The sequence below is a fragment of the Dipteris shenzhenensis genome, chromosome 28, assembly GCF_047967505.1.
Source record: "Dipteris shenzhenensis isolate YYH24624 ecotype China chromosome 28, Dip_SZ_1.0, whole genome shotgun sequence".
Classification (NCBI taxonomy): domain Eukaryota; kingdom Viridiplantae; phylum Streptophyta; class Polypodiopsida; order Gleicheniales; family Dipteridaceae; genus Dipteris; species Dipteris shenzhenensis.
Window position 1 is genome coordinate 35,567,864 of NC_141623.1, and position 144,179 is coordinate 35,712,042.

At 42.6% G+C, this 144,179-nt stretch overlaps 2 protein-coding genes across 5 annotated transcripts; one reads left to right on the forward strand and one right to left on the reverse strand.

Moving 5' to 3' along the window:
• Positions 1-26,900: 26,900 nt before the first annotated feature.
• Positions 26,901-104,706, forward strand: LOC147883499 (formin-like protein 14). 4 transcript variants are annotated; one of them, XM_087399275.1, is made up of 20 exons: positions 26,901-26,989; positions 27,084-27,446; positions 27,545-28,248; positions 28,413-28,634; positions 28,727-29,892; positions 30,064-30,199; positions 30,291-30,362; positions 34,994-35,092; positions 52,200-52,241; positions 62,159-62,239; positions 62,373-62,423; positions 62,517-62,598; positions 64,795-64,889; positions 82,523-82,594; positions 82,682-82,798; positions 82,953-83,021; positions 83,137-83,203; positions 103,077-103,731; positions 103,930-104,097; positions 104,266-104,706. In XM_087399275.1, exons 2-18 carry the CDS (start codon positions 27,374-27,376, stop codon positions 103,325-103,327), a joined length of 3,399 nt encoding a protein of 1,132 aa, XP_087255401.1. In that variant the 5' UTR covers positions 26,901-26,989; positions 27,084-27,373; the 3' UTR covers positions 103,328-103,731; positions 103,930-104,097; positions 104,266-104,706. The 4 variants fall into 4 exon arrangements, with proteins under 4 accessions (XP_087255401.1, XP_087255399.1, XP_087255400.1 ...); XM_087399273.1 differs by lacking the exon at positions 104,266-104,706 and having other exon boundaries at positions 103,930-104,252; XM_087399274.1 differs by lacking the exon at positions 104,266-104,706 and having other exon boundaries at positions 26,909-26,989; positions 27,074-27,446; positions 103,930-104,252.
• A 17,609-nt stretch (positions 104,707-122,315) lies between these two features.
• LOC147883500 (uncharacterized) lies at positions 122,316-123,316 on the reverse strand. Its single transcript, XM_087399504.1, has 3 exons — positions 123,275-123,316; positions 123,041-123,186; positions 122,316-122,949 (listed from the first exon to the last, which is right to left on the reverse strand). The coding sequence occupies exons 1-3, from the start codon at positions 123,314-123,316 to the stop codon at positions 122,745-122,747; spliced, it is 393 nt and encodes a 130-aa protein (XP_087255630.1). The 3' UTR covers positions 122,316-122,744.
• Between the last annotated feature and the right edge of the window lie 20,863 nt (positions 123,317-144,179).

A 144,179-nucleotide genomic window follows, 5' to 3' on the forward strand; every position in this document is an offset into this window, starting at 1 on the left:
AATATGTAGATTTGCAATGTTTTGGATCTCATGAACAAAAAGTTTCTTAATAAATTTTAGGAAATTTTTATAAGTGTCTCCATTCCAAAAAAACTAATTGACCAACTTCCCACCACAATAGGTCAAACAACCTTGTGGTTTCGAGAATAAGACAAACTTGGAAGGGTTCCCTTAGAGAGAGTTGTGGTTGGTGGATGCACACATTATGGTTTATGTCAAGATTTAATACCACTATGTACACAAAGTATATATGCTTGCAAGTCATGAACTTCTATTTCTTAGGCCTCTGGACAAAGTTCACACATGTGCGTTCACACATGTGCATTGTGCATTGTGGAGTCTTATTCATAGACACATTGTATGTATTTCTAGAAAGAGCTATTGCATAACTTTGAAATTAAAAGACAACCTTCCTATTCTAGTTAATGACTTATTTTCAAACAACTACCACGTTCAAATCTATAGCCTTCTTGATCTTGTTATTCATTGTAGCAAAAATCATTCTTCTTTATCTTCTCATTCCGCTTGTTGCAACCTTAGCTATGTCGAGAGCACTATTCCAAAACTATACATTTCATGTTATGCTTTAATTCATAGAACAAGTGTTTGCATCCAACACTGCCTATAGGAGGCAACTGGATATACAATTTCCATCATACACAGGTGGAAGTTTTTGCATAGGAACTACATTTTCTATCCCATCAACATACCTTTATGACTTAATCAAGGCTCCAAATGTAGAATTAAGTCATAGAACTTGCTAGGCTTATTTTATTCCAAGGGTATAGAACAAGTGTTTGCATCCATTGTCCACAAGAGGCAACTTGAAAATACAATCACCATCATACAATGGCGAAAGTTCTTTCATAGGAACTATGTTTCCAATCCCATCCACATACCTTCACACCTTATTCTTTAATGGAAATCCCTTGATCATGTCTCCAAATGTAGAATTAAGTTATCCAACTTGCTAGGCTTGCTTTATTCCAAGTGCATGACAATAATGCACATAGACTGCTTGGAAAGGTCCTTCACATCATGATCTGGATCATCTTCAAAGTCATAAATCTATTCTTAACTACAACCCACCTCCTTTTCACCTTCTACTTGCACTTGCAAGGACAAAGAACGCTCGACAACATAAAGCAATTTGAATCCTAAAATTGTATTTTGCACGGTATCATAAGAGAAGTGCTACAGCTTGTTGACTGAGCAATGCTGTGAGCTAGCTCAACACTACCCATTTCAAAGAAAATGCCAAGCTTATCACACTCTCAGACACTTTGGAATGTGTTTCTTCTCCAATGAACAAGTCCTTATTGCCACACAAACTACATATGCTCCATAGCAATGTTGAAAGGGTGAGAGCAATAGAGAACTAGTTAATAGCAATAAGCTTAATGAGTGTGCGAATGGAGGAATGTGAATAGAGGAGTTGCATTGATTACAAATAATCCCTAAACAAAATATCCTATCCGTGACTAGAAGTTTTAATATCTTAACTATTTTTTCACTATTTCTCTTCATCCCTTTGCTCTCTCCCCTTGTCCTCCCCTCTCTCTATCTTTCCTCCTCTCCTCATCCCTAAACTTTTTCCCTCCTTAACCATCTCTATCTTCTCGTCCCTTCCGAGTCCCTCTCACATCTTTCCCTCGTCTCTCTTCCTTTTCCCCACTCTCTTCTCTATATCTTTCTTCTTCTCTCTTTCTTCCCTCTCTCTTTTTGTTCCTTGTTTCTCTTCCCTGCTCCCTCTCCTATCTTACTTGCTTTCCATCTCTCCCTCTTCATTTTTGTCTCCCTTTCTTCCTTCCTCTTCTTGGCCTCTCTCTCTCTCTCTCTCTCTCTCTCTCTCTCTCTCTCTCTCTCTCTCTCTCTCTCTCTCTCTGGCTCTTTCCTCTCCCTACCTCTACCTTAATGGCCTTCCTCTAATCCCTACCTCTGTTGCAACCCCAAAGTACTCCCTGCTTACCTCTTTACCTCTGCTACCCCTTTCTACCTCTCCCTCCCTACCTACCCCTAGATTTTTCTCTCTCCCATCTTACCGCTACCCCTCTCTACCTCCCTACCGCTTTTTTGCTCCCTCCCTACCTCCCTTTGTCCCTCTGAGTCAAAGCTCCCTTCCTAGAATCTTCTCAGAGGTGGCTCAACAATAGCTCAAATGGAAGCTCCATTTGTTGCCCAAATCAAAGCTCCATTTCCCCATCTCTAGCCCTAGTCAAACCATTAACAATGTCCCAATCCTAACTCAACACATTGCCTAGAACAAGATGTTGCCCTCATTGTTAGTCACCTTTTCTATGCCCCTTTTTGGTGTAGCTTGCCGGCAAGCTATGTTGGAAGGGGGCATAATTTTTTTTTCTTATTAAAAGAAAGCCCCTCTTCTAGCATTGCTCACGGGTGAGCTATGCTGGGAGAACGCAATTTTTCTTTCCATGTCTTTGAGAGGCCTATATCTTTGGCATGTGGACATGGAATTGCACAAATGCAAGCAAATGGTGCTCTTGCTCCTTATATCAATAGGAGAGAAGAGTGGTAGAGCAACTCTAGAGGAGTTGAGGGAGAGGTCTAGGCAAGAGAGCTAGGAGAAGTGGGGAGGAGGAAGTGAGAAGGGCATTGGACGACAGAGAAAGCATTGGCTAAACTGGTCCCAGAGAGGTTGCCATGGAGCTCATTGTTGAAGAGGCTCACCTACTTCTTTTCCCCCCTCCCAGCATAGCTTGCCACTGCCGACGAGCTATAGGAAGAGGGGGACTTTTTTTTTAAGTAAAAAACTTTCCCCCTTCCCAGCATAGCTTGCCACCGGCGAGCTATGCTATGAAGGGGGTTATTTTTTTCACGTCAAGAAGATAAATGGCATTGGACTTAGAGGTGGACATCTTTTAGATGATCAAGCAAGCGAGTACGCAGAGCAGCTACCGATAAGAGGTTGTATCTACAGTTGTGGTCCTTACCTTTTTCATGGTAGCAACAATAGGCTTAGGTGTAGTACCATTTTTCTTTATGGACTTGCAAGCTCGATGGGCTAGGATATGCAATGGTATATGAGATATCTTGTGAGGCTCGCAAATTTCCAACACCCGCTTATTATCAAGGGAGTTCTTGCGCACTCCACAGTGGATGCAAGATTGATCTTGTCATTGATTAGCATGCATCGCATTCACTAACTCTAAATGTGTCATGCTACAAAGTATACAAATATAAATGGAAACCAATACAAAGAGCATCACTCCTACGTATGGATTTCATGAGAAAAAACTCCAACAATCACTGACGAGCTCTGAAAATTGATCAATCCAAATGGCGAAGTGTGCTGTAACTATTGGAAAGTGCTTCTATGACTTTGGTAAATGGCGATTGTAAGTCTACTTCATGTGAGATTGAACAATTTGGCACAATCTAATTCACGTGAGTCTACTTCATGTGAGATTAAACAACTAAATTGTATACAAGTTTGCAAGACAATGTCTATAACAACCAGTGCTGAGATGGACCATTATGGATGCCTTGCTAAGCAAAAATCTAATTTTCTATGCTAAGAAGAATGGTTATGGACACCTTATTGCTACATAGCAATCTGTATATTTCTACTAGGGGTGAGTGCAGAAGACGAATCTTGTGGATCGTTTGTACAAAGTCACATATGTAAAAATATTTCAATACTATGATTATCGTACTAGGTGGTCGAGTCCATGCACAAGCAATCTGAGTAACTGATATGCCAGAGTTGATCATGTGCATTTGTATTGTCTTCATTGCCTTCTCATCTAGAACCCCAATCTGGACATGACTCATAAATAACTGATCATGCTCACGAGTCTCATTAGTTAGGCAAGTCACCAAGGAGGTAGCCAAAACGTCCCAAATTGCCTTTCATGGACAAAACCAAAAAAATTTTGTGCCTCCGGTGGCATAGCTCGCCGGCAAGCTATGTTGGAGGGGTCCAAAAACTTTAAATCTATTTTTTTAATTGAACCCCTTCGATATAGCTTGTCAGTGAGCTATGCCCGACTGGGGTTCAATTTTAAAAATAAATTTAAGGGGGTTGGAAAAAAATGGCTCTTGCTCTGATCGAAGCAAAACACCACGTGATAGAGTGGTTTACTTCGAAAACTCCATGCTAGCCTACAATATCTGATTTGTGGATCCTTGGATCATGGGTTTGGAGTTTCTAAGGACCTAGATAAGATTGCATTGGCAGTGTTCCTCCCATTCATGACCACAACATTTTTTCATTATAGATTCTATCACAACCGTATACATTTTTGTTTCGGTGATATGGAAGTGGTGATGTTCTTTCTTCAAGCATTGGACCATGGAAATGTCATCAATTATTGCTAGTTTTATCAAACATACTTCATAGCATAAACTACATGAAGTTTGTTAGTTTGTAGCTATGCTCATGTTGCATACAAATTTGGACACCCCTATCCAATAGCGTCCTTCTCAACTTCCAAAAGCTTTGAGTTCTCACCTTATTTATTATCTAAATACTGCCACATGAATAACCATGGCCTACTACCTCAACATGTGTAGGCTCCAAACATATAATAACTTAATGACATTAAATGGAAGGGGGATGAAAATAAAATATATTAAAAAAACTGGAGCCCCCTCTGGCATAGAAGGATGGAAAGAAATAGAAAATTAGATTTTGAACCACTTCTGACATTGCTCGTTCGCAAGCAATGTCAAAGGGGGATGGGGAAAAATTTTAGATTATAAAATTTTGAGTCCCTTTCAGCATAGCTTGCTGGCAAGTTATGACGGGGGGTGTGAAATCAAATCTAGATTAAATTTAAAACCCCTCTAGCATAGCTTGCCAGTGAGAGAGGGATGAAAAAGGGCGGAAGAGAGACAGAAAGAGAGAGAGAGAGAGAGAGAGGGAGGGAGGGAGAGAGAGGGAAAAGAAAGAGTGTATGAGGGAGAAGGGGGGGGAGAGAGAGAGAGAGAGAGAGAGAGAGAGAGATTTTGGAGAGGGACACAAAAAAGAATGGATTGCTTTGTCATTAATCCCTCATCCTGTGGCATACATCCCCAACGAGCTATATGTGAGGGAGATGATATTTTTTTGGGGCCATTTTAAACCCCCAGTTCCCAAAAATGTAACTTTCTTTTTTTTAATCTTTCTTCTAGAAACTGAAGTATGCACACTTTGTTTAGTATAGTTGGCATGTATGCATCCTATATATGATTTTATTTTTGGGCCATTTTAAACCCCCAGTGCTAAAAAATGAAACTTTCTTTTATAAAGCTTTCTTCTAGAAATTGAAGTATGCACACTTTGTTTAGTATGGTTGGCCTATGTGCATCCTATATATCTTACCTTCTAGCAAACCCATAGTTGAATTGTGGTTGTTATAGATTTGAGGTGGTTTCTAGTTATGCAAATGAAGTTATCTTGGTGTCAATTCAAGAGAGAGTGATAAAGAGAAAGAGAGGGAGTGAAAAATAGAGAGAAGATGAGGGGGAGAGATATATATGTTTTCTTGTTTTAGAATTCATCTTGTAATAATTCAAGTATTATCTTAGGAGGTTGATTTGAATAGTGTTAGTATTATTAGTAAAAAGCATTTTAGAATGGTGATGACCAAGTCATTGCATAAGCTGGCTATGGAGATGATAGCAGTAGATAAATTGCATCATATAGAGATAATAACAAAATTCCAAGAGCAAGTGACCAATGATGAAGATAAGGAGGTGTAGCAGGAGAATGTTGCAATCATGGTAAGTACTTTCCTTCAATGACTCCATGATTGTAGCAATGACAGAGGGTTAATAAGATCTATTACATATTTTGAAACAAAATTTAAGTCAAAATGTCTTTGAACAAAATAATTTTGTTGTAGCTAAATGTTTCAAAGCTACATCATTTGGAGATGATAATTTTGTTGATGGTAATTTGCATGAGATAAGTACAAAACAAGAATTCCTACCTAAAGAAGAGGTGAATAGTAAGAAGGAGAAGGGGAAAACCCAAGTGAGGATGACTCTTTTACTAAGATACCTACCCACTTTCACGTGGAATTATTAGCACAATCTATTTAGGATGGCAGTGAGAGGGGATCCACCACCACTTGTGGGTGAAACCATGCTACGGTGTATATACTATTGGGAGAAATAGTACAAAATTTCAAAAGTACTAAAATCCTATGTGAAAATGAAGTTTCAAGAATTTATTTCATTAAAATTGCTTCCAACATAGCCAAACCTCAAAAGTACTCTAGTTTAACATGGAAAAAAATCAAAGTGCTCACAAGTACACAATTAGTATCAAAATAGTACCATTGCTTTTTTGCCAAAAAGAGTACTTTTTCAGACACCCTCCATGCTTTTACCCTAATCCCTTTGTTTACATTCATTATGGTGTGAGGTAGGTAGGAACAAGGCGATCTACAGTGAAATCCACATTCATTTTCAATGGCAAAAAGGACCACATTCATTTTCAATGGCAAAAAGGACCATTTGCTATGAAGGGCCCTTTAGGGATTGAAATTCCAGTTTGAAGATATCATTGTTGCCACATGGATCCCATTTGGCAAATGGAATATTTGAGGAAATCCTGGTGATGAATGAGATGTGGGATGATTTATAAAATTAAATGTTTGTTTACTACGATGGAAATAATAGGACTTAAGCTTAGATGGAAGCTATCAAGGAGAACTACTGATTTGATCAATCCAAGCACATTGCAGGCGAAGGCAAGCTTTGTATCCATTGGTCCTACAAATGAATTGCATTTGATTGGAGATTTGAGAGAATAAACAAGTATTATAGGTGGATCTTTTGATTAGGTGAGTTGTGATGTTATAATTTGATGGTATAACTCAACCTCTTGAGTCTAAGCTAACTTAGACAACCTTGAGATAGGTGGGACCATCGATGCAAGGGAGAAGGCTAGGGTCCATGTCATGGGTCTGTATTATGACCCAAAGGTTGTGAGTTGGATCTCAACTTATAGACGTGAGCCATTCCAGTTTACATAGTTTTATACCATGCTTGAATTTCCAAATTTGAAGTCTTGTGTTAAGAAATGGCATCAAAGTCTAGTTTGTGGGTATCCGATTGGTTTGATTCTCAAATTGATTTGTTTGTATAAAATGTATAGTAGTGCAAGGTCAAAGGGAGGATTCCAAATTCACACTTCATATGGTTCTAGAGTTTGGAGAACCAATTGAGGAAATCGACTTCTCTCAAGAGGTAGAGATTTTCTTCTTTGGAAAAATTTTTGAATCTCTAGGGAGGAGCTACTACAAAACAATAGTTACTTTTGTGGCTTGGCATGATATGCAAAAAAAATGGCTAGGAACATGGACACTTATGGTGGATAGTATGTGTGAAAGGAAAATTTGAAGAAGGGATGCACCTATGGATGAAATTACTTCGAAGGAGTAGCCATGTCTACATTTCCTTCCATTTTATGTCTTTGTCATAGACACAAGCTATTTTTGAATCAGCTTGGTTGCATCCATGTGGATGACATTTCTTTGGAAGGGTAGCCATATCTATGTTTCCTTTTGTTTTATGTCTTTTTTTTAAGAGAAATGCTATTTTTTAGTCAAATTTTGGAGTGCATCACGCTCAATGATGGAATATCATTAATCAAATTCACACTAGCAAGTTACAACATATATGGTATAGGGTGCCTACTTTTGGGATTTTTTTTCTCTCACATGTCTTATTGAAACATTTAATTATAACGTGGTCATGCAAATTACAAGATCTGAGAATGTATCCAACTATTTTGATGGTGGATGATTAAATTGTACAAATAGAATAGAGCGTTTTGATATCCTTGGGTCATAATTGACTTGTGAGGATGATTATACAATGCATGTTCTCTCAAACTTCCTGAAATGAGTACATCTCCTTGTTCTCTTGTTCCTTCTCCATAGCACATTGAACTTGGCCATAGATAGACCTTTCCAAATCTTGTTTGCTTTTAGTAAGCTTCTGGATTTATTCTTCCAATTCATGTCGCTCCAAGTCCAGTGCATGTGCTTTGTCACTGAGTTCTTTGTTTTGCAATTGGAGATCCTGCATACTATTATGCATTGCCATAATAGTAATATTTCCCAATGTGCAAGTTCTTCTGCTTGGGCTCTTTGCGTCATATGGGTAGAGCTCAAAAATGCAGCTTATGTTCAACAAAATGTCTTCATTTCCTCAATGGGACACATTGCCACACCCTCGTTTACATTGAAACATGCAAGTTTGTCAAATTTGTTCCCATGGTAGGTCTCTCCCTTGGATCAATCCTAGATAGCGAGTTACCACAATCAGCCAAGAGTTTGATTGCAGTGTCTCCCTTCACCAAGTTGTCACCAAGAGCATTTGTAGCATCTATGAGAAATTCGGCAAGCTCCCTAAATATCCAACCAACAGCAAAACAATCTGACTCTAGTGCCCATGCGCCTCTAGGATTTGTACGTATAGTTGTACTAGCATATAATTCCAATGAATACTATGGAAAAGCCTTTGGAGGAGCATAAGCTGGGTCTTGAGGATATCTACTTTTGGTCCAGTGGAGGCTTCTTCCCCAATCAATAAGCCCAGCTCGGACAGACTTGTCATCCCTCATGAAGTCCAGCATGTAGTTGGTTGCTTGTAAGTTCCACAACTCATGTTGGCCTCAAACTGTGGCCTCAAACTAGGTAAAAATTAGATGGAGTCCTGATGGCTTTGAAGAAGGTGGAAGTGGACTCTAGTAGATCGATTGTTGCTAGAATGATTCTAGAAGTCAAAAAGAGGTTGCTAGAAGAATTTATGTGCCACATGACCAGTATAGACCCTAGGAGTTCATACCACCATGGAAAGTGTTTGAAGATGAACCAATTGCATGTTGTGCCAAACCAAAGGATGTTGATTATAGGGTACTGGCAGTGAAGGTGCAGTACTACGGCCAAAATTTGGTGGGGATATTGCTAGATGGAGATTTTGGAGTGAACATTTTACCCTAATATATGTTCAAAAGGTTGGGACTTTCTAGTCTAGAGCCTGCACCATTTCATGTACTCATGGCGGATCAAAGAAGGATTTAGCCAATGAGCATTATACAAAATCAAGTGAGCCGTATTCAAAGAATGGTGTTTCCACATCAATTTCTTGGTTCTTTAGATGGAAGAAGAAGATGTGTGACATCCTATGGTGGTGGGCAGGCCATGGTTCAAAGTCGCCAGAGTAAAACAATCCTCAAAGATCATAGTCAAGAGTAGAAAAAAGAAGATGAAGATTAGATTATCCCAAATATGGTCATGAAGAAAAGGTTGCAACCAATGATGGTGCAAGGGGTGAACATGGGCACATAACTTGATGATGATGAAGAAAAGAAGTTCCTAGATGCCAACCCGTTGGTGGTACCAAATTTTTGAAATAGATGTGGTAGAAATCTTTAAGCAGTATATCCGGAGGAAGAAGCCCACCACTAATGTTTGTGTAGTAACACTTGAAAATACAGAAATAGATGAGTAAATTGACTACGATGACATGCGATCTACCATGCCAAATCCAAATTTGGATGAGGAAACCACCTTGTATCAAGAGTATGGAGAAGAGCTAATTTTGAAGGCCAAAATGGCCTATAAACACCAAATGCAGAGACATCACATGTCAAAGAAGAGGACTTGGAAGAATTCAATCCAGGAATCATGGAAGACCCAAAACCAATGAAAATCAGTGTGCATGCTATGATACAGTTCTAGGTGGTGTTGCTAAGCTCTTGCAAGATTATAGAGACATATTTTCATGGGAGTATACGGATATGAAGGGAGTGGATTTGACTCTGTGTGTACACAAGATCAATCTAAAGAGAGATTCCAAACCCATAAGTTGATAGCACTACCATATGAATTCAAATTTTGCTAAACTAATCAAGAAGGAGAAAGACAAGAATTTAATGGTGGGGCTCATTTACCTAGTAGATAAGGTGACTTGGCTGTCCTTGATAGTTATTGCTCTGCAAAAAAAGGTAAGTTAAGAATTTGTGTGGACTATCAAAAGTTAAATTCTACAACAATCACTGATCCATTGACTATTCACCACACTTTTCAAGCAATGGTAAAATCTTCCCCTGCTTTGATAGAAATTACATTGTAGGTCTCTTGCCCTTTGTTTCTTGTGGCTTGCCACACCTAATCCAAAACGCCCTTGCCTTGATTAGCACTCTTGAAAGAGTTGACTTTTTGTTCATTTTATATGGTAGATTATCCAACCTTTCAAATTCTAGAATATAACTAGAGTCATCTTAAAATAGTCATATAAAAGTGAATACCCTTGTAAATTTTGATATGTATTCATCGGGTGGTAAGTTCCCCTTGTGCAAGTCCTCCACTAAAATTCTACATGCTTCTAAGAAATGCTTTCCATCAATGGGCTCAAATCTACATCTTTCCAGGTACTTATTTTGCAAGAGCATGTATTTCTGTGCCTCATCATCCCTGTATTTGCTCTCATACATTGTTGTATACTATATCACTTTATATGAAGTATTCAAAAGCCTTGAAGACATTTGTAGATTTTGAAAGGTGACATCAGTTAAGAGAATATCATAGAATAGGGTGTAAAGTGACGAAGGTGTTTTGATTATCCTTGCATCCTCATAAAGTCTCCGTGTGAAACACTCATCCAACTTCCTTTGATTAGTGAAGAATATGCACTATCAGGATAAAAATTTGGGTTATTCCCCATACGTAACCCTCATCTTTAGGAGGGTGTAATTCTATAATCAACAAAAAATATGTTGAATTTTTCTCTAGCACACACTAGCCATGATCAATAAATTTCTCAACCATGACATCTTAGGTCATTGCCATTTATTGCAAATTTGAAACTAACATTTGCAAGACAAGATTTTCTAACTAATTTATTATCTCTCTCACTTCATGCATTTTGCCACATGTTAATTTCTAGATGAGGTTCCATACTCTCCTTTCTCCCACTCATGCACTCATGATTGCACACATTCGAACATCCCCCCTTAATCATGAGTTGGGTTTTCACTTGCCAGTGACTTCTTCCTCATGTGCTCCATTTTTGCAATCTGTGAGTTCCAATTTATTATTGGTATTTCACACTGTGGTTTCCTTGACCACAAGCTTTCACTATGTGTGAATATTTTATTGGTACATGTTGATTAATCCAGCTCAATGCTCCTTTAATGTGTGGTCATTTTTCTTGGAAATACATTTTTTGATATCATACTTTTTATTGTGATTTTTATCTCAAGAGGGCCACGCCTTTGGAGGACCCTATTTTTCTCCCTTTGATTTGTCAATCCTTTTTATGCTCCACATACTTTTTTGCAACCTGCTCTACTTACCACATGTTGCATCATTAGCTCGCACTACCACATCTGTTCATGCCGACTTATTGCCAACTACACTCTATGTGTCATTAGATGCTTTTTTTTGTAGTTGCTTATGTCCATGTTTTTTTCTCTCTCTATAATCAGCTTTCAATTACTATCATCCCATCTGGCACCCTTGCTCAGCTCAACTTTGCCATTTTACTCATACTATTTTGGTCAGCCTATCTCAAGCCCCACTACTCTAGGCTATCTCCTAGTTTTGGGTTCTTGCTCATGGCCACGAGTTGCTTTTGGTTCCATTATATGGTTTGATTAGTCGGCCACACTTGTCCATCATACATGTCGATGTAGTAGCTACCCATTCTTAGATTATTGCAGGGTTCGTCATTTCTTGCCTTGGCTTCCATGTCGGCTTCTACTTACTAACTATGTGTCATGTTACTACTGGCTTGACTGCTTCTATCTTAGATGCCACATCACGTGATGATTTCTATGTGACTCTCCCTGTCACGCTTGTTTTGTCAGGCGTCAATCCTTACACTGATTGGTCTACTATGCTCCTTAAGCCTTCAATTCTATGTATGAGAATCTTCATTGGTCCTACCCCATGTACATATGGTCCCACCAATCTATCATGACTTCTTGGGCCAGCAATCTGTTAAGTCTAGACTAGTACACCATTTGACAATCTTCATTGGTCCTACCCCACATACACATGGCCCCACCCATCTACCCCGACTTCATGGGCCAATCTGTTCAGTCTAGACTAGTACACCATTTGATTGGCTTTTTGCTAACCTTATACACATGTCATTTCAGGAGTACACAATCTTCTCTCTTACCACATGGAAAAATCATCAATTAACTTGTGTCCACATACAATCAAAGGTAGGCTCTAATACCATGTTAAGAAATTGATTGTGGCAATTTGGTGGAGCCGTGTGCTTAGAAGCCCCAACCTTGAGTCACCTAGCTACTCCAAAACTCCACCCATCATAATGGATCTGAGTTATTGGAGGTCCTCTCCATAAAGGCTTCTTACACCTTGATATTTGGGCACCCATTTTGCCTATGGGATTATGCCCTTCACATATTTGTGACACGTTGATTTCTAGGTGAGGTTCCATCCTCTCCTTTCTCCCACTCATGCACTCATGATGATTCCCCACAACACCTTCCCCCCAACAAGTTGCAAGTACAACCCTCCTGCCTGTTGCACTCTCAATAGGTTGAGGTGGGTAAGAGAGAGGGGGGGAGTGAGGGGAGGGTGAGTAGGGGGAGCGTGTGAGAGGGAAGGGGGCAGGGTAACACAGGAGTGAGGTGGAGGTGAGGGGGGAGTAGCACAGAGGGGAGGGGGGGTAGGGAGATAGTAAGGCAGGGGTCCAGGGAAAGGATGGGGGAGGGGGGTTTAGGGAGACAGTAAGGCAGGGGTCAAGGGGGGAAAGGAGGGGGGGAACATTGGGGTGTAGGTATAGAAATTGCCAGCACAATCCCCCCCTCTCTCACCCCTCTCACCGATCCCCCCCTCTTTCCACCTCCCTCAACCTATATGAGCACAATAGGTGCCCCACTTATTGTGCTCACAAAAGGTTGAGGGAGGATGGGAGAGAGGTGTGACAGGAAACGCTCACAGAACTTACAAATCCTTGAAGAACATAGCACCACTCTTCGAAAATATGCACAAACTCTCCAAACTCACAAACGGAAGAGACAAAACAAGCGTGTTGGGTACAATGTCCCCCCATAGGTGTGGTGCTCTCCTTCTGCCTCCTATGTATTTATGTATATGTCTCAAAAAAAACTTCCGAGCAAAAATCATACAAAAGCCGTTGTGCTTTCTTCCATGCACCCTTTGACAAAAAGCCCATCCACTTTCTAGAATAGCTGGCTTTTTCTAACTTTAGTTTATACACTTAGCCAAGCCACTAATATTCCTAAATTCAAACATGTACATAAGCTTTTGTAATATCAAAAATTAGGCATAAACCTTATTCATCCCCGCATCACTGGAGTTGTGCCTATGCGCCCAAAATATGGCGGATAATGGTTGCCAGATGCCATCACCCGATCAATTACTCTTCCCCTAGATTCACACAATCAATAGAAATGAAATATTTCAAGCATAAGATAACCTTGGAATTAATCACCAAATCAATCAACCTTTCAGTATTATAGCAACGTGAAATCAATAAATCACAAATGAATGGTGCACACATGTGACACATACCATCTCATGGTGCACCTAATGCTATACATGAATAAAATCGTACAGATGGTGCACACATACTACACATACCATTATCACGTAAGTGATGCACACAATGCTACACACTCATACAGCCCGCAGTCGTATATCCAACCATGTATAAGCACACATGCATCAGTACGAAACAGCGAGCACACATGCATCAACTGCACGACAAAATGCTGCATCTCACTAAACTAAATACTGAAGGATTAAATTAATGGGATAATTCCAATCCTCGTAACATCCCTCGCTTGAAATCACAATCGCCCTCAATTGTGGGACAAAAAAGTAGTCAATAAATCAGGGTGTACTGGCAAAAATATCACTCGGGCATCCACTTAGCATCCTCAACGGGGTGGTTCTTAAATGTAAGAAGATAAATAGGATATGAGTTTCCACGTCTCATTTGAGTGATTTGTTGATCAATGAGCTGGTCTAGCTTTAAGAGCTGGGTCTCTCCTTGAAGCAACGTTGCATCATCTAAAATAGGTTGAACTACTGGGTCTCCATGGAAAGGTGAATTATGAATTTTCCAATCGGTGAATTTTCCAATCGGGTGGTAATTCAAGCCGATAGGCATTGTCATTAATGCACTCCAAAACTTTAAAGGGGCCATAGGATTTAGGGGCAAACTTAACTATAGGGTGTGTCTCAATACTCTTAAGTCTGCGCTTCTCAATACGTAACATAACTAGGTCACCTTCAGCAAATACAACTTTCTTTCTACCCTTGTTTACACGTGCATTATACACAGCTTGAGCATGCTCGATATTCTTTTTGACAGTAGCCAAAATGCTAGAGAAATCTTTAGTAAATCGATCAGCAACCTCTACTTGGTGCTTAAGGTAGGTCAATGGAGTAGGAATGGTCTTTCCATAGACAATTTGGAATGGAGATTTGCCTGTAGCAGAGTGCTTAGTGTTGTTGTAGGCAAATTGTAATACATGTATAAATTTGTCCCATTTGCCTGGCTGACCAGACACATAAGCACGTAACATGTCACAAATAGTATTTTGTGTAACCTCGGTTTGGCCATTAGACTCAAGATGAAAAGTTGTGGAAAAATCTAACTTCGTACCAAGATTGTCAAAGAGTGCGGTCCAGAAGTTACTACAAAATTTACTATCCCAGTTTGACACGATTACTTTTGGAAGGCCATGGTGTATAAAGATGTGCTTGATGAACAAATGAGCAGCCTGAACTGTGGTCAAGGTCTTCTTACAAGGAATAAAGTAAGCCTACTTGCTAAATCTATCAATGATAGTCCAAATCATATCAAAACCTGAGCTAGTCGTAGGAAATCTAGTAATAAAGTCCATAGAAATCTGCTCCCATGGGCCATCAGGAACTCGTAAAGGCATAAGTAAACCTTGATATTTGCCCTTGTAGCTCCTGACTTTTTGACAAATAAGACATTATGCAACAAAAGTTGCAACATCAACTTTAAGCTTAGGCCAGAAAAAATCTTAAATTACAGTTTGATACGTAGCAGCGATGCCTCTATGTCCCATGTAGGGTGGCTGATGTACCTCTTCTAGTACCAAGTGTCGAAATGGTACAGTGACACACAAGCGCTTTTTGTATAATAGATAGTCATTATGAATGGAATACGAGGCCATAGGGGTGCTATTATCTTGCTTAATCTTATGCCAAATTTTTGAAAAGTCTCGATCAGTAGGATAGTCTTCCTTCATAGGCTCGAAAGGGTCTCCCTCGATGACTTAGATATTATTTATGCTAGGTCGATGGCTAAGTGCATCGGCAACTAAATTGTCTTTGCCTGGTTGATATTGGGATCATCAGTTTAAAGCTGTCAATAAAGGCAACCCATTTAATGTGCCAATCCGAGATCACCGGCTGAGTAAGGAGATGTCTAAGACTCTAGCGATCAGTCTTAATGAGTAACTCGAAATCCATAAGATAGTGTTTCCAAAGTTTAAGGGCATGCACTACAGCGGCTAATTCTTTATCATACATGGAATAGTTTAGCTCTACTAGTTTTAATTTACGTGACTCAAATGCAATTGGATGGTTATCTTGCATGAGCATAGCCCCAAAACCCTGTCCACTAGCATCAGTAACCATGACAAAGAAGGGTCTTGTAAAGTTCGGCATGGTCAAAACTGGTGTGTGCGTCATTGCACCCTTAAGTTGTTGAAAAGCTAAAGTGTGCTGCTCACCCCAAGAGAAAGCATGAGTCTTACGCAGTACTTCGATCAATGGATGTGCCTTGTGTGCAAAATTTCTAACAAATCTGCGATAGAAACTACACATACCTAGAAAAGATCGTAACTCATGGATATCTTTAGGGTGTGGCCGGTTTACTATCACTTCTACCTTCTTGGGATCTACTCGAATGCCTTTAGCTAAAATAATGTGTCCAAGATATTCAATTTTAGGCTGGAAAAAAGAACTTTTCTCTGGGTTAGCATATAGTTGGTTCTCACATAAGAGAGAGAAAACAAGATCTAAGTGTTTCTCATGTTCCTCTCGTCTCTTGCTACAAATCATGATATCATCAAAGAAAACTATCACAAAGTCTTGATAGGGTAGGAAGATATGATTCATCATCCGACTAAATGTGGTAGGTGCATTGGTCAATCCAAAAGGCATAACAAAAAATTCATAGTGATTAGTTTGGGTTCTAAAAGCAATGTTGAAAATATTGGGCTCGATCACTCTCACTTGATGATATCCTGACTTAAGATCGATCTTGGTAAAGATTGTGGATCCTTTCAACTTGTCGAGTAGATCATCAACTCTCAGAATGGGGTATCGATTTTTCACTGTGATTTTATTTAAGGCACGATAATCGATGCACATTTGGAAAGTTCCATTTTTCTTCTTGACAAGAAGAACGGGTGCCCCAAATGGTGAGCTACTACCCGCTTTCTTTTTTACTCTAATGCCAAATCCATAGCATCAAAAGCTGTAGATGGTCGAAGTATACGTACATCAGCACGAATAGTAGGGCATAAACCCTCAACAAAGGTACGACATTGCTCTTTTTGGGACACTTTCTCAATAGTTTGCAATTGAAGTAGAGAGGAAAGATATTTCTTGGTGTATGCATCCACACTCTCATTATCCAACTGCCTCAATCTTTGCCATTGCCTGCGAGTATCCTCTTCAAACTGTGTAGGTAGGAAGCGCTTTTTGGTTTTATCTTTGAATGCTTCCCATGTCTTTGGAACATGAGTGCTTTCAGCAACCACACTCCACCATAATTGTGCACTGCTTGTCATGTGATTCACAGTAAGTTTTACCTTCTCGATCTCTTTGTATCGTTCTCCTAAAAAGTATTGATTGAAAGAACTAATCCACGCAAGTAAAGCTTGTCCATCTCTTTTACCATCATATTTTGAAAAAAAAAGTTTTGCGATTAATCTTACCAGACTTCTTCTTATCACGAAGCTTGAGTGCTTTCAAGATGGCCTTTCCCACATTGTCTTCATCACTAGACTCATGTGAAGGCGTAGTGTCATGATGTCATCATAGTGAAGTCCACATTCACTTCTTCTTCCTTTGATGTCTCGTCTTGCTTCTTCCATGCTCACTGTCATTGGTGTCTAATGATTTGCTGCTTTCACTTTTTTCATCATCTCTGTCCTTCATGACTTTAGTCATCTCTTTTAACACTCGATTTGCACGTTCTTTGTTGGCTTTATGTGTGTCGCACATGTTGCGCATGTATTCAAGTTCCTGCTCAAGGTCCCGTGCATGATGTTTCCATGCATTCAGTGAATCTAATGCATGCATAGGTTCCTCATCCTCAATCGATATAGGTGGCTTCCAAGTTGTCATCACTTGGCATAGAACATCTTCAATCTCTTGATGTTGTTGCTTCTCTTGCTGATAGCGTTCTCACCATTCTTCCTCAGTAAGTGTCATCGGTGTTGAACTTCTTCTTGACCGATGGTGATCGTTTTCCACATCCTCATCATGATGTAGATATTCAAGATAGCCTATCTTTGATGGATTATGCCTTTCAAACATAGTTAAGTATGTGCACGGTGGAAAGAAGAAATCACTATGAAAGGAAATACACACAAACACAAGACTTATCTCAATTCAGTTTCCAAGCTTTGAAAGCGGCTATTTGTTGAATAGTATCTCTGTGGGCTCTTGAACTCACATGATTCCAACAAGTGAACCCACGTTGCAAGGTACAAAGCAAAGCTCGTGTCCGATAGCACTTACACTTGCTTTTGAGATTCTCCTCTTCCAAAATCCGTTGGGTTGCTCCCTTGTTTGCACTTTTGCCTTAAAGGATATCTTTATGACTAGGAACTTCAAAGAATAGAGCAACAAAGTGACTTGATCTAGTGGATAGTCACCAATTATTCAGGGGACTTAAGCTAGAACAGTATCGGGATGGGGGACCTCTCGGGAAGTTTTAAGAGCAATCTCCCAAGGCTTCCTCACGCGTAGCCAACAACACCAACGGTGCCTTCGGTGCCAGGTATGCCAAGGACTATTCCTTGGTCATCACTTTGATTGTACACTTGGAGGCGTGGATGTGCATTCACAAGCTTCGACCTATCTACGTACGACCGACTTCTTTTGCTGCGTTTTTTTTTTGCTGCACGTTTTTCTGCCTGCGAGCTGTTCGCTTCTACTGCTTTGAACTTCGTTGCACTCTTGTATGTGGTGTCTGTAATCTGATGTGTGCTGTGGTTTCTTGTTTGAGGACGTGGGTGCGTGTGCTTCCCGTGCTATGGACGTACGACCAACTTCTTTTGCTATTATTTTTTTTTTGGTGCACCTTTTCCTGCCTGCGAGCTATTCACTTCTGCTACTTCGAACTTCGTTGCGCTCTTGTACGTGGTGTCCACAATCTAATGCATGCTGCGGTTTCTTGTTCGAGGATGCAGGTGCATGTGCTTCCCTTGCTATGGACGACGAGAACCCTAGCTCTGATACCACTGCGATGGGAAACGCTCATGAAACCTGCAAATCCTTGAAAAACACAGCAACACTCTTTGAAAATATGCACAAACTCTCAAAACTCATAAATGGGAGAGACAGAACAAGTGTGTCGAGTACAATCTCCCCCCATAGATGTGGTGCTCTCCTTCCACCTCCTATGTATTTATGTATATTATTCAAAAAAAACTTCCGAGCAAAAATCATACAAAAGCCTTTGTGCTTTCCTCCATGCAGCCTTTTACAAAAAGCCCATCCACCTTCTAGAATAGCTAGCTTTTTATAAAAATAAAGCTTTTTCTAACTTTAGTTTATACACTTAGCCAAGCCATTAATATTCCAAAATTCAAATATGTACATAAGGTTTTGTAATATCAAAAATTAGGCATAAGCCTTATTCATCCCCAGATCACTGGAGTTCCACCTACGCGCCCAAAATATGGCGGATCATGCTTGCCAAATGCCATTGCCCAATCAATTACTCTTCCCTTAGATTCACACGATCAATAGCAATGAAATATTTCAAGCATAAGATAACCTTGGAATTAATCACCATAATCAATCAACCTTTCAGTATTATAGCAATGCAAAATCGATAAATCATAGATGAATGGTGTGCACACATGCGACACATACCATCTCATGGTGCACCCGATGCTACACATGAATAAAATCGCAGGGATGGTGCACACATGCTACACATACCGTCATCGCCTAAGTGGTGCACACAATGCTACACACTCATACAGCCCGCAGCCATGTATCTAACCATCTAGGAGCACACATGCATCACTACAAAATAGCGAGCACACATGCATCAGCTGCATGACAAAAATGCTAGATCTCACTAAACTAAATACTGAAGGATTAAATTAATGGGATAATTCCAATTCTCATAATAAGAGGGCAGAGGAGGGGGGAGAGGGGAGGTTAGAGTGGCAGATTGGCATAGGTAGGAAAGGGATTGGAGCAATAGAGGGCGGGGGGAGGAAAGTGGCATGGACAAGGGGGGCAACGAAGAAGAGGGGGGAGTGGCAATGGCATAAGGGAGGACGACACAAGGGGGAGAAATAGCATCATAGGGTTGAAAGCATAGGCGGTGGAGCAAAGTGATAGGGGGGGAATGGAGGGGATGAAGAGGGGGGAGTAGAGCAGCATATGTGGAGAGCAATAGAGTGTGGAGGAGCAAAGTGGCATAGGGGGAGGCTAAGAGAGGGAAGGGAGGCAGGCAAGCAGGAGAGAGAGAGAGAGAGAGAGAGAGAGAGAGAGAGAGAGAGGGGGGGGGGGGGAGAGAGAGAGGGAGAGGGAGAGGGAGAGGGAGAGGGAGAGGGAGAGGGAGAGGGATGGAGGGAGGGTGGGAGGGAGGGAGGGAGGGAGGGAGAGAGAGAGAGAGGGGGGGGGGGAGGGGAGGAGGGAGAGGGAGAGGGAGAGAGAGAGAGAGAGAGAGAGAGAGAGAGAGAGAGAGAGAGAGAGAGGGAGACGGAGACGGAGACGGAGATGGAGAGAGAGAGAGAGAGAGAGAGAGAGAGAGAGAGGGGGGGGGGGGGGGGGGGTATTACAAAATTTAGGAGAGTGATTTTGAGAGAAAATGAAAGGAGAGATTGAAGGAGAATGAGGAGAAAGTTGTGATTTTATAGAGGATATGTAGGTTAAGTTTAGCTTTAGGCTTTTTGTCATTCTTCCTTTTTTTTGGCTTTAGCTTTTTAGGGGATAGTTTTAGATTTTGACAAAGGAAAGCTATAAGGAGCACAACCCTTCACATTTCATTCCACCATCATACTAGTTCTCTTCACATCTCAACCTCTTCCTTGTATTTGTGAAAGCTTCAGAATGCAACAATAGGTGAGTTGCCTTTCAACTTTTTGCAATATTCTTGTTTGTTTTTTTTAAATAATGTTTTGAAAAAAGTCAATGGTCTCCCAACCTCTTGTGTACGCATCACCTTGTGAAAGAAAATTCAGGATGTTGAAAAAGGTGGTACAAAACCTATTTTGAGAAGCTTGAAAACTATCATGGCCCCATCAGAGATGGTTTGCATGATCGAAGTTGCATTAAACCCTATTTTTCATCAAGTCTTATGCACAACCATCAAAAATACGCTATGGGATATGTTATTCAAATGAAAAAATATCAAATGGGCATGATGCTTCAGACAATTGTCAATCCTACCAATTTTGAATCTTGTTCAAAGTATCGTGCCGATTGGATATGATTTGCATGGCCAGAGTTGAATTAAACCGTGTTTTTCACCAAGTGTGATGCACAACCATTAAAAAACACGTTCAAAGGTGTGTTATTCGAATGCGCACATCTCCCATGGGCACAGTACTTTTCACATGCATCAAGACCACCTAACTTGAGACTCCTACAATGTATCGTGTCCATAGGATATGGTTTGCATGGTTAAAGTCACATTAAACCCTAGTTTTCACCAAGTCTTATGCACAATGGACCTTCAAAAATCCTTTAAAAGCAATTTTTTCCCCAAACACTTGTGTATACAACACCTTCCATAGACAATATCTAAATAAACTAATACTTTTCTCTTTTAACTCATAATTTTAGGAAATATATTATTGATACAAAATATGTAGATTGAATATCATTGATTGAAAACATGTAAATATAATAATAATTAGATAATGTTATTGATACAAAATATATTAAATAATATTAAATAAATAAATAATATATTATATTATTTATATAAAATATAATAAAAGTACACAATATTATTTATATAGAATATATGAATTATATTATATAAAAACACATGATAAAATTGATATGGAATATATAATATCATTGACATGAAATATATATAGATATATTATTGATGTAAAAGCTAAAAACCAATAAAAGAATTTGTAAATTATGCAAATCAATACTACTCTCCTTGAGCTTTTGGTATATATATTTTTACATAATATTATTCATTAACAAAGGAATAAATATTGATATATAGAATAAGACAACATATTAAGCTATTTTTTTAATAACAATATGCAATAAAATAATATCATTGTTATTAAAAAGCAATTTAGGAACCAAATTTTATGCAAATCATAAACTAATAATAAATCATGCAAATTAGCACAATGATTTATGTGCGTGTGCACATGTGGTTGTGTGCATTTATGCATGCATGTGCCCTGACTATAATCATTGTCCACATCAACTTAGTCAACAAAGCTAAATTACCAGAGCTATGAACCATAATCTCATCTTATAGAGAAAGAACTCAAGAAATGGCTAATATTGTATAGAGGTTGTCTACTAGCATGCTCATGCAAAGGAATGAAATTCATAAGAGATTGTTTCAAAAGAAACCTAAATGAGGCAAAGAAATAGTGCTACTAATAGTCATTCTATTACCGATGGTAACATTACCACTATTGGAGCACTAGTGGCAGTAGTAGGAATGATATTGATGGGAATTCAAAGGAGGTTGGACAATCTATTACTTATGATACTAATGCCACTACTAATGGTAATGTGCATATTATCAATTGTAAGGCTCAACTACCACCAATATTTTATTGGTTTGTCAATATTTCTCTATCAATAATGTGTGTTTGTGCACTATCTTTTGGCAAATTTGCCGTTGTTAATGATCAATTGACACAAATGTAAACATGTCAATTAATTCCTTGACATGGTCTTGTGCTTGTGTCAAATGGCATTTTATTGTGTAGTATGTATGGCAAACTTACTTAAATGATCATAATCATCATTTATTGTAAATTTTTGCACACAATTTAATTTACAAAGTTTTATAGTCTTATAACTCCATGACATCATAATTGCCTTATAAAAGCATCTCAAAAAGCATTTTGTAAATATCCCCAAAAAAATATTTTAATTATCATCCAAATCAAGAAAATAGATTTCATGGGTGAGAGGCGTATGAGACTATGGCAAGAAATGGATTCACCTTCCTTATTGGAAACATGTATCACACACTCCTAGATCCACTACATGCACATATTTTCAAAACTATGATAATATGACAACCAAAGGCTTTGTGCTTACAAAGGATGAGGTGTCCACCCCAAACACTCCTTGAGTAAGGCTTTTAGCAAAACAAGTAATCGTAGAGAACAATATAAATAATTGTAGCATACATGACATTGTAAGTTTTTTAAGGTTTCCAAAAAGTCTCAATGATAGATGTCGATGCATTGCTAGCATATACATGGTATATACTACCAATAGCCTTTTATAGTTTGTTAATTGACAATGTCATGCATGCCATATATTTTTTATGTACTCAAAGATATATTGTATTGGATCATCCTTATTGATGAAAGTGATTTTATGGGTGGGAGGAGTGCCTCAATTTTGAGACTACCTAAGAAATTGACTCAAGTGAGGTAAGACCCTATGTGAGAGAAACTTGGAAATTTTTATTGCCTGACACTGACCTCTCATATCTTATGCATGTAGGTGTTCAAAATAAGGGGGCATAATCATGGATGCAATGATTTGAAAGATATAACTAATAGCATGTGATGAGATCACGAAAAGGTAGTATCACATAAAGCACAATGCTTGCTTACAAGGGATGAGATGATACATGTTCAAAGTGTGTTTCACAACTAGTGCACCCCAACAAGAACGATGCACTTATAGAGGAAGCTAAAAACACTTCACTAGCTAAACTCAAATGAGTTGCACATAATCTTGTTGGTAAATGGACTCTATAATGTTACTCAAGATGTTGTGATTATTGTACTACCCCACTGCCCCTCATGGCTTCCCCCTGCATACATGCAATATGCAAAGTCTTTAGCATTTCCAAAAAGTTTCAACAAATAGCAAGTGTAGTTGCTTAATCAAGGACGTCATGGATGCCATTTATAAGTTTTCCTCTTTCATCAAGTATGAATCTCCTTTCATGAGATTGCATTTCACATCCCTTATGTATACTCAGCTTTAGCATAAATATTTTAAAAACATACATATACACTTTTATTTCACTTTAGTGTGTGGTTTCAAGGGACTTAATTTTAGTATAATTGATGGATGTTGCTTGAAAGGTTAATAAATGTGTTGAAAGGTATTTGTAAGCCAAAAGGAAAGGATATAAGGTATCATAATAGACAATTGCTTAGTTCCAAAGTCTATTTTATGTCTTGTAAAGTTGCCTAGCAGTCGAATCCCTTTTGTAGGAGAGGGATGACAAGGGTTTGTGAATAATTATAGGGAAAACAAATGTAGGGGCCATGGTCATAGTAGCATAAAGAAAAGTGGCAAACTATGAGTTTGCATGGATTATTGAAATTCGAATACACGAACTGTACTAGGTTTGTTTCCCATTCCATTTACAAATGGCATATTGGATCAAGTAGTTCAACATAACCAATATCTTTCATGGATGGGTTAAAGTGGGTGTAGTCAAACTTCCAAGATGCTTCTAAGATGGAACTATTGCCTCCATTCTAGTAGTGTATATGATAAGATGACAATGTTGTTACATGCAATGATTTGTATGTTGGTTTAGGATGTGTGAAAAATATAAGATCGATTTGTTGAGCCTTTAAGATTGTTCCAAGCTTTAAGTGCATTCATATAAGAGGTTAATTTCATTGAATAAGGCAATTTGATAGTGGGGCCTTTGCTTTGCCACCCATGTTGTGAGGGCCCTAGCATGCTTCCTTAGAGCATTGCGATCTCGCCTTAAAAAAAAAAAAAATCAATCTTGCCTTTTTTTGCAATTACATGGAAGGAACAAGAGTTGTACATGCTTAATTGTTCATGTTTGCATGCACTTGTCCTTTTAGAGAATCACCAATTCTTTTCCCTGCTCCCTAACCTCACACCAAAAATCTCAATCCCCCTCATCTTCCTTTATGTCCATGTCTATTGGAACATACATACTACCATGTTAAGCTTTTTTAAAGGTCAAATCACGTTTTGCCATGAATGGTTAAGGTTTCATTGATCTCTAAGTATATATAATTGAGTTTTGGTACAACTTTAAAAACTCTATTCAAAGCATGGAAATGACGTACTCAATTGCTAGGCTTGTATTTTAAGGCACTATCATGAATGACGATATGGACATACACGGGAAAGTGTGTAGGATGGATATACTGCATTGCCTTACTTGCAAGGAAAGAATGAATAGTGAGGGTATGCTTGTGTCACAGATGCATGTGCAATATACTTAGAATCTAGATACATGATGGATATTGTCTATTGCCTTACACTCTCCCTAATCGCTCACACTCCCTAATCTATTAAAATTAATTCGCTCACCCTCTCCCCTCCGTCTTAATTAACCTATCTCACTCTCATTAATAATTGCGCTCACGCTCTCTTCGTCTCATCGCAACCCTCCCTCTCCCTCACAACGCTCCCTCACCCTCACCCATTGGTCTCACCACCTCTCTCCCCGAGTCGCTTCTCTCTCCCCCTCTCTCCCTTCCGCTTCTGCCTTCCCTCACCTCGTAGGCCTGCCTGCTCTCCCTCTCGCTTACAACTCTCCCACGCCCTTACTTGCTTGTCTCACCCTCTCCCTCACCGGGTAGTCTCATTGCTTCTCTCCCCAAGACCCCTCTCTCTCTCTCCCTTTCTCCCTTTAGCCTCCCCCTCTCCTCACCCTGCAGCCCTGCCCGCTCTCTTCGGATCCTTTATACTTGGCAGTGGAAGAACAATTTGAAAGTTCGAGACACGTGGCGCAGCCACCTCGCCCCCCCCAAAAGAATCAATAGGCTACATCATATCTTAGGTTAATTTTTTTAGTTAACATGCCCCCGCCCAACTAATTAATTAATAGGCGCAAAACAACGACTGGGGGGGGCCTATTGCCTTACAAGGTAAGACACTCACTCAATTTTTCATGTACTTTGAATTAACATACCTTATAATCTTCATTGCAGTGTATAACAACTAATCTGATGCATCGATGTGGAAAAGAGCCCAGAGTGAATGTCCAGGTTGTCTGACTTGCAAGGTAAGACATATAATATCAAAGCAGACGATCTTTACATGGATAAACGGACAATTCAATTGTATTAATGGAAAGTTGTCTTCTTATTTACAAGGTAAGCAAAATTGTATCGTATGCAAAATAAGAGTTGCATCGCTACTTGTTTTATAGCGTATGCAAACCATATGCTTGCATTGATATAAGTGGATAAGCTAGTTGGGTGTTGGTTGCACTAAGATTGTGGAGAAGGTGTAATTCAACATGACATTTGTGGAAATAATGCTAGAATTGTATGTTCAATAGATAGGAGGGACTTGGATATACACATTTTTGGGAGGGGAGCAATGTCGGTGTATTTCAAATATCTTTTTCCTTGTCTTGTTTGCCTATCACGTTAGAAGCTCCCCTTGAAGTGACAATATTTTTGTGTGCAAGCGAGTTAGGGCAAAGAAGAATATGCAAAACCAAGGGGTAGGTGTAACCAACCTTTTTTTTTGGTAATACACTTGACAACAACGCTTCCACACTCAGATTTTGAGGGTATGAAGACGAAAAGTATACTTGATAAATGGTTGGTCCAAGGTTTAGATGACCGTTTACTAGGGATGTGGGTTGCTAGCAATAAAATAGAATTGGGCTTGAATAGTGGGGTCGATTAGGATAAATTGGTGCTGAGACCAAGGGCTAATGTGATGTGGTGGGGCAGTAAACGGTGTGGGTCGGATAAGCTTGTCCTGAGATCTGGGGCGAGGTGCGGCACACTCTGTTGTTGGAATTGATATAAAATAGAGGGTGTGAGTACGTGCTTGGAACCCTAGGAGAGAAGGAAAAGAGTGGAAAAGGTAATTTTGTCGGCCGAAGAAATAAATTAAAGGAAAAACAGGAAAAAGGCCCGAAAATAGGAAGTTTATTAAAAAAAAGGTAAGTTAATGAAATAGGGAAAAAGGCCCGAAAATAGAAAATTTTATAAGGGTACGCTGACGTGTCAAAAGGGGGGACACGCTGGATGAAGGGTGCCACGTGGAGGGCGGTGGTAGGGCGGGGAGGAAGGGACCCCTGATGGAGGAGGGATCAAAGGCGAGTTTTGGGGATCGTCTTCTCCGGCAAAACAAAAGAAAACTAGAAAAGCTTCGAAGGTCGCTGGCTATGGCGGATCCTTCCTCACAATCCTGCTTCTTCCTCGCTTTTTCTGTTTCCATGCCGCATCTCTGATCGAAATTTTCCATGCTCGTTCCGCTTCACGCCTTCCCCTTCTTACGTCTCTTCTCTTTTGTCGATTCGTTCGTTTTCTTCTTTTTCCTCGCAGGTCTTGATCCCTGGCTATGGCGAATCCTTCCTGTTTTTGTTCTAGAGATGAAAATTTTCTCATGTCTCTCTTGCTCTTGTTTCTCAGGAAGCACAATAAGAAGCAGCTCGCTGCCCGCTGGAGCCTCGGTGCATCGCTGTCGTGGCTGGTTTCGTGCAGCAGTAGAAGTTGAAAATTCACCCGTCTGTGGCCCCGTCCTCCTACATTTCTCGCCTGCCAACTCCGAGCAGATTGCCAAGGATTCCCGCACCCGCAGACCGCCCTGCCATCCAGGTACGCTTTCTTGGCGCAAACTCTTTGCGTCCTGCATCGTCAGCCTTGATGCGAGGGCAATATCATATAACGAGTTGTAGTCAGCTGATCGCAGTTACAAGGAGCTCCGCTGGGGCTTTGGATTTGATGAATTTAGTCGCCATTAAGGAGTAAAAATAGAATTTTTGCGAGGAGGCATATTGCAGCAGAAGAGGTTCCTAGAGGAGTTTGCAACATACAAATTGCATCGTCCTCAGCTGACATTTGCCTTAGTGTCGAAGTTCGGAAGATACGTGCCGTGCCGACAAACTTTCTTACAACACAGGCGATTGTTCTCAAAACTATCAGAATTGAAAGGAAAAGTGGGAATTTGGCGGAACGCTCGCGCCTCCCTCACATGTGAGGATGGCATTATTTCGCAGATTCTTCTACAGAAAGCCTCCCGATGGACTTCTTGAGATCACAGAGAGGGTTTACGGTAAGAGGATCGGAAGATCTGAATCTCAGCTGTTTGTAAAAGTATCGCTTCGGGATTTGCGCACGTTGCTGTGCTAAAGATTATTTTTTGCACTGCAGTATTCGATACGTGCTTCTCTACAGACGTCCTCGACGACGAGACTCACAAGATTCACATGCGCCAGATCGCTACACAGCTACATGAGCAATTTCCAGATTCCTCTTTTCTCGTCTTCAATTTCAGAGAAGGAGAGAGGAAGAGCCAGCTGACAGACATTCTATCGCAGTACGATATGACTGTCATGGATTATCCTAGGCAGTACGAGGGATGCCCTATTTTGTCCTTGGAGATGATACATCATTTCATGCGCTCCAGTGATAGCTGGATCTCCTTGGAAGGCCACCAAAATATTGTTCTAATGCACTGTGAGAGGGGCGGTTGGCCTACGTTAGCTTTCATGCTCTCAGGTTTTCTCATATACAGGAAACTCCATACCGGTGAACAGAAAACCCTGGATATGCTCTATAGAGAAGCTCCGAGGGGCTTGATACAGCTCCTCACCCCCTTAAACCCAATACCTTCGCAGCTACGTTACCTACAATATGTAGCACGAAGAAATATATCACCAGAGTGGCCGCCCCCCGACAGAGCTCTCGTACTTGACTGCCTTATCCTTCGAGTGGTTCCAAGTTTTGATGCAGAAGGGGGTTGCAGGCCAATAGTCAGAATATATGGTTTAGATCCACAGGGAAAAGGTGATCGGACCACACAAACACTGTTCAACATGGGGAAAAAAAACAAATCAGTGCGGCACTTCAGACAGGTGAGCAGATTTGAGTGTAAGCAGGTCCTTTGGTTGATTATGTTTGTTTGATCAGTGAAGCAGAATGCTCCATCCGTACAATTACCTGACATGTTTTCTCCGATATAATTAAGAAACATGAAATGGTTAAAGCTGGTGATCATTGGATTGTCTGTGTCCTTCAGGTTGACTGTGATGTTGTAAAGATTGACATTCAGTGTGGCGTGCAAGGCGATGTTGTATTGGAGTGTATTCACATCGATGCTGATCTAGACAGAGAGCAAATGATGTTTCGTGTTATGTTCAATACAGCGTTCATTAGATCAAATATCCTGATGCTTGGTAAAGATGATATAGATGTACTTTGGGATGCTAAGGAGCGGTTTACAAAGGACTTTCGAGCAGAAGTGAGTCAATGAAATGATGGATGCTCAAATTCTGTTAGTTTGTAGATATGCACATCTCATTGTCTTCATGCGCTTCTTGTTTGTGTGCACAGGTGCTGTTCACTGACATGGACACTTCATGTGCTCCCACAGTTCCAGTGGCAATCCTAGGTGGTGAAGAGAAAGGTGGTCTCCCAATGGAAGCTTTTGCCAAAGTGCAGGAGCTTTTCAACAACGTGGATTGGACTGATGGCAAGGAAGATGCAGCTATTCGCTTTCTGCGGCAGATTTCTGCAGTGAATGGATTTTCAGAAAGAGTGGGAAAGATATTTCCCGAAGAATCAAAATCTGATTTTAGGGATCCTATCTTTGAAGATGAAGCTGACCAGATGGCCATTGGCTCAGAACAAGAGCCCTCAAAACCATCCCAGCAGCAGAATTTAAGTTCAGGACTACATCAGCCCTCTATCTCAGATGGTCAACCCAAGGATGCTTCTTCCTCTACCTCTGCATTGGGTGCTCCTCCACCACACCCTCCTAGCTCAGCTGTCCTGCCTTCAGTACCCTCCCGGCCCGTTACATCAGGTGCTGCCCCCTCTGCCCTGCCGCCGCCACCACCCCCGCCACTGCTGCCAGTATCAGTCCCTAGTGGCAGAGGTACACCACCACCACCACCACCACCACCACCACCATCTGGAGGAAAGGCACCTCCTCCACCTCCTCCCCCACCTCCAGGAGGAAAAGGTCCTCCCCCACCTCCAGGAGGAAAAGGTCCTCCTCCACCTCCTCCCCCACCTCCAGGAGGAAAAGGTCCTCCCCCACCTCCAGCCCCACCCCCACCTCCAGGAGGAAAAGGGCCTCCTCCACCTCCCCCACCTCCAGGAGGAAAAGGGCCTCCTCCACCTCCCCCACCTCCAGGAGGTAAAGGTCCACCTCCACCTCCCCCTCCTCCAGGAGGGAAAGGACCTCCTCCACCTCCCCCTCCGCCAGGGAAAAAAGGATCTGGTGGTGCTCCTCCACCACCTATGCCTCCAGGAAAAGCAGGACCACCTCCACCTCCAGCCCCCTCGAAAGCTCGTGGAGGTCCACCTCCACCTGCCCCACCCTTTGGAAGTGTTAAGGGAGCACCTTCCTCCTCATCAGCTACACAAAATACATCACCTGCACCTCCCACCACTCTCAAAAAAACCTCTTTGAAACCACTACACTGGGTGAAAGTGACCAGGGCAGTGCAGGGCAGTCTGTGGGCAGAGTCTCAGAGGTTGGATGACCAATCCAAGTAAGAATGCTTGCTCTCCTATAGAAGTCCTGCTGTCCTATATCTAAAATCAGCTGGGGTCTGTGATGGCTTTTTTGAGAGTCATTGTGCTCGATACATTTAAAAATCTTATTGGAAGCCCTACTGCATTCATAATTGATTGTAATATGATTTTCATGAGTTGTCTGTCAGAGGTCCTGAGATCGATATGTCAGAGTTGGAAAGCCTCTTCTCTGCAGCCGTGCCAGTGCAAGTTACTGGAAGTGCTGGTGACAGGCCAGGGGGACGTCGTGCCTCACTTGGAGCTAAACAGGAGAAAGTACATTTGGTAAGGCAAATATGTGAATACAGCGAAGATGTGCTATGATACACTTGTCGACCTGGCTGTCTTCTGATAGAAATTAGTTTTCTGGCTACAGATTGATGTGCGAAGGGCAAATAACTGTGGGATCATGCTTACCAAAGTCAAGATGCCCCTGCCAGATGTAATGGTAATGAAAATCTCTCTCTCACAGACACACACACACATTTTTTTAAAGTGAAAACTTTTGATTGATTATGTTACAAGAGTAGCGACCTCAAAACGAGGCAGCCGAAATTACATCAGCTGAAAATCTCAGTGTATGCTAGATATACATCATGATCTATGCAGCGCATTTGCAAGCAATCAAAGGACACACACACACTTTTTTTTTTTTGGGGGGTAATTCGAGTAGCTTATATTACAAAGTCAGGTAATACAAAGAGTCTCTCCAAAAGCAGAGAGTCTCTATCAAAAGCAAGAGTAAACTATCTCCAAGCAAGTCCTGTCCAGGTCACCATCCTTATAGGCATCATAAATAGATTGCCTTAAGGAGGCTCTGAAGAACTCATAGGGCTGAGTGAACTGTTGTTGCAAATATGCCAGATTATGATGGTGTCCATCCACATCAGTATGGATTTGTGCCCAGAAGGCAGATCTATGATAACATTGCAAATGCAATGACAGCCATAGAGTATACCAAGTACACAGAGCAAGATGTCCTCATTCTACAGGTGGATATAGCAAAAGCTTTTGATACTGTTCAATGGAATTTCATTGCATAGACAATGACACGGATGGGTTTTGGGCCCAAGGTAGTACATTCAATTTATTGGCTGTACATTGATTCGTCTGCTCAATGCATTTTGGGTAATCATTTATCTCAGCCATGGAATTTGGGCAGATCGGTCAGACAGGGATGTCCCCTTAGTGCTTTACTTTATCACACACACACACACACACACACACACACACACACACACATTTTTTTGGGTGAAATCCATTTCTCCTTTAATTACAAAGAACAGTCCCACGAAAAGGGACAGCCAGTTACAAAGCATCAGAAGATATCATTATATAACAAGAAAGTAGGATAATCTATATCCAGTGCCTGTAGACAATCATAAAGAGATTGCCTTAAAGATGCTGGGGAGAACTGATATTTAGCGAAAGAGGGATCACCAAAGATTCGATGGTTACGATCCTTCCATAAAGTCCATATTGCCCAATATTGAACCCCCCCCCCCTCCCCCAACCACCCACCCCCACACGCTTTCTTGCATACGCACATGCGCACACATGTATGCACACATGTAATGTCTTATTTTTCCATACATAGACTTAGCTTTGTTGCCACTCACCCCTATGACTTGGCTTCCAGATCTATTGGCCAATCACCAAGTTGGAAATGTTCTTATGAATGGCATGTATATGACATAATGTATTGTTTATTAATGCTCATGCATATATATGAATGTTTATTTCGGGCTTATTTGGCCTCTAAATCAATTCACTCATGACTGTTTGGTTTGGATGATCATGTTTATGCTACCCAACATATGTTGTAGTTCCTTGAACTAGTTCTTGTTGTTGGACATGTGTTTGGAGGCTCCGTTGTCCGCGTATTGAGATAGGCTAGACCTCGATAGTGTGTGCTCTAGTCACTCTCCGTGTTGCGTGTAGTCTCTGCGTCCCTCTCTCGGTAGCGGTGTTGGCTCTCTATGCTGATCCAAACTGCCCTCATATCAGCTAGCTTGGAGCTGACTCAAATGCATAGAAGTCTGTGACGTGTTGCTGTGATCGCTCTCTCTCTCTCTCTCTCTATATATATATATATATATATAGAAAGAAAGAAAGAAAGGTGTATTAACGTCTTCAGGAGACCTCGCAGGTCTATGAGACAAGATACAAGATATATGTAACCTATACAAGCCACTGTGGGCTGAAGCAAAGGGCTCACTAAGGCCCTTGCTGAGTACTAAGTGCTAAAAATGCAAAAAGCTAGTACAAAATATATAGTAGGAAAAAAAGGGGAGCAATCAACTGCTAAGAACCAGAGCTCCAAATACATGTGGAGGCTCTATATAACCAGGCTCCCTGATGGTCCTCTGATGTGATGTAAAGAGCTTACGTATTTGTGTCTGTCGGGTTGTCTCCCCCGGTGGTGGGGGGTGCGCTCTCCTGGATCTCTTATCTGATGGGCTACATCGAGAGTAATGCCTCGTCTCTGGCGGTCTCCTTTGAGGAGGGTTGAGATAGGTCGAATCTCCATTGTGCTTGCTCTGGTCATCCCATGTGTCGTGAGTGGTCTCCGTGTCTCTTGTCCAGCAACATCGTGGTGACGGGCCTCACTGTTGATCCATAGTGCTCTCGTCTCCTCAAGCTACTCCCCCTCGATCTCATCTGGTGTTGGCTTGGATGCGTAAAAATCAGCGACGCGTGTCTGTGCTCAGTCTAGCTCGGTGTCTTGAGGCATCGATTGTAGCTGATCTCTGGCCTGCCGCACAAGGGAATCTCCGTGTCTCCGCATCTCAATCAGGTAGAGCCCAATGCAAACGTGGTCGGGGAAATGTATCAGTCGAGTGAGTGGTCCGAAGCGAAGCCCCTCCTGAAAGAGATAGTGGTATTGCCCTCAGATCTCATAGTAGGCTGGACAAACACATAGAAAATGCTCCTCTGTCTCGACCTCCCCCATTGTGCATAATTTGCAGACCCGCTGCTCTCTAGGTATGCTGGCCGCTCTCCCAGCCTCAATCCGCAGCTGGTGAGACGATTGTGAGGAATGCTTTCTTCTTGAAGTCTACAAAACAGGCCTCTTTCTTATGTTTGCTGCCCTCCGATGCAGCCGTTATGGTGACCAGATGGTCTGTTGTCGAGTGTTTGGGGATGGTGCCTCGACTCCTTGTGTCTCCGCCCATTCACTGATTTTTTGGTCAATACGAGTGCAATGATAGTGCCATATAGCTTTGTTATTAGGCTACTTACCATGATTATATGGTAATTTTTTGCCATCCTACTGTCTCCTCTCATAAGCTTGGTGAGCATTTTCTTTGTTTTCTCTCCACCTTATGTTAGCATCTTTGCAACTAGCGCTTGTGTAAATCATTCCCATCTACTAGCTTTTTCAGCCCTTTCCCCATGTCTTCTTTAGTTATGATATCATTTTCTGCTTTGATGGAAAAGGCATGATTTTCTCTAAAGGTATGGGGCACCCTGCATTGGGATATTGCCTTTTCTATTTCCTGCTCATATATGTGAGCCTTTTTAGAGTCTATCCTCAAACGGGGATGCTGTGGATTTTTGATTTGTACAGCTGGTCGTGTTCCTTCGATCCTGTACTCTGATGTCTTGTCATCAATCCTGAGGTACTTACGCTCCCTTGGGGGCTGACCCCTGCTGTTTTCGGAAGCAGAATCTGCGCAGTAATGCCCAGGCTTGGATTAAGTTCTGGCAAGCATTCGACCGCTTTCCCTTGGACAGGGAAGAGCCGGCGCCGCGAGAAAAAGTAAGCGGTCAATGAAGTAGGTGGTGGAGGCTGCATGACAAGTCTTGTGGTTGGCCTTATAATCGTATAGTCAATCATGACTGAATTATGGGGTTTATACATATGCAGCCTCCCATGTCCTTCAAAACAGGGAGAGCCATTGCATATTTGAAGTCTGAAGCTCCCACATAGAGTGAGCAACTGTTTCCCATGACAGTGGCTTCTCTTGCATCTTCTGATGTCCTCTTCCACCCTAGTCTCTCCCTTCTACTATAATGATGGCCTGCCTTGATCCCATTCGTGCATTGAAACCCCTGCCATGCCTGTATTATCTATGTGGGTCGTCTTTATTACCATAGCTGAGTTCTCCCATTCTTTGTTAATTTTGAATGTCATCTCTCATTCTCCTATGTATTTTTTTGTGTGTATCGACTTTTGAGAAACCTTGCATTCTGGGATCTCATTGCCCTCATGCTCCCATGTCTCCAATACTATGATCTTATCGGTCTTTGATATAATTCTAGGGCCTTGTCTAGGGACATATAGTGACCATCTGCCCACATTCCATACTTCGATTCTGAGGGTCTCGAGTCCCTATGCATGGTTACCTCCTCCTTTGCTCCCTTTTGTAATGACCTGTCCATGCTTTACACATGCCCTTTTTCTATCTTTTTTTGATCATCTCCATCTCCTTGAGCTGTTGAGAGAGATTCATCCTATCATGGTGGTCTTGTTCTGTAAACATTCTATTTGGTATTTGTCTACATGTAAACATACTTAGATCCTTCTCTTGCTGCTCTTACTTCAAGCTTTCAGGATAATTCCTATGCTGCTTGTGATTTGATTCGTCCTGTTTCCCAATAGGACACCTTGTAAAAGCAAATTGTGCTAAAGTTTGCTTGTTAGATTGTCAGTAGCAGGTTCTGTGTAAGATATTTTAGACTCGAAGCTTCAGTTTGAAAGCTTGTGAAAGTCCTTCATAGGTGGCTTGCAATCTAAAAACCTGCCTGCAAGAATAACCCTGAGCCTAGAATTGGGCAAAAGCAATTTTGTGATATTGTACGCTGGCTCTAGAGGAGAAGTCTCACTATGGTTATTATTGGGGTCATACATTATAAATTTAAAACACTTGAACTGCAATTTTTTTTGTGGAAACTCTTTTTCATTCCAAGTAAATAAAATGTGGGACTTGAGATTTTGTGAGAGTTGTGATGGCATAATACATTGTGGTATGCATGTGGATTTGAGTTCGAAGATCTCATCTAATAGTGGTCTAAAGCATCTCTATCAATATTGTGGTCAATGCATGCCCTGATTGGATGCATATTTTGTCACAGGCCGCTATTTTGGCTTTGGATGGATCCATATTAGATGTTGACCAGGTTGAGAATCTGATTAAGTTTGTCCCTACAAAGGAGGAGATTGATCTACTCAAGGTATCTTCCCTGATATGTCATATCATATTCTATTATTTGTTAGAAATCAGCAATTTTGATGTTATAAATGTATATACTTTTGGTTAGGGAGCATGTAGTAGAACTCACGACAGAAACTCAGTACGAATACTTTGTATAAATGGATGCTCAAGTATGTGTGGGTGTGTGGATTTGTATGTGTGAGAGCATATTTTTATACTATGGTCTACACCCACTGTTGGGCGCTGATGACGTCAGTGGGGATGTCATAGTAGCTAGTCCCTGCTATGCATGATGGAGTTTATGGTTTTCAACCTTGTGAGTGACTCTCATGAGATTGAAACTGCACTATGTTGTGTTTTTAGAGGATGAGTTTGGGAATGTTCCTGGATTCATCTAGGTATATGCTTCTGCCGTATTAGCGGACATGCAAATTTCACCTTGTGAAGTTTTCGTCCAAGTTGCGGCCTGCTAGTATTGTGATAATTCTTTCTATCTTAAATGGTGCGTTGCCCTATCAGCTAGATTTAGATTTAGATGCTCGTTGAGGAGAGACTAAAATGAAAATGTTTAGACTTCACAAGCAGTTGTAGCTTGAATGAAGAGATTTTGGACTACCTTTTGATTAGCCTTCTCCTTTAGTGCTAGCCTTCATCATGGCTGAGTCTGCCCTTCACCTCCGGAGTGCCGACAGAAACTCAGTACGAAGACTTTGTATAAATGGATGCTCAAGTATGTGTGGGTGTGTGGATTTGTATGTGTGAGAGCATATTTTTATACTATGGTCTACACCCACTGTTGGGCGCTGATGACGTCAGTGGGGATGTCATAGTAGCTAGTCCCTGCTACGCATGATGGAGTTTATGGTTTTCAACCTTGTGAGTGACTCTCATGAGATTGAAACTGCACTATGTTGTGTTTTTAGAGGATGAGTTTGGGAATGTTCCTGGATTCATCTAGGTATATTACCTTTGAATCCACTTTGGTCTTTTTGTGCATCGGTTTAGCCTTTGAATTGTTCGGTTTGTGTACTACGATGAGCATATCAAGTAGGGCAATAAGGATGTCCACAGCATAGGACATCCAAAAAGTCCACATTATAGGGCCCTGAAATATAACTCCGCCGCTCTCCCCCTCCCCATCCTGCCCAAAACCAAAACAACAGAAACAAAAAACAAAACACTTTCTTTCCCCACCTCGTTGGCACCCTCTGAGCTGATGCCACTATCTGTGTGATACACACAGCCTTCCAGGTTGTGCCAAATTTTACTAGGTCAGCTATCAGGTGGTCCAAACATGGAAAATCATGGGAGGCCAGAGTTGGTTTCTTTGGTATTGCTTTCCGTCTTGTATTTCTGATTAGTCTAGGTGTTACTTCGGGATGATGCATTTTTCATAGGATTGAGACCTTGCCCTTGTATTATCGTCTTAAAAATATTTTTTTTTTCCTAGGAGAAATGAAAAAGTACAAGGCATTTGCCTTTGCATTATCACTGCAGGGACTGCTTTCAACACTCTTGAAGGAGGATGCTTCCTGGGGAATAGTCTCTGCTGGAATCATTGTGCAGCAGCTTCATAAATCAAAAGCTCCATCATACACGGCTGGTAACGAACTACAAACTTACTGTTGTGAAGGCCATGAAACAAGTAAACAAGGTGCAACAGTTTCTGGTTCTGTGATCATCCCTAAATAGTGAGTAGAATCCAGAACTGAAGTGGGGAAAATGTGCAACTGACATTGAAAGCTAGGCTAGGAAAGCACTGCAGGGTGAACAGCAAAAGTACCATCATTAGTTGGGGAAAGTGCAGGTCATGGGCTGGGCCTACCACAGGACTTGTGAGGGGCTGCACAAGGACAGGTAGAGAGTCTTCTTCTCAGAGTTCAGCTTGAGCAAGTACTCAGCTGCTAGAGTCACCTTATTGAAAGTTGAATATCAGTGATATATACAAATAAAGTATAGCAGCCTATTTATAGTTCCAGACTGGCTGCAGATACAATATTGCTTATGGGATAGGTCCCCAAGTACCGTGTGGCAACAACCCATCAGCCTAGTAAAAAGACTACTTAACAGACTGCTAGCTAGCTAACTACCTCCCCAAAAAAATTTGTCCCAAATTTTTAGTAGCCTCTGATTCCTGAAAGAGCAGGAGAAGTAAATGAGCTTCATGCAGCTACAATGGTATTCAAACCTCTGAAATTGAGGAGATAGGGGTACTGTTCTACAATAGAGGAAGACTCATCATGAGGTAGGCCTCTCCATTTGATGTAGTACTCCACATAGGACTTATTTCTCAACACTCTCTAAAGCACTAATGTTTTTTGGAATATACTCAATGTGGCCCGCCTCATCCATAGGGGTTAATTCTTCTCCGTTGGAACGAGGCATTTTTTTAGTGAAATATGGAAAACATTATGAACTCTGGTAGTAGGAGGAAGCTCCTACTGATAGCCCATTTCACCAACTTTACTAATCACCTTATAGTGTGCATAATACCTATGGGCAAGCTTGACATTTGTATTCCTCTTCAGAGATGCATACATCGATTTGTGGAGCCTTAGGAATACATGATCCCCCTCCTCAAAGTAGAGTTCTCTTTGATGCTGATCTGTATACAGTTTTGCATGGGCTTGGGCCTTAATCATATTCTCCTTGCATTGCTGTAGTAGAGCAGTCATGTGGGCCAGATCATCCTTTGCTTGTTGGTTGGTCATTGCACTATCAACAACTGTGGAAGGTACATGAACTTTGCAACGATACATAGCTTCAAATGGGCTTACCCAATTGAGGAATGTTTAATACTATATAGCAGAATTCAGCTACATGAAGCCACTCTGTCTGAGTTTTAAAACAGAAATGTCTGAGGTCTTCTTCCAGCCACCTATTTACCCTTTGTTTGGCCATCAGTTTGAGGATGACCAGCAGTTCCTGGCAAAAATGCCCCATGAAGTCGGCATCACGGTCACTCACTATCCTATGGCAATCCATGTAATTTGAAGACATTTTCCGTAAGTTGGGAAGCAATCATGGAGGCTGAATATTGAGTTTTGGTGGGTATGAAGTGTGCAGCCTTTGTGAGCCTATTAACCACAACATAAATGCTATTCCAGCCTCTAGGAGTCACAGGTAGACCCATGATAAAGTCCATGGATATGTGTGTCCATTGACCTTCTGGAATAGGTAGAGGTTGGAGCAGACCATCTGGGCTGAGGTTTAATTCTTTGTTTTGCTGGCATGTGTAACAGCACTGCACATGGTTGTACACATCCTTCCAAAACCCCTTCCAATAAAAACTTTGCTTCACTCTCTCATAGGGTGAAGAATGCACCTCCTGCAGCACCAGTAGCTTATACCCTGAGCCCTTTATGTAACTTGTAATGTGATGGTCAAGGCAGTTGGGGTCCTGCAGGTCTTGAAATAAAGTTGCAGCTGCTGGATCTTTCCTCTTGAATTCCATGGATCCAATTCTTGTAGATTTCTGTAAAAGAGGATAAAGTGCATGCTTACATCCTAGAAAGTGAATCAGCCACTATATTTTCTTTCCCAACGTTTTATTCAATGCCAAAATCATAGTTTTGCACAACGGAAAGCCACCTTCTCTATTTGGGAGATAGGTTGGACTGGGATAAGAAATATCTGAGAGTTTTATGATTAGTCTTTACCTTAAAATGACTCCCATATATGTAGGGATGCCATTTCTTGATAGCCTGCAATATGGCTAGCATTTCCTGCTCATAAATGTGGTAGGTCAGCTTCTTGTCATCAAGCTTCTGGTGATAAAACAAAAGAGGAACACAGCTAAAAAACAACAGATAATCTTCAGACTGGAAGATATTGAGGCCGGGGCAATCATGGAATCAGAATTGTAGTGTGTTCTGGCTCCAAGTGATAGGAGCTTAGCACACCATCCAAAGCATGGATCCAAAATTACAGGAATCGTGCCAGACACAAACTCATTGAAATCTTTCCCAGATACAAAGTAGAAAGCCCACGAACCACCAATCCAAAAAAAAAAAAGCAATCTCAGGATAACGTAACACCCACAAGCACCTTCTGACAGCACAAGAAACAGCAAAATATAGGAAATGAACCCACAGCTCACTGGGAAAAGTCTCTCTGTATTTGCATCAGGAACCAATCACGTACAGCTTCATAGATGTTTGGAGTCAGCAAGAAAACTCTTTTAATGACGTACACAAGTTAGCGATCAAGCTTCCTCGTCAACTCAGCAACCCACCAATCACGTGGTCGTAGGTAGATCCATAGACAAATCAGCGCCTGTATTAAACTGCCTGTGCCTTATCGCCATCCAGTCACTTCAGAAGAGTAGCCAAGGAGAATCTCAAATGAACTCCCAAATCTAGTAATTCAGCCAGCAACCTGACAAACTCTTGACTCAAAGCAATTCGATCAATCATTTGGCATACTGATCATTCTCACGCCACACCAACGGACAAAAGACACCAGCATCAAGTCGTTCTTCTCTCTTACTATTAGGAAATCAGAGTCAATCAGAGAATGACGTAGGAGCACCTTTCAATTCAACAGCAAGAACATTTTCCCTTCGATCGTGAAACCATTGTTGTGAACCAGCCCGTTACTCAAGCCTTCTTCTCAGGAAATATCCCACGATCAAATCAGCAAATGATCACAACATCAAGAACGTATCACAAAGAAGTTGTTCAGTTCCCTTAGAACGAATCACAATTAGCAACTGGCCTTTCATTACTCTCACGATGAGTCTAGTTCCCTTAGAACACCATCGTTGAAGAAGACGAGGACGTCACGCTGAAGTGCGTTTCTTTGCAACCACACTCCCTCCTTCTCCCATCGCACTTCTCCTCTTCTATGATGTTAGGATCTCTCTCATTTTCATGCCAACCTCCTCCTTGAGACAGCCACGGATCCATCACCCTTTTGGAAACTCTAGCAACCTTCCACCACGTAACATGGCAGCTCCCCACTTTCTTTGAGCGTTTCACCTGATCACGTAGCCAGCTTGCACATCCATACAAAACTCCCACATTTGCTGGCCACCTCATCTCATGAATTAAACCACTCTCTTTCCCTTTTCCAAAAAACATACATCAAGGCGAAAAATGCCCCACATTCACATTTAATGCACATTCCCTTCAAGCCAGCACTTACCCACAATCTATCACATATAATGAACCCATCCTTGATACACGGGATACTCATATGGGCCCCAACAAATGGAAACCACTCATAACAAAGGAAACCCAAGACACAAGGTAATAAAAGAACATATATCAAGTCACACACAAAAAACTCCCGTCACACATTGGATACCACAAATGCTCTGGATATGGGTGTACCCACACTGCTTCTCATCATTTTCCATGTGCCCCTGCAAAAAAACATTTTTTGTTTATCTTGAAATATATACATCCATTCATCATAGTTCCAGAAGTAGTCTCTGGTATCCCATAACCTACACCAAAACATAAAAGTGCATATCTATGTGCCTGCCCTTTATTATGTACAATGCACAAGAGCTTACTACATTTTTTGACCTATTACTAGCTTCATAGGCTATTGTACCATTGCTTTGCTTTAGCACTGCCCTCAGGCCTATACCACTAGCATCAGCTTCAATGGTGAATGGTTGAGAGAAATCTAGGCACACGAGGATGGGTGGTGAAGCCAAAGCATCCTTTAGGTCTCGGAAACTCTTCTCTGCAGTGGCTGTTAGAAAAAGACCTCATTCTTGAGGCGACCTGCTATTTTTGCAAAGTATTTAATGAACCTCCTATAGAAGGATGCTAGCCGTAGAATTTCCCTTAACTGAGTTCTATTGTGAGGGCATGGCCGTTCTCTTACACTTGACCTCATTTGGGTCACTCTTATTCCCTTGCTGTTGACTATATGACCAAGGTACTCCACTTCATTAGCCATGAATATGCACTTGCTAGCCTTGGCAAGGAGTTGGTGGGTTCTCAATACTTCAAGGACTTACTTTACACGCATGGGAATGGTCCTCCTCAGACTTGCTGTAAATGAGTATATCATCAAAGAAAACCAGGACAAATTTGTAGAGATAGTGCTGTAGTATCTTGTTCATGAGTGCTTGGAAGGTTGTTGGATCATTAGTGAGGCCAAATGCCATCATCTTGAACCGATATAGACCACGTTTAGTTCTAAAGGCTGTTTTTGGGTCATCTTCCTCCTTCATCCATACCTAGCCTAGCATAACCATCCCCATGAGAAAGAAAGAAATTTTATTAGAGTCTTCGGAAAACCGATGGGTCTATGAGACTGAAAGAATACCTGATACAAATCACAGTAAGGGTGGAGCTACTGAAATGAGCATCATCACCCGTGCTGAATTCTAAGTTTGATCATACATAATCAAATACATCTGGATGTGGAGCGGAATCCTTCGTATGTCATGTCCCCCTGGCTGGTGCATAGTCGGTGATGGGACGTTGGTGCCCGTCAAGGGGTGCCGTGTGTCTCGGTCTCCTGGATGAGGCTCGACGCAAGACCAGAGCCGCCGTGACTCCCGTGGGACGTATCTTGGGTCTAAACAATGATGGGAGGTCCCCTAGAGTGATTTGTGTGTCCCCTCGATGTCTCGTGTGTCGTGCTACGATCGTTGGGTCGGGGTCTTTGTCATGTCGGCGGCTAGAGACTGGACGATCAATGTCACTCGATGGGAAGAACTCTGTGATCCTGCTCTGAGAGGTGTCTGATGATGTGGCCAAGCCCTGTTGCCTGAGTAAGTACTCTCTATATCGGACTCTCTTGTGAATGAAGGCCGCGAGGCATCTCTGATCTGGGTAGGTGAGGAATCTGGAAAGGAGCCCGGAGCCGTCTCTGAAGAGGCAGTGGTAGCGACCTCGGATCTCGTAGTACATTGGGTACCTGAAAATAAAATGCTCCTCCGACTCAACCTCCTGACAGTCGCACAATATGCATAAGTGCCGCTCTCTATGCGGAGGCGGTGTGATGATACTCGAAATTGTCCGATGGAGATGTGTAGTGAGTGAGGCATATGAAGCTCAGTGTACCCCGGTGGTGTGATGAATCCCTTCTCCGAAATGCGAAGACAATAATCTCTGTAGAAACCCAGCTTCACTGGAAGCTCCCTCGGCTCCAACCAGGTCCTGAAGGTATGTAGTTGCAGGAGATCCTATCGAATGATCTGGTTGGTATGTGGCCCAATCGGGATGGTGAGTGGGAGTACTAGAGGGGCATCTAAACTGTACAGAAAAGGAGGTATCCTATCGATGTGGAACCCTAGTCTCACAAACCATTTGTGAGTCCGTGTATACCAGCATCGCTCGTCTCCCTCTGCTGCCAACCTCATGGAGGAATCTAGAGCCAACCATGGCAACCTCTGTCTCCCTGATGTGCAGTCCCCATATGATCTAACCCGGTGTAGATATGTGATGGTCTGAAAGGCTGCATCTAGTTGGAGTGGAGAAGCACCAAACTTGGCCTGAATGATGTGATGTGGTACAGATGGTTTCCCCCGGATCATCCGTGAGAGCATGAGGATCTGCAAGTGCTCCACTCGTGTCCACATTATCTTTGACATGTCAGGCCCCCAACAAGGGCTGCCATACATACCGGCTAGTCGGACCAAGGAGTTGAAGAGAAGAGCCTTGGTCTGAGGGTCCTGGAAGTGGGAGTGAAAGCACTGTCTCTCTAGCCGAGTCAGTGAGGCGTATCCTCTGCTCAGTCTGGCCTACATCGTTGGTCTCATCGTGAAGATCGGGCCGGAGAAGATGACCCCCAAGTAAGTGTATGAGGATACGATCTCAATTGGTGACCCACCCAAAGTAAAAGTAAACTGCTTCCGTTGCATGTTTGCTCGAGAGGTGTTAAAGATCATGACCTTGGTCTTGCCAAGGTTGACCTCCAAATCATGGGGTAAACAAAAAGCCTGCAGTGCATCTAGGTGTCGTTGGAGCCCCTCAGGTGTGGACGACAAGAGTGCCACATCATCTGCATAAAGAAGAATCCTAATGATGATCCCAGCAAGTGAGCAACCGGTCCCTCCGAACGTCCCCATGAAAGTCTTAAGCTCATCGATGTAGAGGCCAAACAGGGTCGAAGATAAGGGACAACCCTGTTTGACCCCTATGGTACTCGGGATCTCATCTGTCCAACCTACGCTTGTACGAACTCGGCCTGAGACTCTCTCATACAGTGGCATGATTGCCCAAATGATCTCCTGATCAAATCCCAGTGTCTGTAGGCGTGTGATAAGACAAGCTCGAGGTACTGTGTCAAAGGCTTTGCAGAAATCCACAAAGCAACAGTATACCCTCTCCTTCTGTGATCTGGTCTCCTTAATGACACTCCTGAGTGTGAGTATGTGATCCATAGTCCCATGGTCTTGCCTGAAACCGGCCTGACCCTCTGCTCTGAGCCCTCTCATCTCTGCGAACAGGTTGACCGATGCATCCAATACAGCTGCATAGATCTTAGACATCACATGTCCAATCATGATAGTCTACTCGAGTCCATGGGATCCCCTATCTTGTGGATGGGGGTGATGGTGTTGAGTGTCCAAGTGCTAGGGAAGCCAAGGCAAACAGCGTCATTGAATAGCTTTGCTAGGATCGGGGCTAATGTGTTGATCCCATATGTGATAAACTCAGTGCATAGCCCCTCGTGATCCTTAGCTCGGCCATTGTGCAGTTTCAATGTCGCGTCCTTGACTCCCCCTTTGGTGAACAATGTGTAAGTGGTGGGATGAGGTGTGTGTATGAGGTCTGGAGTGGGCTGGTGTGGGACATCATATAGATGGTGTGCATACGTGTGCCAGACTCTCGTGCCGGTGAGGGGTGATGAGGACCTACGCTCAAGGAATCTCCGCCAAAAATCCTTAGAGTTGTTGTTGTACAAGATGTGCAGCAGCGCCTCCTCATTTTGACGAAGGAAAGCCTGCTTCTTTTGACGTACGAGACGTTGGTACTTGCGTACCGTGTCTGGTGTGTTCGGGAGGTGACATCTGGTTTCAAGTCGGAGCTGTCGGCGATAAGCCTTGCACTCTACATCGTACCAATTGTTGCAGGGTACAGAACCAAGAGGTGGTGGTCTAGTGGACCGTGTGGTGTGGGGAAAGATTTGGAGGGCAGCCTCGTGGAGTGTGCGACTAATCAGGGCAGCACGGTCCTCTATGAGTGGTATGTGATCGATGTAGGTTAGGAGTTTGTTTAGGCATCCAGAGTAGGCCGGTGAGAGGCTGTGATCAAAGTGTATGTCGTGGTAGGTGTCGTGCTTCTTATATGGTGTGTGTGGTGTGGCTAGCGTGGGGTGGCGATAGTGAAGAATAGGTATGTGTGATCAACTCCTGGAGGGAGTGGTGCTACGTTGAAGTCGGTGATATATGAAGTGAAGGTAGGGGATCCCATGATGTAATCTACTACACTAGTGCCCCCCCCCCCGGTGTGGGAAGCAAGTAAAACCACCTGAGGAGGGCCATAGATCGAGCCCGTTGTAGATGATGAGATCATGCATCTTGCCCAAATCAAGGAGCGCGTGTCCATATGGTGTAATAGGCCCGTGTCGGTCCGATGAGGTCCTGGTCATACTTGCTCTGTCTAGGTCCATGTCTGGCAGCATGATAGAGTCGTCTCAGAGGTCCAGGAATGGTGCCTATCGCGTACTCGTCCTGGTGTTGAAGTCCCCTACAAGGAGAACTTTCCCGCGGGTTGAAAGGTCTGGGATATCTTGATGTAAGGGTGCATATGGTGATGTCTCACCCTCTTCTCGTGCCACTCTGGCGAAGTGGGATGTGTCTGGCGGGAAGTAGCATATTGCTATGAAAAGGTCATGGGTGTCTGTGCGTCGGATCCGGATCCACATGAATCGGGAGCGTGCGTCCTTCCTTTCAATGGAGATGGCTCCAGCGAGGGAAGACCTGTATAATACTGCGACCTTGCGTGATCCTCGGACTCCTCCTGTATCCCTCGTCTCATCCCTGAAGGCTGACTCCCATGTGTAGCCACTGACTATCGGTAGTGGACGCTCTGGGCTCTGGTGTGTCTCCGTGTAAAAGACTATGTCTTGTCTTGTATAAGACTCCGAGAAGTTCCCTGGGTCTGACCATAAGGTACCATTACAGTTCCAAATGGTGCAATCTAGGGTCTCAAAAACCTGAGTCTCATAGGCCCCGTCCTCCTAGGGAGTATGGGTGGGAGCCTGACGGGTGCCGGTCAAAAACCTACCATCTCGGACTGCGGCCCATTTCCCCTCCTTGCGGGCAACATCTCGCTACTACAGAAGAACTCGTTGCTCCTCAATCTGTAGCGGTGTCAAATCCTCGTCCATGGACAGGGTGGGATGCTCTCATAGAGAGACTCGGCGTCGAAGTGTTGCTAGTCGAGCATGTGAGTCTCTGAAGCGAATGACTAGGGGCTGCTCTCGGTTGGGATCTCTCCCAACACACCATGCTCCCTCTATGCCATGGTCGGGGACCCCCATGGTGGTGGTCACAAAGGTGATCGCCTCCTCCATGGGTGTTGTAGTGGTGCTGGTCCTGTCTCGCGTGATTCCTCGTATCCGGATGTTGAGGGCCTTCGAAGCCCTCTGTTGTTGCTCCTGTATGGCGGCTGAAATGGTTGCCTTTGCAGGCTCCCGTTTTGCCACGTCCACCCATCTAGTCGTCTCTGCTATAGCCGACGGTATCGTGGCTATTTGTGCCTCCATCTCTGTGACTGGGGTCCCTCTAGGCGTTGCTCTGAGGGTCCCGAGCTCCTCTCGAAGCTGTGTGATGTCGTGTCTGAGTCCCTGGATAAGGGTGCCCTGCTCGTGTATAATGCGAGCCTGCTCCTGAGTGTATCGGGCCTGCTCTTGGGTGTAATGTGTCAGCTCTGCCTGACGGGCCCGGATGCTGTGTATCTCAGCCAATAGGGAGTTCCAAGCATTTGGCGGGGGCCTAAGATGTCCTGGTTCAGGTGGGAACTGGATCTCGAGATGGGTTGGAATGAAGGTGGGCTGCTGAGGTTGTACTGAGGGTGGGGACAGTATGATCTGGGCGGGGGAGCGATATGTAGGAGTAGCGAGGCCGGACGAGGTGATGAAGGGTGGCTGGCTGAGAGGTAGAGGTGATACGAGGGGAAAGTACTGTGGAGCCATGGCTGGTGGGGCCAGTGGTGAGGCTACTGGAGAGGAGACCCGTGATGATGATGTAGGAGAGGTGGCGTAGATGATGAGGCCGATGATGGTGGTGAAATAGTGGTGGTAACCATAGAGGTCGAGGATGTGGTGAGTGGCATGGGCTTTGGGTGGGCCCCTTTCTTTTGGGCCGTGGTGCTGTCCACTGTCAAACCGCTCTGGTTGCTGCGTTTGTTGAAGTCCTCCAGATTGAGTTGCTTTTGTGTTTTCGTCTTGTCACCGTTCCCCTTTCCCATTTCCATGCATATGCAGATTTGGATCGAGGGGTCTCCCGCTTAGTCTCCAGTCCTCATCCCCCTGTTCCCTTCATTATGGGGGCAAAGAAGGGATTGCAGGAGATCGAAGCTGCTGTTTAAAAAAAAAAAAGGGGGGGGGGGAGGGGGGGTAGCGAGGGGGTAGAGAGGGGTAGCGGAGGGGGTAGCGAGAGGGGTAGCAGGGGTAGCGAGAGGGGTAGCGAGGTAGCGGGGGGGTTAGCGAGAGGGGTAGCAGGGGGTAGCAAGGCAGCGGGGGGGTTAGCGAGAGTGGTAGCAAGGGGTAGCGAGGTAGCAGGGGGGTTAGTGAAGGGGCTAGCGGGGGGGTAGCTAGGGTTAGCGAGGGGGTAGCGGGGGGGGGTAGCAGAGGTAGCGGGGGGGGGTAGTAGAGGTAGCGAGGGGGTAGCGGGGGTATGGAGAGCTATGGAAGATCCTTGCAAGGGAACCAGTCGATTAGCTGTCCTCCAAGGTCTCGAAACATCGTATGTTGTGTGGGGATCAAATCCGTTGGGCAATTGAGGAAATAAGAGATGAATAGTGGCTTTGGTGAATGCTAGTGTTGTTGAGAGAGAAAGTCAGCTATAGGATGCTACTAATGCTCATCTAGGCAGCTTGCTTGGGCCCCACTCTCCTTCCTTGTGGTCTCCGAGAGGTGGCTCATTGTTTGGCAAGTGTCACCATTTGTGTGGGTCAACACGATGACGAGTCTATCCACGATGACTCGTCTATCGTGTTGTGGTCTCTAGATCTCACGTTTGGCTTGAGACCACCACAACAAAACTCCAATTATAGGCATTAGTGTCAAAAGCGGCTATGTTAATTCAGGACCGGGATGTCCAAAATAGCTTCATGCCTATCTACATGACTTGGACTTTGTGACATATATCTGCCCAAACAGCATGTGACACCAAAACAACGAGGTGGCCAATAGCTAAAAATGTTCATCATAACACCAAGCATCTCTTTCAAACACCTTATGTGAAAAACTGGATGGACTTTGATTCTTTCGGGGACTTGCAACTTGTACAATTAGCACCATTTATCTTCTTTATAAATTATGATTAAATATAGAGAACAAAAATGAGAAGATAACTTGTTTCCATTTTGGCAGCTTATATTTGGGCATTGTTGAGAACATAAGCGTAGCTTTGCTTACTAAGTTTTTTAAATAACATTTTATTTTTTACTTTCTATTTCTATTTTCATTTTCATTTTAAAAAATTTTATTTTTTATTTTTTCTCATTTGCTCATAATTTGTCTAAAGTCGCTTACAAACTCCCTTCTTTCCTTTGTTCTTTCATAGTACCCCCTCTCAACCCCAAAAAGTTCGTGACGTATAGAGTTGGAGTAGATTCAATTGTACAATATAATTGATCTCATAGGGGATCACGGGCATCCAAGCTGTACTGGAAAGGGCAGACGGTCCACTTGGATGACTCTAGAGCCATCCTCGGTAGTGGCCAACTAGGTAAGGTCCAAACCCTATGAAGATATGTCATCGTCTGGCTGCTAATTTCTTATAGGATATATGCCAATCATGGTAGAGCACCATGGGTCGTAAGTAAGAAATGTGGGTGTATCTATGATTCCCAAGGATTCTTAGCGGAAAGTACTACAAGCTATCTAATATATATGTCTTCATGAGACTAGAATATATCCAATCTTACAAATTGTAATTTTATAGAGCAGGGGGGCTCCCCACAAGATCCAAGTCTAGAGTGACCACTTCTTGAGAGATTTAGAGGGTGGAGTGATCATCAAACCCTAGTATCTGGAGGATGGATCGAGTCTCACACGCCCTGAGGATTGCCATCGGATAGATGCGGGTCTCATCCCATCAGTTGATCGAGGCAAGGAGAGCCACAGGCACACCTAGAGAGCAACGGACCTGCAGGTTATGCACGTTGGTAGAGGTGGAGATACGTGCCCAATTTACTATGAGATATGAGGACGGTACCGCTGTCTCTTTCAAGAGGGGCACGGTTTTGGGTCTCTCTCTCGATTGATTCATTTTCATGACTAGGTTTGTGTCGATCTCTATTTGGCAACAGAAGAGACTCTATTGCGTTAGTTTAGACAACATGAGGTGTTAGTGCCATAGGAGATAGAGACGGACCGCGCTCAGTGACCTGTCTCAGATTTCTGAGCGGAATAGAGGAGGAGGAGATAGCCGGCATGAGGGCAACGTGGTTCAATGGGAAGAGGTGACAAGGGGTGGTGGAGCCAGAGATACAGGGACCATGCATGATGCAGAGCTTGACCAGAGCATGCATGATGGAGGTTCAGCCCATCCCAGCTCTAACTTAGAGGGGACTAGCCAAGCCAAGCCGTCACTCTCGATATGGCCCACCGGATACAGGGATCACGAAGACCACGTCCCCTGCCATAGTGAGGGATGACCCGACAGACACAGATACGAGATATCTTCGCAACTTATAGGAGAGCCACCATGGCATCTGGTTCTCGTAAGTTGATTTTGAGATTGATTATTAGTTTTGAGTTTTGAAAATGCATAGCACTCAGAGCCCTTTGCTTCATCCCACAATGGCTTGTATGAGTCACTCTTGGATTGTACTTTGTCTCATGGGCCTGCAAGGCCTTCCAAAGATGCTAGTATATGTTTCTTTCTTTCTATATGTATCTATGTATCTATCTATCTTCATTGGCCCTTTTCCTAGGCCTTGCCATCGCTGCATGCCTTGCATCAAATCTGTCCTCTTCTAGGGCTAGATGTAGTTACTTGGAGCTCTTGCGCCTTTGATAGAGTCCATATGGCTGCCCCTTTCTACCCATGTGGTTGTCTACCTGCATGCCAAGTCATCTAGCATTTTCATGTACCCATGTGTGGCACCCTAATGATATGCCCACATGGTACTCTCACCCATGAATCTAATTAGGTGTCCAACCCTGATTCTCTCCTCAAATGGGGGCTACAAATTGGACGTTGATCCTTCTACCCCAATACAATGTCCCAAGTTTGATTGTGGAGTGTAGAGTCCATCTCAACCTTCGTTGCCTTCTCCCAAAGTGGTTACTTTCCATCTTCTAAATGTCCATTGGAGCGAGGTGTAACAAGTTGGCTAGCTCGTAATTTGAACTCAAGGAAAATATGAAATTCAAGATCAAAGGTTTCTTCAACATTGATACCTGAATGATGAGGCCACAAGAGTTTCTCTTAGAGCACTACACCCACTCGATCAGTCGCTCGAAAGCGTTTATAATAGGCTACTTGAACCTACATGGCCTGTGGCATAAGGCTCTTTGTCTCTGCCCCACCTGGCAGGTAAATTCCTTTTGCTTCTTTGCCTCTGCTTGTACCTCTGATTGCAGAAGTGCCTTTGATCATATGCCGTCATGCATGTGAGCGCCCCCCCTCCCCCCCACCGCCTCCCAAAAAAAAGAAGCATTTCAAATCCCAATGTCTTGGCTTTGAGAAATAGAAATAAGATCTGTTGTTTTGAAAATTTGTGTAATGAGTTGTTTGCTATGTTTATGATTTTAAAGGGGTGATGTCATTTCTTCACATAGGTGCTTTGAGAGTAATGATAAGTCAGATGGTTATGGATTCTTCAGATTGGAATGAAAAACATGTATTCTATCCTTGTATAATCTATTGTGTTTGAACTTAAGAAATTGTAGTTTGGTATTGTACTGTGTCTGTGTTGGAATATGAAGCCAAAGTGAGTCAAAAATGAGTGTACTAGGTGTCTAGGGGGTGTTTTATAGTCTAGTGAGTCCTAGACATGCCACGTGTCATTGGGAGTTATCCCATATACACTATGGCTTTCTAGAGTCTAGTGTCACACTATATAGTGTTGTACATGTCTTGAGTCTTTTAATATCAGTCAACATCAAGCTATCTACATGTGCATAATTTGGTTATCATTGCCTAGCACTTGTTCTTTCATTTTCCTTTTCATTTTGCTTTTCATTATGCTTTCCTCATTTCCATTCCGTTCCTAGCTAGCTACTAGATCTCTTCATATGGTATCAGAGCCATGTTCCTAGCCCTGCTCTCTCTTTCCCTTTCCCTTCCAAGAGGTTGAGGTGAGGGAGGCCAATAGAGCTACTCTTAACTCCTCCTCCTTGGAAGGCTGCTCTCTTCTCTCCTTTCTTGAGCTCTCTTCTCCACGCCATGATCTGCCACCTCTCTTCTCTTTCCTTCAGCTACATCTTTCTGTGACCTGCGGACGATGTGACCCTTCTATCCGGAGCTAGAAGCAGAATCACGGCTTTGTGTCTTCAGCAAAGTTGTAGAGGACCTCAAGTACTATAAATTTTGTTTTTACATCATTGCAATCCGAGTTTTCTGTGAAAAGTTACAGCCCTTGCAAGAAGTGACAAAATTTCTTTCTGCGTGCAAATTTTGTTCTGGAGCTCAATGATTTGACAGCCCAAGCATGATGCAACTAGCTCAACGTGGAGCTGTCCATCCTCTTCATCGTTGATCTCTGCTCTAGCCTGCCATTTGCTCCTTCTGCTTGACATTCTCTTGGAGCTGCTGCCCATAAGTTCGTGCCCGCATTCTGCCCGTCATTCTCTTGGAGCTGTTGTCCACGCTACCTCTATCTTCTTTGCCCGTCACTTGATGTGAGCTCTTGACATTACATTGCGATGACTCCTTCACGTGACTACTCCAAACTTTGGTGAAGACTTCCGAGCTAAATGTGAGTTCTCTGATACTCTACTCCGACACACTCCACTACAATGATCTCTTTGATTAGTGTATTACATCGAGCTTGATGTAGACCACTGTACATCAACAAGTGACTTCTTCAACATTGCTTATTCGATCGGTGCCTGAGGTACTTCGCATTGATTGACTTTCCGATTGGTCGAGGCTTCTACTTCGACATTGGTGACTCTCCTTCTTGCATTTTGAGAGTCCTTGTCTATGAGATTGTGTGGGAACCATGTCTAGTTCTAGACCGGCATGCACAATTTTGGTGATCGTGATTGTCATGTTTTGTTCTTGGTTCCATTCCAATAGTCTCTCACCTTGCCTTCAGGGGGGGGTGTTGGAATATGAAGCCAAAGTGAGTCAAAAATGAGTGTACTAGGTGTCTAGGGGTGTTTTATAGTCTAGTGACTCCTAGACATGCCACGTGTCATATTCATATATACTATGGCTTTCTAGAGTCTAGTGTCACACTATATAGTGTTGTACTTATCTTGAGTCTTTTGATATCAGTCAACATCAAGCTATCTACATGTGAGTATTTTGGTTCTTGGTTCCATTCCAGTAGTCTCTCACCTTGCCTTCATGGATGGGTGTTGGAATATGAAGCCAAAGTGAGTCAAAAATGAGTGTACTAGGTGTCTAGGGGGTGTTTTATAGTCTAGTGAGCCCTAGACATGCCACGTGTCATATTGGGAGTTATCCCATATACACTATGGCTTTCTAGAGTCTAGTGTCACACTATATAGTGTTGTACTTGTCTTGAGTCTTTTGATATCAGTCAACATCAAGCTATCTACATGTGAGTAATTTGGTTATCATTGCCTAGCACTTGTTCTTTCATTTTCCTTTCCATTTTGCTTTTCATTATGCTTTCCACATTTCCATTCCGTTCCTAGCTAGCTACTAGATCTCTTCAGTCTGCTGAACTTTTACAAGGGTACACAGGGGACAAGGAGAAATTAGAGTGAAAGCTTGTGCTTTATCCTTGTATATTCCACTGTATTGGAGCTTAATAAATTGTATTTTGGTGTTGTGAACTTTACAGGGGTATACAGGGGACAAGGAGAAATTGGGGAAATGTGAACAGGTTAGCCCTTTTGAATCTCAGCAATTTCGTTTCGTAAAACTATATAAGAGTGTTACTGTTTTTCTGTAAATAGGAGTACTTAGATTCAATAGTTCATACAATCATACACTCAAAAGCAATTTCGTTTCGTAAAACTATAAGAGTGGCACTGTTTTTCTGTAAATAGGAGTACTTAGATTCAATAGCTTGCACAATCATACACTCAAAAGCAAGTCTCGCACAAGACAATTAAATAGATCTATGAAGAGAGTAACTATGTAGTGGGACAACAGAATTAGCTCTCCATGCCAAAACCAACTATCATGACACTCACACACATCTAGAGAAGAAAGCTTATTCATAAGAGGTGACTTTAGTATTACCTTTATGAACAGCTATGTTGGAAGCTCCGCACAAATTGGCAGCTCCATGAACATCTCAGACCTCTCCTTAACAATAAAAAGGCAAGGACGCATGCTCATAGATCTGTGTTCCTTTGATGTTCAGTGTAATGTATTAGGGGTCAGTTGATCTTTTATCTTCTAGATATCTCTCTGACTTGGGGAGAAAAATGATGGGAGTGACGGTGTCGCTTGCTAGAGGCGAGCTATCTCTCAGAGACCATAGAGGGGGAGAGACAGGTCCAGACAGGCTGCCTAGGTTGAGCATCAGCTTCATCCTATAATTGACTTATCTTGTATAACCAATGCATACCACTCAATCAATTATCTCTATCACAACAACCAACTCAAACATACTTGGAGCTTTGCATGAGCAAAGAGCCATAAGAAGAGAGTTGAAGAGGACAGTGTACTACTATTTGTTTACGCCCTTCTCCTTGCTGCAAAAGATTGATGCAGATTGTAAAGCTTGAGAGATATATCCACACATGAACACTTGCTGCAAACATACCCTTTAAGATGCCTTTCAAATGTGATTTGTAGTATTGAAGTCTTCTCTATTGTTGAATTTATAGAAGGAAGCATGCTTCCAAGGTAGGCTGCTTTGGGCAGGGGGTGGAGGCAAAGCTTATTAGCTTGCACTTCAGGGCCTTTTGGGACAGCAAGCAATGGCAAGAGGGCTCAAGTTGACGATGAGTACGAGTTGTAAATCATCAAAGCAAGACGAAAGATGATGACGGCTGGCAAACTGAATTATGGTGAAAAGATTGCATGCGTGCAGACTTATAAATTGAGGAAAGGTGAGAGGACTGAATGCACATGTGCCAATGCTTTACTTTTGCATGTATATGTGCCATGCACTGCCATGTGGCTTGGCTTGACTAACATTTGTTGGAGATATCATAGCCAAAGAGTGTGTGTGAGATGGGATGTCTTGGTGTGTAGTACTCGGAGATCTAGTGCTAGTTCATGTGTGAGTGCCACGTGTCACTATGGGACTTATCCCTTATGCACTTGGTGCAAGTGTGTGTGTGTGTGTGTGTAGCCTATATAAGGCTTGTACTTCACTTGTGTCATTTAGTGATGATGATGAATGAATGAAAGCCTTCATGGTTTCTACATTTTTGTATCACTTCTTCACTCCCTAACCTATCTCTCTCTCTCTCACTCACACCATGTTTCCATCAAAATTGGTTTTATCTAGTTATGCCAGGTAGCCAAAAGTAATTGTGGACTATATTCATCCACTTGCAAACAGGCTGCATGCACACATGCAACACTATCCATGGCCAAAAAGGGTCTGCATGCTCGTGCAGGCCCCAAGATAGGTCGCATGCACACGCATGAACCTTCATGCAAGTGGTAACACGCACATCAGGCTGCATGCACTTGCATCTGGTGCTTTCTAGAATGCATTTGTAGGAGATTCTGCCGCACATCATTGAGGAGCTTTGTGCTCTCTAGATCTTCTCTAAACCCACGATTCACCTATGCCAGCCCAACTAGAAGAGGCATTTCCATCACCTGTTCCACTTCAAGAGGCTCACAATAGGAGCATTCAAGCTTGCACTCAACTACCAAGCTTCAATCATCTGAGTTTGTCTACATGCAAATGAATATAGCCAACAATGCTAATTCATCAATTCCTCAAGTTGCCAAGAGAACCATGCCTTGCATGCCTTAAAAAATCATTAGTTGCATATATTCTAAGTGTAGGCCATCTCCTAGTGGTTCTAGTGATGCCCTATAGGCCATGGTATGTGCCTTGTAGGCATAAATATAGGCACTTGTAGTGTTAGTGCCTTTTAGGCCACATAGGACACTTAGTCCTATGTGACACCTAGAACACTTAGTCCTAGGTCTAGGAACAAGTACCTTGTACTCCTTTTTTTCACTATCCTAGTTTTGACGTGACGGGAGACTCTATCGACTCTTTGTACCTTGCTCTCTCTCTCTCTTTCTATTCATCGATCCTACAGTGGTATCAGAGCCCGGATTTGCTTCTTGTCCCCGTACAGTCCGTACATTTTCGTACCAAATGCATGTACATCTGCCATATCTGCTCAACGTCGTACCTGCGATCCGTACACTTGTCGTACATTGCCGTACATGCGATGTCGTACAACGTACATGTGTCGTACTGTTAGAAAATACCCAACAGAGGGTACACACAGCGGAAGACTTATAGTAATGCCCAGGAGCTCACACAGTGTGCGTGTGGGATGTGGAATCACAAACTTCTTTACTTAATGTGCATCACATAGATGTGCAGACTCATCAATAGACAATGAACCAGCTAGATATAGAAGACACCAAAACCTATATATTTCCGTCCAAAACTATGGACAAAATACAAAAGAGAGAGATCCAGAGTCCCACCAATGGTGTGGTCCTTTGATCTAACCACAAGGTCCTTCTCCTATCTGCCGGCTATCTCTAGACTCGAGCCCGTGTACTCCACCTCGAGCGTTTGTAGGCTTTCCGTCCAGTGTGTTCTTCTCCACCTTATTGCCTGTGAATCAGCCTAGGTGGGCAGCCCCTGCCAAGCTTTGTCTGCAGCACACAGGTCCCTATTCCACTACTCAACCTGCTTGTGAATGGCTGCTCCAGAAGGTATGATGATCTCAGCACCTTGCTGCCCTAGAAGACAGCCAAGGTCCAGCCTCTCCCTAGAGCTAAGTCTGCAGCACCTGTTGCACTCTCTCACCTCTTGTAGATAGGCCTAGAGAGTAGGCTTCCTGCTGCTCCTTTCTGCCCTGGAACTGCTGGCTGCTGGATACCCTATTGCAGGCTGTACTCCTGCCCATAGCCTTTGCCATCTGCCCCGTATCTTTCTTCATGCAGGCGCCCTCTTGCTGCAGCATCCTTGCCTCCTGCCAGGCCCTCACCAGCCCCGTACAGCCATGTATGCATACCGTACCCTTCCATACTGCTGCATCGTCTGTCCTTGCTGGAAATCCCTGCGCAATCAGGCTGCTGCAGGTCCCTGATGTCCATGTGTCTGCCTTGTACATCAGGAGCTCCACGACTTGCCAGGTACCCTTCTTGCTTTGTGTGAGGTGCTGCCCATGTGGCAGTCCCCCTCCCTTTCTCTTCTCTGGGCATCTTCTGCCCTAGGTCTCCTTCCCCCACGCTCTCCTCATTTGGGGGCTTACAGATGGGGAGGTGACCTTTCCAACACGTACGTCCGTACCTGCATACAGTAGTGCGCCGTACTATGCTCCATTGCGCTGCACTTTCCATACAGACGCATGTTGTGTTCCGTACACTCCTCGTACCCGTATCCGTACAATAGTACTGCGCCGTACAGTTTTCGTACAGCGTACCAGCACTGTACCTGTTCAGTACACCGTACTTACCTCGTAATTGCATCCGTACATCCGTACGTTGGATTCAGTTATCTGCTTTGTACTGCATTCAGTACATCGTACTTGTCTACTACTTGCTTTCGTACAGGCATCGTATAGCCTCCGTACTGGTATCCGTACAGTTGTATTTGCTCCGGGATTTGGTACAGCATTTGGCACGTGTGAAATTTCTTGCAGTCTTTTACTGTTTTTTTGACAGTAAAAACTGTCAAATCCTAATTTCCAACAGAAAAATTTAGGGCTTTTGACATCTGGACCTTCAACCTGTCAATACAATACTTTGGACAAGGTTGACAACTGAAATCCTTCCAAAAATTGAAGTTTTCAGTTAATTTCACGTTCAGGACTGTCACATTGTGCCACGTCATCACTCATGTCAACAAAATTTGGGGCTTTTGTGTTGGAAGCTCAATTTCAATTGTTGGGACAGTAACTCATACTTTTGCAGTTTCAAGCCTTGAGGCTATAGATTGGATCAGATTATCCTATTTGCCCTGATTAAATTTGGGGCTTTTGCTAGATCTGCTGTTTTTGCAGTGAACATTGCCTGCCACAGTCACATTTGGGTCAGATCTGCATTTGCCCTTTGATTTGGGTCGGAAATTTGCAGATATTTGCTGTCATTTTTGGACAGCTAGCTTTTTGCAGTGATAGCCTTCAGGCTTTTGGGTTTTCAGGTCTTTTTCAGGGTATCACATTTGCTATGGCTGGGAACAATCAAGATCTATTTGGCGTTCTTCGCGAAGATGATAAGTTGGATGGCACCAACTATCCGATGTGGTCTTATCTCATGAAACATATTCTTGTTGCAAAGCATTTGTGGAATATTGTTTCTGGGGTTGATCTGAGGCCAGCCAATGCTACAGTGGTTGCCTCTATTGCTGGTCCCTCTGCAGGGGGTACTCCTCCTAATGCCTCATCTTCTAGCACTCCTGCTACTGCTCTTCCAACTTAGGAACAGTCAAGATGGGATGCAAGAGATGTAAATGCACATTCATGTATCACTTTATCATGCAAGAGAATCATTATTCCACACATCCGGTCTTGCAGGACAGCAAAGGATGCTTGGGATAAATTGGCTTCTCTCTATCAGATTCGCAATGAGGCACGTGTTGCATATTTGAGAAGGCAATTACAGGAAGTCAGCATGAATGAAGGTGACTCTATGGATGCATACCTGACAAAGGTCAAGGACCTCATGGAACAACTTGCTAACATTGATGAGGTGGTGCCAAATTCATAGCTTGTCAGTACCACATTGAATGGACTGCCATATACATATCAAGGATTTGCTACAACTCTTCGAGTAGTGGCCATGGGTAATCCAGACCACTATTCTTTTGATCAGCTAGTTACTTTGCTTTTGCAGGAAGAGCAAAGTAGAGCTAATAGACAAGCCATTATTCCTGATCATGCATTTGCTTCACAACAGATAGGAAGAGGCAAGGCTTTCAAGCCTGGGTAAGCCAAAATCTGCGCATAGCAGTTGCAATTCCTCCCATGCATCTAAAAATACAGCAGATAAGTCAAAGAAGAAAAGATGCAACTATTGTCGCAAGCCTGGACATGACATTTCAGAATGCAGGAAGCGCATTGCTTCGGAGAAAAAGAAAGTAGGATTGACAGTTAATGCCTCACATGCTATTGAATCCCATGAGCCAGCAGATGCTTCACGTGCACATGCTCTTCAGGATGATTGGGCATGGGCTGTCCATTGCTCATTTGATCCCTCCAAAGCTGATGCACTCTTTACTGCTAATGATGCTCAATCCTGGTACTTTGATAGTGGTGCTTCCAAGCATGTCACATATTGCAGACAGTTGTTTCACTCTTTAGCTGATGCACATCGAGGGGGAACTGTCACATGTGCTAATAATGCTTCATATGCTGTAAAAGAAATTGGAGATGTGCAGTTCACATCTATTTCAAGTCATCCTGTCACTTTGACAAATGTTCTCTTTGTATCTGGAATTGAAGTCAACTTGATCTCAATTCCAGCAATTGCTACTTCATGTTTCAGAGTGATTTTCGATGGCTACAGATGCCTAGTTTATGATCTTCGTGATGACAATGCCATAGTTTTCACTGGCACTTTGCAAAAGCGGCTTTATCACCTTGATCATCACTCAGCTGCACTTTCTATTGAAGCATTTGCTATTTCAGATTCACAGCTTGCTGAAACTCATCTTTGGCATGAGAGAATGGGGCATCTCAATTATAGAGCTCTTGCAAAGCTACATTCATAGCAGATGGAAAATGATGTATCTCAAACTCACACAGTTTCCAAACTTGTGTGTGAGGGTTGTCTTTTGGGTAAGATGCATCGGTTTCCTTTTCAAAAGAATTGTTTAAAACTCTCACAAAGGAAATTACAGCTAGTGCACAGTGATGTCTATGGCCCAATGAGGACAGATGCCATTGGAGGGTACAAATATTCATGACTCTCATTGATGATTTCACAAGATATTGCTGGGTATATCCTTTAAAAGCCAAATTTGAAGTTTTCTTATGCTTTTAGAGGTGGCTGAATATGGTTTAGAATGAATCAGAATGCAAGCTTGTCACCCTCAACAGAGAGAGGGGGGAGAGAATATGTCTAAGGAGTTTGATGCATTTTTGTCTTCACGGGGCATTATTCACTCATGCACTACTCCTTACACTCCTCAACAGAATCCTGTTTCTGAAAGGAAAAACAGGGCCACAATGGAGATGCCCAGATGCATGCTTAAGGCCAAGTCCTTGCCCAATAAATTTTGGCGTGATGCAGTGATGTGTGCCAACTATGTGATGAATAGATCACCTACACGGGCATTGAAGATTGTTACACATTATGAAGCATGGAAAGGCAGGAAGCCTTCACTTTCACACATGAGAGTTTTTGGGTCTCTTGCATATGTTCATGTACCATCTCAGCTAAGACATAAGCTTGATGACAAGGCAATCAAATGCATATTTATTGGTTACACCCAAGAGAGCAGAGGGTATCGGTCGGTTATATCCACCAAATACTGGGAAGATTATTGTCAGTAGAGATGTAATCTTTGCTAAACTTTCAGCTTCTCCTCTTGTGGACTGTAAAGCTAAGCCAGATGTTGACATGTTTGATGCCTTTGAATCTTGGCTACCTCTGCCATCCTCAGAAGAGGACTTTGAACAGCAACATGAGCCTCCTGAGGCCCTCCACCAAGCAATAATCAGCCACTACCCCATGCTGATTTGCAGGTTTCTCTTCCAGCACAAAATGATCCCACTATTCATGATGCAATCATTGAAGAAAGAGCTGTCAATAGACAGCAAAGGCAAGTTCCTAGATGGCTTCTTGATACATTGAGGGACAGCAAACAAGATCAGCCTTTTGCTGCCCAGACAAGATCAGGGAATAGACAGATGCATGGTTACTTTCTTGAATTTGCACTCCTTGCTACAGCTTGCAATGAAGAGCCCTTGTGCCATAAAGATGCTTTTGACAGCAAAGAGTGGATGGATGCAATGAGAGCAAAGTTACAATCCATTGCCAAAAATGACACATGGGAATTAGTAGATCTCCCTCCCGGCAAGCATGCCATTGGTACTTGGTGGGTCTACAAATTAAAAAAGAAATCTGATGGCAGCATAGATCGATACAAAGCCCGTCTTGTTGCAAAAGGGTATGCTCATTGGCAAGTGCACCAACTTGACATCAAGACTGCTTTTCTTCATGGGGATATGCAGGAAGAAGTGTATGTCACACAACCTCCTGGTTTTCACTCTTTATCAGCAGGCTGTTGGATGCCTTATTTATTTATGTCACACCAGAGCTGACTTACAGTATGCAGTATCTCAGCTCAGTAGATTCATGCACATGCCCAGTTCAGAGCATTGGCAGGCAGTGAAGAGAGTCTTCAGATATCTCAGAGGCACTCAGGATTTAGCCCTCTTCTATGGTGATCAGGGTTCACTTACCATGCATGCTTACACGGATAGTGACTGGGCAGGATGTTGTGACACTAGAGCGTCACATACTGGCAATTGTTTTTTGCTTGGCAATTCATGTATCTCTTGGCTCAGTAAGAAGCAACTAACAGTTGCCACATCTAGCTGTGAGGCTGAGTACAGGGCAGCTTTCACCGCTACTGTAGAGTGTGTTTGGCTTCGACAGTTACTTACAGATCTTGGTATTCACTAGACATCCTCCACTATTGTCTACATTGACAGCCAGAGTGCTTTGGCCATTGCGCGTAACCCAGTGTTTCATGCGTGTACCAAGCATATTGAAGTTCATTATCATTATGTTCGGGAGCGGGTTGTCAGCAGGAGACATAGAGTTATCCTATCTTCCCACAGAGGACAACATAGCAGATATGTTTACAAAGGCACTTCCTCGTCCCAAGTTCGAAGTCTTTCGACAGGCTTTACATTTGGTTCCCTTTGTTACATGATCTGACATCCCTTGTACATTCATAGGTAGCTATATCCTTTTGGATGAACACGTGCCACGATGACTAGAAAATACTAGGTATTCTAAGACGTTTTCAGAGTACTTCAGCCCATCCCATGGAGGGGGGGTTGTAGGCCATCTCCTGGTGGTTCTAGTGATGCCCTATAGGCCATGGTATGTGCCTTGTAGGCATAAATATAGGCACTTGTAGTGTTAGTGCCTTTTAGGCCACATAGGACACTTAGTCCTATGTGACACCTAGAACACTTAGTCCTAGGTCTAGGTACAAGTACCTTGTACTCCTTTTTTTCACTATCTTAGTTTTGACGTGACGGCAGACTCTATCGACTCTTTGCATCTTGCTCTCTCTCTCTCTTTCTATTCTCTATTCATCGATCCTACACTAAGTAATTACAAAAACACAACAAAACAATAGATAATTCATATGGTCTCTTCTATCTTCATGTTGTCTTTCGTACATGATCTCTCTCTACAAATTGTGACTTTTCTTGTGGCACCAAGTCAGCACAAATGTAGATGAAGATAGAGTTTATTTGATACGAAATGGAACGCCACCTCAAGGTAAGTCTGCTAACATGGGGTCCATCATCTCTATCTTTCAGCATACATGCAAAATATCCATAGGCCGATACTCAAATAGGGGCACAAATTTAATGTAGACTATTGCGTCAGGACCCAACCATAGATCCCTTGGGACCTTACCTACAAGGTAGGTAATATGAGCCACTGTTCTCCCAAATAAGACTACATCTTGCATACCATGTAGCCTCATCTGCACACATATGTCATTAGGGGAATATAGGCTTGGATGGATTCAACCTGCTTGGCATTCTCACCTCCAAGAATGACCCAAATGAGCCTAAGCTCACTCTTTTATTGGCACAGGGTGTCGTAAGTATCTCTACACAAGGGCTATCCTAAAGAAACTACATGGCCTACATAATTGTCTCGAAGTTAGGATTTATAAATCCTAACCCTAGGTTACTTGGTCATCATAACACTAGCTTATTGTGTCCAAATGTGGACATACCGATTTGGCACTTCATTTCAAAATTCAAATATCAAACATGTAATGATCTCCATCATTAGAGGTAAAAGGCTAGCTGTTGATACATAGAAATGTTTGGAGAACGCATTTTGGTCCAAAAACATGTCAATAATTATAATGTTTGGCTCAACATGGCAAATAACTTTACACCAAGACAAGCTCAAATTACTTGATCAGGCGGAAAAATATTATAGATCAGCTAACATTTATCACTTAAGAAGTCAAGTTTGAAAGTTTAGCGTAAATTGCACTGAATCATCTTGGCAAAGACTATGAACAATTTATGACAGCGATGCGCCACCCACATTCAAAATTATGTCCAACGTGGTTATGCAAGAATTGGTGAGAAGAGGATTGAGTTTAGACTCCTTAATTCATGCACATACATTTTTTTGCTAGAGGAAGAGAATCACAAGAGGCAGAGGGAAAAATCAATATGAAGTTCTTATTTCACACTATGTAACAACATAAAAGGCAGTTGAGAAAGACAAATCATGATCATAATATCTGGTGGTTTTATTTAGGTGCAAACAACCAATGACATCAGAAATATGTTATTAGGGGGACTATACTAGCATACAATTGAAACAATTGACAATATTTCATTGCACAACAACATAGGTCTTGTAGGCAACGTTGGTGATGCGTTTAGTGTTGACGAGTGGCAATGGTGGATGATGCAGTTATTTCTAGAGATGATGAGAGTGCCAAGAGTTGAATCCAAGCTACGAGTTTTCTCTTTCAAGTTACAATTCGCAACACAGGTCATCATTATCACTCTTTATTTACTTTTTGTTTTGAAATGAAACAGCCATAGTATTGTGGAACACATGCCTCCAGATTTTTCTCCGTCCTAACTTAGTTTGCATCTTGTGTACTACTCTATCACAACCATAGGTTGGAGATCTACGCAAAAATCTAAAAACAGTGAATAATGCTTCTAAAGAGGTAATTTGTAAAGCATTGATTTATTTTGAGGGTTAATTTGTGATAATTGGCATATTAAAGTCATCTTCATAACTTATTATTCGAGCTCTGCAGGTTAGGGACTCTAACAAACTACGACAAATCATGCAGACGATTCTCTCCCTTGGGAATGCTTTAAATCAAGGAACTGCCCGAGGTAGTCATGGTTTCTGCTTTCATGATGATTGAGGAAATCCTGTATTGTCATGTGTGTATTGGTCTACAGAAACGATTAGATGTGATGGAAACCAATGATATTGCCTTCTCTTGAATGCTCAAAGTATATGAACCACCTTGATTTCATTTATAGCTAGCGTGAAATCTCAAGTTGTAGATTTGGTGGATGTGTGATACTCCGAAGCACTAATGCTCAATACATTTCTGTAGACTGTCTCTGTGTGTCCTTTTTGAGATGGCTAGCGTGGAATCTTAAGTTGCAGATTTGGTGGATGTGTGATACTTCAGAAGCAATAATCCTTAATAAATTTTTGCAGATTGTCTTTTGAAGTGTTATAACAATATGTATGAATCCTAGCTATAGTGTAAGGAGACATCTACCTTCTGATTCAGAGGGCTGCTTCAAGGCGTATGTTATCTGTGACACAAGTTCCTCCTCACCAAATATCCAACTCTTTAGGGCGTTTTCTACTGGTATTGTGTGCCTCACATGAGCTTCCCTCCTTCCTTTCCTCTTCCCTGAAAACAAGGGTATGCAGCCTATGGGAGCACTGGTGCTTCACCATTTGCATTCTAGAATGAGAACGGAACCATGTGGCCTTCGCTAGGCAGTATATAGAGACACCCAAAGCACGAAGGTGGACCTATAGTAACGTGAGTCTTTGAAACCCTTACGAATGGAGGGGTTGCAGGCTCAAGAGGAGTGGCAGTTCTTTTTGGCTCTCATATCCAGGCACGAAGTCACAATCCTTGGTACGGATGAGCATTTCTGCAATATGTGGTTCCTGAACCATGGACATGTACAGTGCAACATGCTACTTCCCTCCACATACATTAGACTATGCTAGGACCAATCATATCTCACCATGCTTGGCACTTTCTATGATGACAATCAGAGGTACATATGGCAAGGTGAAGTCCTACTCATTGTGGACTTCAATGCTAGGACCAAGAGGACACAGGAAGAGATCTTGGATTTGTAGGGGGATGCCATAGTATTGCTAGGTGTTTCGCTTGGAGTTAAAGTGCAGATCAAAGTGCAACACACTCTAGATCCAATATTTGCTAGATGCATGAGCTGCTCATCTACAATGGACTATAGAGATGGCCAGGGTCAAGAGAGATCATTCTGGCCACATGGGGGTGACCACAATCTAGTGGACTATGTCATGGGATCCCTTGTGTTCACATTATTTATTTTTGATCTCGTAGTACACCCCTTATGCGAGGAGCAGATCGTTCCCACTTATCTCGTAGTACACCCCTTATGCAAGGAGCAGACCGTTCCCACTTATCTTTGGATCTGACCATTCTCAAAACAAAAGCTAAATGCAAGCATAGAGTCATTTGGATATTGTCCTTGCTCTCTATAGTCTACATTGTCCTCAGGCTACACATCTTCATAGTGGTAGTCCTTCGATTGCAAAGTGTCTATAATGGTAGGTATCAAAATCCTGTGGGGAATAACGTACTATCATGTTTTGGATCATATGCAATTCGCATCACCCGATTGATGTGATACAACTTGTTGATTCACCAATTGCACGGACAGTCTTCATGGTTCTTTTCTCTTTTCATTCTTTACCCAACATGCTGCTCTGAATGTTGATTTTTTTGTCAGAACAGAGGGTTTTCCCTCTTGGTTTATAATCCCCTTCGAGCTGGGTATTCCATGACTTCATGCCATGGTCCTGTTACATCTTCGTGGTTCTTTTCTCTTTAATTATTTACCCAGCATGCTGCTCTGAATGTTGAATTTTTGGTCAGAACAGAGGGTTTGCCCCCTTGGTTTATAATCCCTTTTGAGCTGGGTATTCCATGACTTCATGCCATGGTCCTGTTAAATCTTCTAGAAAGTTGCATATAGATTGAAGCTGAGGCTTTTAAACAAATAATCGTTTTTGCAAATGTAAAGCCTTGTATGTGTTGGGATTAGTCAAAGTTATTAATATTTGAACATCCATTCTATTGTGTTTAATTAAATCATATGCGATGATTCTGCATATATGTGTGAAGTGATTTTGGAAGCGAATGCTGGTTTGCCTAGTGATTCCTTTTGTTTTACAAATTGTGTATTTTTGATTGTTGTGTTGTACATCGGTTGATGCTAAATATGAAAATACTTATCCTTTTCCCATTTATGATTTGCTGTCCCTGTGCTGCATAACTTATTCAGGATCTGCAATCGGATTCAAATTAGACAGTCTTTTAAAGCTTACTGACACTCGGGCAAGGAACAACAAAATGACTCTCATGCATTATTTGTGCAAGGTATGTAGGCATCCTGAAATCAGATAATGTGGGTTGATCTGTTGAATTCTCTTCTTTCCCTCATGAAAGGATACCCCTAGAGTATGGTCAGAGTTTTGCTTACTCGGAAGTGTGATTTCTAGTTGAATGACATAATAAACTTAGAATTTTCAAAACTTTCCTAATACCACAACTTAAAATTCATTCATAGCATATTCGTCCACATATCAACAGAAAATAAGAGATGGAGACAAGTGCACCGACACCCGACTGGGTGAGAATGAGGCTGCTCCCCCCCAATTGGGTAGGGTAAGCCCAGTTGTATTTTATATTTCAATGAAGCTTAGCCTTACTACAATGGTAATACGGATCTTTAGGCAAAATCCACTATGGTAATCCCAGAGTTATAGACCAAGACTCAAGTATAAGACTTCTACAAAGATGCTTTTGCCAAAGATAGAGCCCAAATATACATATGACCTAGACTAATCCAAGAAAGCAACCATTGGCAGTCCCTGGAAAGGTCCAGGTGAAGATAGTCACCAGCTTCAACCATCTCCTTTATCCCTAGAACACAAGCAAAACAGATATTACCGATTAGGGTTAGCATGAATAAGTCTAAACCCTAGATAAGGTAAGCTGAGTTAATTGGCAGCCCTCTAAAACAGCTAGGCAGTCAGAAAACGAGATACATACAGCAGGCTGATTGTACAAACAGTCAAGATGATGAGAGAGAAAAACTGGTCAATCTCTCACCCTTAGCCTGACAGATGAAAGGAACATCAAGATCGCCCATAAGGCATGTAGAGCAGCAAGAAGATAGGCTGGAGCAGAGCACCAGTTTTGGTGGATGAAGAGTAGAAAGGCTAGGAGTTAGGCGTGCGAGAGAGCAATCAATAGGAAAGCCAGAAGGGTAGACAGGGCAGCAATAGGACAGCACTTTCAGCAGCACAGCAACCTGGAAGAGCCCTGTTGGCAGGCTGGGATAAGGTGGGCAGCAAGAGAGAGAGGAGGTGTCAGCGAATCAGAATAGTAGCAGCAGTTTGGAAGGCTATGGCGGCAAGGTGGAAGCTGTTGCGCAGCAAGAGGAAGAGGAGATGGAGGATTCGGGCAGGCTAGGCCATTATTTTATAGGAGATCTAGGGCTAAAAATAGAGTAGCTTTTTCAAAAATAAGGAAGCTAAAAGTAGAAAATCTAAACTAGCTTTTTGGAATGTAATTTTGCATCTTTGTAGGAAGCGGTACATAAGTGTAAGGGGTCCATTTAGTTTTTTATGTTTTAAATAAGAGAGAGAGAGAGAGAGAGAGAGAGAGAGAGAGAGAGAGAGAGAGAGAGAGATTTTATTCCTGTTTTTTGGAAGTATTTTTTCTTGATTTGCTTGTCTATTTTTGCTTAGTCACCTTCTTCCTTTCTTCTTTATTTCTTGTTTTCTTTCTCTTTTGTTTTTTTGTTTTGTTCTTTTTTTTTTAAATGGGACATATTTTAGTAAACAATGGGTTTGCCCAAGAGACTGTTTTTAGAAACCCAATATAGCTTTTTATGCTTGGGCACTGATGACGACATAGTTGTTGGTTTGCTAGCTAAGTATGTTTTCCTTTTGTTTTTCAAAAAAGTTTTTGTTACCTCTTTTTTCTTCTCTTTCGTTTTCTCTTTTATTATCTGTGTAGATTTTTGGACTTTAGAACAACAAAAAATCTAAATTTGTATGATTGGACATATTCTAGTCTTACAAATGTATATATATAGAGTAGAAAAGCTAAACCAGCTTTTCAGAGAAGCATCAACTTTTAATAAATAACGTTATGAATATGGTTATTATTATTATTATTATTATTATACCCATTCACCAAGGTTAAATAATCTAGAGGCCTAGGAATCAATTAACCCTAGAATCAAGACAACTTGTATCTAACTCTAGACAACTTAGAATTCTACTAAACTGAGACCATCTTTTAGCAGCTCTCGAAAGGCTCTTGAAACTAGATACTCAAGGACTGGGTTTTGAGATCGCTTCCAACTCACTAAGCTATGCGATCTAGATCCATTCTCATTGACTAAGCATCATAGCCCAACACACCAAGGCTCACCCCCAAGGCCGTTGAGGTGTTTGGGAGGAATGATCGCGTATGGAGAACCCTTGTGGATGTGCGAAGCGTCGTCAGTCTCGTGCGGCACGTTGGTGGAGGGTGATCCGGTAAGGTAGTCAATTTACTCGTAACTTCACTGGTGTGAAGTCCACCCCATGCACTAGCTTCCGACATCTTGTCACTGAATGTGACTGTTGGATACTGAAGATCCATGGCCTTGCTGAAGATTGCAGAGAACCATACTGAAGATTGTGCATCACACTGAAGGTGATTGGTTGTGCTGAAGTAGACCGATCACACTGAAGGCGATAAGAGCTCTGAAGTCTGGAAAAAGGTCACACTGAAGGTGACAAGTGCTATACTGAAGATAGCATGCATGGTGATCAGCCATGAAAAGAGAGTACTCTAAGCTGCAGGAGAGTATGTGCATATCGTAGCAGAAGAAGCCCAGGCGGGATGTGAATCCTGCAATCAAAACTCACATAGAAGAATACACACGTGTGCTCAGTAAGATGAAATCTCAATAATGGAAAATAAAAATGTGGCTAGAAGAAAGAACCATGGTTACAAGCATGGAACATTTTGCACTGTGATTACTGTTAGAAACTCATTGTGCCCACCTGTGAGCCCCCAATTTGAGGGGACAAGGGGCAATGAGAGGTAGGAGGGCTGGAGAGAGAGAGACTCAGGTCGGCATCATAGGCAACCAGCACACGGGCTGGTTGCAGCCTGCAACAGCAGGTAAAACAGGGCTTTAGGCCTCACATGGAGGCTCCTGCAGCAGCGCAGACTGGCTGCACAGGGTGAAGGGGGACAGAAGGGGAAAGAAGAGCAAGAGGGAGAGAGTGAGAGAGTGAGAAGACTCAAGTGTGCGGGTGTGAAGTGATGAGCCACACCACAAACTCTTAGGTTTTATTAGGATTAGGTTTTACCCTATGACTGTCTTAAGACAGTCATAGGTGTCATATCTTTAATAAAGGGGTGGCAATGTGCCTTTACCCCAACAACCTCCCACCTAAAGGCCAATGTGCCTAAAGGGGAGAAAAGAATAAAAATTACAGCAATATACAGTTACTGTATACAAGACCATAAAATAAGAATGGTCTCATCCTAATCCCATGATGTGGCGGCAATGTGCAAACCGCTCTGTAGGCAAGCTCTTAGTGAGCAAATCTGCAGGATTATCATCAGTATGCACTTTCACAAGCTCAAGTCGCTTGTCTTCCAGTACTTCCCTGATGAAATGATATTTCACATCTATGTGCTTGGTCTTTTGATGAAAGACTGAATTCTTTGCCAACATGATAGCACTCTGACTATCACAATGCAAAACTGGCATATCTCCTGTAATGCCCAAATCTCCCACCAGCCGAGTAAGCCATATTGCTTCCTTGCAAGCCTCAGTGGCTGCAACATATTCAGCTTCAGTAGTTGACAGTGCAACGCATTTCTGCAACCGAGACACCCATGATATAGCACCTCCTGCAAATGTGAAAATGTAACCGGTAGTAGACTTCCGGTTATCTGCATTCCCTGCATAGTCTGAATCTGTAAAACCATGCACAAATGCATCCTGCCTACCATAGCATATGCACAAGTCTTTGGTACCCTTGAGATACCTCAAGACACCTTTCACTGCTTCCCAGTGCCGCTTGCCTGGATTTGCCATATACCTGCTGATGACTCCCACCGCAAAAGCAATATCCGGACGAGTGGCAACCATGGCATACATCAAAGAGCCAACTGCAGATGCATACGGAACTTTGGCCATTTCAGCCTTATCATCATTTGATCTGGGGCTGTCCTTATTGCTGAGTTTTAAATGTGGAGGCAACGGGGTACTAATAGACTTCCCCCCCTCCATTTTAAACCTCTGCAGTACTTTGTCAATGTACTCCTTCTGTGACAGAAACAAAAGTCCCTTGGACCTGTCACGAGTAATCCGCATGCCAAGAATATGGTTTGCATCACCCAAGTCTTTCATGTCAAAAGACTTATGCAGTTGTTTCTTCAAAGCACTAATCTCATGCTGAGATTTACTGGCAATAAGCATGTCATCCACATATAGAATGAGAAGCATCAAACTGCCATCCTTTGCCCGTTTGGTGTACAAGCAATGATCGGTTTCACACCTATGATACCCTTGGGACTGCATGAAGGCATCAAACTTCTTGTACCATTCCCTTGGTGCCTGCTTGAGTCCATACAAGCTCCTTTTGAGCTTACACACAAGCTGCTCTTTCCCTTTAACAGCATATCCCTCTGGCTGACTCATATAGATCTCATCATGGAGATCTCCATGAAGAAAAGCTGTCTTCACATCCATCTGACATAAATCCATGTCGTCATGAGCAACAAGAGCTAACACTGCTCTCAAAGTAGTCATCTTGACTATAGGGGAAAAGATCTCATCAAAGTCAATGCCCTTCTCCTGCTTAAATCCCTTGGCAACCAATCTGGCCTTAAACCTCGGTAAAGCATTTGAATCCACTTTGACTTTGTAAACCCACTTGCATGGCAAAACCTTTCTGCCTGCAGGTAGCTGCACCAAGTCCCATGTATCATTTTGAAGTAGGGAGTCCATTTCTGACTGCATGGCTTTCTCCCACTTCTTTTTCTCTGTTCTTCCCATAGCTTCCTTGAAGCTGGAAGGCTCACCACAATCTGTCAGCATGATAAAATCAGCCACATTATTGGCTCCTGGAACAAACCTGGCAGGAGGCCGTTGTACACGGGTGCTCCTCCTAACAAAATGTTCCGGATTAGGCTGCTGTCCAGCCTGTTCGTCATGCATGACGGGTGGCTGTACCACCATATCTGGCTATTCTACAGCCTCATCTGCTGGCATATCCAGTGGTGCATCATTGGCAAAATTATCTGGCTGATTTTCAGACTGTATACCCTCTTGAACAGGGTTATCTGCAGCAGCCTGCTGCTGCATATAAATGGGCATTCTTTGCTGTCCAACATCATCATAAATAACCCTCCTGTATTCCACAGGTTGCACGGGTTCCTTGTGTACACTATCCTCTTTAAAGATGACATCATTGCTGCATATAATCTTCCGTTTAACGGGATCCCATAACCTGTACCCCATTTCACCTTTGTCACCATAACCCATAAAGATGCATCTGATTGACTTTGGATCCAGTTTGGTGCGCAGTTCTTTGCGTACATGAGCAAAGCACTCGCAGCCAAATACACGTAAGTGCTTATATGAAGGTGGCTTGCCAGACCACACCTCCTCTGGCACTTTCAACTCCAAAGCCTTGTTTGGCGACCTGTTAATAATGTGAACTGCTGTTTGCACGGCTTCTGCCCAAAAGCCATGGGGTAATGCAGCATAAGACAACATACATCGAACCTTCTCCTGAATAGTTCGATTCATCCGCTCACTTGCACCATTTTGAGATGCATTATGAGGGGCTGTGAGTTCCTGTTTGATGCCCTTAGCTTGGCAAAACTGCACAAAAGCATGTGACACATACTCACCCCCATTATCGGATCTGAGGCATTCCAGCCTACGACCTGTCCGATTCTCAACCTGAGCGACAAACTTCTTGAAAGCATCTAAGGCATCGCCCTTATGCTTCAAGAAATAGACCCACACTTTGCGTGTGGCATCATCAATGAAAGTAATAAAATATTTTGCACCCCCTAGTGATAACTGTGGCATCTCACACAAATCAGTGTGCACTAGATCAAGCGGTGCTCTATTCTGGGGAGTTCTCCTCTTATGAGGAGTCACAGAATGCTTGCCAAATATGCAATGATCACAAGTAGGCAAATCTGAAAAAGAAAGAGACGGCAGATAACCCAAACGTGACAGTTCTTGCATTCCTTTAACAGACATGTGTCCCAACCGGCTATGCCACAATGAAACCTTTGGCAGCTCGGTTATGGCAACAACATGATTACCCACACTGGAAACATAAAGAGGGTACAAGGTATCACACTTATAACCCTCAGCCACTACAACCTGGCCATCAGTAATCACCCATTTGGAATCCCCAAATGTGGTGTGGTAACCACTGTCATCCAACAAGCCAGTGCTAATCAGATTTTTCTTGATTTGCGGCACATGGCGGACACCATCAAGCATGAATATGCGTCCATCAGGAAATACTATCTGTATACTGCCAATCCCTGCAATCTGACATGCATAGTTGTTCCCAAGATGAACAACTCCATGAGTACCTGTGTAGGAAGTAAACCACTCCCTATGAGGAGTAACATGAAAAGAAGCACCTGAATCCAAGAGCCAGGTGTGCATGTCATGTCCATCAATAACCAAGGTATGTGCAATTACAGCAGAAGAGCATAAAACATCCTGTATGTCACTGTCACTATCCTCTGCTGCAACATTCACTGCATCCAAGTCATCTGCCTTGGCCTTGCCTTTGCCTTTGCTTCCATTGCCAGCATCCTTTGTTTCAGCCTTCTTGGCTTTCTGATCCCTGTATGAACTTGAAGCACTTAGACTTCACATGTCCCTTCTTGCCACAATAAAAGCATTCAATATCCTTTTTACCACGGGACTGACTGCGAGATTTGGACTTACTAGCAGATCTCCCCTTCTGCTGAGTCCTGCCTCTATCCTGTACCTGCAAGGCATTTGAAGACTTGCTGCTCGCATTATTCTTCCTGCTCATCTCCTCCATAAGGAGAGAGCTCTCTACATCAGCATACATAAGAGTGACATTCGAATTTGACAGGGTGGTCTTGAAAGTGTCCCAACTCTCAGGCAGGGTACACAACAAGAAAGTAGCCTTGAACTCCTCATCAAGGTTCAATCCCTGTGCAATCAGCTGTGTAAAGATGGCATTGAACTCTCTCAAGTGTGAGGTCATAGCTGTACCTTCCTTCATGCGAAGATCAACCAGCTTCTTCAACCAATAAACCTTACTGGCTGAGCTCTTTTGGGCATACAACTCTTCTAGCCTCTGCCATAGGCCATAAGAGGTCTTTTCAGCCTGAACATTGAACACAAGAGTATCAGAAATAGTGAGCATGATGGCTGCCCTTGCGGACAAATCAAGCTCTTCCCAGTCATCAGCTGCCATGTCAGATGGCTTGACACCCTTCACCCTTATGGGCTTAGAAATATTCTTTAACAGAAGTACATTCAAGCACTGTTCTGCCCATAATGCATAATTGTGTGCTCCTTCGAGTTTCTTTATGTTCAGAATTGAAGATTCACTTCCCCCTGATGCCATATCAGATAAGGAAAGTATCTGACTCCCTGGAAGTAAAAAGGACTGAATAAAAATTCTGATTTCTAAAAAAAACCTGCTCTATCAAGAGCCAGAAGCACTCAGAATAGTGCTGTTTTTACTGTCAAAAGAATCTGCAGCAAAACAGTAAATGTCCCTGCAATCACTGTACCTTCTGACAAACTGTACCATGCTCAGATAGGCATAAAATTCTGATTTCTCAGAAAAAACAGTAAGTTCAGAATACTGCAGTTGCTCCACAAGTGCTTTCACAGCTGTCCGCACAAAACACAGCTGTCCTGATCACTTCTCCCACCTCAGATGAGGTATTGCACTGAGTTAATATGCATAAACCACTTGGCAAACACCCAAAAAGAAAAATGACACTTCAGCCTGTCACAAAACCTGCAACAGAAAATGGGATAAATCCCATGCAATCACCCTTCTGCCAAGGGGATAAAAGGCATCTGAAGATCTCTGACAGTAACCCAAGTGCCTCAAGCAAAATCTGAGCAAAAGCCCTTTGATCTGACACTTGTACCAAGTGAAAACAACCTCAACAGTGAGGTAGCATGCAATGTGAAAATCTCTCTGACAAAATCAACCAACAGTGTAATGCATATACTGCCCTGTGTAGAAATGACATACACAGATCCCAACGTACAAACACTCAATGAGGAACCTTTCGAGCACTATCAACGATGGACAGTTAGGGATCGAGTAAACTCGATGCGCCCTGGCCAAGCGTGGCTCAACTGAGGTTCTCTGAGTGTTGCACAAGAAATGTGACCTGCAAGAAAATGTCACCTCCACACTGCGGAAATCGAGGCAAATGTGTGCTCTCTGGCACCACACTACCTCAAGGCATACAAAGCATCAACTGCCAGGCAAAAGCCCTATGATCTGCTCACCCGGAAACTAAGATTCAAGCCCAGTAAAAGCATAAAAGACCTCTGCAAAATCAAGGCATTTCCTTCACGAAAACAGATAACTGTGCAATCAACCACACACTGTGGTTCTCTTCACCTCAAGCACGAGGTAAATGAAGGTACTTGCTGTACTTTCAAGAAAAACACAGTTTTGTAAACTGAGAGATGATCCTGAATCAAGAGCAGAGAGCTCTTTCTCCTTCTTTTTCTTCCCAAAAAAAATTCTGTCTGCTGTACTTCCTGTACCTGCGCAGTCCTGCTGTACTTTTTGTACCTGTGCAGTCCTGCCGTACTTCTTGTACCTGTGCAGTGTACGGAATCTAAATTTTTTTTTCGAAAGTCCTCCCTGACGCACGTCCTGTACCTGCGCAGCGTAAGTCCGTACGGATGTACGGCTCCTGTACGGCGTCCGTACGACAGGTACGGATGGCCGTACCTGAGTGCGCGTTGCGCGCTCTGATTCCGCGCGGCCTGGTGCTGTGCACTAGCTGCCCCTGCGCAGGCTAGCAGCTAGCAGCTGCTGCTGTAGCGCTAGCTGCGTGAGCAGCTACGCTGCTCGTGCTGCTCCGCTTGCCGCCGCCCGTGAGCGGCCTGCTCGCCTCCGCGCTGCGATGCCGTCGTTGCCTGCAGATCTGCGACGCCCGTCCGTACGGATGTACGGACGACGTACGTCCGTACGGCGCTGTCACCTGCTGACCCGCGCCCGCGTCTTGCTCACGCTGCCCGCGTGCTGGCCCGTTGGCCCTTGCAGAGGCTAGGTAGAGGTCGAAGGGGGTGGGTAGGCAAGGGTAGAGGGAGAAGTGGCTCTGATACTAGTTGAAGGGGGACAGAAGGGGAAAGAAGAGCAAGAGGGAGAGAGTGAGAGAGTGAGAAGACTCAAGTGTGCGGGTGTGAAGTGATGAGCCACACCACAAACTCTTAGGTTTTATTAGGATTAGGTTTTACCCTATGACTGTCTTAAGACAGTCATAGGTGTCATATCTTTAATAAAGGGGTGGCAATGTGCCTCTACCCCAACACAGGGCACCCTTATATAGGGGCCTGTGGTAGGCCAAGTCGGCCCAACTAGGGCCACCTACCAGGGCGAACCCTGGTCGGTTTTCTAGGGGCCATGTGGTCGGCCACCAGACAGGGTACCGACCCTGCTGGTTGGTCAACTCAAGGGGCCTGGGCAGTGCCTATAAAAGGCCCACTCCTCCATTCATTCTAGCATCCAGTGCAAGACTGAAAGCCCCTCTCCAAGGCTGTGTTCAGCACTCAGATCTGGAGCAGTTTGTGAGAGAGAGAGTTCATCAATATTCTCCAGCACTTTACTGTGTTTTGTACTGCTCCCTTGGAGCTATTTTTCTGCCCACCATCCTGTGGATGAATATACTCTCTCTCTCTCTCTCTCTCTCTCTCTCTCTCTCTCCGTCCATATTTATTTCTGAGTGAGGGTTTGTTGCATCTGTGATCATCTATCTGAGTTGAGTGTGTGTAAGAGTTGGAGAGATCTTGGGTGGAGGTTTGAGTGATTCATTCCCTCTTGATTTCTATCATGGTATCAGAGCCATAGGCTCTCAACTCTTCTTCATCAAAGCACTCTCTAAAGGAAGGAGTCCCTTGGCAGAAAGGCGATTCTGTTTTTTAGCTCAAGCTAGCACGGGAGGTCTGTACATATTTTTTGCTTCAGTTTTTCAGTTTGCTATTCACCGAGATGGATCAGCGTTCAGAAGCCTCTACACCCACTGCTCGTCCTTCCTCCTTCTCCAGTCATCTTCCTTCTTCATTTATTCCCAATTTTGGTGAAGCTGGAAAGCTCGATGGGACGAACTATCCAATTTGGAAAGTCAAGATCTGAAGCCATCTGTTGGCACGGAAGCTGTGGAAGATAGTGATTGGGACTAAGGAGAAGCCGGAGGACATTGTGGACAAAAGAGGTGAAGTTTTATTTGAAGCAGATGCGGATGAACTCAATGCATGGGAGAAGAGGGATGCTCAAGCCTTAGCAATGCTAATTGGTACGACAGCAAATGATGTGATTCCTCATATCCAATGGGCAGAGACGTCTTCAGAGGCGTGGGCCATATTGAAGGAGCTGTATGAAACCGATAATATAGCCCGTATCATTACTCTTAGCATCAGCTTTATAATCTTGATATGAATGAGGGTGATAGTGTGCATGACCATCTGACAAAGGTGAAAGTCGTGCCGGACCAGCTCGCAGCGGTTGGTCAGAAGGTGGAATCGAGCCAATTGGCGTTGCTCACACTCCACAAGTTGCCACGGAGTTTCAAAAGTTTTGTGACTACGGTCACTGCGGGTCAACGGACTAAGCCAATCACCTTTGAGGAGCTTGGTCCACTCCTGCTTCAGGAGGAGGCTCGAGAGAAACTCTTTACGCAAACCGACGAGAAGGCATTAGTGACCAAAGACAAGCCTGGAAAAGGCAAGCCAAAGGGGTTCAAGAAGTCAGAGGACGCTGACCGAAAGAAGAAAATGAAGTGCTTTTACTGTGAAAAGCTTGGCCACTCCGCCAAAGAATGCCGTAAGAAGAAGGCGAATCAGAAGCGGAAGAGAGAAGCCAGGAACAAAGAAGAGCCTAAGAATGATTTTGCCAATGTGACGACTGGACAGTTGTTTTTAATCAATGAACATTGTTCAGCATATGCAGTCAGTGAAGGAAAAGAGGGTTGGTATGTTGACAGCGGTGCTTCAAAGCACATGTCTAACAGAAAGACTTGGTTCAAAACCATGGAAAGTATACACTCGAATTCCAAAGTTTCTGTCGGGGATAGCCGGACGTGTCCTGTGAAGGGCATGGGTAGTATTCCTTTCATTACAACCGCGGGTGAGGAGAAGGATATCTCTGGAGTACTTTATGTACCCAACCTTTGCAAGAACTTACTGTCTGTAAGTCAGATGGACAAAAACAACATTGCAGTTCTCTTTCAAGATGGCAAGGTCACTGTGACATCCAAAGCAAATGGACAGATGGTGGCTCAAGGAGTTCAAGAGAACGGACTATACCGCTCAGTGCAATGTTGGTTCATAAAGACAACGGAAAGTCCAAACTTTAGCATGAGCGCTTCGGTCATGTCAGCTATGAAACCTTGGCTGAAATGTTAAAGTCGAAGATGGTGGATGGACTTCCACCAATTACAGGCAAGGATGGTGTCTGTAGGGCTTGTCTAGAAGGCAAGCAGCACAGGGACAAGTTCCCACAAGAGGCTTCGTTTCGGGCCAGCAAACCTCTTGAGTTGGTTCATGCCGACATTTGTGGCCCAATGTCTACAGCATCGTGGGGATCCAGGTACTCACTTCTCTTTGTGGATGATTTTAGTAGAATGACCTGGGTGTATTGCTTGGCCAAAAAGTCACAGGCTTTCGAGAAGTTCAAGGACTGGAAGGCCAGAGTTGAAAAGGAGATAGGGGAGGATGTCAAGACGTTCCGTATAGACAGGGGGAGAGAATTCACCTCAAATGAGTTCAACACATTTTGTCCCAAGCATGGGATCAAGCGACAACTCACCACAGCACATACTTCTCAGCAAAACGGGGTAGCCAAGAGGAAGCATAGAACCACCACAGAGACAGGGCTTGCTATGCTCCGAGATAGGAACCTTTCTAAAGCCTATTGGAGTGAAGCTATCAATACAGCCGTACACATCCTCAACAGGACCAAGATGAAGGCCGTTAAGGACAAGACTCCATATGAGGCATTTTTTGGTAAGAAGCCCTCTATCACTCATCTTCGTATTTTTGGTTCTAACGCATGGGTGCATGTGCACAAGGAAGACAGGACCAAGCTTGATTCCCGGAGCAGAAAATGTGTCTTTGTTGGGTATAGCGAAGAATCCAAGGCCTATCGACTCTTCGACCCAGTAAAGAAGCAGATTCTTATCAGTACCTGAAGAACAATACCTGGGACTTAGTGGCCAGGCCCCCGCGACTGAAAGCCATCGGCACTAAGTGGGTATACAAACTTAAATACAAATTAGACGGCAGCTTGGATAAGTATAAAGTAAGGTTAGTGGTCAAAGGTTTTGCTCAAACTAAAGGCATGGATTTTGATGAAACTTTTGCTCCCACAGCTCGCATGGTTACTATCCAGACAGTGATCGCCCTTGCTGCCCAATTCCAGTGGCCTATTTTTCAAATGGGCGTGAAGCCGCATTTCTTAATGGAACCCTGGAGGAGGAGGTATACGTAGAGCAGCCACCGGGCTTTCAAGATCCGGGGTCCCCATTAAAGGTCTGCAGGTTGAAGAAGGCGCTATATGGGCTGAAATAGGCCCCCAAAGCTTGGTACCAAAGGATTAATGTATTCTTTCAAAGGATAGGGCTAAGTCGGAGCCCTTCTGAGGCAAACCTCTACTTGTTCATTGAGAAGGGGTTGCGATTGGTACTCATCCTCTATGTTGATGATCTTATCTTGATAGGTGACCATGTCAAGAAGATTTCTCAGGTCAAGGAGCTACTCATGTCTGAGTTTGAGATGACTGACCTTGGGTTATTACACTACTTCCTTGGGATAGAAGTAAAGCAGGCATCCTTCTCTTCAATGCTTCTATTTTGTTGCTCTTCTAGATGTCAATCTTCCCTTAGAGCGTTTCGATATCCTTGGGTCATAATTGACTTGTGAGGATGATTATACAATGCATGTTCTCCTTGTTCTCTCGTTCCTTCTCCACAGCACATTGAACTTGGCCATAGATAGACCTGTCCAAATCTTGTTTGCTTTCAGTAAGCTTCTGGATTGATTCTTCCAATTCATGTCGCTCCAAGTCCAGTGCATGTGCTTTGTCACTGAGCTCTTTGTTTTGCAATTGGAGATCCTGCATACTATTATGCATTGCCATAATAGTAATATTTCCCAAATGTGCAAGTTCTTCTGCTTGGGCTCTTTGCACCTCACTTGCTTGCATAGCCAATGTCTAAGAATGGTTCAATCGATTGCAATAACCGAGTAATCCAGCATGTCCCTTGCCAACAAACCGAACAACATCATGCACTGTATGAAAAGGAGGACTCTTTTGAGTGGGAGGGTCTAAAGGATACAAGTTTCCATCAAGATGCTTCTTCCCCCTTGCAATCGAAGACTGTGGAGCACACTTTGTGGAGTTCCACTATATTCCAAAGAACGTGTGCTTGCATATTCTGCCTCCAGTTGTAGGTTCACATGGTACTTGTTGGATATGTCCTCGAATGTGGACAGAATCCTATTGTCATTATTGGTTTGAATCTTGTCTTGGTTCTGCTCCAAACGCTTCCCTTGTAGGCCCTGATCCAGGCTTTCAACTTGGCCTCAATATGGGCTCTCCCAGTTCTTCAACATGGAGACTTTCTGTGGATGACTGCTCAGAATCTTCCATCCACCACCTGAAGTTTGCTTCCTAGTTGAAGACTTTAGATCATCTTAGACAACTTCCCCTAACCAGTTCACTCCTAGTATCATAGTAGTAATCAAGACCAACTCCTCTAGGTTCATGGACTAGCACTTCATCTAGATTGACCGGGCCATTAACGGGGTTTGTAGTTACACCACATGGGCTTGCCCGCTCATCCATACCCAGTTTAAAAGTCATTGTATTCTCTCTATCTCCTAAGTCTCGCCACCCTCTGTAGTCTTGGTGTAGATATTCATCGCTCTTCTCCGCTAATTGTTGCCTTCTTTCCACATGTGAATTAGACATCTTCAATCACTTGGATGATACAAAGAGCCACCTCGAAGCACTCCTTAGTCTATACACTAGTCTTCAAATAGGTCTATAAGGTTCAAAAATCATCAGCAAACACTTTGAGAATTTTTTTGAAATATTGAGCTTGATCAATTGGCACTCGTAGCTCTCTAGGCACAATTTTCCTTCGTTATCACGTGAAATAGCCTCCTTATCAAACATGCATTACATTTTTGGCTGTGGTGGTTACCTCTTGTGTTGTATGTATCATTTTGTCTTTCCTACTCCTATTTCCTCTAGACTCATCACTGCAAGTGATTTGCATTGCTATTTATAAACCAAGCCGCATGGCACAACTGATGTGGAGATGAGGTAAGAACCCGGGTACAACACATTCTCATGTAATAAGAATATACAACATGTAGTACATGTGCTGCTTGGAATGACACACCGCCACTTGTAGGCTAATGGAAAGTTCTTTATAAAGGAAATGTTGCATTTCCCCCTAGGCACCAGTGAAGTCTTCATGGATGTGCCTTTGTGATCAATTTATATTCGACCTATATGCAGAAACATTTATGGGAGTCACAACCTTGAACCAGTTCAACTATGCCAGATATGGCGTTATTACTCTGCTGATGTATCAGATTTTCAGAATTGAAGTAATTATGATGAGATTATGTCAGGAGAATGGCACATGAAACCGGCCTTCAATAAATTAAGGACATAGAACTAAGAAGTAACCAGCTAACACTGTTACATCAACAATTCTGCAAATATACAAGCAGCAAATTGGGAGATGGAGTATCCGTGTACCAAGACAAAGACATAGATTGGCCCCAAAACCTTGGCGCCCCTTTCGGTATCTCTTTAATTAAGTGAGAGCCCCAGAATTCCAGGTTACATAAAGGATACAATCTTTATTACATCTGGGGGATTCCACATCCCATTGGGCACCCACATACCCTGCCTAGCCTTTACTGTTCACTACTCTCACCACTCCTGGCAGTAGGTCTTCATCCCTAATCCAGGAAGCTTGCATGCAGCCCGGAACTGTCACTAGTAACCACACTTGGCCACACAGTTCCCCATAGCTGTCACTAGTGCCCAATTAGCCATCCATCTGCTCAATGCAGAGAAAGAAAGCATACATAAGCTTTCTCCACTATCCAGGATTGCCATAACCTATAGTCTCTCACCCTATGGGCAGCATACATCCTGATACATCAACTTGTTTCCCACAGGAGATCTTGCATCTCAACACAACAAACAATATGGCAGTCATACAAGTACCATCCCTCTGGCATCAATGACATTACACAGCCCGTTAGGCATCCATAAACAATACGTGTTTTTTATTGAAAAGGGCTCCCACCAATCATGGCAAATAGGCATCCATTTCGGTTCGAAAACACTTGCACTCAGGTTAGGCCTGTTCCTAGCAACCAATACTCCCCCCTTTGCTCCCTTGAGTGTCCTCTTAGCCATTCACCTCCATAGAACAAAGAGAAAGCATGGACACACAGCTAACATCCATTAGTACGCTTCAAATGCCCTATGCATACTCCTTGTTATGCATTGCTCTCACCAAGCTTAACAGTAAGCATTTACATCTGTCCCAAGCATTTGCGTAAATACCCGGAGCTGTTACTAGTAATCCATTCTAGATCACACAGTTTCCTTGCCTACCAGCAAATGCACACAAGACCAATGGAATGCTCAAAGTTCCAAATGAAGGCATAAGACACGCATAAGACACTAACTGTCAACTTCAGAGCCACCAATCCAGCTCATTCACGAGCTAAGGAATCTCCGAAAGAGGGAGAGAGAGAGCACCCTTTTCTTCATGCCTCACAGCCAACTAACCGTATAGCCGAGTACTACCATCCCATGTTCACGTCACCTCAATCAATACACTGAGGTGACAACCAACTGACCGTATAGTCATGTACTTCCAGCTACCAGCCCGTTGATACTCTGTACGAAACTATATCTGCCCTACACTTTGGCTAACTGTACATTGAATGCAGCAATAGTCCGTACGGTGGCACTTGTCGTCCGTACAACAGCTCTGAACACAGCAAACCGTATTCTGAGTTCGTACACAACACACCATATTGCAGGTCCATACGTTGCAATTCGTTGTGCAGATCCGTACACTGCGCAAGTACACGGTCTTGTGGTCCGCGCACAGTCTGTACAACCAGGCCGTACCAGCAAGGAATCTAAGGCTTTGTACACAGCCGTACGACTGTGATGATGGATTTTGCGTGTACAGATCAGACTATTCTTGAATTCTATGGATACTTCACTGCATCAATGTTTTATTCCTGTTGAATGGATCCCGAATAACATCTGGTTCCTCCCCGAGGTTGAAATGTGCAAAATGGAAGCTGATTACAACATTTCTTGAAATTTGCAGTTGGAGAGCTATTTAAATCTGAAGTCTGATTACTTGAGAGGAAAGGAATGGCTGCCAAAGAGGGGAAGGAGAGGTTGGGACGAGGGTCCAAGGAAAGGGTGGGAAGAGAGCCCAAGGAGAAGCCCATGAGGGGTGGAAAGAGAGCCCAAGGAGGAGCCCATAAGACAAGTTGCCTAAGAAAGCCCGTAGACCTTGAAGACCCTCTTCCACTTGTGGCAGTGCACTGAAATGGGAGGCAGAGAAGGGCAGAAAAGAGAGCTGGAATTGGTGGGGAAGGGTACTCTTTTGATATTCTTTAAGCCCACCGCACATCAGGTCTAGGCAGCTGATTGTAGCAAAATCTATTGATGAAGTCAATTTGGCACCATTCCCAAATAGGTGCAATGGCATCACATACCATTTACTTATATTCACCATGTTCCAAATTACTATTAGTAACTACGAGGAGTGTTTCATTTGGCAAACTGTCATGTGGCATCCTATGAAAAGGCAACCTCAGCCATGACGGAGCATGATTCCAGTACGGGAAAGCATAATCCACCCATAATTGGCAAGTGAGAGCATCATATTGCTGCACACTAAGCATGTACCAATTTGTCTGATAAGCGGACTGCACATTATGCTGAAAAGTATAGCCTAGAAGCATAGGCTTTGCCTCCTTCCAAAGATTAGCAAGATTCAATTGCAAGAAAATTGAGACCAATGTTGACGTTCAGAGACCAACATGTGGGTGTTACCAGATCTGTTATCCCCTTGCTGGGGTGCATTATTAAAATCCCCACAAATGAAAACATGTTGTCTTCAGGGGTACTGTTGCAGAGCCTCCCAAATCAATGCTCTATGATGAGAGGATTGAGATGTTTAAACTAAGGTGAATTCAAGTATTTCCCCTTGGACAAGACATTGCATAATGATCCATCTGCCTGCCTTATCATTTAGAGCCACAATTGGTTGAAGAGCATGCTTCACTAGAAAAACAACACCAGAAAATGAATGCTCTCCTGCATAAAAGATGTCATAACCAACAAATTGTCCTGTGAAATTAGAGTGGCAGTGAGGGAGGAGGGAAGATGTGTATCAAGAGCAATAAATCTGAAATTTATATTATTGCCAAAGAATTGTTTTTTGATGATCATTGAGCTTGACCTAATCTTTAACATATGTATTATTTATGTGATTGACAACTAACAATGCTGATCTTCTTCAATGTATTGGCACAATTTATTTGAGCTTGGCAAAAGGGAAAGGTTATTCTAAGTTTTTGAAATTTCGTTGCTACTTGGGGCAAGAGTAAATTTTCAGTACATATGTTACCCTTGTGTACTTATGTCTTTGGATGACAGGTAATTTCTGATAAGCTACCAGATCTGCTTGACTTTCACAAAGACCTTGCTCACTTAGAGGAGGCGTCTAAGGTAAATATGTTTCTGGCATGTTCCCCCAAATTTTGTTCTCAGTCTCTGAATGGGCATTTAATGCTGGTATGTAATTTGTTACTACAGGTCCAGTTGAAATCTCTGGCTGAAGAGATGCAAGCAGTTAGTAAGAGTTTGGGAAAAGTAGAGCAGGAACTTACAGCATCAGAGAATGATGGCTCTATTTCAGAAGGGTTCCAAAAGGTTGAGCACACGAATTTCTATGAAACCAGTTGCAGATTTTGACATGAGATATCCACCTTATTAGCTTTAGGCATAAGACAGTTTTGTCTTTTTGTATATTTCAGGACTTTGTATAGTTGCTAGTAGATTAATAATCTGTGTTGTGTTTGTACAGAATCTGAAAAATTTTCTTAGTATGGCTGAGGCTGACGTCCGTTCACTGACATCCCTCTACTCAGAAGTGGTATATCATCTTACATCTCTAGGATTGTTTTGTGATGGAAACATTTGTGTTTTTTGACTTTTTAAGTATCTTAAAGTTGAAATATGATAAACAATTAATCAAAAAATAGTGACAGGGGCGAAATGCTGATGCATTGGCACATTATTTTGGTGAAGATCCTGCACGTTGCCCTTTTGAGCAAGGTTTGTGTGCCCGCTCCCCATCCCTTCCTGTTTTTTTTGTCCCTGCTGTTCCTGAGTCTCAATGCTATGCATACTAACCTTAAGAATGCAATAGTATTGGAGACCATATCATCAAGCTTTGCAGAGGTTTATGTATGCTTGCTAGCAGTGATTGAGGTCCATACATATAGTTTTTCCTCCCCCGAAAGCTTTATATGTAGGCCTATGTATGCCTGCTGGCAGTGATTGTGTGCGCGCACACACACAGCTTTTGTTTGAGAGATAATGGAAATTTTTTAATAGAAGTTTTATTCCATCCATTCATATTCCTCCATATGCTAATATAAAGGTCTTTAATAAAAATCTTGTCAATCCAAGGCACATTTATTGTGCAAAATTTTGGAAAATCTCACAGAGGACTTGGGAGTGTAAAATCCATCAAGAAAGGCTTGTTAATGTGTCTATAATCAGAAACTCTGGTTATGTCTCTGAAGATCTTTGCCATCCTAATGATACTTCTCTAAGTCCATCTTCTATTTTTGGAAAATAGCAAAAGCTATTTGCACTCACACCAGCGCTTAGCGAAGCACATACAAAGGAACAGGTCCTTCGGACTTTCACCAATTGAAGCTCTCTGGTATACAAAGGATATATTTTGAGGAAAGCTATTATGTGGGGGGAAGTATGTGGTGATTGCCAGTCCTACAGTACTCAGATGAGAATTAGGATGGAGACAGAATTGATGAGGCTGAGAATCGGTGGCACTTGTAACAAGAAGAGGGATATCCCCTATTGCATTATGCTTGTATTATGATGCGGGCTCTGTTTGTGACTGTGCCCACAAAGTTTGCTCTGATTGTAGTAAATACCCAAACAATTTTTCCAAAGACGGGAGTCCCTCATGTGCAGCAAGATTGCTCATCTAGAACTGAAGGGTATTGATATCCCATTAAGGACTCTTCGAACCAAGTCAGATCTTCTATCATCACATCAAATTGTGCTTATCCATTCCAAGTCTCCTTGATGTTGGAGCTGAATTTAGCAATACATTGAGTTCTCCACACATGTATTCTTTATTGCATATAGATCTCTTAAGACCTTCCATACTGCATGAGGAGTGTCAAGTTATTCTATCTGTGTGATTACATGCTCATGGTAAGAGGTTCATGATTGGAACTGCGTTCTCCAGCTCTTGAATAACTGTGTGATTACATGCTCATGGTAAGAGGTTCATGATTGGAACTGCGTTCTCCAGCTCTTTTGACAATGTCTGCAATCTCTCTAGTACCTGTATTTGGATAGTCTTTGTGTCATCAGCAACCTTCCACAAGTTAAGAGCAGACAAAAAAGTATTGCCCTGTGCCGATAGTTGGCTGAGCCTTGAAGCTTATGCATCATGGATGAATTGATGTCGTTGTACATTAATAAGTATTTGCTCAAATTTGAAGTGCACAAACCTGAAAATTTTTCACACACAATATAAAGGAGCAATCTCTTCCTGACATTTAATGCAATACAAATGTAGAAGTCCGGAATTTGATAACAAAAAAATCGTGCAGTTTAACACTTCTGAATACATGAAAAAACAATCTTTTAATACCAAAAATGGTCCCATCAGTCAACAAGCTTGGAAAACATAGCAATACTATGTTGTGGGCACTATTTTTTTTTGTCCAGCAAGAGGCAACCAAACTCTGTTTTCTTTGCCTAAATCTCAACAAAGCGGTGCATTTACTGCAAAGTCTGAACTGTTCTAGAATACACAGGCTTATAAATTTTACACGTGTGAAGCTTTAATGTGTTTTTCTTGCACAAATTCTGCAAAACTTGTTAATAATTTGCCTTCCAGACGTATGTGTGAGAACATTGCCTTTCCCAGGTGTGCTTCTGCAAGTTGCAATCAACACACAGCACTACAAATGTGCTAAAATATCTTGAGGAAATATAGGAAACATCTCAACTTTTATAGAAGGGATCCTGGAATGCTTAAAAAATGATGGCACTCCTGTTGTTGGCTGCTGCAATCCAAGATTAAAAATGAGATTGCCTAAGTACAGCTCCCTTAAGCTTTCCCTGAGCTTTGACATCATGCTGAATGATGTTGTAGGACAGATGAATGCAAAAGATGGGAGTAAACAGCCAGCTTTTATTGATTGATCCCTCATAATGAGAGAGGGACACGCACAAGATTACGACTCCCGCAATTGTTTGCCACAAACCATTGGCTTTATCCAGCTGTCCCTCTCAGTATGTAAGAACAACATGGAACCTTGCTTCAAGGTTTGTTTCAACCAACTCCTTAGAGATCTATGTGGCTGATTTGCCTCCTTCCTTTAACTCTCGTGGCTCAGAAGCCTTTGCTGCAGCTTGCTTCTGCTTCTCACTTGTCTTCTTTCCAGCTTTGGAGCGTACATGCTCAGAGGAAGAACTGGAACCAGGGGAAGAGGAGCTTGAAGCAGAAGAAGAACTGGAGGAGGAAGAAGTATTTTTACTCTTCTTCTTCCTACTTGCTCTCGTGATGGGATTTCTTGCTCTTTTTAGAAACATGCCCGGATTAGAAGGAAAGAGATGGACTTGGTGATCTTTTCCTGCTTGCCTCCTTCTGGGCTGCTCCAGAAGGGGTCTTCTCCTGCTCTTCCTCTCCTCAGGAATTTTCCAATCTTTGAAAGAGTGGATCCTTTCTTGCCTGGGCAAGCTATGCAAGAAACTCCCTGTAGGAGTCTTCATTATTCAACTGCCTGCTCACTACATCTTGTGCAATCCCCTTATAGGGTCAGTTGGCATGGTCTTGTGAGGCCATCAATGCAATCTTGGCCTGAGATTTGTCAGCCCTCGCTCAAAAGGAAATGACAGGATTAAAGAGAAATCCACATAGTCTTTTCTGTGCCACTTGAAAATCCCTCTACAAGACGTATAATAAACCTGCAACTTTGTCTTAACAGCTTTCCCTTCTGCCAATAACTTGCTTTCTGCTCAAGGCATAATCCCCACAGTAAATGGGGGGGGCAGTATATACTTTTGATGGTCCTTGGGTCTCACTCACATGTCACTCTTTGTGGACACTGAGTTATCTTTGTGAAAAATTATTGACATTAATTAGACAGATAAAAAAGTGAATCCTCTTTTATCACACTTTTAATACATGATGATAGGAATAGGTGGCAAAGTTGAAAAACAACGACAAGCATCATCGTACTCAACAATAAGGAATTTCCACTTACTCTCGGGTTCTTGCAAGCGGCTCCAATTGTTGTAGGAAGTAGCACAGCTGAGCATCGCCATAATGAGCATCCTCGGGTCATCTTGCGTTCAAAACCATTTGTTCTATGCGTCTATGTGTCACACCGTGTCACATCCATTTGCACTGACACTTCTTTTTCTTAGACTTCACCATTATGATCATAAAATAATTTGTTGTTGAGGTAAATCAGAAAATAAAGAGATAAAGTTACCTTTGATTCACTTTTGAGAATTTTTAGGCTTTAGAGTTTTTCATGCTCATTTGTCCCTTGACAATCCAAAGAGCCAAATTGGACTTCTATCGAATTGCACGGTCGCAGATTGTGGTCAGACTACTCTCGATGGCCCAAAGATCACTGAAATACAAAACCTTTGAAGGCAACAATAGATCCCTTAATCATAGCATCAAATCTATGATTGCCTCCTTTTTAGACTTCAATGAGCCTTGTAACAACTTTGATATTGCTTTCTTAAAGTTTTCTTTCATTTTCTGCAGAACTAGCTTCTTTGGGACCTGTTGCTTCTTCAATCCTTTAATGTTGCACTCTTCTCTCTGCTGTTAGCTGATTGGCCTCATACAAGGTTGGAACTCAAAATCAATGACAGAGTTAAATACACAAGCACATCAAGTTTTTATCTTGTAGGCCAGGATTGGTTCAAATGATGCATATTATGTGTGTCATTCTCTTCTCACAGGCTGAATTTGCTCATGGCAAGCTTTGCTCCTCAGGTCAGTAAACCACCTAGGCCTGCTCTCTTAAAAATAAAAATAGACTACTCTGGTAGGAGTTGCAGGAACATGAGAAGACCGACTCTGAATTCGAAGCACCGATTGGGCTTTGTTGATCGTCACGTGTATTGGAGGTGCACGAGTGTTGACAATGATGCGCACTGGAGTTGACAATATTGGAGCTGCAACGTGAGGTCCTTGCTCGTGTGAAGAAGCTCGCTTGATTGAGATTTCAATCCCATCTTGACCTATTTGGCAGATAGAGTAGGTGCCATGGCGGCCGATGCCATGGGCATCCATAGCCTGTGGCATGCTTCCTATAGGCCGCAGCACCTCCAAAACTTCCAGGTAGCCTAAAAAGACAGAACACGTCAAAAAATACAGAGTTGACTTTTTGGTAAGAAGGCAACGTGTTGACTTTTTTTGTCGATGTTGACTTCTGACCGACCTGGTCCATGTTCGGTGTTGACCAGCCAACCAAGTGGGCCAATCTGCCCCCTTGGTCTCATTCTTCATCCAAGCCTTCTAGTGCTCTAGCCCTCAATAGCAGCAGGTCCAGGGATTAGGATCAAGGCAGGAGGGTCTGCAGTAGCCCAGCAGCCCCTTCTGTCCCTCCTTCAGTTAGTCCTCATCCGGTTCAGTCTGGTACAACAGTCTTTAGTCCTCTCTTTTGTTGTGAGGGTTCTCCCTCCATAAAGTACTTGTTTCTTTACAGTTGTATTGAGCCCTCTGGGCTAGACGCTGTTTAGTATTTATTTTCCCTCTTTGGAGGCCTGCTATATTCTCTCTCTCTGATTCTCACACTCACTCCATAGTTCCACTTGTGTTTTGAGTGCATCATTCTTTTAGTTCAGATAGTACTGAGCAGGATAGAGAGTCAATCATGATATCTCCCTGTTACATTGGTATCAGAGCTTAGAGTTTCTTTCATGAGATAGGGAGGGTCAGTTAGAGACAGGCCCACTGTTTTTATGGTATAGACAAGATCCGGAAAGGACTCCATGAGTACAAGTGAGAAGTCCAACATGGCCGTGATGGCCATGATGCACATGCAACAACAGTTCCAGAGTCTGTAAGCTTCAACAACAACAACAACAACGTGGGTAAGCTTCAAGAAATGGGGGACGATCGTGAGCTGGCTACAAGAGAACGCGACATAGTAGCTCAAGAGGCAAAAGAAGAACGCTGTCTTGAGGCTCTGAAATCCATGGAACTCGGAGACTGTGAGGCTAGGGAAGCCAAGGAACTCTGGGATCGCGAGGCCTAGGAGGCCAAGGAGCTCAGAGAGAGTACCGATTGGGAGGAGAATATGGGGGGTACTTGGATGCAGTGACATGAGCACTCTATGCCAAACAAAAGCGATGCTTCCATTGTCACGTGCCGGGCCATGAGAAGGAAGATTGCCCGTATTAGGGGGGGCCCATGTCAAGTGGGTCATCCACAGTTTCAGCTCCTACGGGAACAACCTTAATGGTCATCAAGGAGCTTGAATATTAGTAGAAGCGGGAGGTATATTGATTTTATACCCTTACTAGAGGATCGTGTTGCTTTGATCACCCGCTCGCTTCACGAGGCTGCCCTTCACGTCTTCCCTTACACTACTCGCTCTACTTGCCCACCATCACTCGAGACCGTCCCCTGTAATAGTTGGTATGATGATGAGTGTAAGGATTTACGCTGTTAACTTAGATCCAAAACCAAACACAACCTTTCGAACAAACCTGAAATGATACGTGAGTATCGTCGGTAGTTTCGTAGGAAGAAACATGATTTTATCCGCCAAAACGAGGAGTTATTGAACACCTTGTTTAGCAACAACTCCAAGGACTTTGCCGGAGATTTCTAGAGCGACGGTCCCCTTCACCTCTTTCCGTTACTAAAGTATGGTATGATTATGCACGCACATTATACGACATCCGAAATCAGCCAGCTCTTGACCTCTCACATACACTCGTTCCACTTCCTGTGCACTCTTCACTAAGGGGGGTGTTAAGGATGCTGTGATGAAGCTTCATAGTGGCCGAGCAAAAGATCACGAGGGTCTATGCACTGAATTCAATGCATATGGGACTAGCAAAGGTCTTCGATGAAGCTGTTTGCCTTGGCTTTCCATGCACCTGAACTATTAACACTTTCACCCATTGAGCTCGGGAAACTACATGACCATCATGATCGGACATGTCATGTCTAAGATTTATGCATGAGTGCTTGACTCTGAGGTCAGTTGATTTATTGAGATACAGGGGCTTAGAGCATATGGATAGGCTGGATTCCGACATGATCATGGGACCATGGATCACATTCTCACTCAGATGTATTATTGAGGAGGCTTGGGCACGGAAGCAGAGGGTTTATTGTTGCTTTGTAGACTTCTGAAAGGCCTTCGATATAGTTTCGAGAGCCCGCCTCACCGGGCACTTACAGGATTTTGGTTATGATCAGGAGATCATTTGGGCTGTCATGGCACTTTACGAGAGAGTCTCTGGCAGAGTTCGGACAAGGTCTGGATGGACGGACAAGCTTTTTGAGTACTATTGGGGTCAAACAAGGGTGTCCTCTATTACCAACCCTGCTTGGCCTCTACATCGATGAGCTTGAGGCAGCTATGCAAACACTAGGGAGGGCTGGTTGCTCTCTTACTAGCACGCTCATTCAGATGGTGTGGTAATGTTATCATCCTCAGCAGAGGGCCTAGAGAGACACTTAGATGCACTACAATCCTTTTGTGAGTCGCATGATTTGAAGGTCAACATGGGTGAAACCAAGGTTAAAAACTTCAATACATCTCGAGTCGCTATGCATCGGGAGCAGTTTACCTTTGATGGGTCACCGGTCGAGATTGTCGCATCATACCCATACTTCGGGGTTATCTTCTCCGGACCTATTTTCACCATGAGACCGACGATGCAGATTTGCTTGAGCAAAGGGCATGCCTCGTTGGCCAGACTAGACAGGCAATGCTTCCGTTCACACTTTCTGCTTACTTTGACTCCTTGGTTCGACTAGGAGGGCTGTATGGCACCCCTTGCAGATCTGTCCGACACTGAGTGGGCTCACGTGGAGCGACTACAAGTTTTTCAATTTCTCACCAGATTGTTCAGGCTGAGTTTGGATCATCTCCATTGCAACTCGATGCAGCATTTCAGGTCATCACCTACCTTTATCAAGTTAGGGCATATGAGCATTGCCATCCTCTTTGGCTCTATCAGATGCAGGTGACCAGATGTGTTGGTTTGCATACAGAGTGAGGTGGTTTGAGTGATTGGGGCTCCACATGGATAGGCTTTCCCCCTTCCAGTATAGCATTGATGCGCCGTTCTCCCTACTATGATTTTATGAGATCAACCAGGTCATACGTGAGGATTTTTTTGCAGCTACATCAACCAGGTCATACCTGAGGATCCTTTTGCAGCTACACACATTTTAAACTTGGTTGGAATCGAGTGAGCTCCCAGTGAACTCAGCTTTTACAGAGATCACTGCCTACATATCTTAGATGAGGGGTTTATTGACCCACCGGGATATACGCGTATTCATGTACCCCATTCATTGAAGATCTCTATTGGGTAGTTTCGGGTCTCGCCACATAGACTCCGTATTGAGAGTGGTTGAGCAGAGGGTTTACCTAGGGAGAGACATATATGCACATTATGTGGTCTACAGGAGATTGAGTTTGAGGAGCATTTCATTTCCATATGCCAAGCGTACTATGAGTGTCACATGCACCCCTACACTTGGGTGCAAAGTGACACAGTGGCTACATCGACAAGTGCATAATTGTTCCCTAATAGGAGATTTTGTCGTATGTTGTGACCCCTTGTCTAGGACAGTCAGGCACAAGCTACGTAAGCCAGCCTCTCAGCCTTAGGTCAGGTAAGAACAGATCAGTCCTTGTTCACTGGTATCCACTGAGAACAGTAGGGTAGTGTTTCCAACTTAGGTTTAGAGTTAGGTTTAGGTCCAGCCTAGGATAGGAGCCCATTTGGGCCCCCTGAGGGCTGGAACAAGTGAAGGAATGGCAGGGGAAGGGTTGCCTTTATAGGCTACCCTGCGCCCCTCCCTAGGCTGCCATTTATGGGGCCTAGGGCCCTTTTATGGGCCAAGGGACCAGCCAACCAGCCAGGAGAACCGATGGAAAAGTCGGCCATCTTGGGCTGGTTGGCTCAGCCCTTCCAGCCCTATAAATAGGGGGCCTCCAGGCCCCCATTTCTGGTTCATTTCCCTCAGGTTTTCAGCCTCCTACAGCTCCTCCTCAGCCCCTTTGAGCAGCTTGACACTCACCCCCAGTGGCCCTCTGACCAGCCTCAGCCTTTGGCATCAGTTGGGCCCTCTGGGAAGGTGTTCACGCAGTGCATCAGATGGGAGTCGGGACAGCGAAGGGAGTAAGGTTTGGGGTCTGTTTCAGAAGCTCTTTTCAGTTATCTTTTACAGATTTACAGAGCTCACTCTCAGCTCTATACTTCAGCATCTCTCAGCTCTCTTCTAGGATCTATCACTCCTAGATTTCACTCTCTCACTCATGCGGTAACCCTGCATTCCGGTGGAGAGCACAAGCCTCTCCCTTGCCTTGCAGATGCGTCTTATATCATCAATGTGGACAGCATCAAGGTCTCGGTATTGGTCGGCGTTGCCTCTTATGTCTTTGGGTTTGCTCTGTGTGTGCACATTGAGCTCTTCAGAAGCGCGATTCCGTGTTCTCTCGAAGAGTGTTCTTTGTATTTCTCTGTTCTCCAAGTAGCCCCTGATTGGGGAAGGGGGCCCTCAGTGGGTACAGGGACCCAATCGGTTGTCGACTCTACTCTCTCTCTATCCTCATCTCCTTTCTCTCTCTATGGTGGATTACGCTAATTCCTCGCTAAAGGTTTACTGTGAATTACACGATCAGATTACCATTGCATGTTACATTGGTATCAAAGCTCGGTCTGTATCCAGCTTGACTACCGCGAGTGTATGGTTGTGTTGAGATCCGGAAAGGACACACAATCAAGCGCCATGGAAGGGTCAGAAAAGGATTCACCCTTGAAGACCTTGAAGAGGAGAAAGAATACCAACAATATCTGCTTCCGCCAAGTGCTCAAGAAGTGATGGTGAACCTTCTATAGCAGAATCGGGTCCTCCTACAACAACTCGAAAAAACATTCATCCCAGCTAGAAGACAGCTGGACCAGACAAAACAAGGTTTGGAGGAAAAAGAAGCAGAAAAGCCGTTGAAGAAAGAGGAACCATAGATTTTGAAAAACTGCTCTTATTGATATGTGAGGGACGCAAAAATGCGGCGGCACTGCGACGTGCAAAGCTCGCCCAGGCAGAGAGGCAACAAAAGCTAGACCGAGAGGCGATGCTTCTCTAACACAAGCAGATGACACAAGCAGATGCTAGTTGCTATGCAGGCAAGTTTGAGCGTAGCATCCGTCACCGCCACAGCTTCGTCATCGACATCGACAAAGATAACACTACTCACTCGGTCTACTCCAAATTTTTAAGTATGATGGTAAGTGTGACCATTCAGCGATTTTGCAATTTATTCATCAGTTGGTAGCTCATTTTTCGTTAGCACGGATTCAAGATGAGCAAGACAAAGTCCACCTCGTAGCCCCTCATCTTACGGGTGAGGCAGTGACCTGGTGGCAACATTGGGCTAGTAAGCTCACCGACCCAACAACGTTTAAGACGAATTTCGTTTGGGTAACGTTTGTGGCCAACCTCAAGGCCCGTTTTCTCCCACCCCAATATATGCTTAACCTGGAGGATGAGTTTTTTCGTCTCTCCCGAAATGGTTTGCCTGTGTTGACATAGAGTAACAAGGTCATCACGCTGGTGCAGCAGTTGGGCATGACGGAGAGCGCCAAGATGAAGAAATTTATTCGAGGATTGGACACCAACATCCGTTATACCATTCGGAATTTTCGTGATACCCAGTGATCAGAGCATACCAGGGATCGCACATTCAAGTAGGTCGCGCCGCCTGCAAGGGTGCCATGTGTTCACTTGTCTACGTCCAGTGCCAAAAGTAAGTTCCGGTATGGACTTTCCAAGTCTATGAAGGGGGAGTTAGAGTAGTAGTTGTCTCAATTACTGCGCCAGGGTTTATTAAACCTTCTTCTTCGCCTTTTGTTGCACCCATTCTATTTGTGAATAATTCCGCACGACTATGTGTCGACGACAGAGCACTCAACAAGCTTACAATAAGCATCAAGTTTCCTATGCCCCACATCGAGTACATCTTGGAACGACTCAATGGTGCAAAATTTTTCTCAAAGATTGACCTCAAGAGTGGCTACCATCAAGTCCGGATTTTGAAGCTTACATCCCAAAGACAACTTTCCGAACAGAGCGAGCTCATTACGAGTTCGTCGTCATGCCCTTTGGTATGAAGAATGCAGCACTAATATTCAGCAAGATGATGTCGCGGGTATGTGCAAAGTATATTGGGGTGCTTGTTCATCTTTCTCGATGATATCCTTATCTTTTCTATTAGAGCCTAGCAGCATATTAAGAATGTGCGATGTGCCCTACAGTTATTACGTGATAACCAGCTATACCTTGACTCAAAGTAAAAGTAAATTCGGCTTGCTAGAAATTCAATATTTGGGCTACATCATAGTGTTGAAGGGATTCGATTGGACCCAAAGAAGATCCAAGCTATCACAAATTGGACTATCCCCACGACATCTCAGGAGATCCGATCCTTTATGGGTTTGTGTCAAGCATATAACTTGCACATGGATGGTTTCTCAACACACGCAGCCCCTCTTACAGATTTATTCAAGGGGATAAAGACACACAAACAAAAAGTTTAGGTCACCGGAAAAGCTTTGAAGGCCTTCCATAATAGCCACGACAGCACCAGTTATAAAGATCGCCTCTTGGGATGATCCATTTCTGGTAATCACAGATGCTAGCAATCTTGCCATTGGGATCAATTTTACAGCAAGGAGATAGGCCCGTGGCATATTACAGCATTAAGCTTAACGATGCCAAAAAGAACTATTTAGTTTATGATAGAGAGCTCCTCGGTGTCATCTAGGCATTAAAACATTGGAAGCCTTTCCTATACAGACGGACTTTCATGGTTAAGATAGATCACCAAGCCCTTAAGTGGATTCAGACAATGCCTAGTTCACAATGGAGTGATCGACAGCAACGGTGGAGCCATATATTCCAGCAGTTTGGGAGAATGATCGAGTACGTTCTCAGCAAAAACAACCCCGTTGCTAACGCTCTCAGTCGGAAAGGTTCCATCTAGACCATTGAGGAGGGACAGTCCACTGTGCTTGAAATCAAAGGAAATAATCTTGATAGCATGAAGGCACAGTACGTGGAGTCAGTAGAGTTCGGCACGTAGTTTCAGTTAGCCATGACGCTTGCTCGAGGCCATTAGTCATTAGAGGACGGTTGGCTTTTCTATAAAAAAAGATTATGTGTACTCAAAGACAAACGGCAGTTACTTCTTCATGATGCCCATGACACCCTTACTTGTGGTCACAGAAGTATCAACGGGACTTTGGAGAAGTTAGAGTGCTATTTCTATTGGCCAAAGATGTGGAAGGACATGTACGGCTATTTACAGAATCATCAGATATGCCAAAAGGTCAAGGCTTCCCACAAGAAAGCGGCAGGCCTACTCATGCCATTGCCAATCCCAAACAGTTCTTTTAAGGACATAAGTATGGATTTCGTGGGGCCACTTCCAGCATCCGCAGGTATGTTTGATACTCAATGTCTTACTATTGTTTGTTGCTTTAGTAAATATTGTATGCTTATTCCCTGCAAACAAACAGCCAGTGTTGAAGATGTAGCTCGTTTGTTTATCTCGTTGGAGAGTTGCCAAAGACTATCACATTCGACAGGGACTCCAAGTTTACGTCTAACTTTTGGGGAGCCTTGTTTGATAATTTTGGTACTAAGCTGCAGATGTCTAGTGCTTTCCGTACGCAATCGAACACGCAATCGAACGGCAAGACATAAAACTATAATGGTATGGCATGTGATATTTTGAAATCATATTGTCATGATGCTCAAGGAAAGTGGGAGCAGTTTCTTCCGCTTGTGCAGGCCATTCTGAATGATACCTTTTCTTCGAGTATTGGTCGCACACCTTATGAAGTGGCGTTTGGACGGCGGTTTACCTCACTCCTCACCCGGATGGCGTCTCCATCTCTTGAAGCCAACAAAACCACCGAATCAATGGCAGAGATTACAGAGTCTGTGAAAAGCCGCATCGCCAAAGCTCAAGCATCGTATACGCGCCAAGCTAACAAACCCAGATGAGATGTCCAGTATAAAGAGGGTCAATGGGTGTATTTACGCATTATCAAGCAAAGATTGAAGCAGGTGGGTAAGCGATGCCCTAAGTTGTCCTTCAAGAGCTTCGGACCATTCCCTATTATTCAAAAGATCAACGATGTCTCAATGAAGTTACGCCTTCTAGATAGTTGGATTATGCACAATGTTCATATAGCTTGGTTGAAGCCATATTTTGGACCTCCTCTTTTAGAGATTTCCGATGAACAACCACCTGAAGTTCTTGATGAAGCCAAAGCTTTGCAGCCAAACAGATCCTTCTTCATAAATTCAAGCATGGGTTAGGGCGGAGGATTCGGGAGTTTTACAGCAAGTTTTGTGATTGAGGTACCTATGAAGCAGTGTGGTTGGACGAAGGTTTTTTCTATGAGTTTCCCCAGATATTGGCAGACTATTTGGAAGCAATGAACCTTCCACCAAGTTAAGGAGGGAATGTCACATGCATCCCTACACTTGGGTGCAAAGTGACACAATCGCTACATCGACAAGTTCCCTAATAGGTGATTTTGTTGTATGCTTGTGACCCCTTGTCCAGGGAGAGTCAGGCACCAGCTATGTGGTTACACATAAAACAATATGGACAAAAGAAGCTAAGATAACACACATGCACCAACCTTTGATTCGAGTAAACACAGACGATCACTTAGATAGTTTCTTCTTCTTCACAAAATTCCATGTGATACACATACTCAGGAAGGTCCTTCTCATCAACTAGAGTTACCCCTACCCATTACTCTTCTTTCACCCGCAAAAGCAAAGACCACTGGTACCCAAGAACCTGATTGAATAAGACTTCAATCTAAAAACCCTTAAAATACACACTGAGTACTTCTGGGCCAAGCTCCAAAGATAAAATCATCATATACTTTCAGATTTGTATAAGAGAAAACAAACTGCAGCTGGAACTCTAGGGATCAGCAGCAACGTGGGCTCGAGTTCAAGAGCAGGTGCACCAGTATCCAAAGCAGGGATCCTTGACATAGGCACTGAGACAAACCCCCACAAAAAAAACTGTTTGAACATGAACCACAGAGACTCAGAGAGAACCAAAAGACTACACAACCCGAAACAGATAAACTTAGAACTAAACTCTCCCCCAAAACTCAGAGAACAGCCAGCCTCAAAATTCTATGAACCCACAGCTAAAACTCCTAAGCAATAGCACGTAACACTCCCCAAAACTGTAGTCAATGACCAAAGAGTGAAAGGAACTGACATATCAGATTGCCTCAACCATCTTTGCGTTACAAATCCACTTCGAGTGTATGTATTCTTCTCCTGCCCACAAAGTACTCCACGCTCATACTTCACGTCGCCAACAGTCCTTTAGATTGATTTTAACTAGCCCATACATTCTTTGTATCAGCTCACATGAAAGCAACGACCGTCCTGCCTGTGAGGTAGCCTTGCTTAACCAACTACAAACAGATCGGTATCTCTGGAAACCTCGAGCGCCAAGGTCTTCTCAGCATCACCGGGCATCTGCTTGGCCAAAGCCTTTCTATAGTCAACCTTGAAGCGAACGTGCACCCCGAATTACAGTCAGCCCATGCCTGTAGATTTCGTGGAGTTCATGGACATCCGTCGCCCAAGATCCACTCCTTCAACCACACTAGAGTCCATTTGTGCCAAGCATGCAGTCGGAGATCCACCCCCCGTCACGTACGTATCCTTCACTCAAAGGGTGTTCCATCTTCTGGTTACGTACAACCTCTCTTCCTTTACTCGCTTCCCTGCATCTGGTCGTCCAACCTTCTCTTCAAGGAGCCCTCCGAGTGCACCATAGATCCTTCCAGCAAGCATCCCATCGATCCACTCCACTCATTAGCCAGAGCATCCTTCTTCTAGATCGTGTAGCCACCTTGCATGCAATCGAGAAACGCCAATATCCTCATCACATAACACCTCGCCATCCAGAAAGCTTGAGAAGAGATTCACGTAATCACGTTCACATGCACACCCTCCTTTCCAATTCAATTTGGCCATGTTAGCTTCATTCAGCCACCTCAACGATGACATTGTACCACTCTCGAAGAAAATTTCCCAAATTCATACACCAAGCATTAAATGCTCATTTTCCAAACCTTAGACGTTGATGCACACATGGTTCTAGTTAGGCATTCAATCACTTGCATGCCACTTCTAATCTCCTTAGATCAAACCAACTCGACTCATGGGAAGTTCACATGACTCAAGACAAAAGGAGAAAAACACTCATGACATTATAAACATGTGACACAGGATAACATTTCGGAGCACATGGTATCACATCACCGCATAGACAATGTTGGAAACCATGCTTTGGATAATCCTGGTGCTCCCACATTGCATTTCATCATATCCCACGAGCCCCTACAAAGACATTTACAATCTGAAAAGAATATTTACATCAGTACAAAGCCTTTTGATAAGAATGCCCATTGACTCAAAACCATCACCCACTAGCTATGTGCATACCTATGTGCCTACCCTCAAACATGCAACAAGTGAAAAAACTATTGACATTTTTTTGGCATATCAACGTAAGCCAGCCTCTCAGCCTTAGGTCAGGTTAGAACAGATGAGATCTTGTTCACTGGTACCCACGGGAGAATAGTAGGGTAGTGTTTTTGTCTTAGGGTTTACAGTTAGGTTTAGGTCCAGCGTAGGATAGGAGCCCTTTTGGCCCCCCTCAGGGCTGGAACAAGTGAAGGAATGGCAAGGGAAGGGCTGCCTTTATAGGCTACCCTGCACCTCTCCCTAGACTGCCATTTATGGGGCCTAGGGCTGCCTTTGATGGGGCCAAGGGACCAGCCAACCAGCCAAGAGAACCAGTGGAAAAGTCGGCCATCTTGGGCTGGCTGGCTCAGCCCTTCCAGCCCTATAAATAGGGGACCTCCAGGCCCCCATTTCTGGTTCATTTCCCTCAGGTTTTCAGCCTCCTACAGCTCCTCCTCAGCCCCTCTGAACAGCCTGACACTCACCCCCATTGGCCCTCTGACCAGCCTCAGCCTTTGGCATCAGTTGAGCCCTCTGGGAAGGTGTTCACGCAGTGCATCAGACGGGGAGTCGGGACAGCGAACGGAGTAAGGTTTGGGGTCTGTTTCAGAAGCTCTTTTCAGTTATCTTTTACAGATTTACACAGCTCACTCTCAGCTCTATACTTCAGTCATCTCTCAGCTCTCTTCTAGGATCTATCACTCCTAGATTTCACTCTCTCACTCACACAGTAACCCTGCATTCCGGTGGAGAGCACAAGCCTCTCCCTTGCCTTGCAGAAGCGTCTCACATCATCAATGTGGACAGCATCAAGGTCTCGGTATTGGTCGCCGTTGCCTCTCAAGTATTTGGGTCTGCTCTATGTGTGCACAGTGAGCTCTTCAGAAGTGCAGTTCCGTGCTCTCTTGAAAAGTTTTCTTTGTATTTCTCACTTCTCCAAGTATAAAGAAAACTCTCCCTTGATTGGGGGAGGGGGCTCTCAGTGGGTACAGGGACCTACTCTCTCTCTACCCTCATCTCCTTTCTCTCTCTATGGTGGATTACGCTAATTTCTCGCTAAAGGTTTAAAGGTGGTCTTGCTGTGAATTACACGATTAGATTACCATTGCATGCTACAATGAGATCTTGGGACTCTCTATTGTCTATTCAGAGATAGCCCCGGACTGTTATAGCAGTTCCTCTCTTTCCTAGATCAGAGATGCTTGGCTGTGTTTATTTATGAGGCAGTTAGACATCGTGAGCACCTACTTCGATTAGAGAGACAGGAGGAGCATACCTTGGTAGACTCTTCTCAGAGCATGATCACAGAGTTCTTCCAACCAGACCATACGGGCTCCCACTCTACACTCTCTACATGCGATCGGGATCCAAAATCAGTGACACAACAGCTCAGGCAGAGCATTGACGCACATATTCTACTTGGTGACATTCTCTCCTTGTTCAGAGTGGGAACACGACCGACATGGGTCACAGTTGACCTTGTCAGACGTAGAGCTATGACGAGGAGGCAGCGTAGGACCATGCCCACAGGCAGCACGCAGCATTCTATCTCTGGGTTTATGATCTCTCTCTCCCATCCTTGACCAGGGGAGAAAGAGTGGATCACAGTTGTGACAGTGGAGCATATTTCACTTTGTATCCATGTGACAGATTCTCTGATGATGATTATGATGATAGTGATGATGGAGATGACTATGTAGCATGTATCTTTTGTTTTTAGCATGAGTGTTGATGCTCAATAGTAGCTCCACCCTTTCAGCTTGCTTGTATTAGGTTTTCTCTTAGTCTCATAGACCCATTGTTCTTCCGAAGACTTTAATAAACTTTCTCTCTTTCTTTCTTTCTTTCTTTCTCCCTTTGATTCTGACAGTCACTCCACAGTTCCATTTGTGTTTTGAGTGCATCATTCTTTCAGTTTAGATAGTAGCGAGCAAGAGAGAAAGTGAGTGAGGTTATCTCCGTGTTACAACCGATTATATTTATCCAGCATATCACACGTGCGTGTGATGAACCCCCAATTGGGCACGGCGGGCGTGCCAATGAAATCCTAGGTGTGAAATTCGTTGTAGATCAAGAGCAATCCTGTGTGACAATTTGAATTCTGAAATCGATGTAAACCTATTCGTCAAGTGCAATGCCTCTCCATGCAAACACAAAAGCCTTATGAACCGGCAATGCATAATTCAACAATTGACTTCTGAAGGCGATCTTCTAAACAATGGGCTGGCCTTTCAAGAGTTTCCAGTCGTGGGTTACAAGTATCGTATGCAAACCTCCGGTGGATGCAAACCTTCACCCCTCAGCAATGAGCACAAAAGTAGAATGCAAGAGAATAGGACATCTACCAAACAATTGCGATGACTGGCGCATCATGTCGACCAAGGAATTTTGAGCCTTTTGGAGTCGAACTATACGTAATTTCCCAATTGTATGCTCATGGATTGTCACTACCTAAGAAAGTAGCGAATCTCGATGCTCTCATACCAATGCAATTTCCAGTGTGCAACTTCCACCTACGAATTTCCTTCCTTTATATTTCTCCCTCTCATTGGTTGTCAAATTTTCCAAGGATGCCATACAAAACGAAATCTCTCTCTCTCTCTCTCTCTCTCTCTCTCTCTCTCTCTCTCTCTCTCACAGCCCTTCTTAGAGGCAACCACCAGAGGCGAGGCATCACCCTTGACGTAGCCCGCCGGATCTAGAGATCGAGGAGACCACGCCCTTCCCCACGCTGCGAGACAACTCGACAGACACAGATACGAGAGCTTCTCACATCTCATCAGAGAGCCACTAGGTTACCTGGATATACAAAACCCAGGCATATACTAGCAGTGCTATCCTTATATGCTTCATTGAAAGGTAATGCAACTCACAATGCTGGCTCATCGGTACTATGGTAGCACATCAACTAGAGCTCTAAGCCCCTGACACTCCTCTATTATTTGGCTTTTGCTACTCTAGCATTTCGACACTTGATTTATTAGTTGTAGCACTTCAGCTTTTTAGCTTTCAACAAGGGTCTTAGTGAACCCTTTGCTTAAGCCCTCAGTGGCTTGTATGGGTTACCTTTTTGGTGTGTACTTTGTCTCATAGGCCCGCGAGGCCTCTCGCAGACATTAATATATCTTTCTCTTTCTCTCTCTCCTCTCCCCTCAACCCCCCCGCTCCTTCCCCAACTCCCACCCCGCTCTAGGACCAGAACCAACAGGTTGGACCTGCGCGGAAAGGTATTTTATTGAATGAGGAAAATCTAAGTACAAAGATTTCAATTGTGGCTGGTCATCTAGAATCCACAATGTGGAAGAATAATTAGATGGAAATCCCAACATAGCATTTGCCACGTGCCAATTCCTAGCAATCTACTAGCTACACGCCAAATGAGTTGGCAGCTGTAGAGCCTTCTAAGCCATTGTTCACATGCTAATGAAAACTCCTCTTTGTAGGCAGCGTTTGCCCCTTAAAAGTAGGGCAATTTGCCACTTTCTTGTACCTGCAACAATTAATTGTAGCATATAACCATAGCACCCATTAATTGTTAGCTCTTGCATGCAAATAGAAATCTCTAGACTAGTCCTAGTCTCTGTGGGCGTGCCCACCGAAGCAAGCCGGTGCATACCAAAATAAAAGTACCCTCTTTGATGGTAGTTAAGAATCTTGACCAAGGTTGAAATACTTAACCCTAATAAATCTTTCTTACCATAGTCAGCACAAAAACTCTGGTTAACTGTACTCAATCCTCTTGGCCTAAACCAAGTCTCCTTGACCGAAGTCAAGCCTCCTTAAATGGAATCAAGTATCTTTGACCAATAAAAGAACTCTTTGACCATAATTAAAATAAATGAAGAACCGTTAAATAAGAGGTCAACTTTGTATTTTGACTTGGAGTATGTACAACTTGGTGACATGTTCCGCAATCACAGCCTCTCATTGGTCAATCTATGGCTAGGCTTCAAGAGACAAAGTTGCAGCCTGTCTCTTGGTGGACCATGGGAGAAGTATGGTAATTGTGCTCCTACTTTGGTAAGAGACAACTTCACAGCTTAACTTTGCAACCTCCGTCTCCTTGAGTATTGTGACATCTCCCCAAACACCAAGTGAACGTAGACAAGGTGAACGTGGAGAAGATGAAGGCCATACCGGATATCCCATGGAAGGAGCTGAATATATACTTTATGTTGTATGAGTAGCTGTTGGCACCAACACACCACACGATCGCAGCCATCTAGAGATGGTGTTAGCACTTCGGCTGCACCCGACTCTGCTGATTCTTCTTCAGACAGTGACACCCACGGCTCATATGATTATGCTACTTAACATTAAGTCAAGACCCACGGAGCATGCTTCAACATCTATGATTCTATTATCTATCATTCATGAATGATGATTCTCTAACAACAACAATCTGAAACGGATTACAGTTCGCAATTGCACGAGCTAGCATCCATAGTATCTACTATTTTCATGATTCATGAACCATGTCACATATTGATGTCAGAAAAAAAAAACCACTCATAGTACCATCCATGATCATGAATCATATAAAAAACAAGGCAGCCATCTGCCAAAGTAAACTCAATACTGTATCATCAAAAAGAAATAACACAGTCTAGGATGCATCTGAAGTGTCCCTAGGGCCTAATCTAGTAGTACTAGGTTAGCACTGATCAACTCAAGGTACAGTGGTAATATCATATGCATCATCCATACTATATTGTTTGTATTATGTATAACCTCCACCTCCAACGTGCTGATAGAAACTCTGTACAAAGACCATTCTAGAAGTGGATGCTCATGTGTGTAGATATGTTGGCATGTATGAGAACATTTGTTTATACAATGCTGTTGGGCACTGATGACATGAATGGGGATGTTGTAGTAGCTAATCCCTACTATCGACAGTTCATGTTCATATTTTTTGTACTTGTAAGTTAAAATTACGAGCAGAATAATCTGAGGAGGGATTTGATTATTGGACGGTTCTCTTTTAAAAATTTAAGGGGATTCCTTGAATGTTTTGTCTGGGATTGATTATATCAAGGCTGGATTTACTTTTCTCTCTGCAGTTATCGAGTAGTTTTTTGAAAAAATGTATGCTTGAATATCAGGCTGAATGTGCTTTTTGGGTGGCATCCTGTCTTGCAGTTGTCTCTATACTACTAAATTTTGTGACCATGTTCAAGCGAGCACATGATGAGAATTGCAAGATGGTTGAAATTGAGCGGAAAAAGGCTGAAAGAGAAGCAGAACAAGAGAGACTAAAGAATTCACCCATAAAAAGAGAGACGGAGCTGATAAAGAAGGATGGAGAACTTGGCCAGTCACCACTTACGAGTCTGATAAAGAAGGTTGGAGAACTTGGCCAGTCACCACTTAAAAGTAACAAGGTCACATGAGTTTTGTGAAATCCATTGCAAAGGCTGTTATACGAGGGGACGCCATCCTATATTTTTAAGGGAAACCAAAAGACTCTCGAGTATCTGAGTTGAAATTCCGTCAGGAGAAACAAATCAGTTCAGCGATTGCATGTCCGACTCTGTACTTACCATTTCTTGGATCTGGAAAATCATTCCATCATACAAGGCCAATATCACCCAGATTTTTTATAGTTGCAAGCCTCTATGGTTGGAGCTTGCTGATGTGAATATGAGCAGAGGTGCTAGTTTTGCAAACCAGGTTATGCTATTCCAATTAATCTCCCTGTTTGGTGGTGGCTGATTGTCGAAAATCGCCATGGCATGGTCACATCTTGTAATAGTGACTTTGGCTTTATCAAATTAACTTCCGTTCAAATTTGATGGTAAGTTATCTTGAAGTATATGGCTGCCTTCCTTCACTTGTGCTTTGATTGAAGCCTTACGTTGATTACTTCAAACTAAAGAGTTTGAAAATGAACTTTTGCAGTGTCTTTGGGATGTGGAGTTGTACTGCAGTATGTTTTATTGCACTGTTATATATTTTTGGCATCTAATACAGATTTGTCTTTTGTTTATTGCAGGTTTCTTTTGTATCATAGACTCAAAGGTGGCAGTAGCTATGGGGGAGCGTGAAATCAACTCACTTCTCTATAAGAACAGGAACTACTCCTGCAGGGAGTGATCTAATTGTAGTTGGGAATGTCAACTTCATAATTGCCCTTGGAGATGATTTGTGGTTCGTCTCACAGGTAATTGATTTAGTGGCCTCGTCTACATTGTATCTGTACACCTTGTTGACACAGCTTCCATACAAATTTGTTCTCAGAGTGGTATTGGATTGTCATTATGCCCGTTAAGGGTCTATATAAAGAGATTATTGATGTGTCTTGAAGTTTGTTTTGCTTTTATCGTTGCAGGGAACTTCGGTTAATTATCGCAGATGTGTTCATTTTTATGGCAGTATAGAAGCCGATATAATTATACGGTAGATCAATCAATGAATAAATGCGAAGAATCACACCCCTCTTAGAGGCAGTTGGGATGGAATCGCTGCAAGATTCATCAGGAAAGAAGATCAAAGAGACCAATGGCCCCTTTCCAATTTCACTATGTCATATGAAGTTTCCACACACCCTTGCATTAGTGAGTTTGACATAACTAATTCAGTCGTGTTAATGGCAGTCTTGGCCCAAGGTCGATCATATATGCAGCATTTTGAGGGGACTATGAAAATCAATCCGAAAATTACTAGATTTTAAAATATAGTAATACTTGATCATCAAGGTGAAAAGCTCATCTCTTTTATATAGTATGTAAGTCCAAGTTACTTGAAGGGGAGCTTATAATGTGGCAGAAAAACAAGACAAGGCAAAATATATTTGAAAATACACCAAAATTGCTCGCCTCCCAAATATGTCTATCCAAGCCCCTACACACTTTTTTTTTTAGTGAAACCAGTGGCTATAAAATTAACATAAAATCAATGTACATGACATTATCCAAGCCCCTACACACACACACACACGCACGCACGCATGCGCACACTTTTGTTGGGGGTCAAATCCGTGTAGCTTTATATTACAATGAGATCCCCAGAAAGGGAACATGTTACAACATCAGAAAATGTCCTTGTAAGACAAGTAGACATTATAATCTATGTGATGAGCACACAAGCAATCAGAAAATGATTGTCGGAGTGACATTCGAAAGAAAGGAAACTTAGGGAAAAGTGGGATCGAAAAAGGCTCTATGATTTTTGTCTTTCCACAAAGTTCGGAGTCTCCAATAACGGACCTTAGTGAAAAAAAGATTAAACCCTTGCATCTTTGGGTGGATCCCAATAACTGGAAGTGCTTGCCAAAACAATCACTAGGAAATCGAGACTTGAGATGTAGAAAGTGGAAAAAGCTAGGAGTCTCAGGACTTTGCCAAAAGAGATGAGGCAAAGATTACCTTGGAGCTAGACATCAGTGACCAAGTGTAGGAGCAATGTATCTGCAGACAAAGAGTTGGCCAAATGGAATACTTGCAAGCAAGATCCCCCACAAGAAAGCTTGTTGGCGAAGAGGAAGTTTGCATCTCGAAAGCTGCTTCAAATGTTGGTGGTGTCACTTTGCAAACTAATTGATTTGAAATTCAAGGTTAAGGTGTTCAAACTTTATATAGCTTAACAACTGTAATATCAGCCAACATTAAGGGACGACAGGTTGAAGCTTGGCAGTGAAGAATCCAATCCTTGAGGCTCAAGTTTGGACACTAGAAAGAAAGATCGAAGAATTTGAGAAATATATTGCCATAGAAATATAATGTGGCCTCAAACCATACTAACTAACTAATTGTTGAAGGAAAAGATAGTATAGTACCATCAGCATGTACCACGTCTCTCACAAACTAAATCCCTTTAACACCAACGAAAAATGAGCGTCTGGGCTCTTGTAAAGTCAAAGGATAAGCAAACACTTTTGAAACTCTCAGCGCTCGAAGAATTTTCAGCAAGGGAATCATGACCATGCCATTGAGAGAGTGTCGTTCTAGGCTCAAAACATTTGGGAAATCAAGGGATAATCTTGAATCCAGCCATTAAAATAGCCCAGGAAAATCCCCATTGAGCGGGTTGCTAGTGACTAAAAGCATGAGTAGTTGACTACATGTGAAAGTTGTCATAGCAACATAAGGTTGATCACCTTGCAAAAATGACCCGCAGGAGATTCTCAACATGACCACCGGTTTTTATAGCCAACTCTTTTAGACAGAGAAGATGACCCCAGCTAGTCTTGTGGCTCGAGAGCTAGTTTGGGATCACGTTCCGACAGTAGTCTCGTCATCATCGATTTCAAAAAGCAATCGCTAGTAGACTTGAGGAGCCTTTCACAAATGAGGAGCTCTGGGAAGCCCTCAAGGCTCTCTCGACCCAGAAGTGCCCGAGTGAGGATGACTTGACTCCGGCCTTCCTTTGGAACTTCTGGGAGAGATTCTCCACCCCTTTTATCATTTTTCTCTACATGGAGAGTAACCTAAGGCTTTTATGGCAATACTTGGACTGCCAAAAAGTCTCCATAAGAGTGTACATGAAGCATGTAATATCCTTGTCAAACATAATCAAAGGTAAATAACCAAAATTGATTGAGTCATACAAAGTTGGACATGCAATGGCAATGTAGCTAACCTTTGGGATAACCCGGACGGCGAACAAGTGGTTTAGGCAAAACAATTTCACCAGGACAAAAAGTATGATGCCAGTCTTTAGCATGTAATGGTAGAAGCTTAGATTTTTAGAAATTCACTACCCAACCCATACAATGATAAAGTCTGCATCAGTTGCGAAAGATCCTGCTCAATATTCTTAGGAGTGAAGAAGAAATCATCAACATAAGCTTGCGCAACCATGGACTTTCTTCCATGAATCTATAAACCATGTAAAGTATCTGTATCTATGAAGTGGTTCATGTATTGACGCATGGGATGATTGGCTATTGCATACAGAAATGCTTCCCTATCATATTGAACGATGGACATACCACTGCCGAAAAATATCCCTAGACAAAATGTAGGCAACTTTATTGTTAAATATAGCCAAAAAATAACGTAGAACAAACCATTTCTTGAGAGGACGTTTACTATTCCATATGCGTTCGAGACGAGTCTTCTACTAAGCAAGAGACTTGTCCAAGCGCTAGAAATGATTACCATCCATGGCTATGAAAGTAATAGACAATAAGCCTTTTTGGGTGAAAGATTTGCAAAGGAGAATGGGGAGTAACCCCAATCAAACTTCCAACATAGCAGAGAAAGGGTACTGCTTGAAAAGATTGCAACATAGTGGTAATGTCATGCCAAATAAGCCTATGATGCAAGCCATGATGCAAGCCAAACAAAACTCTCTCTTGGCTTGAGGGAAAGAAAGTATATAGCCTCGGTCATCATCCACATCTGCTATATTGGAAATACCCAAACAATGCAGATATATGCCTTGTGGGTTGAAGATTAGCAAAGAGGGGCTAAACATTCGGCTCCATGAGGATGATTTAAATAAACTAAATGAGCCAAGGGCTATTGCCAATCATGAATAAGATGATAGAAAAGAGGCACCTAGAATTCAACCATATAAATGCCCAAAAATAACATCCAAAATAACCTAGAGATAAGAAAGCATAAATATCTAGGGCCGACATTTCTCTAAAGAGGTGAGCAATAGTGTGGCCTTGCCAAGCTAACACGTGAGTATATATATTCAGAATGTTCAAGCTCCGAACTCTTCTTGGGTGAACAAACATAATTGTATTTGAGAAGGCGCAGCATCAAAGACACTCCATAACCTTGGACATAAACTTGTTAATGTCAGATGAAATCCAAGGAATAAGTGGCAAATGAAGTTGCACCATGATAATGGACTGGACAATCCAAAGGCCAACATGAAGTGGCCAAGCAAACAATATGCAATAATCAATTTCTTTTGAAGCACCCACTGTCTTTCAACAAAATATCCATCCAATAGGATATGCCAAATTACACACTACATGATTAGAGGACAACGAAATGCTAGGCCAAAATACGATGCTATTCAGACTAACGCAAAGGCAGGAGCTTGGATTTGGCAAAATTCACCTTCAACCCCACAAAAAGAGCATACAAATCAAGTGCTTTCGTGAGTTGCTGAACACTTAGAGTTTCATTTAAAAGAAACTGAGTCCTTTGCATAAGCCTGCTGACTTGAATATCATGGAGAAGATTAGTTACCTTACCAAACCATGCATGTATTTGTGGACTAGATAAGTTTTGCACAAACTCCTACATTCATCTATAAACATCTTATAAGGCTTATTGCGTGCTAAAGACTAAACTCTCCTGAGTTTTCACCATCCACCATTACTGAAAAAGAAATTGTTGATTAGTGGTATCTTTCTTGCGTACATATGAGATTAACCCCCCTATATAAGTACGACCATTCCATATATTGTGGGTACACGTAAATTACACAAAAATGCATTTAGGTGGCTCACCAATGCCCATAATTGTATGTTCTCTAATGTTACCACTTATCTCATTATATTGGAAATTTATTACAATTATCAGACCATATATTGGGGATTTTGAAATGCATACTAATTGGAAGAAAGATAAGCTACCATGCCCTAAAGTTTCTTTTATTAATGGACCTAGCATTTGGCCTAAAAATTGTGTGGCTTTTCTTAATCTGCTCGGACTAAATGTTCTGTTTGAAAATAGTAGCTTTGATTGTAATAATAATACAAAGAATATCCTTATTTTCAAAAAAATCTCATGTTCCTTGGACTACACTTTGATACTTTGGTCAACTTATCGAGCTGCGCCCCCCCCCCCCCCCCCACCCACACACACACACACACACACATGCATGCACACACGCACACGCAAAAACACACCCCTTTTGACCTAGCCACCCACCCACACCCTAATGTACATGTGCACAATAGACCCACACACACACAACTGGTTTAGTCAAAACATACATGGATAGAGGGATGAATTTTTGATGTTGTTCTTGGATTTGTTTCAGCTTACCTAGAAGGTACTGGTATTGCTTCTTTTCATGCTTGGACAAAGTGGCGAACACAGCGGCAAAGGGGAAAATGATTGACACGAAGCTGGGCTAGGTGCTTAATCTCTTGTTTCCATTGACAGACAAGCCAAAGGTCCCCTTGCAAATCATAGCAACGATTCCAGCATTGGTGCATGAAGGTCCAAGATACGGGACAAGTATTCCAGCAAAAAGGAGGAAGCATAACAATGAAGGAGCGAGCTCCTCTCAAGCTGAAACAACAACCGCACGTACCCCTCCAACCTCAGCCTCAGTGCCCATCTCTTCCTTGCTTAGTGTTGCGGTAGTGCCTAGCCATGCTAAATTGGAGAACCTCAGTTCCCATAGTGCTTTGGCTTGCATCTTGTGTCTAGTTGCTTGTGCTTGATGGTGACCTCTTAGGTAGCCTTTGTGCACTGAGTATTTTTAATACATTTGGAATGGAATGTATCGCCTAGTCACCCTTTTCTTTGTTTGCATACAAGTAATGCTCCTCCATGTCGTGCATGTTATCCAATGCTCTTGTAGGTCGAGGGTGATTGTTTGTGACTGATGGGTTCCTTATAGGCCATGATCATTGTTTATATTTGTACTGGCTGAGTGAATTCTATGGCCTAGCCTCCATTGTAGCACTTTAATGTATGGGGTGGGGATCGTCCTTACAAATTCCTACCAATAAGTTCTTGAGCGTGGTTGCAATCTCATTGGAGCTCCCTACTCCATTTGGAATTGAGCTCCCTACTCCATTTGGAATTGAGCTCCCTACTCCATTTGGAATTGTTACTCTTCTTTGTGTGGCATACGTCTTCCTTTGCTATTGCATGTTCAATGGTGATTAGATGGGTTTATGTATGTATGGTCTGTGAGGTTATGTGCCCTTTACTCCAGGATTGCACACTGCTCTATACACGGGTTATTTCGTGTGGGTTGGAGGCATAGGTTATATACATGCATCCTGTGTTGCGCTTCACCCTGTGTTCTGATGTACACCTTGCTTTACACGATTAGACTAGACTCTGCTTGATCTGCTTGAATGAAGTCGTGTATTCATGAGAGTATTGATCCACAAGAAACACCTGACCTAAGAGAACACCAAAACCATTTTGGGGATTACCGACCGAGGATGTCATCGTGTGGCTCGATCATTTTATGAACGTCAGCAAGTACTACCAGTGGGACGATGCTTGCAAAGTACACGAAATCTGTAGAGTTTCAAAAGGAATCGTGGCCACATGGTATGCACAAAAACCAGACACAGTACGCTACAATTGGAATCTCATGAGGGGCCTGTTGATACAGAATTTCGCACAGACAAATTTGACACAATAACTCCAAAATTTGGGACAAGAAAATAATGAACCAGTATCATAGTTTGCCGTGAAAATGGATGAACTCTTGTTGCAAGCAAAACCGAAGAGATGAAGCTCTTTTTTCTGTGGCCTCGTCTGGAGACGACATCTCTAGACGCACACACCATGGATCAAGGCCCAACAACATTTCATGACGCGATACAAATAGCCAGATAATTGAAGCCAATATTGCGTCTGAAAGCAAACTGGCCACTACAAGTTACACCTCGAAAGCAAAAGACCCAGTCGAGTTAGCAGTCCTGATGCACATCGACGTCCAGAATGCACACAATTCAAGCAGTGACCTCCAACACGAGACAACCAAGGGCCATCGAGGGGCATGCTGCAAAAAAACATTATTGGAGACCTCCTCGCCTAAAACCCAAGTCTGTACAAAATGTGCAAGTGTAAGTGACCGACTCCTCTATAGCATCCTTGGCAAGCATTCGGAAAAATGAGTCAAATTCAAAGCTGCAAAAGCTGAAAAATAATTTGTCACCACTATAGTTACACAGATCTCAAGTAAACCCACGTGAGCACTCCTAGATTCCGAGAGCTCGTTTTCATGCATAACTTAGGAGAGAGGTGCTAATATCCATGGGGTCTCCAAGGGGATGACCATTCAATTTCAATAGAGGAAAATGGAATGCATTCAGACCTAGTCCCACTACGAGTTAGATTACGTTAGTGATCTTAACGTAACCGATTCAGTTAAGTTAAAATTAACCTTAACAAGAGAATTGCATTCCCATTGGTAACCCATTATGTTATGCACTAAGTGGTCCTAACAAAAAATTTCGGGGTATTTTTCATACAAAATGGTTTATCTCATCAATCCAAAGTCCATCCTTTAAAGTTAAGGCCACAATGGATTCTTCTTTTCAAGGCCTTTCAAACAAGTACCCATGTTGTATAGTTTCGAGTTGATCTTGACCATGAAAATTTCTTAACAAGAATCTTGCTTAAAGTCGCATTCCCACTGCTCACCCTTAAGTTAACCATTAAATTTTTACATTCCAGCTTCTTTCTCTTCATAAAAGTCCTTAAAGTACCTATTTTGAGGGGGTTAAATTTACAAGGATTTTTTCGGGACCGTTAGGAGATTTAACTTAACTAGAGTCTCTAAATGCCAATGGGAATGCACAATTATGTGAACATGCCGTTAAGAGCCTTAACTAGTGCTCCCTAACTAGTAGTGGGAATAGGCCCTTAGTTCACAATTAGTTAGCTCCAATACCTTCAAAACAGTCAACCCCACAAATCAAAGTGTTTTTTTGTTGACCGCCTATAACCATACCACAGAAACACACTACTAGCAGTAGTTCCATTCATTCTAAACAAAATCACATTTACACATTACTTCTACGTTGAAGTTGTTTCCACTCACCATAGGTTGTTATTGTGGTTAGACACATACAAAGCCCAAATCAACTTTGACACAAAAAATTTGCTGCTGGAAGACAATCCAGCCATACCATGGTCTGAATTTCCTCTGCACATCCAACATGCACAGTTAATCTCGCAAACACAAGAAATTGTTCCATGACACATCCGTGCCAAATAGATCAAAGAGCTCCTCCAAGAATTGCCAAGTGTCATAGCCAACCCAAAAACACCGTTGACCACATCACCAATCTCTCATTCAATTCGCCTAAGGATAGATCTCAGGGTCTAACCTAGGATGAATGCAATCACAGTGAATATCATAGAGATTGTTGGGTGTTTGAAAAGCTTATTTGTGAGTGTTTTTGGGTTTCAATGGAATCTACCATTAACCGGCTGCTAGGTCTAAAGAGATGAAGTACATGGAGTTCCCAAGTTGATCTAGGAGGTGTTCCACCTGTGGCAGTGGATAAGCATCATGTTGTGTGATTGTATTCAGTGGGAGAAAATCAATGCAAAATTGGTTGTCTCTTTGGCTAGATGTGATTCGGATGCCCAGCAGCTCTTTGATGGTCGAATCACTCATTTCTACAACATCTCTTTGATTGCGGTGTTGATGGTTTCCATTTCTCTTGAGGATCACCACTGCACTACCATCTTGATGGGTTGATTGTCTCCCATGCGAATTGAATGCCTAAGGATAGATCTCGGGGTCTAACCTTTGTCTTATATACATGCTAGTGCATTGGGTCCCGAGACCTCGAGAAAGCCACAGTGATGGGACCCGGTCCTCTTCCGACGTCTTCCTAGATCCCTTTTTGACGATTGCCTTGGCATGGTGATGATGCCCATCGACCATCCAGCAGTTCCACATGCATCCTCTGTCACATTTGGTGCGCAATCATTGCCAATGAGTCCCCAGTGGATAGAGGCGCCTGCACAGCGTGAGCTGTACCACCAACGCACAGGCTCCATCCGCTCCCGTGCCTCTTGCCTCACTCATAGACTACGGGCCTTATAGTTACTCGGTTGGATGCTCCACCCCCTGAATGGATGAGCAGGTGCTAGGAAACACACGGTATGTGTTTCCGCACATAGCCATTGCCATTTATTTTGTTGTGCCTAAGAAAATGAAGAAAGAAAGGACTTATGTATGCCTTCAAAGTTTGCATTGCCTCTGCGTCTATCTCTGCATTTGGTTGGTTGATTCACCACCCTTCTTGCTGAAACGCTATCGTTTTTTATCTCCGAGTTGACACATAGACCTCTGCTACACCCCAACTACATCGTTCTGGCATTGTAGAACGGCATGTCTGAAGGGAGAAAGTTAAAGATTTAATATTTAATACTATATATGCAATATTCTCCAAAATATAACCATGTAGATGTTCTCAAATGGGGTTTTTCGATCAATTTGAGTGGTTGAATGACTATATTTGGACATTCAATGTGAAAGTTATGCCACTTTTAAAAATGTTGTCAATGGTAGTTTCGCCTGCGAAACTACCTTGGAAGACCTACTTCAAAGGGGTTTCACTGGCGAAACTACCTTGATGGCTTGCTTCAATGAGATTTCTTTGGATAAACCCTTTCATGAGGGGGGTTTTCAATGTCACCCCCTATTAAGTAAAAGTTGTAAGAATAATCATAAGGGAATATTCATAAAGAAGTCTACTCTACATGTGGGTTTCTTCAAAAGTCATCCCATTATGTTACTCACCATTCCCAAAGATTCATGTAAAGATTTTTGTATAAAATGGGCATTGCTATAATACTTTGCATATTTCTAAGGGAAACTATGTTTTGTTCGGATCTCTTTTTGCCATATTTTTATATAGTTGGAAGCCTTTTTTTTCCTTCACTCGAATGCTCGGAAGATTTTGCTCGGAAAATGCTCGTCCCCAAAATTTGGAAGTAAGGCTTAAAAAGAAAAGGGAGATCTTTCATATCTGCTCTACAAAAATAGAGTTCAAGATCGTTGTCATTACTTCATGAGGTGAGCATCTATCCAAATTGAAGAGCTAGCAGGGAGAAAAAATAATTTAGCCATTAGGCAAGAAACTATGGACCTCAGAGTTTCTTGCATGCATGAGGTTTGGGGGATTTTGGGTTCATGCTAGGTGTTGTACCTGCTGTGCAGTTCGCTTTCTTTGCAACAAACAATCGACTCAAGTGATCGTGGCCCTTCTTCCTTGACAACCTTTTTAGACGGTGACCCAAGGCAGATTTATCTTGGAAATCCACATCGATAATGTCCTTTGGCACATATCTTGTAGCTGCGAGATCTTTCACGAGGTTATCAACCATTTCAGCCTCATTCACTTCGATACCGAGTGACTTTTGGAGCACTTGCTTGGCCCTAAGATTGCTCGGAAACATCAAAAATAGAAGGGCCAGCATCACAACATTTCCTCTTCAATAAGATATGTTTCAACGTAAGCTCTGCTAGAGGGACATTATCATCTTCTTAGTTTTTTGTTCTGCCCCACCCTCCACAATGGTAATATTAGTGTATTTGATTGTAACATCAACTAGGGCGTGGAGTCTGACATGTCAAACTGATCTTCAAATTCATCCTCGCATGTGCCTATTGTGTTTGCTTTAGTGTCCAGACACTTACAAAGGCCAGGTATACTTTGTTTCGATGCACAGAAGGTATCCTCTACTTTCTCTCTCTCCTCCACACCCTAACTTCTCTTGCCCACCCCAGCCTGTTCATTAGGCAATTTACCTTCTATTTTATGCAAACATAAAGTCTCTAGCAGTAACCTGAAACATGCTACCATGTTTTCCTCTAGGTGAAGATCCTTTGTCTCGGAGGCCCCAAGTGTTTCAAGAGTAGTTTTCATAGTGTCAATGACCATCTTAAGTGCAAATTTCCTCTTGTCAACAACATTCGTTGGTGCACAATTCCTCCTATGCTTCATTTAGCCTCTTTTTTAGCGTCATGATAGCTGGTGGGGTCACCCTATCACTGCTAGCCTTTGCTATCTTTGCAGCCTCTAATTCACATTGTGTAATTATGAGCTCCTCCCATGCCTTTCTAAAGATCCTCCTAGCATGAAGAATAGTTGTCTTTATTTTGTCCAGGTCATTAGGATGGAAAAATGATGTTTGGGGCATTGGATACCAACCATGGCATACTCGCTTCATCTGCAAGGGTCCATGAGGTGTTTCATGAGAGGGGGTTGCGGATTTCATAGTATTTGCTGTGGTGGTAGCTATGCCATCTGATGGGATAGACTCCTCATCTGCATTCTGTTTTGTGGAGCACATAAGGAGGCTCGAGAGTGTCTTGTGGTGAGGCAAGATCTAGAGCATATCTCAAAACTTTGGATGTGCCTCATAAGGTTCTGCGACATTTTCCCATAATCCCTCACATCCAACATATGTTCAAGTGCAAATCCATTGCAGAGCTCATGTCATGGCATTTCTCCCATTAATAAACCGATGGCAAGTGGAAATTTTCCACAAACACTGTTACGTGGAAGCATATTGAAGACACGTGGCCAAGATTCAAGGAAGAACCCAGGAACTTGAGACTTGGATTGGGTATCGATGGTGTGAACCCATTTAGTCTCAAAAACACCTCCTACAATGTATGGCCAGTGATATTGGTGAATTATAATCTTCCATCCTCTATGGCCATTAAGAAAGGACATATTATGTTATCCCTTCTAATTCCAAGGAAACATAAAGTCAAAAATGTGGATGTTTATCTGCATCCTTTGATTGATGAGCTAGAGATACTTTGGAGAGGTATCGAGGAGCATGATGTGAGTAGGCCTCCCTCATCACGAGACTTCACATGCAAGGCAGTGTTGATGTGGATGATGCATGACTTCCGAGGCTATGGCGAGTGTTCAAGTAAGCATTGAACTTTTAATTATGAGTAGGCAATCAATGTGGCATTGCTAACCCACCTTGCTTACACAATTGTGTCTTTTGTTTAGGTCTCACTACATCGGGTTACCATGCATGTCCTATTGCTTCATGGCCAAAGGACTTCAAGAAGGTCATCTACAAGAATCACCATTGATTTCTCCCACCAGATCATCCTAAATATGTCGCCCCTTGGAATGAAATCCCTCCATAGTCACTGCAAGAGATTGGAAGCAAATTTGGGACCTTTCCACAACTCCTTATTCACATGGCATGAGCCGGTAAGGGTTCGTAATAACTATTGTGTGCTATATTGAATGGAAATAAAGATTGCACACTAACACCATCTTCTGTTTAGATACTCCATTTTTTATGGGCTATGATATTGGTCCCACCTCATGATCAATCACATGCTTGATCCCATGCATATCTTCAAGAATGTGGCATCTACCATTTGGGATTATTTGATTTGGACACGAGCTCCTTGAGCATAAGGGAGGATCTATGCACCACGGGGAGGATGTGTGAAGCCACAAGAGAAACCAAATGGGAGTGTCTTTTACCCCGTGTACCATGGACATTATCAAAGAAAGAGATGGTGGCGGTGAAGCGAGCTATCACTACAATTCGTACTCCCATTAGATGCATGAGGTGTTTGAAGGGGGACTTCACAAAGAGCAAGAAAAGAGGTGTAGATCAATTATACGGCTTGAAATCTCTTGATTGGAACAAGATGCTCCAAGTAAGTATGACTTAGCATAATCTCTTTTTTCCTTCCAAATTTGTGTGTCTAGAAGCAACCATCGCTCATTTGTTCAATTCATACTACCTAGTAGCATTTTCATTGTGCATCGAAGGACGTGAACGATTGTTTTTACAAGATGGGCGAGCTTGTGCGGTATTTCACACTATACAAAATGTGAAGCATATCAATGCTTGCTGCAAGGTTTTCAAATTGCTAATATGGTGCACTTTTTTCTTTCTAAGTATGTGAGCTCAAAGGAAATAGATCCCACCACACCTGAGGATGCTCGACTTATGTCAATGGAGGTGGTTTGCTTAGTGGAGGAGACCTTTCCATGTTCTATTCTCACAAGCCAACTACATCTCATAATGCATTTGGTGGATCATGAGATTGCTATATGCGGCACTGTACATGCATGATGGTTGTTCTTCCTTGAGCGGTTCATGAAGACCTTGAAGGGTTTTGTGAGGAAAAATGCAAGGTCCAAAGGTAGCATGGCCAAGGGTTGGCTGTTACAACAATCACTTTTATATGTTTTTGAGTTTCTTGTTGATGTGGATAGCTCTCTCCCACGACTATGGAGAGATGAAGAAGACCTAAGGATGACCTCTATTGTGCCTCAAGGGAAAGGACGGAGCAAAGTAATGGATAGGGAGTTGCTTAATAATCTAAACCTCTATTGCATGCTTAATAGTGATGTGATGAAAAGATGGGTGACAAGATATGGGGATGCAAAGGCAAGAAGACAACGAGAAAGGGCCTTCTTTGGTATACACCATGGATCTTGTGTGCCATACCCTGAGCATCTAAGAGCACTTCCAAAGGATATTCATGTCGATGATTGGCTACTTGACAAAATGAGAGAGCAGAAAGAGATGAGGGGATGCATATCACAATGGAAGAATGGGAATATGCTAGAGGATGCATGTAAAGGTTTGCATATAAAGCCACAATATTTGGAATGGTTATTTAAACATGCACGTGTGTGTGTGTGTGCGCGCGCGTGAGAGAGAGAGAGAGAGAGAGAGAGAGAGAGAGAGAGAGAGAGAGAGAATGTTCATGTTCATGTTTGTAGCCTTATAGTTGAAATGAATTCCAATATCAGACAGCCACAAGGGTTGTACATAACTTACTTGTGTAGTCGGTGCAAGCAAGCGTAGTATGTGCAAAAAACTATGCAATTGAGCAGGTAAATGAGCCAAAATTTTGATCATTTTTAAAGGTAAAAAATGTCCATTTTGCCCCAGGTTCAGCCTATTTTGGCAAACATCTTCTCTAGGCTGCAAGCATTCAAAACCGAGACGATCATCTTCCATTAATAGCCCATATAGTGGACTTCCAACATTGGATTCATTCACAACAAATTACTATCTAGAAAACGATGCATGGGGTGGACAATGGATAAGCAACATTCCCACTTATCTACCATGTTATAGCTGTTCAATGTCACACCTTACATCAGCTTGCCTCTCTGATCTACTCACAAATAGCCTTTGTTCTGGTATAGTCCTAGAAAATTTCTATCCAATCTCAAGCTCGATTAACGGTAGTAAGTGGCTCACTTTTAATGCCACGACAGTATCTCTAGGCTTTTAACGTAGGAATATGCGAGAGATCAAATGCATGGACAACATATTCGGGATCCTCCCACTCACTTGGTGGCTCCTCAACGATAAATTGATTCATAAGAGTAATCCATGGTGGTGATGGTTGCGGTCCTAGGATAGGTGGTGGCAAGGGTAGGTTTTGAGCCCTAGGTGGCCCTTAGTTGGCTGAGGGGGTTTCATGCATAGCTAGCTCACCCTGATTGTACTGGTTTGGTGGTGCAAGCAAGGACATGGGTTGCCTCTATTGACACATGAGTGGGGGAATAAACTTGGGGCACTGACATTGAGAAGTCTTGTGATTTTCCTATCTTGCACAGTGAGTACAATAAACTGATAGCCTAGCCCAAAGGCAGGGGTACTCATTTATAGGGTGGTTGCCCGTGCATATCCCATGCCATACATTGTCCCATCTCGAGAAGAATCGGGGATTACAGAGGCCTTCATGTCTCAACCTACCCTTGAGTTGGACTTTTCTAATTGCAACTTATCCTTCATATTAACATCCAAGAGTCCAGCCATCTTCATGTATAAGTTAAACAATGTGGGGTTCAGAGTGAACAAATGATCATGCAACTTTTGCATGCCTTAACCCAATGAGGAAGTGAGGTCCTAGCTGCTCATCGCTCATCCTCTCATGAGGCTCATAGCGTCATATGCTTAATCCTTGCAATATATTCCCATAAGGCACGGATATTTTTATCAAAGCTATAATTTTATATTAAGATCTTGGCAAAAGCTTATCAAGCTATTTTTATATTGGCAAAACATAGTACAATTTTATTTTTATTTTTTTGACTCTAAGGAGAATATGTAGATCGTGGCGAGACTTTTAAATTTTTTTCATAAAAGTTTCAAATCTTGGCGAATGTTTCAACATTTTATTTTTATTAGAGCATATAAATTTTCAATGCTTGTATAAAAGTTTCATTTCTTAACAAAACTAACATGAAAAAATCATTCATGCCGTAAGGTTCTTCCGCTTATAGGCCCATGTACCATTCTCCTACCTTACCATCTATGCTCAACCCGAATGCATTCACTTTTTCTAAGTCACCAATGTCCCCAAAGGTCTCACAAATCTTCTCGAACCTTTCAACATGGTACCTATATCTCCTAAGCTTAGTGATGAGCTTGAAGATGGTGACGAGACGACTTCATGAAGCGTTAGGATCTCTCCCCATAACAACTTGTAGCATGGTCTCCCTTCCTAGTACTTGCACTAGGATCCTAATAGCCTCATCTATCAGTACTCTGTGTGGTACAGGTGGAGGTGCTTGAGGGGCTCACATGGTACCATAATGGGGTGGTACTTGAGCTGGATTATAGAAGGTTGTCGGTTGTATAGGTATTGTGCTCGCTAGTCCCATCCTAATAATACTTGGAGCCAACACTTGTGGAGGGCTTGGGTATATTTGCCTCACTGGTATGAGCCTTGGCATAGGTATACTCACATTAGGCACCACCCTATAGGGTGAAACTATAGGGAAAGGAGCGCCTTCATGGACTCCTGCCCAAGTTGGAATCAGATTAGGACGAGGAGCCATCGGGTGTGGCAAAGTGTTTTCCCCAATGTCCATCTAATCATTTTCCAAAACCTCAGCACCGACATGTCAAGGGTTCTAGTAAAGGATGGTTCACTCTCATAGAATTGAACATGATCTGGGTAGGGGTCATTGGCCAGTTGCTAGTAGTCAACATACCAATCACTCACTGTGTTATAATGGAGCGACTCAGTCCAATGGTTGCATTAATCATAAAGCAGCAAGTCACAGTTCTGTCTATGTCACCAATTGCTTTTTGGTGCTGCTTGTGAATTTTCGGGTTTTGGTGCAAGGTTTGTGAGCACGAGGGGTTGCTATGCTACCTATTCTACCTACTCAAATCAAAAAATCACAAAAAAACAACAACATAAAAGCGACAAATGGGGGCTTGTTTAGGGGGTGGTTGGGATTTCACTTACACCTCAACCAAAACTAATTCAACTCATTTTGAATGATTTGAAGTGAGCCTTGACACCACACACACTTTGGCAATCACCCAAGCTAGCTATTCCTATGATTTGACAAGAAAATACCTAAAAACAAGCTCAAATGCATCAAAAATACCATAGGGATAGAAATGATAGTTTTCACTTTTCCTACTTTAAACACTTTCTCTCTTCATTCCATTCCATCTTCCATTAATAATACTCCTAGTTATCCTAGAAAGCATTGTAATACTCCTAGTTATCCTAGTTATCCTAGAAAGCATTGCAATATGGGTGATTGAAAGCATACCTTGAACTCCCCAAAAACAATGCAAAAAATGTGTGGTTTCTGACGGTCACTCACGTGTCATGTCAGATCTTGGAAGAATGCCATCGGAGTCTTCACTTCCTAGCAACTCCTTGTGGTAGCTTTGTATGCACGAGCCTCACACTTGTTGCCACCCAATTGTCTACCGGACTGTGTTCATGTGATTCCACGAGAGTGAGAAAGGGAGAGGCAAGAAGGGAAGCAGGAGAAGAGAAGGGAATGGGCATGAGAAGGGGAAGGGAAGCGTGAAGATAGATGAGTGGCAACCACAAGGCAACAAACCATGGAAGAAAGAATTCTTAAAGCACAAGAGAATGAAGAGAATGAGAGAGCTTCTATTCCAAAAGTTGCTTGTACACAATGAAGACCAAAGTCCACAAATTCTAGCCTTTTATACATTCCACCTTTTGTGTACTCTCTTGCACCTCTCTCACTCTCTTATTACAAGTATTTGGGCCCATACGACTCCAAGGTAGATAGTACAGTACATCCTCACATCCTCTCCTACTTTTGCAGGGCTTTGTCATTATAATAATATGAACTATTAACTATCATTATGCCTTCGTTACATTACCTAGATTAAGTATATTCATGACCTTTTTCGAAATGATTGTTGCGGTTAACATAAATGTACATTGATGATTCGTTGACATGCACTCTTTCTATTGGCAGCAAGCCCTAGACGGTGAACTACTACGAAATCCTAGATATGACGTGCTCAAGGGGTATTTCATTTTGAAGGCTCCTTATTTGTAATTTTTACATGCATAAAATGATCGCTTTCGTATATATAATTATGATATTTTTTTCAAAAAGGCATGTAAATACACCTTGAATTTGAAACCCTCCATTTGAATCCACTTTGTATACTCACACACAATTGGATGAACCTGTCAAGTAATAAGTTTTCCCTAGTTTCATCAACACCATATCCACAAAGCAGACAAAAGATAAGTTTCATTTAGTAAAGCAAATGAAAAGGTGCAAGAAGGGTCAACAAGAGCTTAATTTAACTTGCACTATTTCTAGAACTTTGCATATAAAGCTAGAATATTTGGAATGCTTATTCAAACATGTGCACGCACGCGTGTGTGTGTTGTGTGTGTGTGTGTGTGTGTGTGTGTGTGTGTGTGTGTTAGAGAGAGAGAAAGAGAGAGAGAGAGAGAGAGAGAGAGAACAGATGGAGAGTGAGGAGAATAAAGTGCATAAGAGCACCTGCTAAATGCACAAAAGGTGTGCTTTAGTATCACTTGAGCTTAAATGCAAGGATGTGGAGACAATAGATGACTTGGTAAGAAGATGTGGCAGGCAAGCTAAATAATGTATCTTTAACCCTAAGTTCCACTCTTCAAAAAACAGGTGGTAACCCTCTAGAGCCCAAAATTGGAGGGCATAAGGCAAGGCATGGAGCGAGAAGAAAAAGCTCGTGAAGGAAATAAAAAACGTACTTCTTGACTTGAGGGGAATTACAAAAGCATGTATCGTCAGACATGAACACATGGATTGAGGGTGTCATTTATGCTTGCTGCTCCAAAAATGCAAAACCGTGCAAAATGGCTCAACATAGATCGACGCGGGATCCTTTTGTCTTATTTGACTATGGACCCTGCCCTGACTGTTGGAGAGCCGAAAGCCTAAGAGCCCTTGCCAGAATCGTCCATGGGCTGAGGCTCCGGTCCCCGGGGCTTGAGCCTTGAAGGACCTTGTTTAGTGAGCACTGGGAACCATTACGATGTTCGGTCTGCGCCCTAAAGTGTCCGTAGCAGCTATTGATAGCAAGCTCGTTCACGTTGCTCCTCAATCTCAAACTTACACACTTTCCCTTCCCATGTGAAGTCCACAACATTTCCTCCCCTTTCAATCATCCACATAGTGTTTTTCTGCCACGCACGACGGTTTTCATTCCTGCACCTCAACTTTCTAAGTGGGTGTCTGCGATCATCACCAATATGTGTAACGAATTACTGATTGAATCTAAAGACATAACCATGGAGGGCTAGGACAAATCAATTGCATATGGAAGGGGATGGACTCATGAGAGTCGTCACTCTACATGAAGGTGAAAAAAACTTCCACAAGGCTAGATTTGTTTTCCTTTAAAGTACACTTGAGATGATTTTTTGGCTGAGCAATATTGATTATGTCGATCACAGAAATAGACTTAACAATCACGCCCACCAGATGAACGCGCTGATCAGTCTTTGCAGATCGAAGGCGATTGACCTACATGGTACAATTCAAAACTATGGCAACATAGACAATTCTTCACTTCACAGCACGGACGATTCCGCCGAATCAACCCTGATTCCGACATTTTTGCTTCCCGGCCAGCTAAAGCCAGTCAAGGCGGGGTCCATAGTACAAAAGGACCCCGCGTAGATCTATCCTGAGCCGTGCAAAACACGCCCATGGCGATACTCAGAGCCAAGCAACATATTCATCAGGCACACTGCCAATACACTTCGAACGCGGGCAGCGGCTCCAGAGGCTTATTTTCGTAGTTTCCCAGCCACTGCTGATGAGGTGCCAATGGCTTTCCGTTGTTCACACCGCAAATGGGAGCCGGTGGTGGATCGATCCTAGTGCAGTCCAACAAAATGCCTGTGGCAGTGCAGATGTCGCAATTGTTCGTCACCTGAATCATCACTTCGGAAGGGTTTGTGGCGCTTGGGAAGGTAACTGAGCTGATATCCTGCAGCGTGCATCTGCCGGGCTTCCCTGGGCAGGTGCACACGTCGAACTGAGTGATGGGAGACAACCCAATCTCCTGGCTTGCGAGCGCCCCTGCAAAAAACAACAACAATCAATCGAGGCGCGATGAACTGGAGCACGGAGAGTTCCCACTTCTATTACCAACAAATACAACAGTCCTTACCTTGCATTCTCGGTGCAGAGCAAGAGGAGAAATGAACTAGCAGGATGAGCGCCCAACTCGCCGTCGTCAGACTCGACGTTGAAATCAGTCGCGCCATTGAGCTGGATGAATATCGGCGAAGAGACGAAGAAGGAGCAATCGAGTGGCTGCAAGCACGTTCTTGACTGGCCTGTTCACTTGACTTGACTCGCCTGTCCCTTGAATCCTTTACCCTCCCTTTTCTCGCTTGTTCACTTGACTCTCCCTCTTCGCTTGACCAGAATTCACACAAACCATTTTGACTTGGCCAGCACTAGGACGTTTTTTCAAATTCTGAAATCGTGTGCTTCCACATGGCACAATATACACCCTTAGATTTTTTTAATTCTGAAAGCCCAAAAGCTTTGAAAGCTTTTGAAAAGCTGCGTAAAAAGCCAACTGCGTAAAAAGCCAAGGCAAAACCTATAAATATAGGTGAAACTGTCCACTCAGATCATCCCTCTTATTGCTACCTTGGTCGCCTCCCTTCTCTTAAGAATCTTTCATTCACTCGCCTCCCTCCTCCTTGCATGCTCTAAATCCCGTTTCTCTTCCTCATCCAAACGAGGTCGTGTAGTTCTCGCCTCCCTCCTCCCTGCATGCTCTAAATCCCGTTTCTCTTCCTCATCCAAACGAGGTCGTGTAGTTCAGCGCCCAGATTTTTTTTCCAAAATCCGTGGAGACCTGCAAGTGCTCATATCAAGCGGTTCCTTCAAGCTCTAAATTGGTGGAGCTTTTGCATTCCCCAATTCGAGCGAAGAAGCTCCGTTTGCAACCACCGCTTCCGGCCCTTGGGACTCAACAGACCCTTCAATAAGCTGCACAGCTCCAACAACTCCGCAATCAACCTGGACATGAAAACAATTGGGTCGTCCATTTTTGCGGGGGCAGCCTGTGCAAGTCTAAGGTCAGAGGCATCGGCCATATTGACCCGACTTGCAGATGTTGCCCGTGGAACATTTGCAGAATTGTTGCCCCGAGCAAGTTCTCTTCGATAATAGAAGAGAACCCGCTGTCTGTGTGTGTAGGCTCAAGGAATAGGCACGTTGCTGTTCCAACACTGGCTGAGCCTTAGATGACTGGTTAGGTAGGCATTGTCGCTGATTTTGGAGGTTTGAAATAGCCTGGAACAGTCGCAGATCTATTCCAGGGCTGCATGTAGGCTAAAAAAGAAAATCTCTCCCAAATCGCACACAACACACCAGCAGCTCTCCCATCGTCAGGAAAAGCAGTTGAAGCTAAAAAGCCCATTAACAAAGGTACGCACCTAGAGCATGGTGGCATGGTGGTACGTTGGAGTTGAAGACGATTGCAAAGCAGAACGATTGCTGAAGCTGAAGATGATGGGAAAGCAACTCGTAGCGCAAAGTTAGTATCCATGCAAAAAGCAAACCGGCCTTAATAGGTTATGCTGCCCAATATCTTGCGGCAGTACTGATGTGTAAGTGCTGGCTTCAATTAGTCGGGTGGTGACTCTGGCGAGTCGAATCTTCTCGGCATACTTTGCGATTCTAATTTAAGAGTTCGAAATTGGATCCATTCCTCAAGACACGTTTTCAACAAAATCTTTGAGATGGAATAGAGAGACATGTTAGGCTATGGCGGAGATGAAGCTTGGAAGGTTGGCGATGGAGGAGATGAAGGTTCAAGGCTAGTTACAGTGTGAAAGGAGGCATTCGCCCAGGCCTGAATAAATGGTTGAATCTCTCTATATCTAGCTTACTATATACTGCCAATGCTCCAGTAACTAACTGCAGCTGTAAGCTTGCCAAAAGTCTCTGTGATCCTTTCTCAATAGCTCCCATAATTTGTGACGTCGTTTTTGGTGCTCTACACTAAATCGTAGTCGACCGCGAGGATTTAGGCATTAGTCTCTTTTGTGCATAGGCACCCCGTCTAGCTGATGATGAAGTGCAGTGAATTGCAGTGCTTTCATTCCTTAATTCGAGTTGCGCATGCATTCTCTACTATGCGTAGGCACTGTGTCTACATAGTCGGCATCATCATACACGACCATAGTCTACATCTTTGATCGTTGCATTGTGTATAGCTTTTCTACTTGAATTTTTCATCTTTAGGAAATTGCACATATGCTAACCAACATATCCAAACATCCAGAACATGAGGAATGCATATTGACTAATCATGATTGTTTTTCAGATTCCAACATTCCAGCAAAGAAATACGCGACTTCTCGTCGAGCTGTGGACGTCACAAAGGATACTCCACGTAAGTAGAATGTACGGTCATTTCAATTCTGAAATGTTTCTGTACCGTCTGTTGCTCTGGTCCGCATTAATGCGCTACACCTCCAACACTAGAGGTGACTATTCGAAACGGGGGGATGGCACGTTCCCCTATGATATATAATTTTTGGAGAGACATGTGCTGGCTCTCCACCATACATTACGTATGGTTTTTTTTTTTAAACACCTCATCTTCAGCACGCACACTTCTTCGCACATTCTGTTTCCACAAGGGAACATTACATTTGCTTGGTTCGACCAACATACTAATCATGTCTGCAACACTTCTGTTTTCGAGATGTTTGCAGCCTCCAAACGAGTGTCTTCTCCTAAAGGTACGCACAACAAAATGTATTTGCTTGATTCAAGTTATTTTATCAATTCTTTCACCTTCTAAAGATAGAGGTTCAGTCCATTTTGTTTTTCCTGTTGCGTTTAGACAAAACCACGTGAGTGAAATTGTAGCAAAGTTTCGGATGGTTTTTATTATTAATCCCTGTAGGTGTTTAAACCCGAACATAAGACATCGATTCATGTCACGATGTAGAAATGACCACCGGAAACTCCTTCGAACATGACCATTCGTCAATGCTCAGAGCAGATTGCGGCTTACGTCCCCAGGGACGAGGCCTTGGATCCTCGAAACACAAGGCTACGAGAACTAGTTCTCAGGAAGCAGTTGCACGTATGCAGGAAAGCGTGCTACGTCAAACCGTCACACCACAGTTGCAAGCACGGCTTCCCTTTCGCAACACAGCCAGAATATGAACCCATCCTCGACCCTCTGACGCAACGTTGGTTGTATTACCGGCCGGGACATGAGCACCGAAACGTCGTCCCTTACCACCCTTCCGTGTTACTGTTGTGGGGTGCACACATGAACATACAGTGGGTGACAAACTCTTCAATCTCTCACTACCTCCTCAAGTACGCGATGAAATCTGAACCAATGGGCAAACTGAACATCCGTTCAGAACACGCCTCGCGTTTGGGGTTGCAACATCTCGACGAAGTAAAGCTGAAACTCATCGCCGTGAGCCTCCTATCAAAACCAACCTCTCCAACAGAGGCCACGCTAAACTGCATGCAGATACCAACAATCACAAGGAGCGAGACCGTTCACTATGTCGACTCCTCACCACCATCTCTAAGACAATGCATCGTCTCGCGAAACAACAACGTCACCCTGCACCCGGTCGACATATACTGCGGGAGACCGAGCGTCATCGAGGATAGCACGTTCTACGATTACCATAGGCAATATGTGATCCGAAAGCCCAAGGAAACGCAACGTGGAACGGTCGGTCTTGACCTCTTAGGCAACAGGATCGCAAAATGTGAGCGAGTAGTCAGATTCACTGACTACCACCCTGGACATCAACCAGAGGGGTACTTCTACAACGTGCTCTTGCGAAAACTCAGCTTCAGGAATGAAACGGAGCTCATATCACCTACCAACATAGCTGGATCCTACTTTGTCGAATGCCAAATGCACGGCCTCATATTGAGCAACGAGGACCTCGAGATGTATCTGACCGAATACACGCAAAGGAACTTGCTAGCGACTGACCACACGGACCAGTTGATCAATATGATATTGCAAAAGGTTGCGATCATCCGAGACTGCCCGATGGAAGCGCCTAACATCGACCAGCAAACCGTCGAAGGGCCAACACACACGAGGATGTTGGAAAAAATGGCCGAGTTTCGCACCGTCACCAATGCCGCATTGACAGTAGAACAACAAAGAGTCTTCGAAAGCCTGGCTTCAACAAGCTCGGGGCTACACGTTGTTTGTGGAACACCAGGTAGTGGCAAAAGCTTCTTGATACGGTACTATGTTTCGCATCTGGTAGCGCAAAACAAAACGACAATACTCTGTGCATCAACAGGGGCAGCTGCGACGCGGCTGAGCGGGATTGCAACCACTGTACACTACCAATTCAAGATCCCTGTGCGCAGCAGTCGGTACCCATTGAACATCCATGAGACGGATGAGCGACACCTCGCAATCAAGGAAGCCAACGCGATCATCATTAACGAGATGTCCATGCTAACAAGGATGACTTTCGATCTCGTGGTAAGACAAATCGTCAATGTCACTAATGGCACATTGCATGAGCCATTCAGATACAAAATGCTCATAATTTTTGGTGACCTGGCGCAATTACTGCCAGTCTGCAAACACCGCGAGGATCTCTGCGAGTCGTGCCACATCACGTCCTCCGCGCACTGGGTTGCAGCGAAAATGTACCACATGCAATTCTCGGTGCGACATGCACGAGACATGCCGTTCCTGGCATTCTTGCATACCATAAGACTCAGGACGCCCACAACTGACGAGATTTCCGACTGTTTGGGGCAGTGCATTGTCGACAAGGAAGGTGCATGCCACTCCATCGATGCCGAAACAACCATCATTTGCACACACAGAGTCGATGTCGCTACCTTCAACGATGAGCTTGTGGAGAAATTCAACACTCCCAAGATGATTGTGCATGTTCAAATACACAGTAACGCCGCGAGCGAACCAGCTCTTAAAGAATGGTTGGACAAAAGCTTCAACGAGATAGGAAAAATTTGCGTGGGGGCGAAGGCAATGATAACGGAAAACATCGACCTCGCAATAGGTGCCACAAATGGAGCAATGTGCAAAATCAAGAGCATCAATGCAACTAGCAAACACGACGCGCGATCAAGAAACGGCTATACTCGAATAATTCATGGAACAATTTGGAGGGACGCACGACGCGACGCACCCGGTGACGACAATGGAGAAGCTTACGTATATTTTCGATAGGGACTTATACGAGGAGCGCTTCGGTATTGGAAACGATCCTTTCTCGCCAACAGAGAAAAACCAGGGCAAGTAAATAAATGCATTCTATTATGGACCTCAAATGGGAAAAAAAAGACCGAAAACCTCGATGACTAATGTAATTGTCAATGTTTACACAGGTACGACATTGAAAGACGCGAGCCTCGAGATGAAGGAGGAGCCTCCACTGAAGCGCCCGCGCAAGGGAATCGTGTGAGCCTCGTCGTCTACTGCATCACGTGCAAGCCCAACAACAGAAAATACATAGGGAGCACGACGGACCTGCCGCGGAGGATCAAACAGCATAATAAAAAACCACCGGCGAAAATGAAAGAGGACTTGCAGCGTTACAATCCCTTCAAAGAAAATTTCGAAATCAAAGTTTTGGAAACAACAGACACTGTAGACAAAGCACGAACTTTAGAGTAGTACTAAATAAGGAGCCACAACACAGTAGGTCCATTAGGTTACAACACGCTCGAGGGCCATCTGGCTAGAGCGCGGAAGTACTATTTCCTAAAGCGCAGGAACATAATTTGACCCAAAAAATAAACATTTGTGCCTTCGAAAAAAGGGATCCAATGAAGTTGCAAATGGTGCTGGAACTTTTGTCGTACATGCAATGCAGCTTTGGGTTTGGATTATTCCTATCACAGTTGTATGCTTCTGGCTCAATTTGGTTTTGATTTATTATTTATACATTTCTGAAATACATCTCCCCGTCGTTCGCTCGAAGTGGAATGACAATAGATTTGCTTACAGTGCAAAGAATAGCAATTAGTCTTCCTCAGAAAAAAAGAAAAACTACGTTTTATTGTCGACATGAACAACATCAAGTGCAAGCAGGACTGGATGATAACAAAATCTCTAGAAAAGGTTGCATGCAATTGAACATCAATCTTCTGCATCATTTCTGACAACGTGACTCATGTGAACCTCAACAAGATAGCAAAAGAGAGAAGTATTCATCAAGAGCCCAGCTGGCCAAGCACTCTAGTTCTCAACACACCACTTTCAAACTCTTTTCATGCGAATTTGCAGATTTATAGCCAGAATTTTGCAAGTTTACAAAATTGAGAAAATTGAGAAAATATTTTTTTACAAGTGAGAGTACTCACACAAACCATTTTTCCCAACACATCACAAAACAAAGTGTTCACTGTTTCAAACTCTTTTCATGGGCATTTGCAGAATTTTAGCCACAATTTGGCAAGTTTACAAAATTGAGAAAATATATTTTACAAGTGAAAATGAAAATGTTGCAAGTTTATTACATATAGTTTGTATACACTAATTTTTGTCCGCTTTACTAAGGTACTATGGGTTCATGTTGGGTTTTTTGGCTAATCAGGACTGATGGCCCTCTTTCATGAGTACTGAATCAAGCTAACCCTATTAAAAGTTGCTCAAATTACCTTGATTGTACCTAGATTCATTTAATCATGAGAGGCTAATCCTCACCCATCATTACACAACAAGGGCAATCTAGACAAAGATTTCTTTTAAAGTGAAAATAAAACAATTTGCTTAAGAATTTCTATATGTATTAGTGGTAATTAATTGATTAATCAACCAGAAAAATAGGGGAGAACATCTAACCAGGGGAAATGAAAAGATTGGTTTAACCGAAAAAGATTTAATAAAGAAAAATAAAAGCAAAAAAATCAAACATTCTAAAAAAGAATAAAACTTAGAAGTTAGGTTTAAAGAGCATTCGTCTATCATACACCTTAAAGCCATTAAAGAGAAGGAAATCCAATAGATAAATTTAAAAGGTGGAAGGGATTATTCAGCTGACAGTACTATCTTATAAACTATTATAAATTTAAAAGGTAGAAGTGATTATTCAGTTGATCTCGTCCGTTGATAATACTATCTTATAAACTATTACGATGATGCACGACCTTTAGGATACACTTGATCATCCTTCACATCCTAAGTCATCTGCTCACCTGCACACAAACTCCTTTATTGGCTCCACCACTTGTTTGTTTAGATATTGCTCCTCTTGATCTTCTCGTGGTCGGGTCTTTTGATCGGTTCCTTCTAGTAACATGGCAATCTTTGAGCTCGCTGTATGAATGGAGATCCAAGAAGGTCCTTCTTTTTGGTTTGGTGCCAAATGCGGCGAGCTTGTTTAGCTTCATCGTTTTTCTGTCTGCTTGCAAATGATATTCAATCACTGGTTCAAATCACTATTTTTTTGGCTAGTCTCCTCGAGGTTTGTCTTGCTTTTGGCTTCCTCCATTAATCTGGTCATAGATGCGATCAATGAAACCTCTCGTTTGATCACTTGCATGCGTGTTGTGTGGACGAATAACCATGTTGGCATTGTTTCTTTGGTGCTCTGAGAAATCTCTCTTGCTCTCTTTCCAATCATACCAAATGTTGTAGCATCAATCCTAGGATATGCAGACGTAGACTAATAGAATTACAAGTATAGGTAGGGCGCTCACTAATTGCTAAGTACTTTCAATTGTCTCAAAATATTTTCAATCTTACACGAGAAAAAATCCCTCCTCTACACGAATTTTAAGATTTTGATTTTCAATGTGAATATCATTCATTTATCCAATTTGCTTAATTGAGCAAAACTTTATTTAAATTAAGCTAAATATGTCCAACATATAAATAAAAATAATGTCATGAAATACTACAAGAGTGCATGTATGCACAAAAGCACTTGCTTCGACTTATGAGGCTCTATCAATTAAGACTCTATCAAAAAGAAATTTAAGGACAATTTCTACATCCATGTAGTTGAAAAAATGCAAGGTTACTTCAAAGAGATAGCCTCTACTTAACTTTGAGAGACCCGCTTATTGTCACTAATAGCTCTCTATATTTCAAAGTTCCTTCTTTTGTCATAGAGCACATAACTACAATCTTAAATGAAAACGTGGTTCCTACCGTTTAATGAAAATATCATAAAGAGAAAAAAAAAGAACGAACAGGGTCCATCAAGTCCCAATCCTCCCTGCAAATGTTAGGCCAAGGTAGTGTTTTATTATTGCTTTGGTGATGTGCAAAGATTTGAACCTTTTGGGAATTGAAACCCAACGAATACATGAATAAGACTGTGCTCACAAGAGCTCATAACTTATCCTTGACTGCAACCTAAATAATATTGTATCATGGACTACAACCATATGAAATATCATCCTTCGATCTTGCATCCCATGTGGCATCTCTACTGTTGATTTCAAAATTTATTTGCATCGAGAAAATGCATCAAAAGAAAGAAATGTTTTAAGAATTCAGGCTAAAGCAACATTGATAATATTAGAGTCCAATAGTATCGACTAAGTACTTTATTGTATCGAATAAACAATCACTGAGGCTGTGTTGATAAGGTAGGACATCTGTTCCAGAAATTATATTTCTGATATATCTTGCTTTGGACATTATTATTTTAGTCAAGTGTGACTATGGCAAAGTACTCCATAGGAGCGCACCAGACGCAGCGGGGGTCCTAGTGGATACTTTGTGTGGTTAGTTGGGGACGCCTGACTAGCTTATGTTTTGCCATGCTAGATGGTCGGTATTGTGGGCGATTCCATGTAATACTGATGTCGCTAGTGTTATTGGTGTTGTGCTTGATTATTGTGCTTTGAGCGCGGTTATGTTGGGATCGGTTGATTCGGTGATTCGTTCAATCGATTGTTAATAACTAATGTAATTGGAGGCTTGAGGACAGGTGATGGAACTCATAGCGAGGATTGGAGTTAGTGCGAGGGTACCGATCGAGGTGTTGCATAGCACATTTTATATGGCCATGGGCCAATTTTTTATTTGCTTTATTATTGCAAGTTTGAGCAATATATTTTGTAGTGGAAATAATTCATTTTTGGGCCCTAAGATGGCTATGTAAAGCAAATCCTCCCTCATTTTGGAAGAGAGGGATAATTTTGGCTCCTTGGTGCTTTTATGAAATATCATAAATACTCTAGATGAGGGAGGGTGAGTCACTCATTTAGGGGGGAGAGATTGTACCCAGTTTGGTGTCGCATTTGTGGTGTGATTGTGCTCTTCTTCTCCAAATTGATTAAGCGTTGACTTGGTATGTGAAAAGAAATACCTTTTTAGTTTCAGTGGTATCAGAGCTTTGGTGACACTCTTGTGAACGAAGAAAAGAAAAGAAAGTCTGAAGCTCCCTCGTGTGGATTCCAAAAAGAAAAAGAAAGAGACACCTTGGAAAGAGAAGTCTGGTGGAGAATCTAAGAGGACAAGCTAGTGGGAAAAGAAACTCAAAAAAAGATTGGCCGCGCATGTGTTTTGGAGGCCAACAAAGCCTAGTCTGTCGTGCCTTGTTTCGAAATTTTTTCCAAGAAGCTCTAAAGGCTAAAGCCTTTAACTTCTCTCTACCCACGTGACATGTCACAGGACTCTGACTCATAAGCCTTCTTCCTCTAATTTTGCACGCCCGTGATAGCCCACCTGCAGACTTGCTCATTAAAGCAAACTAGCAGCCCATTCAGTTTTCGTGCGAATCCCAATTGGTCATTGTGTAAAAAACCAAGGCCAGTCGTCTCTAAAGACCTTGGGAGTCTCTCACTTTGTGCGCACCTATCTGCAGTGTGTAGAGTCTGAGACCTACAGCCACCAGTAGTCTCTGTCCACACGCAATGCAGTCGTGTTGCCTTAGAGGCTATCAGAGCCTCCATTACTTTGGCAGCCCTTGTTGAAGTTCATTGGGAGTCAATTTCGCCCTGCACGGCACACACCTTTATGCTACATACCTGCATGCCCATGTTGTGCAACCCTCAGTCCATTGACCACACCGCAATCAGGAACAGTTGACTAGCCTCTCAAAGAGTGTATCTGCAGTCAGTCCCTCTTTCCCTCGGAATTAGCGACATCCTTCTTGCAAGCTTCAACGTCTACAAGTCAAAGTTTTTCTTTGACCATATAGATAGAGCAAGGGTAAAGGACCTAAGGTTCAAAAAAAAAAAGCCTTCAGGGAAATTATTTTTTAAAAGAGAGAGAGAGAGAGAGCGCTCCAAAGTTCCAAAAAAAAAAGAAGATGCTTTTCGTTTGGCGATCTACAACTCAAGTGCAAGGCCACTCCACCGACCAGCAAAGGTGTATTAAAAAGAAAGAAAGAGAGATCAAAGCAAAATCTGGAGAAGCTCGAATCAAGAAGGCGATTGGAACCACAAAATCACCATGTAATTAATTGGAGATCGATCGAGTGCATAGATGACTAATAGCGACATCATTGGTCACATATTTCCCACTCTAGTCCTTTCTACTTCCGATCAAAGAGTGAGATAAGTGATTTCTTTGCTTTATATTTCATACACTTAGTATCTTCTGCCATCCGTTCTCTTACCATACACTTGAATCACATTTTTATTTCATCAGTTTAATTTTTCATACAGTTAGTATCCTTATTATCCTCCGCTTCACTTTATTTATATTTATCACATTATCATGGCGCATCAGCCACAACCACACACACTCCAAGAGCAGTTAGACGCACTTCAGGCACAGTTGGCCAATGAGCATGAGCATAGGGAGAGATTGGAAAAGAAAATCAATGGTAAGAAAAGGAAGAGGTATTCATTTGATGATGAGTCATCCGACGATGATTTCGACGATGATCGTATTATGAGGACAGTCAAAGCCACATTGAGAGCACATAATTCGAGGAAGGAGAGTAAGATAAGTAGAAAAGCTTTCTCATTTCAAAATTTCGATGGAAAGAAAGAAGCATGCACTGTCTTGTCTTGGATCAGTCAGCTAGATGATTATTTTCAGGGAAGAAATTCTCTGAAAAATATAAGATTAAATGTGCTACAAATCATTTAGTAAGAGTGCTGCACTTTGGTGGAAGATCACTAAGCACAGAAAAAGGCGACCAAAATCTTGGAAGTCTTTTCAAAAGCTCATCAAGAGAGATTTTCTTCCCTCACAATTCAAAGCAAGAGCTAGACAACATTGGGATACTTTTAGGCAGTTCAATAAGGAGATGATCTCCACATATACTGATAGATTTTGGCAAATGTTGATCCAATTACAGTCCTTAGAGAAAGTTAATGAGTGAGATCAACGCAAGAAGTATGTGGCAGGTCTAAAATCTAAGTTGAGAGTCGAGATTAACATGTTTCATCCTCGCTCACTGAACTCTACGATTTCTCTTGCAATAAATTGTAAGAGGAAGAATGGGATCCCAAAAGAAGGGAAAGATTTCGAACGGCATGTACCCTTCCATAAGAAAAAGAGATTTGATAAAAAGCCCTTCTTTAAATCTAAAAATGGTTTTGTTCCACAGAAGACAGATTCTTCTTCGAAGCCGAACGGTGGAAATTTTCCAAAGAAAGAAATAAGGTGTTTCAAGTGCAACAATGTGGGACACATAGCCACTGAGTGTCCCAAAACAAAGAACACCCCGACGGTGAAAGTGCACATGATTGAACGAAGCAGCCAAGCAAGAGGGAGGTAAGTATAATTGTCATGCTCTTCTAAAAATGAAAGGTTTCATTAATGGCAAAGAGGAGGTTATTCTACATGACGATGGTAGTACACATGATTTTATTTTGGAAAGAGCCTTAGCAAAGCTAAACCTAGAGTCTTTCCCATCTAACTATAAGGTCAAAGCTGCTTTTACCAAAACAAAGTACAATTGCACTAGAGAAGTCAAGAATCTTGAAATCTCAATCAAACCCTACAAGGATACACGAGACTTTCTAGTGGCACCCCTACAGGGAGTGGACATCATCTTAGGAATGCCATGGAGGCATCAATATAATCCTAAGACAAATTACAATTCACATCAGATGTGGATTGAGGACAAACAAGAAATATGTTTGAAAAGCTCAATGAAACCTGAGATCACTCCTTTACTTAGCCACACACAAGCCAAAAGAGCAATTAGAAAATGTGAGAAGACATATCTAATTTTGGTGAATATGGTAACGGCTACTCAGCCAAACACTAAGCCTACACACCAAAAATTTCTTTCTCAATTTTTTGATTATTTCTTAGAGGATTTACCACCCAGACTACCATGTTCTCGACCTAAAGATCATAGGCTAGAAATCCTACCGGGCAATACTCCACCTTGCAAAGCTCCTTATAGAGTCAATCAGCTAGAACAAAAGGAAATTCAAAAGCAAGTGGAGGAACTAATAGAGAGAGGATTGATAAGACCTAGCAGTTCTCCTTATGGAGCACCTGTCTTATTAGTTAAAAAGAAAATAAAGCCTATCGAATGTGCATAGACTATCGTGCACTAAACAAAATCATAGTGAAGAACAAATATCCAATCCCTAGGATTGATGATCTTTTGGACAAATTGAAAGGGGCCAAGGTCTTCAATAAGATAGATCTCAAATTTGGCTATCATCAAGTTCGTATGGTAGAAGAGGATATATACAAGACTGCCTTTAGAACTCAAACGAGACATTATGAGTTCCTAGTTATGCCTTTTGGGCTAACTAATGCTCCAGCTACTTTTAGTAGGATGATGAACCGAATCCTTCTTAAACACCAAGACTGTGTGGTAGTATTTTTTTGATGATATTTTGGTGTTTAGCAAAGACGTTGAGGAGCATAAGGAACATCTAAAGCTAGTCTTTTCACTCTTAAAAGAAAATCAATTGTACATAAATCCTGAAAAGAGCAGTTTCTTTCAAGATCAGATAGAGTATTTGGGCCACATTGTATTCGCTAATGGGATTCGAGTGGATCCAAAGAAGATTGAATGCATAGTCACATGGCCTAAACCCCGAGATATACATGAATTAAGATCATTCTTGGGATTGTGTAGCTTTTATAGAAAGTTCATCAAGAATTTCGCATACATTGCACATCCATTGACAAACCTTCTAAGAAAAGCTAAACATTCATTATGGACTGAGTGTCAAGATAAATCTTTTACAGCTTTGAAAGAAGCTCTCACACAAGCTCTTGTGTTGCAACTACCTGATTTCTCTAGGCTATTCTTTGTAGTTGTAACTGATGCTAGTGGATATGGAATTGGAGCCGTACTTATGCAAGATGGTCATCCAATAGCATATGAGAGCCAAAAATTAAAACCAACAGAATGCAATTATAGCACATATGATAAAGAATTAACCGTTGTTGTGCATGCCTTATGAATGTGAAAACACTATTTGATGAGACCTGAGTTTCTTATCAAAACCGATCAACAAAGTATCAAGCATTTGTTGACTCAGCCACTAATATCTGATAGACACATCAAGTGGGCATCATTTATACAAAGTTTTCAGCCCATGATTCAGTATCAACCTAGAAAAGAAAATGTAGTTGCTGATGCTCTTAGCAAAAATCCAAGTATTAATCACATCACTATTGTAGAGACCCAGTCTTTCGAAGGTATGAAGAATTCTTATCAAGGGGATCCAAACTTTTTCGATATATGGAACAAATTAGAAAATAATAATTGGAATCCTATGTTGGACTATTCATGAAATGATAAATACCTCTTTTATCAAAAGAAATTATGCATCACTCGACCCTTTAGACAAATTGTAATGGAGGAAATGCATCAACCACCATATATGGGACATAAGGGAGTGACTGCCACTTTACAAGTGATAGCAAGGGAATTTCATTGGCCTACTATAAGAAAAGATGTGGCTAAGTTTGTAGCCGAATGCATCACTTGCCAGAAGATCAAGAGTTACAAAGGAAAGACCCCAGGATTGCTAATGCCTTTGCCTATTCCTATGCAACCTTGGGAACAAATATCTATGGATTTCATAACAGGTTTTCCTACTACAGCGAATCAAAATGATATGATATGGACGATAGTAGATCGCTTTAGTAAGCAAGCTTATTTCAACCCATGCAAGAAGATTTTAAAAGCTCAGCAAGCTACACATTTATTCATTAAGCATATCTTTGTTCATCATGGCTTGCCAAAGATTATAGTGTCTGATCAAGATTCAAAGTTTTGTAGTAATTTTTGGACTGCATTATTTCATAATCTAGGCACTAAGTTAGATTTCTCATCATCTTTTCATCAGGAATCGAATGGACAAACTAAAGTTACAAATAGTACTATTTTGGATATGATAAGAGCTTATGCGGGAAGTCAACCAAAGACTTGGGACAAATACATTCATCTCTTACAATTTGCTTATAATAACACTCCTCATTCTGCAACTGGAAGAGCACCCTTTAAGATTATCTATGGGAAGGTTTTACCTATTCCTATCACACGATTGACCCATAGAGTGGAGGCAGCAGATGCATTTACCCATGACTATCAAAATATTCTCAAAGAGGTTCGAGAAGCCATTGCAATCACTCAAGAGAAGTACACAAAACAAGCTAATAAGAAATGGAAACACATGCTTTTTAAGGAAGGTGATTATGTACTTCTTCGAATTGAGAAAGAGATTAAAGAGTGTTGAGAAATGGCCAGTAATCAAGATGTCCCCACGTTTTTATGGACCATTCAAGGTGATTCAGAAAATCAATGGTCTAGCTTATAGGCTTGAATTACCTGATAATTGGAAAATACATAATGCTTTCCATATCAGCCTCTTAAAGCCCTTCAAGGGACCTTTACCTATTCATCTTGTCTATGAAGAGGCTCCATTGATTGTTGATGAAGAAGAAATTCTAGAAAATGAATGCATTATTGATCATCAACAAACCTCGACCTGAAAAGGAAATGTCTATACTAAATACTTGCTCAAATTTAAGAATCATCCGAGAGATAATGCTCAGTGGATGCTTGAGCGGTTCTTTCGAACTTTTCCAAACCTCATTAGTTCCTATAATCAAACACGCAATTGAGGTCAGTTGCAATCCAAGCAAGAGGGATGTTACGAAAATTATATTTCTGATATATCTTGCTTTTGACATTATTATTTTAGTCAAGTGTGACTATGGCAAAGTACTCCATAGGAGCACACCGGACGTGGTGGGGGTCCTAGTGAATACTTTGTGTGGTTAGTTGGGGGCGCATGACTAACTTGTGTTTTGCCATGCTAGATGGTCGATATTGTGGGTGATTCCATGTTAATACTGGAGTCGCTAGTGTTATTGGTGTTGTGCTTGATTATTGTGCTTTGAGCGCGGTTATGTTGGGATCGGTTGATTCAATGATTCGTTCAATTGATTGTTAATAATAACTAATATAATTGGTGGCTTGAGTACAGGTGATGGAACTCATAGTGAGGATTGGAGTAAGTGGTGCGAGGGTACCGATTGAGGTGTCGCACAACACATTTTATATGGCCATGGGCCAATTTTGTATTTGTTTTATTATTGCAAGTTTGAGCAATATAATTTGTAGTGGACATTATTCATTTTTGGGCCCTAACAGGGCTATGTAAAGCAAATCTCTCATTTTGAAAGAGAGGGATAATTTTGTCTCCTTGGTGCTTTTATGAAATATCATAAATACTCTAGATGAGGGAGGGTGAGCCACTCATCTAGGGGGGGGATATTGTACCCAGTCTGCTATCGCTTTTGTGGTGTGATTGTGCTCTTCTTCTCCAAATTGATTAACTGGTGACGGTGTGTGAAAAGAAATACCTTTTTGGTTTCAACATCGTCAATTGAGTGTTGATTTTCAACAATAAGTGCAAGATCTGGGCCTATTGTAGATGCTATGAGAATTACAACTTCATCATCAGATTGAGTTATCGTTTCAACAATTGGCTCAAAGCGGTAAGGGTGTATAGAAATGTAATCATACAAGATCCTTAATGGGGTCAATACGTTTTCATTACCACACTACATATATATATTTTGGTTGCAAATGACCACACTTGAATTGATAATTGAAGCAACTTTGAAAGCCATGCAATGGCAAATCTATCTCCCTAAAGACCACCACATGATATCAGAACACTCATTCATGTAAGGTATTCATAGTGCATTTTAACTCCATGTTGTTCATGTATGAAGCTCAAATCCAAATATATGTTTAAATAGTTTATTGCGTGTTGGTCATTGTTGTGCAAGTTCAAAACAAAACTTTAGATTATTAAAGTCAATAGTTGTTTAGTAGTCATCATGGTTACACACCAAGCGATTGTTTAATTGACGCAAAATAATCGCTTGGTGTGTAACCATGATGCATGACATGGCTTACATTTTGTTTGTACAAGATGTTATCAATTGATTTGTTTGGGTCCATTGTTATTGTTTTGAATGCCAGGCTCCGCCTCCTTTTTCATTAAAGGAGAAAAAAATCTATCAGGGCTACCTTTATAGTTTTAAATGAATCACTTTCATGTCCTTCTAAAAGCCATGCATAGCTTAGTAAAGAGAACAGAAAATAACTAAAATAATGAAGGTTTTATAAATGATATCTCGTGGACCAGTAGTTTTATGCAATGTGTCAATGGGAATTTTCTTTTTTTTTTTCTTTATTTGACTTTTTTTTTCTTTTGTAAGAGTTATTGAACTCCCAATTTGGGGGGTTAGGGTATTGTTTTTTCAATTCATTGACGATTGCATTCTTCTTTTTGTCATCCTGGTACCACCAGTCAGTAACTATGCTCCTCTTGAAGTGGTGGCTCATCAATCGTCTCATGGTGGCCATCACTATTGAGTCCTTTTTATTTTCTATTATCTCTCCAACCATCGTGATTTCATAGGACAGGTCCTCGAGCAAGTAAGGAGGACTCATGGGAGTGCCAGAGCTAGAGTGACGGGTGTTATTGTTGCGAGCACTTACGGATCGAAGAGTAGCAGAGGGAGTGGGAGAGGGCAAGGGACCTGACTGGTACTGGGTCTCATGACCAAGTGGATACCTTTAGGGATGTGAGTGTGCTGACTCATCTACATCTCCCGAGTCAGCACATCATTAGTGACCCTTCCTACTCTTCCCTTACGATGGGTATGCCCAAGTGATGACCCCTTTATTGAAGGGGCTAGAGGGGACAGTTGTCGAGTAGGTCTAGCTGTCGGTGGAGGAGAGGGAAGAGCTAAGGTCCTCTGGGATAGCAGAGAGAAGAATCTCGTTGCTTTCGCATCGGTTATCTATGCGACAAACTCGTCAGGACTCCAGACAAAGCCATGGGCTGCTAGCAAACGAGTTTCCCGAGGGGTAGTCATAGTGCTAGGTCCGAGAGGAGTCTAGTCACCCTAAGGTGTTGCCTGAGTGGAATCAAAGTCATTTAGAGAGTAGAGATCATGATGTCTCCTCCTACGAGGGTCTTTGTACTCATCGGATGTGCGGCGTGATCCCATGTCTAATTTGGGGGGATTGGACAAATGTAGACACAAACACAAAGACAAAAAACAAAAAACAAGAGTGGGTAAGAAGCAAAAAGACAATTAATTACTTAAGGCAATTATGAAATTCAAACTCAAGAAATTATAAAAAGGCAATTAATCACTTATGAAAATTATGAAATGACATCAACGCATAAAGGATAAATATGAAAGGACAATTATTTACTTAAGACAATTATGAAAAGCCACTTTTGAAATCATAAATATTTATGAAAGACAAGTGGAATCCAAGAAGATTTTCATATATAAAAAATATCGCCAAAAGTATGTCTATAAAAAATATATGTCTCCAAAAGTATGTATATAAAAAATATATCTCCAAAATTTGTCTCCAAAAGAGACATTCTCCAAAAATTCCAAAATGGTGGAGGAGGTCTACTGCTCTACATTATTGTCCGAGGTACTTTCCTCCTCCGTGCCACTAGGCAGATAATTAGGCACCTCATCCTCCACTTCTTCTAATATATGCGGTCATGCTCTTCAGCAATTACGTACTCGCAATCCACGAAGGCCTCCACACAATCCATTATTTCCTTTACACAATCATATTTGAGGCTCCACCGATTGTGGCGGTCTCTCCACAACCTATGGAGATCCCGTAGGTTGTGTCATGCATTCCTCAGTCACCCCTGCTCCACTACCCTTTAGCTTGGACCCCACCCAAGAATACGCACTCCCACGTTGTACTTCAGCTAGTCGATCTCTTGCACAATCTTCTCTTTTACATGAGCTAGCAAAAAAGCTATATCTATAATCCCGGTGACATGGGGAACTAGGTTGGGGTTTAGGGAGGACACCCGGTGGTGAGGGCATGGTTGTTCCATTTAGAATCTGTTTTGAAAAAAAAAGAACCAAATATGGCTAAGGAGCATGTGAAAAAAGAACCGAATACGACTAAGGAGAAGGAAATAAGCATAAGCATAGCAAATGCACATGAAGGAAAGCATATGAGGAAAAGCATTTGAGGGAAAGTCGAGAGAAAGCATATGCTCATGCATAAGCATAAGCATAGGCAAATGCATATGCTTATGAAAAGAAGAGAAAAAGAGAGGAAAAAAGAGAGGGAAACAGAAGAGGGGAAAAGAGATTGAAAGAGGGGAAACAAAAGAGGGGAAAAGAGCATAAGCATAAGGGAAGGAAAAGCATATGCATAAGAGAAAAAGAGAGAAAGCATATGCTTATGCTTATGCTTATGCATGAGCATATGCTCATATGCTCATGCATAAGCATGAGCATGGGAAAATGCATATGCTTATGAAAAGAAGAGAAAAAGAGAGGAAAAAAGAAAAGAAGAGAAGGAAGAGGGGGAAAGAGATTGAAAGATGGGAAAAATAAGAGGGAAAAATAGCATAAGCATAAGAGAAGGAAAAGCATATGCATAAGAGAAAAAGAGAGAAAGCATGTGCTTACGCTTATGCATGAGCATATGAGCATATGCTCATGCATAAGCATAAGCATAGGCAAATGCATATGCTTATGAAAAGAAGAGAAAAAGAGAGGAAAAAAGAGATGGGAAAACAAGAGAAGGAAGAGGAGAAAAGAGATTGAAAGAGGGAAAAAAGAAGAGGGGAAAATAGCATAAGCATAAGAGAAGGAAAAGCGTATGCATAAGAGAAAAAGACAGAAAGCATATGCTTACGCTTATGCATGAGCATATGAGCATATGCTCACGCATAAGCATAAGCATAGGCAAATGCATGTGCTTATGAAAAGAAGAGAAAAAGAGATGGGAAAAGAGATTCAAAGAGGGGAAAAAGAAGGGGGAAAAAGAGCATAAGCATAAGAGAAGGAAAACTATATGCATAAGAGAAAAAGAGAGAAGGCATATGCTTATGCATGAGCATATCAGCATATGGTCATGCATAAGCATAAGCATAGGCAAATGCATATGCTTATGAAAAGAAGAGAAAAAGAGAGGAAAAAGGAGAGGGGAAAAGAAGATAAGAAAGAGGGGAAAAGAGATTGAAAGAGGGGTAAAAGAAGAGGGGAAAAGAGCATAAGCATAAGAGAAGGAAAAACATATGCATAAGAGAAAAAGAGAGAAAGCATATACTTATGCTTATGCATGAGCATATGATCATATGCTCATGCATAAGCATAAGCATAGGCAAATGCATATGCTTATGAAAAGAAGAGAAAAAGAGAGGAAAAACGAAGAGAAGGAAGAGGGGAAAAGACATTGAAAGAGGGGAGGGCTGAAGAGGGGAAAAGAGCATAAGCATAAGAGAAGAAAAAACATATGCGTAAGAGAAAAAGAGAGAAAGCATATGCTTATGCTTATGCATGATCATATGAGCATATGCTCATGCATAAGCATAAGCATAGGCAAATGCATATGCTTATGAAAAGAAGAGAAAAAGAGAGGGAAAAAGAGAGGGGAAAACAAGAGAAGAAAGAGGGAAAAAGAGATTGAAAGAGGGGAAAAAGAAGAGAGGAAAAGAGCATAAGCATAAGAGAAGGAAAAACATCTGCATAAGAGAGAAAGAGAGAAAGCATATCCCTATGCTTATGCATGAACATATAAGGGAAAGAGGGGGGGAAGAGGGAGGAAAAGAGGGGAAGAAGAGGGAATAAGAGAAGAGAGGGGAAGAGAGGGTTCCCACGCCCATCACTACAGCTAGCGGCACTAGTTGTAGGCCAATGCAAATAACAGAAATAACAAAAGGAAAAAAGAGGAAGCACTTTCTTACCTAGAAAAGTCCCGCTTGGTGTTTCGTGGACTGGCCCTACAAAAGAGAGGAAACATACTATTTTTCAGATAACTACTTAGAGGAAGGAGGAGTTTGGAGAAGCAACTTTTCAAAGGGATTGGATTGAGGAGACAGGCATAAGCCTACAAACAAGGAGAAAGCATAAGCTTACAAACAAGGAGAAAGAGGAGGAAGAGAAACACCAAAAAGAGAAGAGGTGAGTCTTCTTTCTTTTACCAAATCTCGTTTTTTGTCCTTAATTTCTGAAAATCAAGCATGAAAATTAGCACATAGGCTTAGCAATACAAGGAAAAACATGCTTCAACACTCACAAAATGAAGTCTCATAAAAACGGAACCTACATTGCTTAAAGAAACACACCTTCTTGAAAAATTTCCTTTCACACAAGTAGAGAGGGAGCACAAGTATTGGGAGAGGGGTTGGGTAGGGATGAGGAGTGTGGAAAATAGAGAGGAGGAAAGCGAGGTCATCGAATATAAGGTGGGAGGATCGATTTTTGCTTTTCCTGTAATAGAGATGTGAAAGACGACGTCATGCAGGGTTTCGGGTTTTAGCCCCCCAACGTAGCTATATAGCGACACTGGTCAGTCGCTATATAGCACGATAGTTATATCCTAAAAGCATCGCTATATAGCAACAAAATAGGAAAAAGCATCACTATATAACGACGATTCAAGGCACTTATTCTAAGAAGAGAGGAAAGGAGCTCATGGGTGGCTATTTTTTGGATCTTAATGGATTTCCTTGCAACTCATGTTGTGATTTTGGAGGTGTGCAGATGGAAGGGATGAGTGGAAGCTTGTCAAATGATGCGCCAATGCTCGGGAGCATAGAGTGGCTTATGGAGAGGTTGTATTATCATTGCACTCATTGCAAGCAAGAAGTACAACATCAATGTCATATTGTCATGCGCCACTTGCATCCACCATTGGTGGTGCACATGGTGATGGATCGTCGCGGTAATTCAATGCTATTTGAGTTCATGATTAATATTGCATGCGTACTGTGACATGAAGTTGAGGGTAATACACTTCACGCACCTCTTCACTTCCTACTGCTTTCGAACTGAGTGATAGAGATATTTATCACAGGGAAAGGGACATTAAAAAGAAGCTTTTATA

Bases quoted from the DNA above. Each gene is read 5' to 3' on its own strand.
- LOC147883499 (XM_087399275.1), top strand. From the start codon at position 27,374: ATGGCATTATTTCGCAGATTCTTCTACAGAAAGCCTCCCGATGGACTT. The intron at 30,363-34,993 runs GTAATGAAAATC...ATTTTGTCACAG, and splicing joins TGCCCCTGCCAGATGTAATG to GCCGCTATTTTGGCTTTGGA. The intron at 82,799-82,952 runs GTTGAGCACACG...GTGTTTGTACAG, and splicing joins TTTCAGAAGGGTTCCAAAAG to AATCTGAAAAATTTTCTTAG.
- LOC147883500 (XM_087399504.1), bottom strand. From the start codon at position 123,316: ATGGTTTGTGTGAATTCTGGTCAAGCGAAGAGGGAGAGTCAA. The intron at 123,187-123,274 runs GTGAACAAGCGA...ACGTGCTTGCAG, and splicing joins AAGCGAAGAGGGAGAGTCAA to CCACTCGATTGCTCCTTCTT. The intron at 122,950-123,040 runs GTAAGGACTGTT...TGTTTTTTGCAG, and splicing joins CTCTGCACCGAGAATGCAAG to GGGCGCTCGCAAGCCAGGAG.